This window comes from Leptinotarsa decemlineata, unplaced genomic scaffold (genome assembly GCF_025532065.1).
Source record: "Leptinotarsa decemlineata unplaced genomic scaffold, Ldec_3_MD MMD2_P_RNA_scaffold_1, whole genome shotgun sequence".
Taxonomy (NCBI): domain Eukaryota; kingdom Metazoa; phylum Arthropoda; class Insecta; order Coleoptera; family Chrysomelidae; genus Leptinotarsa; species Leptinotarsa decemlineata.
The window spans coordinates 1,644,333-1,763,355 of NW_027412523.1; the positions used below are offsets into that span (position 1 = coordinate 1,644,333).

Sequence of the window (119,023 nt, forward strand, 5' to 3'; positions counted from 1 at the left end):
TATTTATCGAGATAAGCCAAGATAACGATATTCCTTTGATATCCAGAAAACTTTTATGAATTTTGCCTGGGAAAAGCACAATCGAAAGGCACTATTACTGGAAAGTGATGAAATTGTTTGCTGGAGACGAAAATATTTGACAACTATAAAGCAGTACCGCAGAGAGCAAAAGAAAATTTTTTATCTTGATGAGACGTGGATAAACGAAGGTTATATAGTCAAAAAAATGTGGCAAGATAAAAATATAACAAGTTCTCGCCAAGCTTTCATAGAAGGCCTTTCGACGGGTATTAAAGTGCCTTCGGGAAAAGGGAAGAGGCTTATAATTGCTCACATTGGAAGCGAAGACGAATTTTTAAAAGAAGGTTTGTTAAGCTTTGAGTCGTGCCGGACGGGAGATTATCATGAGGACATGAATTCGGATGTCTTCGAAGACTACTTCGGGGAAATGTTAAAATTTCTTTCAGCTGATTCGGTCGTGGTTATGGATAATGCAAGCTACCATTCAAGGCGCTTAGAGAAGCTACCAACTTCAGCTTGGAGAAAGCAAGAAATTATTAACTGGCTGTCAAATAAAGGTATTCAGTTTGAGACGAATTCAGTAAAGAAGGAACTACTAGCCATAGTAAAACAACATAAATCTCGCTTCATGAAATATGCCGTAGAAGATGTAGCAGAAAAGTATAAAGTAACTGTGCTGCGCCTACCGCCATATCATTGCGAATTAAATCCTATAGAACTTATATGGGCACAAGTTAAAGGATATGTTGCAAGGCACAATACCACATTTAAAATGAAAGATGTCAAGGTATTGTTTGATCAAGCCATTATGGAAATCACATCAGAAAACTGGCAAAAAGCAATCCAGCATGTTTTAAAAGAGGAAGATAAAATGTGGGAACTGGACAACTTGGTCGATCAGGTGGTTGACCCTATAATTATAACACCAGGGGATGATGACAGTTCTTCGGATGAAGACTATACTGATGTAGAATAATTTAACTGAATTGTAAATATACTGTAGCGGGATAAGCAATCTGGACAGAGACCAGTGTATCAGTGACAGTGACACTTTTGCTTAGGTTAGGGTTTAGAATTAAGGGTAGTCTGAATAATTATTTTCTCGGAAGGTTCTCGAAAATTGTACCTAGTAATCTCTAGAACATTCAATTAGGGTATAAATAGAGTGTTGTTAAACGTTAAGGGAAGTTCACAGTTTTAGTATTGTTCAAGTGTCAAATTGTAATAACGTATCCAGTAAAGTTCTTGTCGTTTTTGTGAATAAATTGATTTAAAGTCTCCACAAGTGTTTCAATACGTAAAGTTCGTTCGTGTGTGTTTGTGAGTATTTCCCGATTTCGGTTCGTATATATTTTATTGTTACATTTTATATTTTTTTAATAACACTGTTCTGCTGTATTAAATTTTTATTTCCTTTAATATAATTTTTATGAATGCATATTCTTTTGGCAATTATCCCACTAGCGCGCCTCTGGCTCAGTATTTATCCGTCGATAACAATGGACAAATCCCTTAAAACAGGGTGATACCTACCTGCTCTTTATGAAACGACATAATTTTGCAATGCGGACTAGGGAAGTGACAGAATTTATTGACGGATCACCCTGTAGCGCTTTTGAATACTTAATGAGATTTTATTACTCTACACTCTTTTGAAATAGACTATAGACGGCGTAACGCGAGGAAGTCCACTCAGCCCGGTGAATGCCAACTTCTTCATGGAGCAATTTGAGAAGAAGGCAATCGACGCTTTCGATTTCAAACCAACCATTTGGCTACGATACGTGGATGACAGGTTTGCATCTGGAGACGTACATCTGAACACGAACAACGGATAGCTTTTCTACATGTACTCGTCTAAAGACGTGGCACACGACTGATACATAAAGTATACCGAAAACCGGCACATACGGATAGATATCTGCATGCAATTTCGAACCACCATCCAAGGTCATGCAAGAAGGTACTTTTAGATAGAAACTGAAAGAAAAGAGCCAACTTTTTTTGAGAGTTTCCCACAGAAGACTATAGAGAAGAGGAAGCTGAAAGGCTTTTTTCCATGAAATGACTTTATTGAAGCAAAGTGGTATATCGCTTATTTGAAAAAGGAAGATTTTGCCTTTCTATGATGTTTCTGGATGCGATTCCTAAATGTTCTGGCAGTTTGACCAATCCATACCTTAGAACAAGTTTCTTAGAAACCGATGAAGTATTATTATTGATTTATAATTATTATAATACGCTCTAGCTTAGAGTTGTCAAACTCAATTTTGCAGAGGGCCATATATTGAGTTTGGATTGTGTAGGTGGGCCAGATTCAAATAACAAAATATACTGAATTGTTTAAACATTGTATTTATTTATATACAGCCCCTGTCACCATTTGAAATTTAGAAATGGAGAATGATACCTACTAGATAACTATTTTAAATGATGCCTGCAGAAGTAATCACCGTCCAAAGGTTTGGCTTAACTCCTTATCAAATAGGCACTGTTTTAGAATAGAAAACTTTTTCACTTAAGTCCTTTCAGGCCTTTGTCGGAATATGTCATTGATACCTCTTATATGAGCTTATTTTAGGTGAGATATGAATATACTCTACGTTCCCTTTTTTCCCCTGTTTCTCCTACCAGTATAATTACCGGCAATAATACACCGTATTCAAAGCTAATAAGTATAATAAAAAAAATATAAGAATTGCAAAAGTTACAAATATGATGAAAACGACAAAATAAACCAAAAAACGCAACCATCAAAAGGAACACATTAACCTAGTCAGACCATGAGAGAACGCTCAACCGGCATGCGATTGAATATTCATAAACATGCCTTTTATTCGGCAACTCTATATGTTACAAGCTATTTAAATGAATTTTCACCCACAGTATTTCAATAAAAGTATATGGTCAGCCACCAGACGAAAAAACCCTAAAACTTTCTTACCAATAGCTCTCCTCCTCCGTTTAACTGTAGGTAGCGGCTAATCCTTTTATGTTTTACTGAATTTAACACAAGACACCAAAACTGAATTTCACTCAGTTAAACTGGCAATCAAAAAGGAAAAGAAAGAAAAACCGAGTTTTTCCCCAACCTCCCAAAAGTACCTCGAATACCACACTATTCGAATAACTCGCGATTGAACTCTCGTTTGCCCCTTTCTTTCGAATAATTTATTAGTTTTCCAACTTTATTTCCCCCCAAAAAATTCAGCGTAACCCTAGTTGCACACACACACACCGATTTTGGACGGCCTACTTTGTACCGGTCGTCCAAATTCCAATAGTGAACCACATGTAGGAACGGTACCTGGCACACACGCCGACCGTTGATCGTCGCCGGTAAAATACCGGTGAGCAGCCGTCCACTGCCACTGTATCACCGGCAGTACCGGTAAGTAGTGGCGTACATGACTAAATACACTCTTGCATACTCACCGGTTTTTTACCGACCATTTCAGTCTCGAATGCTCGGTGAAATTGTAGTTACTACGCATTAACTTCGTTTTGGTAGTGTGTGCTAATTTCGACAACAAAGAAACTGATTGTTTGACCGATAAAAATCCGGTGAGTGTGCAAGCACCCGCTACCAATAAAATATCGGCCGATTTTATACTGGCCGTCCAAAATCGGTGTGTGTGCAACTAGCGTAACGCTAGTTGCACTAGCGTTATATACGCTAGTGGAACATAAGTGGAACCACACCAATAGGTGGTTCCACTTATGTTTCGCTTGCGTTTACGCAGTTATTTTTATCAAGTACTTTCTTAGTTTTTTCTCATTTTGTCTTCAATCGAGGACCACCTGCCCGGTACTAACGATGCCCAATAGGCTGAAACAGCTGTATACCGGTGGCTCTTAAATTGAAATCAATATGGGAGTGATCAAAGAGTACTTACCTATATATTTTATATATATATATATATATATATATATATATATATATATATATATATATATATATATATATATATATATATATATATTCGCCCCCCCCCGAGAAAAGCTTCTGGATCCGTCCATGTTCTCATTTCTGTGACACATTCGTATGGTATGAATCTAAAAACGTATTGCAACAATTTGAATTGTATTTCATAGAAATGTATTGATAATACATAAACCTAACATAAGGTAGCGTGAGGAGGCCTTTGGTGTTTATATATTTATATTTATAACAACGTTATCGCTATAAACTAAGAAGGAATCATTTCAAGACGCAGTATTTTATCTTACTTCTTTGTATTTGCGTGTTTGATTTTCTTTTGAACTTACATGATTTCAAAACATAAATTTCGATTCAAACAATCTCTAATTAATACCATTATTTTCTAATACACTTGGGGTGAGTTCATTTTTCGAAATATATTCTCAATGTGAAATATTTGAACCCTTCTGATATTTTTATATTCATAATATTTGTTACAGAAGAGAAGTTCATGGAATTTCAATTTCTCAACTCTTTCTCAGATTTTTTATGCTCGACTTCATAAGCGATAGAATATTTGAATTGTTACAAAATAAGTAGAAACAAATGTTGAACGGTTTTATTGAAATATGCAATGAAAACTAAAAAATAATTCGGAAGGTTCTTGATAGCAGTCATCACACCACTCTCCTCAGCAATATATGGTAATGATCAGATAAAATAATTAAAAAATCGTTGGGCGTAGCGTAACCTAAATATGTGAATACTACGCCCAACGATTTTATTATTATTTTTATCTGATCAATACCGTAGATTGCTGAGGTGGTGAGGTGACAGCTACCTAGGATCTTCCGAATTATTTTTTAGTTTTTAGCACATTTTTTAATGAAACCGTTCAACAAAAATAACTTTTTTACTTATTTTATCTTCAAGTTTTCAGTTTCTAATTCTCATCCAGCCTAATGCCATACAGTTCCCGGCACGTTTTAACATTTTACCTCAACTTGGTTGACACTGGAAGTCACAGCATTCTGGAAATGACCTTTGACTTTATGCCTCCAACTGTCAAATACGAACTGCCTTATAAAGTACTGTTCCCTTGTAGAGATGACTGGATACTCCGGAAGAAGGAAATATCAAGAGCAGATAGTTGTTGGTTCACAGATGGATCTGGTGCAGTTGTTTTCAGTCGCAGGCCCAGGACAGAGATATCAACCTATCTAGGAACCTATGCGATTGTATTTCAAGCGAAAATTTACACTATTGAATAGTGTTCGAAGAGATTGGAAGAATCCAACCTCATACACAAGCCAATAAAAATATTCTCGGACAGTCAAGCGGCGTTGGAAGCTCTTGGCTCCTACCAGGCAACGTCTAAATTGGTAGCAAATTGTCAAAAACGACTCTCCTCGATAGGAATCATCAACAGAATGCCTCTGGTCTGGATCCTTGGCCATACTGGCCTGGAAGGCAATGAAGCTGCTGTCTCCCTTGCAAAGGAGGGTGCTGCAAGCAGCTTCTTCGGGCCAGAACCTGTCATTTGCATCTACTCGATAGGAATACTTAACAAATTGCCTCTGGTCTGGATTCCTGGCCATACTGGCCTGGAAGGCAATGAGGTTGCTGACTCCCTTGCCAAGGAGGGTGCTGCAAGCAGCTTCATCGGACCAGACCTATCATTGGCATCACTTTAGGCTTTGCCAAACAAAGATTGAACACTTGGATGGCAAAAAGATTTATGGACTTCTGGCAGAATCTTCCAGGATTGGCTCACTCCGCGTTTATTCATACTTTGAAGCTTGATACCAAACAGTTGACTACAGTAGGGATGAACTATGATGTCTAACAGGCCTTCTTACAGGTCACTGTAAGAGGCCTGTGTCGCCTCTGTTTGGAAAATGATGAAACAGCAGAACACGTACTTTATATGTGCTCTGTCCCGCTGGGGACCGAAATAGGTTTTTAGAGTTCAGCTTCGTTAAGAAACTGGGTTTATTTGGTCGAGTGTCAATAGGTGCGAGCCACAATAAACCCTTATGGGTTACGTTGGAGGGTCGAATAGACCCACTCACTTTGGATACAACCTAACCTAACTACTACAGTACTAGTCAAGCCCTATCATTTGATACTCATATTGAGGTAGTTGTGAAACACTATGTAATCTGCCATTTTGTAGCTGCGGTCATCTTGGATTAACAATGATACAGAATGTATTAAATTGGATTGTCTTCAAAACTAAATATGTGTACTAAATATCCGATCAATCTGTCACCAAGAGGGGGTCAAACTTCACTTACTAACTTTGAAGCAAACAAACAGAGCAAGCTAAATAAAACCGTTTGTAAAACTATTTCAATCATCATGTGCCTTGTGAATAATATGAATCAATTTTTGTTTCAGGTTACATTCAAGAATTCTATGAAACACAAGGGATATCAGGAAATATCGTAAAACATTAAATTTAGACACTTTATCTTGAAATTAGTGTACTAAATTTGTCAGTTTCAGATGCATAGTGCTTCGAAAACTTCATAAGATGGCAGTAACTTAGAAAACAACCACAATTCAGAATGTATTCCATTTCGTAATTTAACTTTCGACATGAAGCTACAAGATGATCTTCAAACGTTGTTTTTTATGACCATATCCTAAGACGTGTCATTTTACCATTAAATTTGTTTTATTTTGCAGGTCACTCTATTGAAACCAACACCAGGAACAATTAACAATGATTTGAATGTACTTACTTTAATTTTTCAAGTTTCAGATCAACCACCTACACCGGGAGTCCTCAAATATCCAAAAACAACTACCTCTTTTTGTATATAATATGTATATATGTTTTCTAAACAATATGTTTTTCAGGATTCATGCATATCTATTCATTTTTATCGAATATATAAATGACCATCACCTACTTTTTAATTACTATTGTTGCAAAGTATTGAAACTCATATCACATATTTTTCTGTTCGATTTTTTTTCAATATTACAATTTCATAAACTGATTATCAAACTGTTACAGGATCCCTATACTTAGCCAAGCTAGGTAACCAAACGAAAAATTTCCAAAACCCTCTAGGTAACTCCCCCACCATAGTCTTCAGCGAGGAATACAAGAAAGAAGAGAGTGACCTCGCTGAAAACGACTTCATCAAAGCCCTCTGCGCCAAAATCCAAGGAGAGAAACCCGCCGAATGTTACAAAAACGGTACTGAAACATTTTTTATTAACCTAGGACTCTTACTGATAACCACGTTTACCAGTTACCTCTACTCTAAGCTTCGTTAGATGAAAGTTATCGTTGTGTTTCATTTTCATCGTAGTCCAAACAGGGTATCAATTAAAAATTCTCGAATCTAGCTTTGATGTTTCAAGAAACATGGTTTATTTACAGTGTCGCACATAGAGGGCGCAAAATATGGAAGTTTAATTTGTTTAAAGGTCCATTCAGAAGTAGATTCCACAGTAAATAGTTGCTTGAAGAATGAGTAGAAAACGGCCCCTTTTCTTTTGTCATTTGCTACTCTAAACCTGTCAAATTTGACAGGTCAGTTTCGAAAATGTCAATGAAATGAGTTGCTGTTTTCAATTCCATAATTTCGCTCCAAATTTTAACTTGCTCTTGTCCCTTTGACTTTTTTCTATTTTTTTAATTCGTTGGATCTTTCGCTCTACCGATTTGAACCAACCATGCATTGGCTTATCCTTGTGTTTCCGTAGAAGTGAGGTGATCTCTACGGCTTTTATATGAGGTATTTGATGAACCGGTTCCAACTCGGTGACAGAGTTGTGGTCACCTCGTTCAGTGTCGGAAACTAAACCGAGTTCATCAGCTGCTCGGGTAACTGCCCTAAAGAGAAATGGTCCAATTCCTGATCTCTCATGGTCACGGACCATGCAGAGAAGAGGATCCGATCTTCTGACAGGCTATATCCAGTACCATTCTGTCATGTAGACACTCCAAACTCAAAAGTCCACGGCCTTCCTGTTGTCGGGGGAAGTTCAACCGTAGAACGAACGATTTAGGATGCAAACTCCTCTAGAGATGCATCATTTTTCGGGTTTTATTATTATTATGTTTGTTATTATTATTTTTGTGCAAGTATTCTTAGTAAAACTGCAAAAAAATGTTTGGGAGAAAAAACGTTAAAGTTTCTGGCCCGTCACAGTTTGGATATTTTTTTATCATTATTGTGAGGGCCCCTCTCCCGTGGAAGCCCCGGAGCACTAGCCCTGCCTGCCCTCCCCTAAATACGGCCCTGATTTTGATGAATACGAGGCTTCGATATCATATCTTGCCCAGAATATACCCACATTGGCTTACTATCAGAAAAAAATAATTGCACGCCCAGAAATTCGTCTTCGTTTTCGCAAAGTTTATGTAGTTTTTCTATTTCATTGTGAAACTAATGAAAAAAATCCAGTGTATGGGCGCTAATACGTCAATAATCGACTAAACGAATTTTAATTCATTCTTATTACGCTCGTATTCATTTTTTTAACAACCCATTGGATATTGTTTTCACCAAGAATTTAGTTGCAGATGAATTGAAAATATTTAGATGCATTTTTCGAGCAAATGATATTTTTCGCAACTTTTGTTGAATTAAGCTCATGAATCTTACAGTCTTCATTTTCAACATTATATATGTAAAAACATTGAACCAAATTCCCAACAAAAATAAAAAGACATGTAGTTCATGATTCAATGTGTTGTCCTTACCATCCTATTCTAATTATAGTCCTTGCAATTACAGACTTTGTGGCATTTTTATTAACTAAAGGATTTATGTTAGCTCAACACTCCCGAATGGTGAACTATAAATGTTTTTTGTTCGCAAATGAACTGTGCTTGCACTCCTCTTGTTTCAGATAACCTCATAGATAAAAGTCCATTGGAGATAAGTCCGGTGATCTTGGTGGGCAACTGTTTTTGTACAAAATTCTTCTCAAAATTTCTTTGTCAACCCCTATATTTTCACTGATACTCCCAATACTGGTTTTTCCGTTTTCAACAACGCTCAAACAAACATTGAGTTGTTCCTCTTTCTTATACTTTATTGGATTATGTGGTTTCTTAAAACGATTGTCCACAAAGCCAGTTTCTTTGAATGTTTCCATTTTTTCTCACGGTAATATAGTGAATATTCCTCCAGGATGACAGTGATTAAAAATACAAGGGAAATTTCGATATGGCACATTCTCATCACAATAAAGAACAATTTCTACTTTGTCTTGTGTGGATAATATTGTACATAAAACTTATTTGTGAATTGTCCATGATAATAAATGAACAAATTTTCGAAACATTTTTTATTTCGAGACGGTTTTTGCTAAGGCCGTAGCTTCCTCGGTAGAAGTTACGTCTAGAAAAAAAGAATGTTTGTGAAAATTGTTAAATTACTGTCATAGATAGTAATTTAATAATTCAACGAGTAACGGGTCAGTCCATTCATTATTTGAGAATCATAAATGTACGAAAATCCGTGGAGAAAATAACTTAAATTATTGAACGCAATAATTTGACATTGACCAAAACTAAAAATTTGTTTCAAAAGCCAACCAAGGGAAAAGTTCATTTCGATTGGATCAATGGTACTATTTTCTTCCCGGAATGGTGCATTAGTTTTGTATTGTTTGAAATCACGAACTGAATTATTGACGTATCAACTTCACCTTCAAAATCCGAATCAATTTCACAAAGAAATGAATAACAAGATGAACACTACATAAGAGACGTTTTTCTGGTGGTGCATTTTCTTTTTTACTGATAACAGACCAATGAACGATTGGCAACCTTTTCCTTTGGCATGTATCGAAACCTACAAGAGAACGTTGATTTTTCAAGGATTTTATAAGATAAAATCAAATTTGACTGGTTTCCAAAGCACAAGTTTGCTGCGTAATGAAATTTTGAATAGAATTTTCAATGAAAAAAACTTCCATATGTAGCTGACTTTGTATGTGACACTGTAGATTCAAAATTCATTAAAATATTGTTAAGTCGAATCCATCAAATCATTTTCTAGGTAATCATTCAGAATACTTGACGCGAAGGTCATAATGAATCCAACAACATAAGTTCAAGGGCGGCTGGTGAGCACACAAAAAACTCAGACATATTTTTTTTACTTCGGGTTTTAATATTTCTCAGTGAACGAATTCAAGGTCAGTAAAAAAAATAGTGAATTGCAACAGTACGTTATACAGCTGCAAAACATCCATTCATTTTTACTGAAAAACAAAAAAATTCAGAAGCATTCTATCATTTATTAAATTCAGGTTGAACTCTGTATGTTCAAAATGTTTATTCATTATTATATTCTTCGTGATTCCACTCAATAGGTATCAATAAAATCACTGTAAATTATGAAATTTCGTGTTTGGTTTTTCTGATGTTTTGGGTGGAAAATAAATATCTGTATGAAGCCTATTTGCCTGGTTTTCTGGCCGTGGTGTACAGGTTTTTATGCTTGACGTTTCGTCTACTGCTGCGGTAGACATTTTCAAAGGCGAAAAAACCTGCAGATCACGGCCAGAAAACCCGGAAGATAGCCTTCATATACAGTTTTCCCCGGCATTCTCCAGAAAATAAATATATGGAAATTCTAAGGATGCTCTACCTCCTCTTTCTCCTTGAGCCGCCTTTGTACATACCTAAATTCTAATACAATTTCCCACATGATCTGATATACACTAACAGGTGTAATAAGTGCATTAGTACGAATTTCTGAAAATTCAGTTCAGTTCAGGATCATTTCTGGTATGCAACCTCCTCGAAATGTAATTCCAAACATGCTCTATCGGATTCATGTCTGGTGAGTTCGGTGGCCAATCCATCCTTGTAACTCTTCTTCCTCCAGAACGTTTTGCACAGCATGTGTTTGATGTGGTGGGGCATTATCATCCATAATCACAAAATCATTACCTATGATGCCTCGGCGAACAGTCAAACCACATCCAAAATGACATTTTGAAGGTGAAATTGCCCCGTCATTGTCCTAGGTACCTACAATTATCAGTGGTGTTCGTGTTCCATAGATGATAGCACCCCATAGCCATAATAGCTTTCACGTCAATTTGGATTGATATTCAATGCCAAATTCAGTCGGTGCTGACGTCCTGTTGGTCTCCAAACACGAATGCGATACTATTCATTCATAAGCCCAAAACGGCTCTCATCAGAAAACATGATACTTCGCCACTGATATTGGTGCCATTGTGAATGGGTTCTTGCCCAGTTCAAACGTCTTCGTCTGTGTGCGGCATTTATCTCGGTGCCCACAAAACGCGCCAACGTAATGAACCACCACTAAGAAGACGCCTACGAACTGTGCGGCTTGATAAATTGATACCATACGTTCTTTGGAAATCTCTGCCATATAGCCTTGTGCTTTTTCAATGGGTTTCCTGTGTGCATACTGCAACAGGTATCGATCCTGACATTAAGTTTTCCGTCTTCTCCGACCCCTTTGGTGCATTTCGTGTACATGACCACGTGCTGTGAACCTCGAGATTACCCTAGAAACTATGCTCTGGATAAAACCTAGATCTCTCGTTATATGCCATTGGGTCCACCCTTGTTCGTGCAAAGCTACAATAATCATATGATCTTCTTCAGATAAACGTGCACCAGGATAACTTTCACTATATTATTAGACATGAGTCGAAAATTCACTGATTTCAAGTTCTTCATTTGAAAATTTTGAAACAACCGTGGACATAGTTTTTTGAGATCTAACCTTTTTGCTGTTTATTTGTAATAATCGATCCTATGAGAGATTAATATGTAGGTTCTCAATTCCTTAAAATCTGATTCTTCATAAAATTTGGGTCTAATGCATTACTTATGCCGGTGAGTGTATTCGAGATATGCAGTTCTTGATTCATCATCGTAATAAAGAAACTGGTCTACTGCGCCGAAGGGAAGCAAAGACCATAAAAAAGAGAAGAAGAAGAAGTGATAATGCAACTTGAAACAACAGAGACAAAGTATGAGAAGTTTTAACAGAAATGCTCTGTCAATTTTGTGATCATATTTGTATATATTACTGTAATTAAAAAAATCTTGATGTTTCATTGGCAATCCGAAATTCCGATGTATCCGTACTGTTTAGCCGTAATAATCGAAATGGTTCAAAATTGGCTATGTGTTTTCGAAATTTTATAACCTTGTGGTTGTTGAAGACCTTCAATATTATATTCAAAAGACCGTTATTGTAACCCAAGCCTGCCACCCGAAAAGCAAAATAAATTAGTAACAGGAATTTATATATGGGGTTCTGAACATAAAGTCACTATAAATAACGTGTTGAAACATGGAAAACATGTTCGAAGTTCTTTAATGTAGTTTCAGCTACCTTGTAGGTAACCTTACCAAAATGTCAGAGGTTGTAAAACGTAAGTATTTTGTAGTTTTTTCATGTTGATACAATGTTCTCAGAGTTCAAAATGAAAAATATTTAAACACGATATTTGTAATGATTTTATCTGGTGAACATTATAAGTTGAATCCTGCTATGAATTATGTCGAAAGTCTCGCCCACTTCTTGGATAATTTGATTAGATAAAAATGTCATTCTCTGTGCCAAAATTGACAAAAGTAATACATAAAAAGCCAAATACCGCTGTTGAAAACACGAGTTCAATAAAAAAAACTGATAATTTACCCTCCCGAAATGTTTTTCAAGTTTCCATGCATGCTGTAGACAGAACATTGAACCTACTACCTGTATAATCCACTTCATATATTATTTCAATAACTTGTTAAAACAATGTATAGATGTTATAAGCAAAGTGGTTTTACGAAGATAGAAATGAATTTATTATTTTTTATATGTAGCAGGTTCTTAAATGGAATTTTTCTTGAAGCCACATTGTTAAAACAGATATGTTAATGTGAAATCTGTTGCTCTGTAAATGCCAAACAGATATGTTGGGATAATTTTCATACCCTATACAGAGATCGATATATTTGACATTAACCGTAAGTCGTTACTTTTTTCCAGTGGATATAAGTTAGCACTAAGTATCAGTACAAGAAGGTTATAAAACAGTTAAATGGTGAATATAAATTTAGCCTATTTCCCAATTAATTTTGCGAATTAATTCATAGTTCATCCGAATGGACTAAAAGACAAAACTTCAGAAAAAGAGCTACATATTCAACTATTATTTTTCTAGTTTCATGGCTATAGATATTAACAATAAATATACAGGGTGCAATCAAAAAGTAATTTGCAGAAAGGGACCAGATTGATCTTGTTTTGTATGTTGAGCTAAACTCGTTTTGAGTATCCTAAACAACTTTTCGCTCTAGATCAACGCTGAAATCAGAACCAGAAAATCGCCGAAATTATTTTAAGAATTCTCTTACCACCTCTGTATAGGGTTGAAAATTAATTAACGTAACACCTCAAATGATAAACTGTATATATCTACAAACTCGTAAGTGTTCAAAATGTGTCGGAAATAATTTTTATTAAATGAAAAGTCTCAAAACATCGATTAATTTCAATGGTTTTCTTTCCCGAAACAAGTGAAATTTTCAAATGAAATCATGACGTCCAATAAATTTACATATTAGGTGTTTCGTAGGCGCATTTTTTCCTGTGGTTTGTCAATTTCCGAATGAAAGTATCCGAAACTAGGATGAATCGAATAGCAAAAGTGTTTTTCATTAACAGCAGTTTTAAAATTTGATACTAGAGAATAATAGAGAATCGCAATCCTAGTTTCAGGTACAGATTTTAAGATTTGTGGAAATTGAACTGTTTTCTTTCATGCAATTGGGAGTTGTGATACTTCTTGTAAAAATAAGATAAGGTATAAATATGTGATCATACAGTTGTGAATAATATTAGTGTTGAAAATGATTAAATTTTAAGACAAAACTTCTGATCATTTTAGCCTAACCGGTTATTCTGTTCCATTATCCATAAATCGATAATTTGTGTTCTTTAGATAGAAAATATCAGTGTCGAAGATATACTTCTGCTTTTTATGTAATTTTTAAACATATAAAAATGACCCTATAAGAAAATATTAAAAACTAGATTAGATTAGAAAAGTTTCATTCTTAATAACCATAACATGTGGTGCATGGTACCAGATAGATGTTGATTAGGAACAAAGATTAAGACTTGACAATTTTTATATGTATGTAAATAAAATCAAAATTATGTTTGAGTATAAATGCTTGAAATTGTACAAGAAAGGTGACCCGTTTGTCAATTTGAGTTGTATTTGTTCCTCCCTTGAATAAATTTAATTATTGTTTAATGGCATTTCATTTGTCACATAACCCGATTTCATTGTTATTTTTATATAAATTCCATTATCTATTATTGTGAATAAAATTCCAGAAGTTATTAAGTGTTTTATTGTTTCAAAATTTATAACCATTGTGGATTTTCTATAACATAGGAAGGCTAAATGATTACAGATAAATAATCCATAATTTACTGACTTCCAGTAAAAACAGGTGAATACAATTAATGATATTACTAGTGATTTATTCTAGGTGTAATTTCCTGGTGAGACAATACTAAGCAGCAGGGGCAAATTATTGAAATAAATTTGGTCGTTCATGAGATATTGTGTATTTTTGAGTTTATTGAATACCGTACTTTCCAGAAGATTAAGTGTGAAACCTCTCTTCAGTATGATCCAAGTTCCTTGGAGGTTTTTTCTTTTGGGTTCACTGTTTTGATTGTTTTGTGTTTTGTCTCAGGTGTTGAGTGATGTAGGTAGGGGAGACCGGGGCTGGTTGGTACGCTTTTCAAATTGAAGCCCCTCTAATTTTTTTATTGATAGACAGTGAGAAAATACATTTGATTTCCAGATTAGTGTTGTTTTATTTATATAAATTTTAAATTACATAATGTTTGGGCCTATCCTAAATCCAGAATTTAATTTTTTCCTTAAGTATGCAAGTGTACCAAAAGCAACCCCGTATTTGGGGATGGTTGGTACATAACTTGGGGTTGGTTGGTCAAGGCAGAAACTAAGAAAATGATGATTGTTTTTATTTTTTTATGTAAGAATCAGCCTGCAAAAAAATTGTAATACAAAAAAAACCGGTACCTATTCGTTAAAAAAGTGAATAATCTAGTCAGAACCATCCAAATCACAATTATGACAAACGTAGGACAAGCCCGCATCTGCGCATTTTTCATTTTTCAGTGCACCCAATTTTCATTGGGTGCATTTCTCGTTAGGCAAACTATTTGACCAGGGTTCAACGCAAAGCAGGCAGAATATTTCTTCATGACTGCTTGAATCGTCTTTAATTTTTGAATTTTTCGCATTTGCTTGTTTTTTTGTGTTCTTTTTGGTTTTGTCAAAGACCTTTTTTTTATCGATCTCGTTTTATTTTCTTTTTTTCTTCTTCTAATGCATCTTTAATAGGCGTATCTGTCAAGATTTCAGATTTTCTTTTTGTGCGACCCCGTTTCATTTCTGCGGCTTTTGGAAACGGTTTCAAATTTTCGAGATCTGTAAAACTACATGTTGCTACCTTGTTAGATGACTGGAGACACTGAGAATTCTGGGGCGTGGACGTCTTACTTTCTGCAATTCTGCTTGGTCCAACTTGTTGCACGTCTTCGTTGAGATTAGTCTCTTGGTCTGGCAAGGGGTTGTCGACACGTTTTAAAGCCTCTTCGATGGGTGTAATTTGACCAAGTTCAGGTAGATTTGCTTTAACTCCCAATACTTCACCAGGATTTACGTTTTGCTCAATATCTTGCAAATCTTGTTCAGGATCTGGTCTATCTGTAACATAAGCAGTCATAAATTCACTGTCCGGAAAAATATCCCTATTAAATGGATAAATTCCTGAAACCTGGAATCCAGCTGTAATGTTGTTTGGAGTTGCCGCTAATGGTAGTTCAGTACGAACAATACTGGGTATGTCATAAATGGTCATCGTTGCACCCGGACGATTAGTCATCCAAGAATCACAAGCACTATTGACAAACTTCTTTAACGGTCCATACACACTGCGATCCAGAGTTTGGAGCTTATGGCTACAGTGAGGCGGAAAGGATAACACTGTAATGCCGTGATCTACGCAGATTTTTAGTGCTTCGGGAGATAAATGAGAATCATGGTTGTCTATCAAAAGCAGGAGAGGTTTTCTTTAGACGCCTTGGAGTATTGAATAAAATGCTGGACATATTGTATAAAATGAACTTCTTTCATCCAGCCTGATAGATTGGCACTTCGATCGCTTCCAGGCGAAAATGGGGCTTAAAAGGAACACGACGAAATATGAAGAAAGGTGGCACAGTATTTCCAGCGGCAAAAACTGCACACCCCAAAGTAACTCTTCCCACTTGTTTGACACCACGTCTACCCACAATTCGGTCAGATCTCTGTTTCGTCCATATTCCAGATATCCACAGGACTAAAGTTATACCTTCTAAGAACAATTTTTAGATTGCTGAAAAATCTGTCTACATTTGTTTTATTGAAGCTCGTGGCTCTAAACAAACTGGTGGCCTCAGGTGTCCTTATAGCCAATCCAGCATTTCGCTTTAAAAATTATGTAAACCAGTCGTGGCCTGCCATCTCATTTTTCTTCCAGCTATTTGGAACCGTCAGGTGCAAAGAAGTTGCATATAAATAAGCTAATCTTTTCACTTCTTTGGGCGTAAGATCATATTATACTAAATATCGGCAGCTTTTTTTATGTAATCTGTGAGATTGGGCTCTTGAAGCTCGGTGAAAATCTAAAACCAAAAATTTTCCTAGAAACTAGATCATCAAGTATATTTTTTAAAAAACCTACCTGTCTATTTTTAAAGTATCCAACAACTGTTGAAGGCATTTCTCTTTCTGATTGTAGTTCCTCTAGTGTAAACTTGAAGCAATATCTTCTTAATGTGTTGAATGGAATTTCGAAGTCACTGGCAGCAGATCTTAGAGATTGTCCTTCCGCCCTTAGCATAATATCCGGGGGTATTTTGCCTCTTTCCGATTTTCTTTCAGACGTACGCATTTAAATGAAGGTTTTCTAAAAAAGCCAGCTATTAGCAAAACAAAAAAAAACGTAAAGCTAGCCCCCGGGATTGCTTGGTACACTGTACCAACCAGCCCCTTACAGTTTGTACCAACTATCCCCAAAGCATTTTTTTTACGTTAGAAATGTCAAAACTAAATGTTATAACATTATAAATCAAAGTTTTATATTAGGTAAGTATTGACAAAAGTGCAAATTTTCTTAATATATACACTCTGTTGTTATCGAAAAAGCAATAAAACTGATATTACAAATAAAAACTGATAGGTATTACAAATATTTCAAACTCATAAATATTTACTTACGGGTGACAAAACCACGTGCACCAAGTAAAAGTAAAAAAAACGGCCACACATCAACGATAACTGTCTTCAACTGGCGCGTATTCAAACATCTTTCGATAGATGCGAGCAACGCTGGTGTTTACCGAACGGATTCCAAAATTTTATGAATGTACCAACCAACCGCGGTCTCCCCTATTCTATACATATTAGCTTATTACTACATGATGTCGTTAAGCGATTTTCGGACAATTTTCCTCTACGAATTCAAATTGAATCAAAGCACTGCCGAAACAAACCGGAAAATCAATCAGGCATTTGCCAATGTAATTTAGGACGAGTATTTGAGAATCCTGGTGGAGACTGATTTATCACAAAGGTTGGGTGGGATATAGGCTTTCACGGTTGGCATCAATGTTCTGGTTGGTTTCCGGGTTTTGTCGTGGTCTCCTTTGGTTACAATATCCAAACGTTTCAACCACGGTAGTCATCTTCAGTAGGGTGATCGAAGAGTACCACGGCAAAACCCGGAAACCAACCGAAAAGCTGGGTGGGATATTGGAAGAACTAGGCGTGAGCTCCAATGTGGTTTTTAATGACTTTAAACGTATTGGAGAAGTCAAAAAGCTCAAAAAGTGTGTTTCCCACAATATTAATTATCACGTTTCGAGGTCTTGTTCTTCTTTGCTCTTGCGCAACCAAAACGATCCTTTCATCCCACCAAGAAAACCATGGTTACTGTATGGTGGACAGCGGCTGATGTGATTCATTATTGGTAGAAAAATCCAAAGTATTCAATTGTTATAAAATCTTTATTGTAAATATTTTGAATCTATAACTTAAACCAGTTGGTGTCCGATGGCTCTCTTTTATGGAGAAAGAAACATAAACGACTATACATACTGGTATTGCTCATAAATAAAACAGTTGAATACATAAAACATATCACAACTTTCATATGAGAAACACTTTTGAATCCTCTACCTACATTAAAACATTTATATTGTTTACATTTATACATGTCATACAGTCAATTCAAAATTTTGTAAATATATTTTCTCTTCAAAACGCTTTGGAATGTAGCAATAAAATGATCTTGGTATATTTTAAAAACACACTAACATGGGACCATTAAAAAAACAATGAATCATTAAATAAAATGCCTATCTGTAACTATTATACTTCTTCAGTAGTTCCTCCACCTCGGCATCAACTTTATCGTCCTGTAAAGAGAGAATTATGAATCATATTCTTGAAAACTTGAAGAGAAAGAAAAATACTCACCGCAGCAACACCCTCTCGGCAGTTACTTGCTTTCTGTAGCCAATCAACACCTTCCTTGTAGTCGCCACAAGCTATTTTACATTTTGCAATCATCAACTTATTTTCTTTCCAATCAAAATTTGAAAGTCTTTCAGCTTCCATGAAATGTTCCAAAGCCTCAGGAATTGTAGAATTTGGAGGTTCACCAAATAGAGCTGCTGCTACTTTTCTTTCATACCTAAAACAAAATTGCCTAATTATTGTACAAGTGACAGTTTAATGTGAGAAAATGGATAGTTTACAAAACCGTATCACGTACTTGGCTATACAATAGTTTACGAAGTCAATCCGAACAGCTAAATAAACGACTAATGTACCGGGTCTGATAAATTCACTAGTTAATACCATATAAAACCTCCCACATAAAAATAATGATTAGGCCTCGTATATATAACATGCCGCCCATGCCATATAAAGAAACTGCCGACGTTCGGTAACTACTTAGTTTTTATGCCATTCAAATCAAATCAAATCGGTTTATTTCCAGAGACTCTACAGCATGGAAAAAGTCAATTAAAATTGACTTTGTATATACTATACAAGCCAGTATGAATTCTCTTAATTTAATGTTCGTAACTTGTACCTGTTTGGGCAATAAATGTTTTTTTTTAATTATGAATCACTCTTTTAGATGTAATTAGATGAAATAATTCTAGTTGTGTTACCGAGGGTGACCGGTTGATTGGTAATCACTCATGATACAATTTTGTAATACTTTTGAAACTGATAATTCAATTAGTAGAAGCTTCGACGTAATTAAAAGCTGAAACTTGCCATTTCAACGAAGCTACCTCGAAATCAAACCTCCCAAGCATATGGTGTAGAGAAGGATCTGTAGGACACAATGCTAAAGCTGCATCTACATGTTTCTTGAATATATGTCCATCACTAATTTTTTCCTGCAGTGATACAAAGTCACTTCTAGATCCAATTAAAATTGCATACCATTTGTGAATGTTAGCAGAATCATCTTTCAGTTTGAGAGCTTGTGAGCACGCTTGTATTCCTAAAAATGTTTGCATGAAAACAAAACCTTTTTTGAAAATATTAGTTTTTAGATAGTAGTGGAGCTGACGACCTAGAAAATATTTTTTGAAAATCACTTTTTCCACAACCCAGATTTTAAAAATAAATTTTTCATCTCAATGTTGAACATTTCTGAGAATTCCAGATAACAAAGTTGTAATTTGCTGATAAAAGATAAACAGATAAAAGATAAAAACATAGACTAAAACATTGCCTTCGGGGCATAGATGGTCTTCATTTGCTTGAGTAATCTCTTCATACGTATTCGAGAAGTTTGTTCAAGTGCAAATGAACAAATAACCAGTTCATAATTACTGCAGCCTATTGAATTTCATAACAATTCTCTGTTTAAAAATCTGTTTTTCCCGTTAACCAGCTGTCGCACCCCTACGAACGACAACCCTCAGAAGACGAAACTTATGCGAGATAAGGTTTAACAAGATCTTACCTTTTAACGTGTGATTCCTAACACGTTACAGAAAGTTTACTTTTCAATTGAGCCTTATACATCTTAAAATTTACTTCCACGACATTGAGGCTTAATGAGACTAGAAAAGTGAAAAAAAAAATTTGCAGGAAGTTGGGAATTTTGAAATAAATACATCCTTGAAGTCAGGGCTTCAATCTTTTCTTGTTGTCCAAGTAACTATGCAAACTGCATGACATTGACAGTGGCAGTAGGAAAAATAGGTAGGGGTAAAATGAAAACTGAAATTTTCTTGCTGAACAATTCACAATTCCCATCTCTTACTAAACTTACTTGATATCATGTATAACTATAGCACAGTTAACATTGATATATAAAAAATTACCATGTTACTTCAGTTGGCACCACAAGCAGATTTGGTATGTGGAAAAAATATTTTCAGCGGACATCAAATATTGTGTTAATGGATTTGAAAAAATACCTTTTGAAATGTGTTCTTCGATGATACTAGGAACATTACTTTTTTCAGATATTTTTTGATGAGCTTTTCCAAGTCTCCATAATAATTCTGGATTTCCAGGATATTCAATACCCAAATCACCAAGTTCAATAAGGGAATCCTGTAGGTCATGTAATGATCCGCTATCTAGTTTTACATCAATGATATTCAAGGCCTGCAAAATGATAGAGTGTGATACCAGTCAAACCCAAAATAATTCTGCAAATCATACTTGTTCCAAATCCATCAAACCCAAGTCTGGTTCATCATCACTGACATCAAAGTATTCCATATCAGAACTTTCCACATTACTATCATCTATTGTGGTACCTGATGCAACAGAATTTGCTCTATTTGAACTATTTCTTCCTTTGGTTTTACGTGTCCTAAAAAAACAAAACCTCAAAAATAATGCAATTTACAAACCTATTACTATCCTTGCTTTTTACTCAGTAATTGATTTAATTCTCTTCGCACTTGACTCAACTCTTGATCTAATCGTGCTAAATCTTGTGCCATTGCATGACGAACCCTGTTTTGTCTATACTGTTCAACGAGAAACATGCCTGCTGCTCCTATAACTCCCAGTACTGCAGCACCCAAAAATGCATTTAAATTGTTCACAGCTGGCATTTTTGTTTTTTGGTTATATTTCAAGCTCTCGCCTCATCAAACAAACCCACAATGGAGAAGTACTTCAGTTTTTTTTCTCAACATTTTTATTTCTATAAAATGATAAATAATAATTAGTTTGATTCAAGGACATTTTTTGTACATTTTGGACTTTTGCTTCGGACCATGGACTTCCTTCAGGTATATCTACATCACCTAATTTTTAAAATGTTGAATCTACAACTTTACAATAATTACACAGCCAAATTAACTTATTCAACATGAATATGACAGGTTAAGATTAAAGAGGAAAAGCAAAAAATGAAACTAGTTCGTGTGGTAACGTCACACCTTGGTTATTGTGAGTTTTGATCTGAGTGATTACTACCAGAGTACAGTGTACTCTTTGATTATTACATTAATTATTAATCGTACACAATTTGACATTAGGTGTTATCCTTTAAAATAAATTTGAGCGCAAGATTACGTCGCTTCACTGCTAGCGTTCGATAATCCAGCTCTGTCGCCTCAGTTGCACCTGGTCTGTGTTGGGCGTTGGGTATTTACGAGAAAAAATGTGATCGGTTAGCTCAGAGCATAGAACTCTATCCGTACATGTAGTATACATTTCACTGGCTCCGAGACATCTAAGATCAATGTTAGGACACATTATACTTATATACTTAAGAATGTCGACTGTCTCGAGTATTATAAATTATATGGAACAAATTACAGTGGAAATGGAAGATAGTTCATCTGATTGTAGCTCGAGCTACCGAAGTTAAAATTGACGAGAACGAGACATGTTCAAAAAAATACAAGATGCCCCGAAAACAAATTTTTTCTCAACATTGGTTTCTGATTCCAACTTGAAAGGATAGATTAGACCTGTCGCGTCAAAATCATTATTTCAAGCTAGGAAATATTTGGTCGAGATGACAGCTTACAAAAATTAACTGCTGTAAATTTAGAAAATTAGGTACCAAATTCTGAGTTGGTCTTACACAAACTTACAAACTACAGTAAGTTCTGTGGTATTTAGTTCTGGATAGGGCGCAAGCGAGAACTGATTGCGTCAGATAAAGTGTTTTTTTCTGGCATTTAATAGTATTCAATCGGGTATTAAAAAACGATTCGTTGTGACGTCATTAATGATAATATTCGCAAAAATGGAATGATTCAATTTGTGTCACATGTCAAATTCAATAATAAAAACAAACTTTTCAATGTTCTCTAACCTCCATTAGAATCGGAGTTGTGTAACTAATAATTTTCAAGTTTAATTTTGTATATCCTTAGAATATATTTGCTCACAAATTGTCAGCACTTTATAATAAACTATAACGATCAAAATAAAGCAGAGACTAACAACTGACGTAACATAACGTCAAATTCCGTTTCAAAACCAACCTCACGTTACTTTTGAATCATTATGAATACGTTTCAGAATAAATGTATTTGAATCATAGACAAACACGTTTTGAATACATGAGCGCCTGAAAACGCCTGTATACAATACAAGCGTAGCAGAATATGAAGCAGTGTAGGGGAATTTTGGTTTATGTATAGTGACTTTATAGTTCATCCAGTTGGCAATACTGCTCGTACCTGTCAGTCACAAAAATACTGTGCTGTCAGTTGTCAGTTGCCAGTTCATTATCATTAGTGACTTTGTATTAGTTTCATGTTGTACTAGTATTGAATACTTTTGAATTTCAATTTGTGTTTTTTATTACTTTACTGTATGTATTTATGTATTGTATTCACTTATTCAATACTGTATAAAAACTATCAACTCGGTTTAAGTGAACAGTTGATTGTGCTGAGAAAAACATGTCAGATTCCGAAGGTAGTAACTTTTCGGACCAGGAGAACGCTTCAGAAGCTGGATCTGTACGATCCAGAAGCTCTAGAGGTAGTGCACGAAGTAGATCTCGAACACCGTCTAGGTCTCGGTCTAGATCGCCTTCTAAGAGTAGGTCCAGGTCTCCATCGAAAGGATCTCAAGTATCAAGATCTCGTTCACCCTCTCGATCTAGGTCCAGGTCACGATCGAGATCTCGGTCGCGGTCTAAAAGTCGTTCTGTTAGATCGGGGTAAGAAATAGTGTATAATGGCCATCAGTGAGTAGACAATATGGCCCGACAATTTTTTATCAGTTATCACAGAACTGATCTATACCTTTTTAGAATTTTTTTTATATTTACATTTATACATTTTTTTTTGAACTTTTATACATTGAATATTTATACTTTTTTAGTACTTTTTCTACATCAACATTGTATTTCTTGGACTTTGTCAATAAGATGCAAATCTTCCGACAATAAAATATATTTTGATTTGATCTTTACCAATCACTAGAATTGCCAACATTTATCTCGCAGAAAAAATCACCAGTACAAGAAACGGCTTCAAATGTGAAAATGTATTTTATAAACTTGAAAATTTAAATATTGATTTTGAAATATTCACCGCAATTCTAATTTTCTATAAAAATTATATCAAATTTTACTGAGGAAAAAATATCCATACCTGTTTTCCAGAAATAGTTGTCAATATTCGAATAATATGCATATTAACACCAGACAATGTAACGAACTAGCTATTCCCAGCCATAACTCAACATATTATGAGAAAGGAGCTTACTATCAGGCAATAAAAGCATATAGTTCTCTACCGAAGGAACTTAAAAATATCACAGTCTTCAAGAAGTTTAGAAGTTCAGTCATTTCTTACTTGAGACATAAATACTACTATTCGTTTAACTGCTGACTAATCTGAAATTTGTTACGAAAATCATTAATAAAAATAGCTATGTAAATATTGTTTAATATGAATATTTTTGAAAAACTCTTTAATTTATATAATTTTCAACTGTAATTTGTCGATGATGATACATTAATATCTGTTAATTTTAAAATTGGTAATTCCAGGGTAAATGAGAATTAACTTCCCCCGAAAGTTTGACCTTTGCTGTGTCCACTTGTAAATCATATTGCAATAAAATTATTATTATTATTATTAAAATGACTCACTTGTTTTGGTTTAAATTGAGTTTCTGTTTATCTGTTATAGACAATCTGAAGCAAGAGAAGCATCAGGACCTGAAGATGTAGTTGAGGAAGAAGAGCCTGAAGATGGCGAAAGTCTGGATGAGTATGATAGCGAGGAAGATGACAGCGATGAAGGGAGCAGAGCTAAAAAACGAAAGAAGAATAAAGACCGCTACGGAGGCTTTATTATAGATGAAGCTGAAGTAGACGATGAAGTGGAAGATGAGGATGAATGGGAAGAAGGGGCTCAAGAAATTGGTATTGTTCCAAACGAGGTTGATGAATTTGGTCCTACTGCAAGAGAAATTGAAGGTAGAAGGAGAGGAACAAATCTTTGGGAGTGAGTTTTTTCAAAAAAATAATATAACCCTTTATTTATTTCTATTATATCCACAGTGCCCAGAAAGAATCCGAAATTGAGGAGTATCTAAAGAGGAAGTATGCTGATGACAGTGCAGCCATTAAGCACTTCGGTGATGGGGGAGAAGAAATGTCTGACGAGATTACTCAGCAGACTCTTCTGCCAGGAGTCAAGTATGTATAATCTATGAAAATATGACTTTTTTTGTAATGTTGTTTTTAATCAATTAGAGATCCAAATTTATGGATAGTGAAATGTCGAATGGGTGAAGAGAAGGCAACCTGTCTTTTACTGATGAGGAAATTTTTGGCATACGAAAATCTTAATGAGCCTCTACAAATAAAATCGGTGGTGGCACCTGAAGGGGTTAGAGGTTACATTTACATCGAAGCTTACAAACAACCCCATGTTAAAGCTGCCATTGAGGGTGTTAGTAACCTGAGGGGGGGAATATGGAAACAAGAAATGGTTCCCATCAAAGAAATGACTGATGTTTTGAGAGTTGTTAAGAAACAAACTGGTATGTTTTGAGTTATTGAAGTTTTCCAATAAATTACTGTGATTTATTATTATAGGCTTGAAATCGAAACAGTGGGTGCGACTTAAGAGAGGCCTTTACAAAGACGACATTGCTCAGGTTGATTATTTTGACATGGCACAAAACCAGGTCCATTTGAAATTATTGCCTAGAATCGATTATAGTCGTTTGAGGGGAGCGCTCCGGACTGCTCAATCGGTAAGATAGATGCTGCACTTGGTAGCTGAAATTTCTTCTAATGAGGGCAACCACGAAAGTTTCCGCCACAAGATGGCGCTGAGGGACGTGAAGTCAGTTCTCGTGGTACTTTCGTTATTTATATTGGAATAAACAGAATTTATTCAAATTATGTGACGAGGGGTTGAGAAATATTCCGTAGAAGGTAGGTTTGACACAGCAATACTAGGGCTGAAGGTATGAAGCAGTAAATTGACAATTACTGGATCCTAGTTAGAGCTGATTTCTTATGTGTCTTCAACAGAAATGGTTGTAAATGTTATAGGTGTTACCATTTTTGAAATCTATGAGAACTTAAAATGAAAAATATGTAAATGAAAGATTGAAAAAATACCACGACCTAAATGTTCTGATGAGCTATAATTCCATTCTCAATGTTCATTTTTTGTCCTAACACCTAATTCATATTCAAAAACCTTACAAATCGAACCTGAAATTCCTCAAACATGCCAAATACAAACAACCATCTCTCAAGCACTTGAATAGCTTTTCAAATGTAAAACTGTCCTCTCGCCCTCCAGCGCCATCTATCAGCCTTGCCCTCATTAAGTAGACCCCTAAATTATTGGTTTATATTGAAATTATCATGCGATTATCAGATTTTTCCAACCATGAGTATTTATAGGATTCAGAAGCAGAAAAACGTAAGAGGAAACGTCGTCCAGCCAGCAAACCCTTTGATCCTGAAGCTATAAGATCAATAGGTGGGGAGGTTACTTCGGATGGTGACTTTCTGATTTTTGAGGGAAATCGTTACTCGAGAAAAGGATTCCTCTACAAGAATTTCACGTTGAGTGCTGTCATAATTGAGGGTGTCAAACCGACTCTGGCTGAATTGGAAAGATTTGAAGAACAACCTGAAGGAATCGATTTGGAGTTGCCAGCTGAAAAAGAGGAAAATACGGTTTTACATTCGTTTAGTGCTGGTGATAACGTAGAAGTTTGTGAAGGTGAATTGATAAATTTGCAGGTAAGCTATTTTTTTTTCGTGCAAATAATCTGAAGTTTAATTATTTGAGCGTCGTTTTTTAATCAGTGAAGCAACCTTGGTATTGATTCACAAGTCAACTCTTTCACAATGTTGTGAATCCTCCTACAATCTTGAATAAGTTTAATATTGATTTCAAATATGGTAATTTATACAGTGCTTTTCAGATAAAAGTATCCACCTTTAATAACTTTTGTAATACTGGTATTTAGGAAAAATCCAAAAACACGTCAATTTATGTTGGAAGGGGCAAGCATTATGGCTTATTTAAACTTACTGGAAAAGCCACCCCCTCACCCCTAGCATCATCCCTTTTTTTTTTAATTACTTCTCATATACTTTATGTAAAATTTGGATACTCCTCTTTGAGCTGATTTCAAAAATGTATAATACTTGTAGGTTAAAGTGGTTAGTTTATGAGATAAACAATTTTTCTTTTAATAGCACAAATTTTACTTATTTTTTACTTTCACCTTATTTGCCTGTAATAAAATGGGTTGTACAACAGTTCAAACTCTTTAATATCTTTTTAACTGTGCTATTTATTATGAAGTTACAATAAGTGTTCAAAATGAGTACCATTCACTTCCATACAATGGTATAATCTATTTTGAAATGCCTCTCTGACATTGCTTAATACGGCTGGATTTAATTGTCGACATTCATTTTCTATCCTCTCTCGTAAATCATCCAGAGATTCTGGTTGGGTAGCATAAACTTTTGTTTTTAAATACTCCCAGAAAAAGAAGTCTAGGGGTGTTAAATCCGGTGACCTAGGTGGCCACTCCATCATCTGCCCTCTTCTACCTATCCAACGAGCGGGGAATGTTTCGTTTAAAAATTGTCGGACAGGCATAGCATAGTGTGGGGGAGCTCCATCTTGTTGAAATACCAGTAAATCTTCGGAAAGGTTATCATCATTTTCTATTATTGTTGTAATACGTGTGATTCACCATTTAAATTTCCGTTGATGAAGAAAGGTCCGACAATGTGGTCACATAGGATACCACACCAAACGTTTAACTTTTGGGGATGTTGTGTATGGAATTCACGCATAATATGTGGATCACTTTCAGCCCAATATCTACAATTATGCCTATTTACTAATCAATTTAATGAAAATGAGCATTCATCAGAAAAGCAAATATTGTTTAACAATTGTGGATTGTTATTGATAAATTGCGTCATTGATTCGCAAAACTCTAGACGACGATCAAAATCATCTTAATTCAACTCGTGCACCAACTTAACTTTGTATGGGTGGTACTTGAATTTATGTAGAACTCGGAAAACTGTAGAAGATGAAACACCGATCGCTCTACTTATTGTTGACAACGATTGGGGTTGTTGAGCCTCTAAGCTGACTTGCCCTAAAATTGCCACTTGGATTGCTTCGTTATTTACGAGTCCCTCTCGCTTATGCACTTTATTGCAAACATACCCTGTTGTGGTAAATTTCTCCATCAGTTGAATTACATACTTATGAGTTGCATGTCTTCCGTCATGTAATTCCTTAAATATTCTAGCAGCAGCTCTTGCACAATTATTATTTTGGTAGTATAAACCTACAATTTCAATTCTTTCTTGCAAAGAGTCAACCATTTCAGCGAAACAAAATAAATAATGTATCAAAGTACACTATCAATAGTGACTACAAATTCTAGTTGACAATGTCAAACTTTAATAAAAAGTAGAGTTTTTTGTTGTTTGGATTTTTGAAGTAGAATAAATAGCACAGTTAAACAGATTAAAGAGTTTGAACTGTTGTACAACCCATTTTAGTACAGGCAAATAAGGTGAAAGTAAAAAATAAGTAAAATTTGTGCTATTAAAAGAAAAATTGTTTATCTCATAAACTAACCACTTTAACCTACAAGTATTATACATTTTTGAAATCAACTCAAAGAGGAGTATCCAAATTTTACATAAAAAATATGAGAAGTAATTTAAAAAAAAGGGATGATGCTAGGGGTGAGGGGGTGGCTTTTCCAGTAAGTTTAAATAAGCCATAATGCTTGCCCCTTTCAACATAAATTGACGTGTTTTTGGATTTTTCCTAAATACCAGTAATACAAAAGTTATTAAAGGTGGATACTTTTATCTGGAAAGCACTGTATATGCCTCCAATTATAGTATGATTTCAAAATTATCTTAGCATCAGAAAGCAGTATACATATATAAAGGAAAAAAAGAGTTCATTGAAAAACCATCAAGTGTAGAGTTCCACAAGGTTCTGTTTTAAGCTCGACCCTATTTCAAATTTATATCATTTCTATTGGAGAACTAAGATTATGTGGTCCTTGAAAAACCAATCTTATTGCAAAATTTTGGAAGGTTTAAAATTGATATATCTCTGGTTGAGATCTCATGACTAACATTTGATTTTCGGTAAATCTTGCTATATATCCAGTACAAATTCAATTTACAAAATGTTTCTCTTTTCAATTTCAATAATAATTTGATAGAAATTGAGGAATAAGTAAACATTTTAGGCTTATATCTGGATTAGAAGTTGTCACTTACCAGTCGACCCAGAATAAAATTTGTACCTGTATTTGTATTTTATGAAATAAAAAATACCCACAATTGAAACGTCGATTGTGGGTATTTTATTTGTTGTATTATTTCCAGTATGTTCTTTTTTTCATTGTTACTTTGTCCCCATAAACTTGTATTGTTTCTTGGGATTAATAAATTTATTATTATTATGTTTTGTGAGGTTTTTGGAGATTTGATTTTAGATTTATTTATCTTTCTTTGTTCGGTTTATGTTTCGGAAAGTAATAGTTAACCTTTTGTAGGGTAAAATCATCAGTATAGATGGCGTTATGATAACTGTGATGCCAAAACATGAAGACCTCAAAGACCCGTTAGTGTTTCAAGCAAACGAATTGAAAAAGTACTTCAAAATGGGAGACCACGTCAAAGTTTTGGCAGGTAATATTTACGATACCCCTTATGAGAGTGTATTTAAATATTGATTGAAATTCCAGGACGATATGAGGGAGATACAGGTTTAGTTGTTAGAGTGGAAAACAACAGGGTTGTTCTCATTTCCGATATGACAATGCATGAAATGGAAGTTTTACCAAAAGATTTACAACTATGCACGGATATGGCCAGTGGAGTGGACTCGTTAGGAAAATTTGAATGGGGTGATCTGGTTAATTTGGATGCAGAGACTGTGGGGGTGATTGTTCGATTGGAAAGAGAAAATTTCCATGTTTTAAATATGCACGGTAAATACAATTTCAGTATTTTTTCATTCATGATGTAATTGTCTAATTATTATTTCTTTGATATTTTGCCCTGGCTAATTTAGATATGAGTCAGGAAGACATTTATATCCATTTTGGAGATTATTTATCTAGTTGAGAGAAATAATATATCAGATTTAATAACTTTCTAGGAGATATTTCCTAAATTGACAATCTGTCTCTGAGAACTCATTTTTCCATTTTCCGATTCACCTCAGGATCTAATTAGGGTGAGCTCCAAATGAGAATGAAGTCTTAATGAGTGTTTTAAATCGAGAAACATTTCTGTTTTGGAGAAATCGTGTTAAAAAACAGAAAGTTTATTTCATCTATTTTTTAGGTAAAGTAGTAGAGTGTAGACCAGGTTCCTTACAAAAGAGGAGACTAAACAAATTCACAGCTGCTTTAGATTCGTATCGTAATACTCTTCATCGTAGAGATATGGTGAAAGTAATCGACGGACCACATTCAGGGTTTTCTGGAGAAATAAAACATCTCTATAGGTAATAGAAAAGAGACGTTATCTTTTTGTTGGTGTGTAAAACATGTTTTTTTCTTACAGGAATTTCGCTTTCTTACACTCTGTAGAGTTTTTACAGAACGGGGGTATATTCGTTTGCAAAACCAAACATTTGCAGTTAGCCGGGGGCAATAAGAGTGTACCCACTGGTGATATGTCCGTTGGGATGGAATTCATGTCCCCGAGAAGAAGTTCGCCGATGCATCCATCCAGTGGAGCAGGTAAGATATGTTTATTTATAACATTTCATAAAATATACAAATAGGAAACGCAACATATCTCAGACCACGCTTATACCAAATATTACCAACAGTTCTTACATGTTTGAAAACGAAGTAAGAAAAACATATACAAGTATAAAACTCCAATATACAGTTTTATACTTGATAGTGGGGTCAAACCTGAAACCGGTCGTATAAATAAAATCAACTAGTGTTAATTAGATAAAAGTGTTTTTATTCATTTCATTAAAGCGATCATGAATTACCATAAAATAAACAAGTCATCAATCACACATATTTGTGTATCAGATTTTTTTGTCTAAATTTATTGTTTTTCTAAAAATATCGTGTGTGTACTGGGTAGCATATTTGAATAAGCAATTATTATTATAAATAGGAGTATTATCTTTTGAAACTCGCAAATAATTTCTACACCATATTAAATGTGATGAATAATTTAATGAGTAGTTATACGTTTGTGTGTCACTTTATTTAAAGATTAATTCATTTACAATGGATGCAAAATATTCAATCATTTACCTGATGATATTAAAGACATTATTCCTCTTAAGCAGTTCAGAAAAGGTGTAAAAAATATTTTGGTTGTTAGACCGTATTACCACCTTGAGGAATATTTCAGTGACACACTATCATAGTTGTACTATTCATACTCCATAATTCTTAGTAATAATTCATTTTTAAATATTCGTAAAGCGATATTGTGGTTTAGGTATATGATTCATAATTTCACACATTGTTATCCAGATTGATATACATATATATATATATATATATATATATATATATATATATATATATATATATATATATATATATATATATATATATATATATATATATATATTCTCTCTCTTTTAAAAATTGACTCAGGCTTAGAACTTTATTGTGTGTCTAATGTATGTTACTATGCATGTGTGTGTCTGTTGGTGTGTGTGTACACACACCTTGTACTGATTTTAATATTTTATATGTATTATTTTGTACTATTTTTGAGCTTTGTAACCATGATTTATCATGTATACAATAAAGCATATTCTCTCTCTCTCTCTCTCTCTCTCATTAGAAATTAATGAATAATTTTGTAATAAGAAAGCATTCGATTTGAGTTGGATAATTATTATATTTTTTATTTTTCAGCTGTCGGAGGATTTGGAGGTGGTCGTGGAGGAGGTGGAGGAGGAGGCGGTAGAGGAAGGGTATCGAGGGATAGAGACATAATTGGTAACACCATTAAAATTACTCGGGGTCCTTACAAGGGTAACATCGGTATCGTCAAAGACGCAACTCAGGCTACAGCTAGGATTGAACTCCACACTTCATGTCAAACGATTTCTGTCGATCGGAATCACATTACAGACGTGGGTAAGCATTCGAAACAACCGTGGTTCACAATACCTGTACTAATATTTAATTCTTTCATAGGAACACCTGCCAAAGATGGCAGCGCATCCAGCTATGGTAGAACTCCAGCTTATCTTGGCAACCAGACGCCTTTATACAGGGATACTGGCAATAAGACCCCCATGTGTGAATCTGGCTCTCGTACCCCTCTCCATTATGGTTCAATGACGCCCGTTCACGACGGGTCTAGGACTCCCAATGCCAGCTCTGAATGGGATCCAGCTGTGTCAAATACTTATCCTTCACCTGGTTATAACCCAAGTGAGTATTCCAAGTCATGTAAAGGGGAAGAGCTTCAAGGCTATGGTTCCGTTGCTTCTGTGAGGTGGTATAATTGAATGTTTTAGCCACTACTGTGGCAATATAATCGTTCCTGCAAGCAGTTCAGCCCGCTCAGGACTGGACTGATTTCAAGCTTTCACACAACCAACACGCTTGCTGTAATTGTTTGTTTTTATCTTGAATAACTAATGAATAAAGGGTCCCAGCGAAAAATCAAGGTGATGAAATCTTATATTTATTTTGAACATAAATTCAATTACACAGATCCCAAAATTGGGGATAGAAATTTAACTTAATACTTAAAACTAACCTTGTGTTCTCTTTTACTTTTCGTTAAACACCCATTAAGCAACCAGTTTTATTCTTATCATCACTGTTCCTCTCTAGAGGTTCTACATTGTAGATGTGCGATAAGAAAGGATTTTCAAATATTCCAAAGGCACGTTTATAAAGTTATCTTCAATATATCCTTCATCTTCTTTGTCCATAATGTGATCAATATGGTCCCTCACAGCATGTAATTAGAATGAATATTTTCAAAGTTATTACAGATTTAAAATGCAGGGACGGTTGCGGCGGTACCGGGCCAACTATATGTCGCTCTTTCAAGAATAAGCTCTAAAGAAAACATGTTTGTTTTGTCTACTGACAAAAAGCTGCGAACGTTGTACATAAAGACATTCTATAGTATATTTAGTATCAGCATTGCACTGGTGCGGAGCCGGGGCGGGTCGCTAGTTTGTATGATTGTAGGTTGTTTTCCAAATGTATTTAAAACGGCTCTCATATTTCCTCTATATAAAAAAGGCGACAAAACTGAGGTAGACAACTACAGACAGATATCTTTACTTTGTTCCCTCTCTAAACTGTTTGAGAAAGTTGTTAGTAACAGAATTCTGAATTACATGGATCAAAATAATCTTTTTAGTAATAACCAATATGGCTTCAGGAAGAACAAATCAATTGAATCAGCTTCATACCATTTATTAAATTTCATTTATACACAGGTTGACTCGAATAAACTAGTTGTAACACTTTTTTTCAATTTGTCAAAAGCATTTGATACCATTTCTTCCGAATTTCTTATAATTAAACTTGCAGGCCTAGGTTTCCCAAATAATCTATTGAACTGGGTGAAATCGTATATGGAAAACCGTAGTCTAATAGTTAGCTGCAATGGAATTTTATCAAGTCCCAAAGATGTAAAACTAGGAGTGCCTCAAGGTTCTGTCCTGGGACCATTGTTGTTCCTCAATTTCATAAATGACCTGTCTGAATTCTTTTCTGAGTGTCACATAACCATGTTTGCGGATGACACTGCAATTACTGTGGCCGACAAAAACGAAGTTGAGTTGTCAGACAAAATAAATAAAATAATAGATAAATTCAGTGCTTGGTGTCAACGCAACAAACTTATTCTGAATAAATCTAAATCTGTTTCAATGAAATCATTTATTAGGAAAAATTTCAGCAGTGACTCTTCCACAATAAATGGTATTCGATCTTCCAGCGAAGTCTTGTTTTTAGGAACGTCTTTAGACGAAAATTTGACCTGGAGCGGTCATATTCAGAAGGTCTGCAATAAACTCAATTCCGCATATTACTCAATCAAACAATTGAAAAACACTCTAGATAATTTTGGATTGATGAATGTCTACTTTTCTATGGCTTATTCTCACATCAGCTTTAATATCATTTCTTGGGGATGTGCAAGGGAATTTCCACGAGTTTTTGTTGCTTAGAAAAGATTGCTGAGACTAATTTTTAATATAGATTTTCAAGATAGTTGTAGACCAATTTTCTTAAAAGAGGGCCTATTGACGGCACCTTCTTTATTTATCTTGAAGTGTGTCACTTTTGCCCGTAACAATATAACTGAATTTGTCACAAACGCGGATATACATGGTAGAGACACCCGTCATGGGAAACTGTTAAGAACCCCCTCACACAAAACGGCTCACTTTAGATGCTCCCCACTATTTAATACAACAAACTGTTACAATAACTTGCCGGCATCTATTAGGAAAATCGAGTCAGATAAACTTTTTAAAATTGAGGTGAAGAAACTTCTCTTACAGAAGTGTTACTACAGTCTTGAGGAATTCTTGCACGACACTTTTTCATGACATTTTGAGAGTATTTTCTAGAGCTTCTCCGATTTTTTATATAATACTTCTATGTTGTGAAAGTTTGTAGACGTGAACCATATTTATTGTTTTTGTATTGTTCAACTTCTGTAGTTTTATTTTGTTTTTTAATTATGACTTAGTACATGTACTCAATGTACCAAAGTGTCAAATAAATAAATAAATAAATATGTTATCACTTGCACGATGAAGGTCGCATTTTTTGAGCAGGAAAATTATCCGTTGGTTCTAACATACATAAGAAAAATCATTTTTAGTTTCATTCAGAAGAAATTTTCCAGCCATGTACATTATACACGGCCCAATAATGATGTGTTAGTGAAAAAAAACTCAAAAACAATGAATACGCGAGCCTCCTTTGATGCAGATTTAAACGTCTCATTTCAAACATTTTTTGCGAGTCTGTCTGTCTTCAATTCTGAAAGTGTCGACTCTGGCCCTATGAGTGCAAGAATAATTTCAGTTAGATCGTTGGAACTAAATAAATCCTGATTTCTATCACTGGTACAGCTACTAATAACAGTAGACACCTATAGATATTTTTATCCAGTCGATGGACTTGTCTTATGCCTTTGATCGAGACTACTATATCATAGCTGTAGATGAACCTTCTGCAGTGGTAGGTAAAACGTGCAATTATATCGTCTCTGCGTCGACCAGACCATGATCAGATGCTACTTCTGCTCTACACACTCAAACAACTCAAGATCTCCTTCAGATAGAATTGAAAAACACTTGAATTTAATTTCGTTTATTATCTTTTAAGGTACTCCTGGATACCAAATGAATGGTCCTTACACACCCCAAACCCCAGGAACGATGTACGACAGCAACTACAGTCCTTATCAGGCTAGCCCTGGTTACCAGAGCGTTGTCTCTACTCCGAGTCCTGCTACTGGGTACGGTCAGTCTCCGTCTAGTAATAATCCGTACAGCACTCCTAGTTCAGGATACAGTCCCAACATGCCATACAATCCCCAAACGCCAGGTGCTGGTTTGGACGTTATGCCAATGACCGATTGGCATACTGTTGATATTGAGGTAATGTATATACACATAATGGCCATATTCATAAATAATCCCCTCTCTTACCTTTCGTACGGGGCAAGATATCAAAGTCAGGTGAAATTGAAATGAAAAGTAATCATTCTTATTACTTTTTGATGAAAAAGTTGAAGTGATATCGCAGAATATTCAGTAAGACAGTTGATATTTGTAGTTATTAGCGTTGGTGTTGAAGAAATTTCTATGAAATCTTCCATCTTTTTATATTATTGGAAAAACAGTTTCCTGAAACTTATTTATAAAAGTAGATCACATAATGACATTAAAAATTATCGACCAGTTTCCAATCAATCTGAATTATTCAAATTGTTATATCATCTAATAACATGAGATTGTAGATATATAATTATAAAACAGCAACATGGATTCAGTGGTGGTAGATCTACCAGTACAAATCTGCTCATTTATCAACACTTTATAATAAATGCCTTTGAAAATAGACACCAGGTTGATTCCATTTACACAGATTTTTGGACTAAGTAAATCACGATTTGTTGTTGCATGAACTAAATGCTTCGGGTATTCACGAAAACATTATCTTGCCTGCAGAGTCTTGTATGTAAAATATGGTAACTCTATATTATCCTCAATCTTCACTTTTGCAAACTTGTCTGCTTTTTCAAAATATATTTACTAGATAATTCTCAGTTTTGAAATTCATACCATCATTGATATATCCACTATTTCCTCATTCATTGCGTAGAATTTCAATTTTTTTTCTGTTTTGACTGTTCAATTTATCATTTTTAATTTTCTTGAAAACTATGGAACGCCGTTTTACTTTTTATTGTCACAAATATTCATTCCTCAATTTATTCAACTAACAATTTATTTGTTTGAATTTAATTGATTCATGTATTTGGTCGACACATTAAAAACGATTGTTCGCAAAATTTGTTCTATTTTAAATGACACTTGATTTAAAATGTTACATGAATTAATTTGTTTGATGAAAAGTTGCGAACAGTTATAATATAGATTCATTGTTTGAAATTTTTGGAAGTAAATGTTTGTCATATATACTTTTTTTGTAACTATCGAATAATTTGCTACAATTTCTGTGAAACATGAATAAAATTGTTTGTTGATAATTATAGTTGCATGAATTAAAACGATTGTTGATAATTTTAATTCGGCGCTAGCGTCGAGCGGTTTCTTGCAGAAGCTGAATTTTTAAACCTGGCAACATGATAGTCTACTGATAGTAACACAATATTCCGTGCGACCGCAGCGCCGAATAAAAATTATCAACAATCAATTTAATTCATGTATGCATGTAAATGCAACAATCAAAACAATTCATTTTCACAAAATAGTAAGTAAAAAGTAAGTAAAGTAAAACGGCGTGCCACGCCGTTTTACTTTTTATTAATATTCCTTCGATGAGAATTGAGTTATTTTGTTTGTTACATTTCACTGATACATGAATTAAATTGATTGTTGATAATTTTTATTCGGCGCCACGGTTAAACGGCGGTTTGTCGTACTATAAAGGAACTAGCATGTTGCCATATGTACACTTGAAATTCTTGATAAATCCGCTCGATACCAGCGCCGAATTAAAAGTATCAACAATCATTTTAAATGTATCTTTCAAATGTAACAAAATGTTTAAATCATCAAAAAATTTAATTCTTTATCAGAAATTAGCTTTTTAAAAAGATTGATGAAATAAAATGATACTTGCTTGAGAATGTTTTGCACAAAAGTTGTAACCAAATTTTAAATTGAATGCAATAAAGTGAATGTTGGAAATATTCAACACTTTCAATAAAATTGAAATATAACAATCTTCATTATTCATAGAAAAATATTTAGTATGGAAAGTTAATTTGCTATATTTTCAGTCAAACAAAAGTATTTTTATTACCAACAATGTTACATAGGAAAACTTTGACAGTCATTCAATTATATTAATTGAAATTTTATTCCCAAACTCACTTTTAGAAAGTGAATTTAAAGTTTCATTATAATTCAACTAACATTTTATTCAAAGGTCAAAATTATGTGCGGAATTGAAACGTTTGTTGAATTTACTCGAATAATACATTCCATTGACTGTTGAATAAAAATGTTTGTTCATTGCTGAGTTGAACTATATGTTGAACTATATTATTTTTCAGCATAATATATAGTAAATTGGCGTTCCATTTTCCAATACTCGGAAACTATATTTTTCATCGTAAACAATAAAAGCTTCAAGTTATTTCATTAGTCTGACTTTTAAAATAGAAAAAATTTTGCGAACAATCGTTTCAATGTGTCCAACAAATGCATGAATCAATTAAATTCAAACAAATACATTGTTAGTTTAATAAATTGAGGAATGAATATTTGTGACAATAAAAAGTAAAACAGCGTTTCATAGAAAACTATTACTACAGATCTTATTAATATTTGTGTATTATGTACAACAAATGTGTGATAGCTTCTGTAGATAATGTAAATGATTGTTTTGTCTTACCATTAAAGGTTCGAATTCGTGACAGCCATGACGATCCGGGTCTTGTTGGTCAGACTGGAGTCATAAGGAGTATATCAGGGGCAATGTGTACAGTTTTCCTTCCAGCCGAGGATCGTGTGGTGAATATTATGTCTGATCATTTGGACCCTGTGAGACCTCAAAGGGGAGACCAGTTTAAGGTATGTAACAAAATTATATATAATCAATTTATCCGTCGAACAAGGGAGTTTCTCAGACCATTTTCAATTTAAGTATTTATAAACGGAGGCTTTTCTGCCAAAAAGTTAATATTTATTATTGTTGAAATTTTTTATTTTATCTTGTTTTAGGTTATAATTGGTGAGGAACGCGAACAAACTGGGGAACTACTTTCAATCGACATACACGAGGGAGTAGTGAAAATTAAAAATGAGATAGTTATGTTGCCTCTACAAAATTTATGTAAAATGAGACAGCCCGATCATTGAAGTCACTCCAAGTGATAATGTAACTAATTTTATGGACAAAGATGTAGTAATATTGATATGAATATATTGATAATATATGTACAGTTTTAATTTTTATGTTCCTGTTCCTGTAGCATTAGTCTGTCAACTGGATTTTGGCAATAACAATTTTGTTACAATTCCCTGTAACGACTTATTACGATTCACATGTTTCAGATCTACCTCTATACAAGTAATTACATTCTCGAAGACTCGGGAATAAAACAACAGACCCATCTACGATGTCTCTTAAAAAATAATGTGAATTTTCATTTTTCTCTAAAATTTCATCTATTTTGTACCCTTGAAAGTGTAGTCTCTTTCAGATATAATACACTTGGGCTTTTTTCCAATCCTCAAAGCGATTCCTTTTTTATCTCAATCGTCACAAAACGCCGTCCTTTCGTGAGTCTCTTCAATCTTGGGAACACGAAAAAGTAGCAGGGAGCAAATCTGGTGAATACGGCGGCTGAGGCATGATTAGGGCACTGACGCTTGTCCGATATAATCCAACGCCCTTCGTGGTATTAGCTAAGAGAGTAGTTGTTTTCTGATAGTCGTCAGTCCATTCAACCTACTTTGTAGGTATATCCGAGACTGAAGTTTTTCTTCCTTATTCAGAGGAATCGGGCAAATTTTAGATATGCAGTTGGTTAGTACCTCGTTCACGAGATGGCGTGACATTTTGTTGTTCGCTCCAACTTAGGAAGAGGAATGAAATAATCTGAAAGAATTCCGATTTTCAATTATGGAATATCATTGACTTTAGGTTGATGATGGCCACTATCTTGCACTGATGAGTGGCTAATGAGCCCGAAACCAGTCTGCAAGTGTGCCCGGTCCAAAATTGAGGGTCGACTTTTCAAGTTGTATTGCCAATTGCATAAGCAGGAAATTTTCTGTGAAGATTCCTGCACTGACGCCTGTCATATATAATCCAACGCCCTTCGTGGTATTAGTCAGGGGAGTAGTTGTATATTCGAGTATATTCGAGACTGGCTTGAAGGTTTAAAGTTCATTTCTTTAGAATATTCAACATGTTGGTTTCTTGTTATAACTCTCTTGTTGAAAAGAGTCTATTTTTTTTTAAAGATAATTTTAATTGGAATATTTTGAGCAGTTTATAACAGGCTGATAGCATTTTTGAATGTTGCACCCCAAGCAGGAATACAATATATATTTTATTATAGATTCGACAAGAGAGGTATAGAGTAATATAAGATTTTTTTTATAGTATCTCAGGTAGTTCATAAAACAGGGATAATTTCCATAGAAAGGAAGAGATAATGAACATTAATAAAATCTGACTACCTGTCCTCAATTGTATACAAACAAGATCAGGTAAACCCGGAAAATAGCTTTACAGGAGTAAATAAGTGCAGAGTTTGAATGTATGTAAAAGTTTTCTGGGTTATACATTTTTTGTTGGTCATTTTGTTGGAATTTAACATATCAATTTGGATATCCTGAATGCAACGACTACTATATATTGATATGTTGTGTTACAATTCATGGTCTTTTTTGTCATGGACTGTATAGTTATAGTGATTGGGGTCCAAACGACATTTTGAAAAAATTAAAGAGGACAAAATTTTCAACAATATCTATTTTCCGTTCTGTTTGAAACATACACAATCTCTTTCAATAAAAAAAACAAAATAACAATATCGGATGCTTTCAGCTATAAGCTTCCGCCAGCTTTCTGATAATTTCTAATCACTAAATAATTTGTCATTAACATTCACAAACGTTTCGTCACTCTCCTACATTACAAAATAAATTATATAAAAAAGCATATCCCATTTAAAGTAGCTATGATTAAAGGACTAGTATATTTGGTAAAATGTAAAATATAATGTTGAAAAAGCTGGAATAAAATCCTTGTAGAAGAATATAGTAGTTTTTCTTTATATTGAGTAGAAAATAAACTCTTGAAACCTATATTTATTGTGGATACGTAGACACCTAGAAACTGGTTCAGAACTAGAAGCTGCAATAAATATAAATATATTTTTATATATCTCAGCTTTTTGTAATTGTTCCTGGTCAAGTGGGGCTTTGTTTCCAACGAAGCGTCGTGTCTATATAACTATAGCCTATAAATCAAGTTGAGCACTTGAGGTTTTAAGGTTTTTTCTATTATGCACTGTTATATTCGGCAAAACTACTATATTTTCACAGGAAAAATGCATACTAATAGCAGTGCAGATTGCACCTCTATTAATTCTTCATTAGAAACCATCTTCAGGCTTAGAAAAACTGGAATGGAGCGATTTTTTTTCATTTTTAATGGAAAGAAATCTACATTAAAATACATTTAAGTCATAAATTAAGTTTGAGAAACAAAGCATTTTCAACAACATGACAAATATTAGAATAATCAAAAAGTGATGCTCTCCTTTTATTCTTCACAATAAAGGATACTTTAACAAAACTTACTGTGACCAAAAACTTCTAGACAGCACTGTATAAGTTTCAACCTAATTTGAATATCAGTTTGTTGTTTAACTACTTATGAGGGTGGTCCCAGAAGTACTCCGCCTGGCCTAAAGATGGCGCGAGTTGTTTTTCCAAAATATTTGTGTTTTCTTTGTTGGATCGGATACTTCTGAGACCACCCTTTATATCTAAAAACCTCGTTCTTTTAAGAAGCATGTCTGATTTCTATTCAATTCCCATGGAATTGAATCAATCAAAGGTAGATGTAGGGAAGTAATTTAACAAACTATTCGGGCCGCTTTTTCATTAAGAATGTTACACAGACAATTTTTACTGTGTTTTGTAAGATATCACATTATATTTCAGTTTCGAATAGTCAATACATGTGGAACACTTGGTGATTAATAACGAATTGTGAAATGCGAAATTATATCAAACTAACGACTTGTGCGTCAACTGTAGATATTCGGGAAGCATCAAATGGAAGCACTACCGCATATAATTTCAATATATTATTTTTCCAACAAAGTTAACGAAGTATGATGAAATGCCAGCAAAAAAAAGTGAGATATTTTTTACAAACCCAATTAGGAAAATTATTATTTTTAAGGAACAGCGTTGGAGGGAATGTGTTCAGAGAACATTACATATACTTAAAATAATAATAATATCGAGGGAATTTTATTATTCTTAAGAATAACTGGATATTCACAATTTAATAACATTGTGACAATTTTGGGTGTGAAATTGTCTCTCAATCCAATAAATAGTTAAATAAATAGATGATAAATAAATAGATTTCATGGAGAACTCCTTACATTATTATACCTATCGACAAAGTTGGTTCGAGTTCTTCAAATTCGATACCTAACTGCAAGTAACTTCATCAAAATATCTTACTCTGTTCCCCCTAACACACTCTTAATTAATTACGACTCAATAATTTCGCTTTCTTTCCGATTTTTGGTCACAGCAGATACATTTTTGGTAGAAGAGGATAGCAAAACTTCAACTAACTAGTTCTGGATTATACAAATGGCAGCATCCTTGCTAAATGAACCAGGAGTTGTAGTGCGCTTCTCCACAGATTTCTTAGAGGAGCATTCCTCAGAGTCAAAAAATGCCACATACACAATACTGATATCACCTGCAATATTCTGTACACCCAGTAGAGTCTTGAAATTTGTTGTCGGGCTTTCGGTAAAGAGGCGTTATCTTCTTTGAATATAAATCTGAAAACGAAATACGTGAGATCAGAATGGGCCCCAATTTATGAAGGAAATAATCAACAAATCATTCGAATCTGGTATCTCCCCTAGTAGTAACTGTAAAATTGCATGTGTTTCTTTTCAAATCCGGTAACAAAAGTGAATGAACATAAGAAAATAAATATTTCGAAATGGAATCTCGAAATCTTCAAATATTTGGGACTCATAATAGATGATAAGTTGAACTGGTCAGATCACATACAACATATATGATGGAATCGGCCGATACTTGATTAATATCCATAACTAACGTATTCTAAAAACACTTTATTGTGTGATTTTCACTAGACAGTTTTACAAAAACGCAACACGTGTTTCACGTGACACGTGTCTTAATTAAGACACGCCCGAGGAAGCCATTGCATGGCGAAACACGTGTTGTGTTTTTGTAAAACTGTCTAGTGAAAATCACACAATAAAGTGTTTTTAGAATACATCAAATACAACATATTAATGATAAAATTATACCAATGTTAGAAGCTCTATATATAGGTGTTTCAGTTACTTAAGTTTTAGTTACAGATACTTGGTTTACAATGCATATATATTGGCGAATCTTAGGTATCTGTTAATCAAATGGGGTAATTGTGGCATTTCTAATTAAAAAAACGATAAAACCTTAAATAAATACTTTGATGAGCAGATGCCATATAATAATTGTCAATATATTGGTGGATTTCAATACTTTTCTGCAAGTTTGGCTATAATTTAAGTCGTTGATACCTCTTATTATTCTTTTTTGAACTATGAAATTTTTTCGATATTTCGATTGCTTTGGTGTTGTGGAACAGTTCAAAAGAAGAGTTTTGAAGGTCCACCCTAACTGGATAATCAATGTTGTCTTGGTTAGTTCTAAACAAAACAATATGTGTCTTCGATTCATTTAGTACAAGTTTATTTTTATTGAACCAGTCCTTAGTTTTGTTGAATACATATGAACTATTTACCATAATCTCTGAGAAGGTTTTACCACCTGATAACAGACTTGTATCATCTGCAAAGATAGTTTTGAACAGACGTTGGTTTGGGTTTAGATCACATTAGTCGTTCAAATAAATGACGAACAAAAGAGGGCCGGCAATGCTCCCCTGCGGAATTCCCACATCTGTGGAAAGGGTTCCGGATTCATAAACTCTTCCATTTCGTTTTATTTCTACAGACCTGATAGGTAGGATTCAACCCACTTTAGCGCTGAACCTCCTATTCCATATCTTTCTAATTTTATCAACATTAGTTGATGATTCAGGCAGACCAAAACACCCCGACAGCTATCAATTTTTCTTCCATCATGTTCGTTATATTTTGTGTGAATTGATTTATGGCCGTTTGTGTTGACCTACCCTGTAAGTAGGTATCCATGTTGAAGCCTACTAAATAAGTTACATTGATTCATAAACTCTGTGATTTTCACTGACATTGCTAGTTCGAATAATTTTGAAAAACTGGGAGGGATGCATATTGGTCGGTAATTTTCCAGTCTCTCTGGATCACCTTCTTTAAAGATTAGCTTCACAATGGAGGTTTTTAATCCTGTTGGGAATATGCCAGTGAATTATTGATGATATAGGCTATATGGCAATCAAGCTTTTTTTCGTAACACTAGTAGGAATTTCATCTTCTCCACTGGAATGTTTATTTTTTAGTTTTCTAGATAGTTCTATGATTTCGTCTACGGTTATGGGTCTCACGAACATTGATTGCATATTTACAGAGATATCACATTGAAATGGAATATTTGAGGAATTTGCTAGTAATTGAGGTACCATGTCTACCAAATATTTATTGTAATCATTAACTATTTTGTTTGGGTCACCCTTTATGCAACAGACTATTCATTTCGAATAAGCTGAAAAGACGCAAAATTAAATTATGTATAAAGTATAACATTCTCTATCAATTAGTGTAGAAAACGACACAGTAGAATAAATATTTACTGATATATGCAGCTACTGAAACACATGATCCTAAATCGGACAAAACCTTTGAAACAACCTAATATGAATACCATAATTTCAAGAAAAAATTATTCAAAATCCACTGCAGTTAATTCCAATAAATATCCAAATTATTCATCGCGTCCTCCCTGACAATTTTCCTTTTTTCCTTCTGAGTTATGAAATGTTCTTGGGGTAAGCACCTCTTTTACTATTCATGAGTTCCGGTACCAGGTTTCAGCAAGATGAGGTACCTATTCATTACGACGAACTGGTTTGAAAGTGGCTAGAATACAATTATCCATTCCCTTAGAATGGCCAGCTGAATTACCTGATATGACACCCTTAGATATTTGTGCGGAAATCTTAAGTTAACGTTACACAACCTCAGTCTACTCCAGAGCTCATGGTTAGAATAAGAGGTTACCCTAACGAAACTACCCCAGAAACAATCCATAGTGAATTTGTTCACAAACTTCATTATCGACAGGAATTTGAATAGTGACCAATTTAAAAATTCACTGAAAAAAACAGAAGTGAGTTTAAAATGAAATTTTTCTTGAAATTATGATGTTTTTGGTTTGTTTGTGATACCTTAAAACTAATATAGAACTGCTAACTACTGAGGAACGGCTGGACCGATTTTCAAAAGTAAATTAATGTTGGATAGAGAATTGAATTACCTATCAAACGAGTCATCACAAGCGCCCCCTTTCTACTTGAAAAAAAAAGTTAGTGTCGCCTTGTCAGCAGGAGAGGGCGACACGTGTTTCGCTATACAAAATCCCACAGTTTTGATGTTGTAGGTTTACAGATAAATTTCAGAATAACATATACACATACCTCCTAATTCCTAGAATGTAGTTCTCTATATAATTATCCCAGTTTATTTTGGCAACGTCAAAGCAGAACATTTTCTTGTCACTTTCATCCAGAGTCGTAACTAAGTTTCGTACATTTTCATCATCGAATTGCCATTCCTGCATCGTGAAGTACTCTAGACACCCTGACGCTTTCGTCAACTTGTCTTGCACCCTCAACATCCTTAAAAATATGTAAAAAATTCAATATTCTCGAGGGCTCCATTCTTGAATAATCAAATAAATAAGTAGCAAGACTTACATTGGTTTTCCTCCAGAAATCCATACGAAGGAGTCAATGATATAGGCAGGCAACCAATGTAATAAATATCTATTAATCAAATTGATGGTTTTGCTAGCGGTTACTGTGCCATCTGGATACCAAGATACTTCTGAAATCGGATGTTTCCTCATATATTTGAAACAACTATTTACAAAATTTTTCCATGTTATGGGTTTCCTTAGACCTGAAAATAATTTCATTAATTTAAAATATCTCATTCTCTCATTCCAGTTAGATGATATTCTCGTATACAAGACAAATATTTTTCCTCCATAGTTTTGAAGCTGAGAGCAAACCTCACGAAACAATTCAAACGCTGATGCTTGAATGAATCAGAGAGACACTGTTGCGATTGGGCGAGTACGGCTCTTTCCGTGAGTGAAAAAGTCCTGTGTATGATTGTTTATTCATGAAAATTCTAGATTATACTGAACATGCATTGAATATTGTGGTGGTGTCATTTATGGATAGATAGATAGACGTATACTTTATTGTCGAAGAAAATACAATATTATTGACAAATCTTGTTAAAAAATCTGGGATATATGTAGCACTTCAAAGAATGAAAGAAAAGAAATATTTCAAAAACACAAATACCCAGAAACACAATTTGAGCAAAACTAACTTCACCTATATAATGGACAAAATATAACAATAGAAAATAAAATGCAACAAAGTTTGTAGACAAAATAGTATGTACAGTCCCTTTCAAAAGATGTAAATAACAAATATACATAATTTGAACATAAGTTCACATGTCATGGCAATAAAATAAGATATATCCCAGTATAAAATATAATTCAAAATACAGGTGTTAAAAACAAAAAAAAAACACCTATATTAAATCACAGCAAAGTTCCATTGTAATATTCATCTAGATTGTAGTATGCTTTACTTGCAAGGGCATCTTTAACAAGATTTCTGAACTTTTTATAGCTTTTAGGTATGTGATTACACAGCTTTTTACTTTCATAAATTAAATAATACTTTGTCTGGCTTGTTTTTGGCACAGGAAGATGTATTTTATTTTCAGTTACTTGCCGGGTTATGTAATTTGTATGTTCCGGAGTTCCAACCATATTGTTTTTTGTAAATCAGGCAAACAGTTTCAACTATGAAAATACAAGTATCAGTGAGCATTTTTTTCTCTCAAAAATAATAGTCTGCATGACTCACGCACTCCCACCTTGTATAAGTATCTAACCGCTCGCTTTTGCAAAACAAACACTGAATGAAAAAATGTTGACTGCAAAATTTCCAGAAGGCAACACCATATCTCAGGTGGGACTCGATCAGGAAATGATATACCATTTTTGTTGTGGATGAACTCAGTTCATTTGAAACTATTCGAAGTGCATAACATCCTGATGCAAATTTTTTATTCAAAGCTGAAATATGTTGATCGAAGTTTAATTTGTTATCCATGAAAATTCCCAGGAATTTGGATTGGTTTTTATTCTCAAGAATTTGTCCATTCAAGTATAAAAGCTGAAGGTGAGTAGGTTTTTTTTTAATATTAAAGCACAAGTAGTTCTTTTCACAACTTCTAAATCACTAGAGATAGTTTCTTTCATATTAGAAGTATTTTTTCCATACCAAAGGAGCGTGGTGTCATCCGCAAAGATCGTTAAAATTCCTTGAATTAAGAGAGTAACAAGGCCAGTTACATAAATAAGGAAAAGAATCGGGCCCAGTACTGATCCTTGTGGAACGCCCAGCAAGATATCCTTAGTGTGTGATAGTTTTTCGTTTGATCTTACTAACTGTAAGTAAGACCTGAACCAGTCATTACACACTCCTCTAAAGCCATAGTAGTTCAACTTTTGCAAAATAAGTTAATGATTTACACAATCAAAAGCTTGGGAGAAATCGCAGAATACTGCAGCTACGACCTCACCATTGTTGAGATGTGTATAGACATGTTCAAGAAAGGAAATGATTGCATCATTTGTGCCTTTTGCCTTCTGAAAGCCAAATTGACAGTTGATTAATATATTGTATTCATAAAGAAAAGCTTATACCCTTTTTTTCACCATTCATCATCAATTATCATCATCAATTATCAATCAAACACAAGTAAAAATTGAATAAAAAATAATCGGCGAAAATGCATGCCTTTATTTCACCCAAACAAGCTAATAATAAAGTTCATTTACCCGAATATACATAATAAATAAGTACAATCTATTTGACCGATAAATAAACAAATACAACTTTACGAGGTTAACAAGTTGTACCTAGTGAGGATAATTAAATTTTTAAACTGATGATCATCTATTTTTCTTCCATCTTCTTCGATCATCTAGTCGTTTCATGAAAACATTGAAATTCAAAAGTTTCAATTGCTTCATCCAAACACTCTGGTTAATTCCATGCTGGACCCGAGAATACCTACCATTCTCGGGCTGGACATTGAATTATAACCGGTTTGTTGAGTTTTTTTGTTATGCAGATAATGTGGAAATGAACACTTCTAGGCTATTGGTAAAATGTGTTATATTGTAGTGGATAGATTAAGAAGAAGAAAAAGAAGAAGAGACAGTTAAGTTTTTATTAAAAAAACAGCAGCATTTTTGTGTGTCTGTTATGAAAACTGATGTTTGTGTTATCTTGGTTTCATTCAACACCAATAAAACGTTCAACAAAAACCCAAACTCATTTTAATCCACGGAAGCCATCCCATAGATAATAACATATTTTTCAATTATTATTCAGTCTACTGGCTTTATTTCTATATTGAGACATATGTTTGAGAATAAAATTTATTTGATAGTTTTAATATTGTCTTTACCTGTACTGCAATTGTAGATAATTAAATCTTTGGGTTTGGTCGTCCCCACCCGCCATGCAGATACAATCATCAAGTTGATAACCATATCAACCGGTACTATGTCTGCTTTCTTGTTCGAATCGCACAGCATACTCCTGAATAAACCTTTTCCTGCAGCTGCTATTATACCTGAAAATTGAATCGTTTATCACACAGATAAAATCAGAGCCCAAAAGAATCACATTTAGATCTGTCATAAATCTCGGTGAATCACGAATTCATCGTTAGGACCAAGTTCTCTTTAAAAGAGTAAAATCCTTAATCAGAACTTTCCCATGATATTAGATTATATGAAAAGTTTTCTCAGTTTTTATGAGTCTGTTTCAAGCTGTAATATCGCAGTGAATATTCATTCAATTTAAGCGAAATTCGCGCCATTTGAATCAGTGCATTGTTGCCAACGTAACTCAAGTTGAATAATTCCGTCAGCACAAAAATTGGACGCTTGGTACTCCATGGAGTCGCCGAAGCCGTTTTCGCCTGGTCCTAAGAAAGTTTTCGGAGTGCTTGAAAAGATGGTAGTTGGTTGCAGAAAATTATATTGAATTACACTAGCCGCTGACCATCATAGAGCAACCATGGTCACACACAGGGTCCTCAAATCATCGAGTGATCACTGTAGGTCGACCACTTCGGGGCTCATCTTCGTGGCTAAAATCTTGGGAGCGAACAAAGTGCGTTCATTAAATATTAGTTAATTTAATATTAGTACTAGTAATTGAATGTTGGGTTAGGTTGGGTTATATTTTGATTATGCTAATAAACATTCTTATTTATATTTTAGATTCATTGTCTGAATCGGCAAGTAGTTTTGGGTGGGGTCCGGATACTGTGGGAAAATTTTAACTAGGTCCAGAAAAAACAACGGATAATAATCAGGTGCTACATATGTGTTATTTTGGTTTCAAATCAAATTCTAAATCATAAAACACAAGACCTAAAATTTTTGAGTCAGTTTTTTGTAGTTTGGTTCTCGATAGGAACAGCAAATTCAAGTGTGTTTTTTAGGTGGGTGTCTGTTAATCTCGAACGATATATGTTTTTCAAAAAATTCAATTTTGAGAAAGATATTTCACATGCGTATGTTGAGCCAAACATAATACCCAAATTTATAGCTAGTTTCTTGCAATTTTCATGTTTGACCCAAAATTCTTCAGTGAATACCGCTATATACATTTGCAGAGACACAAATCAATTATCTCTATTTGAAGTGATGACTTTGACAGAATCAACAACTTGGCAGCCACATCTGTTCATTCTGTCGCAACATCAACTAATTCGCACAAACACCCACACAGGCTAGATAGAAAACGAATCAAACCATATTAGTTGTAGGTACTTGTAAAACAGGCCAACTAGGCTACTTATTGAAGTAAAATAAGTACTAAATTGATTTATAAGTCACTCAAAAATACTATTTTAATTATTAGAGGAATGGTATACCTTATCTACGTAATAATTTACATTACAATATTTGGCGGTCCGAGGTTCAACCTATCGCGGTCCGTTTGCGGACCGCGGTCCGCCTGTTGCCTAGGCAATACCCAGTAATAAGTGGAAAAGAGGCAAAAAATTTAAATTTGGAAAAAAATTAACGGCATCAATGTATAGAAAACAAAATTCTCTACCGATCATAAACAAATTACCTACAAAGGGCGTCAGTTGCTGAACTGGAAGCAATTTCATGCAGATTTTTATTAGTTGCATGTGGTCTTATATTATTTTTCCACTTAGAACACTTGAAAACAAGGAAGATACATCAAATTTATCCATTTCTCAACATTATATTTGATTGACCTTATCATAAAAAATATTCAAATACACCGTTGAACGTTATTCTGTGCTTCGCTTCGAAAACAGGACAATTGCGTCACTGTTCTTTAATTTTTCAAGTGTCGTTATTGTTCAATATACTTCAAAGCAATATTCTTTGGTTTCGTGTATTGGTAATACAGTCCACTTGCAATTAGTAGCATTTTGTATCGAAGAAAATAGAAATACACCCCAACAATATCAATAATTTCTCTATGAATTCATTCGAATCAACACCCTTAAACACGATAGATATTTAGTATGTAGGGGAACTTTGGCGGGGACAACTGGTTACACCAAATTGCCAGACTTGTGAATGTTCGGTATACTGTATATTTTAGGCACTGTAGGATTCAAAACCTGTAGAAAGTAAACTTCAGAACTGCTTGCTCACTTCAACAATTATTAGGTAGCGCTAGAGACATAAATGGAAAGTAGGGGATATACAGTGCCTTTCTTTAATGTCCCCCCTTTTATTTTTTCAACGGGTCAACTCAAAATATTGAAATTTGAGATAATGAAATTAATGCATGAATACTTTATTTAGAAGTGAAATTGACAGATGAAACTTTGAAGATGAATGAATGAATGAATGAATGAATGAATGAATGAAAGTTTATTGACTACCTTACATTACATATGTTTGTAGTAAGTCCAAATAATATCCAAAAAGAGTACAACACATAGTGAAACAAAATAAGATGAAATAAAATTTTAAAATATAGTACACTACTACTAGCTATTGTAAAATGTCGCAGTGGCGAGTGCATTCCATAGAAATACACTAGCGATGTCGAAAATGCTCCATGAAATCACTGACAGAATAAAAACAATTAGTTAGTAAACATTCTTTTAAGCGCTTCTTGAATTTATTGTTTGATAGGATTTTGTATTCCTGCGGTAACAGGTTGTAAAGATTATAATTTAGAGAGTTTTTCTGTGATTTGGTTAAGCGAAAACGATCAGTACGAATATTGCCTGCAGCTCTGGTATAATGATTGTGAATATCGGATTGTTTGCGCAGACACATTCGATTTTTGTGGATCTCGAGCTGAACCGAGAAAATGAATAATGAAGGCAAAGGCAATATGCGTAATTGTGCAAAAAGGGGCTGGCAGTGATCACGAAAACTCACATTGGCAAGTATCCTGATTGCTTTTTTTTGAAGTCGGAAAATATCTACAGCACTAGAGGCGTTCCCCTAGAGTACAATCCCATAAGTAATGACAGAGTGAAATAATGAAAAATATACATTTTTGAGTGTTGGAAAACTTGTAATTGGCCTCAGTTGACGGAGCAAAAAAATTGAGCTGGCCAATTTACCTCGTAGGTCATCCGTATGATTTTGCCAAGATAATTTACTATCTATGTTTATGCCTAACAATTTCACACTGTTATCACTCGACATAGTGCTAGACAAACAAAAGGTGAGATTCTTTGTTTTTTCATTATTCAGTTTTAGTTTATTTAATGAAAACTACGTTTCAAAACTTGAGAGTGAAATTTTTACAGACTGTTGCATATCTGGCAAGGTGGCACCTGAAAAGATGAGCGTAGTATCGTCAGCAAATAAAACTGACTTATAGGGATGTAAAAAATTAGGTAGATCATTGATGTAAATGATGAACAATAGAGGGCCGAGGACTGAGCCCTGAGGCACTCCATGTTTGATAGGTTTATAATTAGATGTACAGCTGTTATATGTGACAGCTTGTAAACGATTTGTTAAATATGAGGCAATGAGCGATAAAGCTACACCTCTTATTCCATAGAACTGCAGCTTATCCAGAAGAATAGAGTGAGAGATGTAATCAAACGCCTTAGATAGGTCGCAGAGTGTGATGGCGGTTATCTTGCCCTCCTCAAGGCCCTCGATCACATCACTCACCACCTTGAGAACAGCTTGCGACGTTGATCTCTCTCTTCTAAATCCGAATTGTGAGTGGGTAAAAAACCTGTTTTGTTCAAAATAGTTGTATAAACGCTGTTTCAGGAGAGTCTAGATTATTTTACTGAAGATAGAAATGATAGTTATTGGTCGATAATTATTCGTATCCGAAAGGTTCCCTTTTTTATAAAGAGGTAAGACTTTTGATATTTTGAAAGCATCCGGGTAGATACCGGACAAGAAAATCAGATTTATGAGGGAGGTGATATGCTTTCCAATTATATCAGCTACTTCCTTGATGACGAAGCTGTTTAGTTCGTAAGAATCCAAGCAACCTGAGTTGTTTAGACTATTTATGGTAGTTAGGACTTCATGTTCTGTGACCGAAGATAGAAAGAATGAACTGTTTGGGGTAGGGAAATTACGATAGTTTAAGAGTTCCGTGTCCGACGTTGCAGGAATTGACTTTATTATATTTAGCTCACTAATCTGGAAACTGCTGTCAACAGCAGTTTCCAACATATTGAAATACAGTTCCCCTGTTAAATTTTCATCAACAGAGATCCTACAATATGATTTCCCAATATTCCTGCCCAAACGTTAATTTTTTCTGGATATTGGGTATGTGTTTCCCGGAAAACGTGAGGGTTGGTGTCACTCCAATAACGGCAATTTTGTCTGTGAACATTTCCGTTTGAAAAAATGTACATTCGTCATCAAAACAAATATTGTGGAGATTGGTAGGATGCCTTGCAATGGTTTCCTTCATGATTTCGCATAATTTTGTTCTTCGATCAGGGTCATCTTCAGTTAATTGGTGTACCATTTAAATTTTGTATGAATGATACCTATTTCTCTTCAAAACTCAGTAGAAGGAGACACCTCACAAACATTCGCGACGGAATAAGTAGACTGTTCAGGATTTACTACCATCTAACCTATTATTTGCACTTGCTGTTCTTCCGGAATGGACGGATGACCTGGGGGCTTTTTGTTATGTACACTACCGGTAGTTGTGAATTTGGATACAAGTTCCCTCAAATATTTTCTACAGATAGGACGATTCGGAAAACGTTCATTGAAAATCCTTTCGGTCTCGTGAACGTTACGCGTCGCACCGTAAATAAAACTCGCTTCAATTTTCTATTCCAATAGACGAGAATTGACTATTTTAGAGATTGTTGAAAGGTACCTTTCTACTAGTAAAACCGAAAACTAAATGAGAATATTCTAACTGAACAATGATGTTCATTGTCGTACTGACATTTTTTGTCGTTTTTATAAACAAAAAATAACATAACAAACCTTATCGGGTTGTAGATAAGGTTTGTTAAGTAGATGGTTAAGAAGATGGTAGATAAAAAAGAATATTTCTAGAAATATCGATATTAATGTGTTTGTCTTCAGGAAATTATTAAATGTTCCGCCATTTTGTAATAGGTAGGTGAAGATGTTGACTTCATATTCTGGGGTTGTGAAGTATTCGTCAGGAGCTTCAAAATGATGTGTCACAATACCCCCGTTTCCATTTAATTTTTTTTTCAAGATGGCGCCCAGTCGCCATCTTGAAAGTATCATCTGTCAATTTCACTACAAAATAAAGTATTCATGCATTAATTTCATTATCCCAAATTTCAATTTTTTGAGTTGACCCGTTCAAAAAATAAAAGGGAGGGACATTAAGAAATGCACTGTATGAGATAAGCTGTAAGGACATAAAGTATATTGGTCAAACTAAACGAACTATTGAACTAGTTTCAAAGAATACGCAGCACTTATCCAATTTCGAAAACCAGAAAAGTCTAGTGTCGTCGCCCAAGCCATGGAGAATGTCCATAAAATGAGTGAACAGTGCCTGACATTATTAATATCGGTACATGACACTAGAAGACTCTTGGATACTTTCGAAAGTTTGGTTGGCGATGCCAACTTAGTGAGTAACGCGCGTCGGGAATAATGATACAGTTCTGGTATTTGGAAGCAGTGCTTGTTTTGATTTTATTGATTCCTATTCAAATAATTTCATGAATATCAGCAATTTTGGTCTGCTGTTCTCATATCATATCAAAACAATTCCATCCGCTTTACCTACCAGTTGGACCGTTCCAATTATCGACCCATCCTTGTAGAGGTTCAAAGATGCTGCTCAAAACAATGCTGGGCCTAACTATGACGAGGGGTAGATTCTCCCTGTTCTCTTTCAGCCAACATTCCGCCAAAGCTTTCGTGAATGTATAAGTATTAGGTCTGTTTCCTATCAACTTCGTCGTCAGAGAATCCACCAGATCTTCGTTCAGCGTCTCAACCAGAGAAGTCACCTGATCCGGACCTATGGATGGAGGGTATACAGTTTCTTTAACTTCGTACCTGTCGCAGTTGGCGTATGCCGTCGATACGTGCACCTGAAAATTAAGTTCGCTTATTTTTTTATCGGTATGATGTAAAAATGAATCACCAAAAAAGGAAACTTACACCTAGATCGAAACGTTTAGGAACGAAACGTTAAAAACATAGTTAACGGATCTTTCGAATGCCTCAATATAGTTTATGAAATAAATTAGTCCTGACTCATTAGCGCCCCTTAAAATTCGTGACCATAATTTCTTGAATGTACAGTAAAGGCAAGGTTATGGTATCAGCATTTTGGGATGCGCATGGTATAATATTCATCGACTATCTTAAAAAGGAAAAAACCATCAACAGCGCTTATAACATAGCCTTATTGGAGCGTTTGAAGAAGGAAATCGTGGAAAAACGGTTCCATCCGAAGAAAAAGAATGTGCTGTTTCATCAAGACAATGCATCGTGTCACAAATCAATGAAAACCATGGCAACATTGCATGAATTGGGATTCGAATTGCTCCTGCATCCACCGTATTCACCGGATCTGGCCCCCAGCGACTTTTTCCTGTTCCAGACATCAGTAACCAGATCTGTCGGAGTTTGTGCTGACACTACACCTCTTGTGAGTGGCGTTGTTCCATCCTAAGGAAAGTATAGGGTGTTTTTTTATAGAGATATAGAACTCTGAAATGGAATAAAACAAAGATGTATTTTCAAACTGACATGAAATGTACTTTATTCGAATGATAATTTTCCGGCATTATAATTTAATATAACTTCCGGTATATGATCACCACGGCTGGGTCGGACGTAGTCCAATCTAGAGAACCAATTTTCGATGACTTTTTCCAACATTTCTGGTCGTATATCGGCAATAACGCGGCGAATGTTGTCCTCCAAGTGGTCAATCGTTTCGGGCTTATTGGCGTAGACTTCAGATATCACCACAGAAAATAGTCTAGCGACTTTAAATCGCACGATCTTGGAGGCCATTTCACGGGTCCGAAACGTGAAACAATGCGGTTTCCTTCAATAAATCAATTGAGGCATGAGCTGTGTGACATGTTGCACCATTTTGTTGAAATCATAGCTCCTGCACATCATGGTTGTTCAATTGATGAACGAAAAAGTCATTAATCATGGGTCTATGTCGGTCACCATTGACTGCACGATGGCGGTTAGACTAATACGGTCTTCCTCTACGCTACGCTTTACAGCAGCAATGACTTCTGTAAGCACTGTACGACGTCTCTGTGGATGCGTATTATCATTTAGAGCAGGGGTCTCCAAACTTTGAAGCCTTCGGGCCAAAATGATTTTTTCAGTTTGTTCCAAGGGCCAATTTCTGCCCTTAACTATATTTCTAGACTAGAATAGTCGCAAAGTGCCTGACCTAAGCAAACTTACGCTTTTTTGCATTTTAGTTATTATTGTGTATTGTGACACTCAACGACATCTAGTGGCGAGTAGTGGTACTATGTACTATCTTTTTCAGCTACCCGCTAGGTGGCATTAGGCGTAATTAAATATTTGGAATTACCGCGTTGGTTCGAAAAAGTTCTGGTTCTAGCTAGTGTATTCCGATCACCTCGAGATGGCAGTAATAATTGCATATAAAAAGGCTAGCGGCGCAACTGCGAGTTAGTCTGCGTAGGAAAGGCAAAGGAAGCGAAACTGTCTATTGTGGAATAAAGTAACACTCGTCAATAAAAGTATTTTGATTTGACTTATTGTTTTTATGTGTGATTTGTTAGTATGAGAAAGAAGCGAAAAATCGACAGTGAATGCAGAACGTTCGAAGAAAAATGGAACTTTCAGTATTTTGTGATTGAGTCCAGTAATAAGGCGCTATGTTTAATTTGTAATGAAACCATGAAACCGTTGCACATTTGTCTAAACTGAATTTCATACCAATAGCATGCGTGCACTGTTCTACCACCCTTAAGAATGGCGAATGTTCCTCATTTTGGTACAGCAAATGCAAGTTTGAACAAAATAAAGTTGAGTTTAGTTCATGAGTTTTTCAAATTCACTTCGAAAAGTATTCAAATTGATGTTTCAAATGTTGGGTTTTAATTTTTAAAGGGATGTTTCTAATTCACATACTGGCAACAGCGCCTATATCAAGTTGAAATAATTTATACGTACCTATATATTCTACTTTAAAAAAGGAAAATTATCTTTATAAATCAACAATCAAGGCAAAATATAAATTATAGTTCAATACCACCTCCACAAGCCACATAAACAACAGTTGGTTTGTTATTTATTTATATAGAGGAAGATAGGTTGGGTGCACAAAATGTCATATGTCACAGAATGTCTTGAAACTCGGAACATAAGTAAACAGAGCCGTACGCCTCTGAAATATGTCATCTTTGTTTGTCTCATACAGATAACAGGTTCATTGTCCTTTATTAGCTGTAACCGATGTTGCCAAATGGTGGAATAGAAACGAATCCCTTTAAATGTTGAATGCATTATTTCATTCCTCTTTATTAAGTATTTAAATAATTTTTTAAAGAAAAAGGTTGAAATGATAAGTTTAAAATGCGTTGTTTCAGAGCTCTTTTATGAAAACTACTTGATTTTCGTCAGGGGGAACATTCCCCATTGATGGAGATTATCCATCATTATCAGCCACTTTTACGTGACACTGTATAAAAAGGTTTTCTCGAAAAAAACTCTGCAACTATATAGTACCAATTGACACATCGGAATTTTTTTTAACACGACCCTATTAATTTATTATCGACTTCACAACATTTGACTGTATGTTACGTCATCTTACCAGTGCCTCTAGTTGATCCATCCTCTTGCATAGCTCCACCAATCTCTGTGTTCCGAGCATATTGATGGTGACTGATAATTTGAGCTTCTCATCGAACTTGACTGTGGCTGCGCTGTGGAAAACTATGTTCACGGAACGGATGAGAAGGGCCTGATCGGAGGCGCTTATCGCTAGCTCCGGCTGCGTGATATCGCCACCAATGGGCAGCACTTTGTGGAGGTCGGTAGGTCTTTCTTTTCGAAGCTTGTCGAATAACTGAAAAAATAATCTTTAATCAAAGTCACATAATCTAAATTTTATTCACCCAAAAAAGCTCTGATGCGTTTTGTTCAAAGTTAGGCAAGTTAGATACAAAACTGCTGGAAATAATCCTTTACCACAGTTTAGTGGCATCACTCCTAAATTAGGTGGAGGCATCAAAATCACTTGAGAGTTTAAGAAACATTTTAAAAACGAAATAAGAAAGAGACATAACTTGATTTCTTCCATTCATGAACGAATCAATCCGACAAAACTGTTACAAATAGTTAGAACCAAAAGTATTCCACAATTTACGTGAAAATGTAAGAACACATTCAATGAAAGATCAGAACAAAACAGAATATCTACTGCAAAAACCGTAGATCTTGCAACACTGTAGAGGGTGCTTCTCTCATGCGATTTCTTCACCTGCAGTGGATTGATTCGCAATATTCCGCAGTCTGGATATTGCTGAATTTACCTATTTTATTATAATTATACCATAAAAAGTATATTTAAAACAGAGAGAAAGAAGAAAAAAAACAACTATCACTATAAAAGTGAATAGGCGGAGTATCAGCCATGGTTGTTTTTCACCTCAACCTGGGTACAGCAATAACTGAATAACAATAACAAAAAAAGTCGAGTTAACAGTGATACTGTGAAACAGAAAACTAGTCAATGCAACCGCTGCGCTGTAGAAAATTCCATTTTGTATTGTCAAGATCGGAGACGGACAAGAGACTAGACAGTTAAGTTGGTCATTAGTTTTTATTGAAGTTTTTAATTTTCTGAGATCTGAACTCACAGGGTAGTTGATTATAATGTTTGGATGCATTATAGATAGATAGATAGATAGATCTTTATTTAAATAGGATATCCTAATAATATACAAATCAACTAGAATGGTAGAAATGAAAAAAACAAGGTATGTGTTACATAAGAAATGACTTAAATGTATGACAAACATAAGTTCAATAAAATATTTTTTAAGACATTACTACAAAAACAACAACATTATACGTTCGAAAAATTTCAATGCAACATGTAGAAAGATAAATTGCATAATTATTTGAAATATATAAGGAACATTAGATGAATAGTATTATACAAATTACAGGTACAGGTAACAAAGACATAATACATATCATATTTGTACATTTAAAACAAATTTCTTCAGTTCATTTTTGAACATGTTCAGAGATGGGCTATTTTTAATTGCATTAGGTAATTTGTTGAACCGATCAAAACCCTTGAAAAACAATGAGATCATAGTATTTTTGTTTTTTGTTCTGTTAATATATAAGTTATTATTATTTCGAGTGAAGTGGTGGTGAATATCGTGATGAAAGACAATATACTGATTAAAATAAAATGGTCCTAAATTGTTCAATATTTTGTATACGAAGATCATTGTGAAGTATAGCAGTCTTTGGGAAATGGATTGCCAATTTAAAACATTGAGCATAATAGTGATAGGAGTATCTCTACGGCACTTCAAAATGATTCTCATACCACGATTCTGAAGTTTTTGGAGTTGAGACAATTTATTCTGATTGAATAGATATAGGATAGAGGAACAATAGTCGAAGTGTGGCTGAACAATTGACTTGTAAACTGTGATACTTGACTCCGTTGAAAGATTATTGGCAATTCTAGAAAAAAAAAATAATTTCTTCGAATTTTTTTTATGAATATACTCAAAATGTTCATCAAACGATAGAGTGTTATCTATCTGGAATCCCAGATATTTAGTTGAGAAGCAGCGGGTGAAGATGGAAGATGTGTGTTTGGAGATGATTAAAACTGAACTGCTCCGTGTGATGGAACTTTTAATTGTTGAGAATGTTCTAAGCTTCTTCAGTAAGTAATCTGGTTGACGAGATATCAAAACTTCATGTGTGTTGGTGAATAGATGCAGTGTTCTGAGTTTCTCAACTTTTAACCGAATACCAAACAAGAAACGTAGACAGCTATTCTGAATAATCTGTAGTCGAAGATCATCCCATTGTCTCAAAGCAGGTCCGTAAATACCGTCGCAATGAGAAATTTTTGTCATGATCAGTGACTCGCATAGTCTAAGTTTTAAGTTTGTGTTGAGAAAATCACGATTTGGAAACAGCTGCCTGAGAACGTTATAAGAAGTTTGGTTCAGATATTATGACAAAAAAATTTCTATGCGCGCCCAATCACGACTGTCATAACTTCAATTGTCATAACCTAACAAATCAAACGTCGTAAATTTGTTCTCTTTTTTCTCAATTTTTTCATAGTTATTCTGCTATTACAGGCGAACAAAAATCCTACAAATCAAAAATTATAAAAAAATCCTTGCGATTTCGGGCGGAGACAAACTCAAAATGTTATCCCGAAAAAATTTAATCAGCTACTCCAGGCTTCAACTAATCAACTAATTCAGCTAATCAAAAATCATAAAAGTGACTGATCTGTTATTCCGTGTGAAGACGAATTCAACGAAACAAAAATCATGAAAATCGGTCAAAACGTTCTTAAATGGTGCAACTAACATTGTTTTATATATTGGATATACTTTACATGTGAATTAAAATATATAAAATTGACTTTTTTATTAACATTTCAAGTACCTGATTTTTATCTGAGTTTGTAATGACTTAAATTACCTGAGCTTATTTTCCAGTTTCCACATTTGAAAAAATATTTAGTAAAGGGGAGTTATTCAATTCTAATTGATCATTCAGTTAAATTACCCGAATTCCTGAATCTATTGATTTCTAAACATTCTAGAAGATTGGGGTTTTAAACTCTTCTCTTCTAAATGAAACACGTCATATTCATGATTAAACTCATGTTCTTCTGCTAAAAGGTAGTTTACAAATGTGGAATCGATCTTTCCATTTACAAAACTACTTCTACGTTCCTTAATTATTTGGGAAGATGTTCTCCCTGGTTGCCCAATATACATTTTTGGGCAAGAGCCACAAGTCAGATTATATACTCCTAATCTATGCGACACCGAAGTTTTGTCTTTATTCATGTCTTTCGCATAACGATAATGCACCTGCTCACTTCTCAGTGCTTGTTCGTAAGTTTTTGCCCAAAAACACCAGCGTTATCATACCTCGGTCACAGTATTCACCAGATTTGGCCCCATGCGACTTTTCCCTGCTCCCAAGATTGAAGAGACCCCTCAAAGAACGGCATTTTGCGACGATTGAGGACATAAAAACCAAATCACTGAGAGATCTCGAGGACATACCAAAAAGCAGCATATCAGAACTGCTTTAAGGATTGGGAAAAAAATGAAAATTAACCTAATTTTTTGAACAGACGGTGCATATGAAACATTTTGAAAAATCTTTCGTTGAAATTTGCCAGAACGAGATATATTGACGATGTCTCCGCTATTTGGAATGAAAGTCATAATGATCTGATTTTTTTTTAAATTATCTTGACGAACAACTTTTTTCGCAGGATGTTGAAAAACAAGTTTTCGTGAAGCTTGAACTAGGTTATTCGAGAGAAGTGTTCTTTGCATATGATAAAATATATTTCGAGTTTGAACTCATTTTTTATTGACATATTATACGGGTATTTATATATTTACGAGTATATTACGTCATCAATATCGTGAATGTGCGTACATTTATATTTATTTATAAAATGTTCATTTATTTCAGGTGAACTATATAAATAGTTGGAATGGGTAATTGGAAGTAATAAATTTAAATATATTTGACTTCATTGCGTTCACGTAGGTAGGAAAACGTTTCGCCCGAAATAGAATTTTTGTCTTCCCACCAGGTCTTATAAAAAGGAAGAACTCGTTAAAAACAAGTTGTGAAAGTCTTCAACCGATCTGCTCAAATGAAACCACGTTTGTTCTTAGTGCTCTGCATGATCCAAAAAGTTACTGGAATCGAACTGACACAACTTGAACAAATATACAAGATGTTTACAATGCTGTTGCCAGTCTTCATTGAGAGTGCCAACAAACAATTCTCACGCATAAATTCTCTACAAAAAGTTCAATTCATGATTACTAAAAAATCGAAAATAATAAACTTCCCCAATTGTACCTACTCGTTTATGACTGTGTGAAGGGACATTAAGAGGTTCAGTTAGCTGATGAGATTTGTTGTTCAGAATGTATGCGACTCCTTCAAACTTTCTTTCGAACCAGTGTTTCTCTCTATGGATGACAACTTGCCGGTTCAAGCCACCTTTCCAATTTAGGACATTCAATGACCTCTCCGGTTTCTCCGTCGATATTAATTATTCACATTCTGAATAAAATAGTCGATAGATGCATTTCTTGGAGTCACTTTTCACATTTTTTGTTTGGTCTTCATAAGGTTTAAGGCAGATGAGAAAATGTGGATTTCAAATAGGTTTTGATATGGTCTTATGTTTCTCCGATATTACTTTTTCATAAGTAAAAAAACAGCACTGGTTGTACCAGCAACTTTTTTGAATATCTTCTTTCTAGATCTCTCTAGATCAAGCAGCATTCTGATGATGGTTTTCTTTGTGGATGAGCGTTGATTTATAAAATTTGCCACTTGATGGTTCTTCTTGTTAGTTTGAAGCCTAGGAAGATATTTTCTATTTAGGACTGATTGGATGGCCTCACGTTGCTAGGACATTTTGTTATAATTCTGGCAGGGACCTTGCAGTGGAGATTTACCATACACGCAGGCATATATCGCAATAAAATTCAGAGTGTATTCCAACCCGTTCCAATAAAACATTCAATTGTAGTCTCGAGTACTATAAATATGCTATATCTCAACTAGACAGGGGATACGTGGCCCTCGACAGTAAAGGTTCAATAACCAGTCCATCAACTTGTGTGAAAAAATCTCTACATTCGTTGGGTTTCAATAAAGCTATTGGAAAATGAGAATTGGAAATTCCAACATTAGCACCAAGAGGCAGCTATGCACAGAAAAAAAAGAGATATTATTTTCAGCGTTTTTCTGCATGAACATGAATATTTTGATACTGAAATTCAACTTCCTACAGATATAATTCAAAACAACGATCTAAAATGTGTCTTAATCGGCGAAGAAATATTTTTTCAATCGGAAAAGTAGCCAAATTTTTGTTTTAAGCTGCAAGTGTACTAGTTTGTTTGACAAAAAGTTAATTGATGACTTTACAACTTCTCAGAAGTTATTTGGTTGGTAGAAAACAAATGGTTAAAATAAATAATACTGTCAGCTCACAAAAGGAAATTATCTATGGTATACCACAGGGAACTGTGATTGGATCCACGCTCTTCTCAATATATAATTAACAGCCTACTAACTATGAAAATAGATGGTTCAATTTACAGTTTTGTTGATGACACGGCCATACTTTACAACGACGAAATTTGGAGTAGTTTGAAAACCAAAGTTGAAAATCAAATCGGAACATTGAAAGATTGGTTCGATCACAAGTCACTCACGATTAACTTTGAAAAAACCAAGTTTCTGCCGTTCGCAAGCTACGAAAGTCATTTGCCAAACTATGAAAATTTCACGAGCAGACCGAATTAAGTACCTGGGAGTTACAATAGATCCTCATCTTAGGTGGAATGAACATATTACCCAGATCTCAAAATCGCTAAGATGCATACTACATAAATTTAAATACTTGAGATCTATCCTCGATATCAATCACCTTAAAATGATATACTACGCCTTAGTACAATCTCGACTCCAGTATGCTACACAAACCACCTACTATAGTAGTTTGTGGTATGCTATACTGAGCTGGGGTGGTATTTTAGATAACCACCTTATGGAAGTTGAAGTACTTACTACAGATAAATATACTTGAAATTATGTACATGTACGTGCACGTGTACTTGTACATGTATGGACATGTACAAGACCTACATTTATACAATAAATAATAGCAACACAAGACAATAGTTATCCAAAGTTCAAAATCTGTTATACTTTCTTTTTAAACTGTTGCACATGCAACTTCTCACTCAAATGTATCTATCAAAGTACTTCAATTTAATATTCTATTTATGTTCATAATTATTTATTATATACTTCCAACTATTTTATATACAGTGTCATCCCCAAAGTATGCACCATATGGGAAACTTATTTATTAAGGGTTTTTCGACAAAAAGTTATTCTCGATAAAAGTTTGTGCATCCCCTGAAACTAAACATGCAACAACAAAATACAGGACAACACACGTAATATACCAGAAGTCTTCGAATATTGGATTTTGTGACAAGAGTAAAGTACTCTTATTTTGAAAAATCTCGGGAAATGTTATTTAAAAAAGTTGTTCAGCATTGAAAAATGCATCTAGATTTGAAGTCATGGCTATCTAAGTGAAGTTTTATTTTTTCACCCATTTTTTCAAAATGGCGACTACGAAAAAACAATTTTGCTAAAACGATAAATAGACAGCATACGACAGTATATGACGGTTCATTTTGAAAGCCTGTAATATTACAAATTACCCAACTATGGTGTTAACCACGATCAGTTTTTTTGAAAAGTAAATTAAAGTTATTTTTATTTTTTGTTGACACCGAAAATTACTTAAAATTATACAGTATTGTAATAAGACCGCCCAACCTCAATATCAAATACTTACCTCACAAATAATTGAACTATATTGCTGAAAACAAAATAAATGTGCCACCAATCTCGTGACACACTTCAATTGCTTTAAGAAATACTGAACCCATCACTTCAAATACCAGTTTTATTATCAATAAACGACCGCATAACACCTGTTCAATAATGCACTTGATATGTACGTCAGAAAGGTTATGGCAGTAAGGTCAAGGTACTTAAACCGTTCAGGCTTACTTGACTCACCCACTTTAAAGTGTTCCTACATCGTGTCATCAACCTTTGTGGATTTAGGTTTATAAATTGGATGAAATAAAAATTGTGAAAGTGATAAAAGATTCGCCGAAGCAATATTATTGAACAAATATTTATTCATTTCTTTATAGCATCAGCAGATGATTCCTTATTTGTTGTACGTATTCATGGCCGTATTTATCTGAATGTTTGACTGCATGATGTGTATGAGTTAGAAGTAACTTTCACTCGGCTAAATTCATTACTGTAAAAACGTTGTCACAAGTCTACTGACATGTTCAGAAGTTTGAAGTAACTAATAATATATCGTTTATAGGTACACTTGCCATAGGTACACTTGCAAACACCATTGAGTTTCTGCAAAACAATTATCCCAGCGCCGAAATTTCCATATTCGGTGACTTCAATGTCCGCAATATCGAATGGCTCAAATTTTCATATATCAAGAAAGGACAAGGTCGTGCAGCTAAGGCTTTTGTAATAACCAGCGGACTTACTCAGTTTATAGATGAGCCAATCAGGATTCCTGACCGTGATAGAGAATATGCTAGACTTCTGCATCTAAACCTAACAACCAATACAGATATTTACACAGTCACCGTTAGGTCTCCATAGGAATCTTCTGACCACAAACTCATTACAGTGTTGAGTGGATTACCGATAAATGTTGGGAATAATCTATGCCACGCAGAGTTTGACATTACAGATCTGCTCAGTGGGAGGATCTTCAGGACCCATTTCCAAAAATATCCCTGATGTTTTGTTTCAGCTCTAATGATCCATCAACTTGTGCTTCTGAAGTAATAGAAGTTATTCTATCATCCATGGATGCATATATTCCTTTTTTCAATGAAACGAACTTCTAACGGCAAACCTTAGTTCAACAAAAATTGCGAGCAAGGTGTAGCCTATAAAAATCTCGCCTACAGGCAGTGGCACCAAAATCCCAGTGCCAAAAATCGAACTAGGTTCGTTAATACTCGCAACAGCAGCAAACTTAGGATAAATGAAGGCAAAGAACTTCACAATCAGAGAATTAGGGATAAATTGCTTGCCACAATCCCAACGGGTCCTAGATCGTTCTGGTCGGTAGCTGAAGCTGTTAATCAAAACTTTACAAAATCCACAATTCCACCACTAACACAAGCCGATGGTTCATATGTAACAACAGCCACAGAAAAAGTAACTCTACTAGCTGAACAATTTGCGACCCACTGTTTCCACACTAGAATCCACAATGCCGGAAATTACTTCTCGACAACGTCTAGTCAGGCAAATTTTAAAACAGCTCAATATCAACAAGGCGTCTAATCCTGAGGAAGTGCCCGTCATCGTACTTGAAAAGTGCGCAATTGAATTCGCACCAGTATTCAGAGGATGCCGTGTGCGATTTCATGGGTCATGTCTATAAAGGTATTGACTCAGGACAATATGTATCCGGTATCTTCTTCGATCTTTCATGCGCCTTCGATAGTCTACAATTAGATTTTCTTTTACAAAAACTCTGCACAAAATGAATTAGAGGAAATATGCTTGAACTTATGCAGATGCAGTCATACCAAGTTAATAGAGAATCCTATGTTAAAGTTGAAAACTGTTGTTCTGAGCATATGACGAATGATATTGGGGTTTCTCAGGGGTCCGTCCTGGGGCCACTAATGTTGATCATATTTATGAACGATATGCCTGAGTTCTTAGCATTTGAAAATTGGTGTAATAGAAATAATCTCATCTTGAACTTGAATAAAACCGTATGTATCAATTTCAAATGCCAGGAAATTCACAATAACATAACTATTGATATTGTATCAACTAGTACCAATACAAAATTTCTAGGGACCTATCTAGATCAGTGCAGTGACCAACTGCAGCATGTTTGCAAGAAATTAAGCTCAGGATTTTATGCAATTTTAAAACTGATGTCTACTGTGAATCAGATGGCTTTTATTGATACTTAGTATGCATTGATTTACTCCCATTTGGCATATAATGTTATTTTATGGGGGGATTGTGTAAATTCTGGAAGAGCGTTCATATGTCAAAAGCGAATTATTCGTCTCATTTTTAATATAAAAAATAGAAACAGATGTAAAGCCGCTTTTTCAAAGTACAATATTCTAACATTTCCCTGTATTTATCTATATAAATTATCAATATTTGTAAAGCAACATATTAATAAATTTACAAAAAACTCGGATTATCATTCATATCCTACAAGAAACGCCGATGAATTTTCAGTTACAAAGCATTATTTGAAGATATTTGAAAGATCTCCAGACTATGCAGGTATAAGGATATTCAATAAACTTCCACAACATCTCAAAAAACTGGACCATAAAAAATTCAAAAAAGAATTAAAAACATTTTTGTGTGCAAAAGCCTATTACTCCATCATTGAATTCCTGAATGATGATTTTTGATTTACTTGTTGTTTGAGAGTTACACATGTTTGTCTGTTCTTTAGTACTATTAGTGTTTGTGACATTTTATTATATTGTGTTCAATGTAACAGTATTTGACGTGTACATATATCCTAAGGATGGCTACTATGTAGCGGGTGCAAATAAATTATTTTGATTTTGATTCTGCAGAATTTTCAACCTGTCTTACAAAGAAGGGGTTTACCGTCTTGTTGGAAGATTACTCGCGTTCAGCCTATTCCCAAAAAGGGCAAGAGAAATCTCTCAAATAATTATAGACGAGTCGCTTTGCTATCAGTGTTATCAATAATCATGAAGAAAGCCATAAACCACCACAACCTTAAATATTTGGAAGGCTTCAACATTCTGAGCGACCATCGATATGGCTTTCGGAAACAAAGATCAACAGACGACCTTCTGTCGTATGTCACCCATATTTGGAATAACTCAGTCAAGGAATATGGAGAATCAAGAGCTGTTGTGCTTGATATTTCTAAGGCCTTTGACCGTGTGTGGCATAAGGATTTGCTAGCCAAACTTTGATGCTATGGCTTCTCAGATCATTTTTGTGTATGGCTCTCCAGCTTCCTGGAAGAACGTCCCCTGCAAGTAACAGTCGATAGAATACTTTTACCATCAATTCTGGTGCTCCCCAGGGATACTGTCTAAACACTTTTTTTATTGTATATCAACGACGTATTAGAAAAAACGAAGAATCGAATACACCAGCAGCAGGAGGTTGAAATCTAGAAGTGATTTCGAATTGGGGTAAAACTAACCAGGTTCAAATCAATGCCACAATAATAAAGGCATTGGTTTTCTCCAAAAAGATAAATGTCTCCAAACCGGATATAATAATGTCAGGACAGACAATTCCGCTTTCTGCTTTAGTAAGTTTGTTGGGGGTTGAAATGGACACCAATATGTCTTGGCACAATCATGTTGATGGAATTGCAAAGGCTGCTTCTCAAAAGTTTGGAACACTGTTCCGAACCAGAAAACTGTACACACCACAGCAACTTTTGATGCTTTATAAAGCTCAGATTAGACCTTCTTTGGAGTATTGTTCTCTGGATGGAATATCCAGAAAAAAAGCCATCCGCCTAATTGGAGACGCGAATATCACGTGCAACCTTGATAGCCTGGAACATCGAAGAAAGGTTGGAGATTTGTCTCTCTTCTATAGATACTTTCACTGGAGGTGTTCAAGTTACTTGGCACATTTAATTCCTCCAAGAGCGATACATATCAGAAATACGCGAAGGACTGTGGCTGCCCATCGTTTTAAATGAACATTGAATTTCCTATTCAGTTTGTACCCCAAACATTCGTTATGCAATCTAATCAATCCACTTGTGTATCTTGATTCATACGAAAGACATATTAATTTAAATAAGTGTCTTTTTGAAAAGTCAAAGAATTACGATGATTCTCCCTGAATTTTCCTTTCATATTTAACTTATCTACTATATCCTGATTACATTTTTTTCAACATCGTATCTTTACTCAAGAGACTCGTCATATTACTAAATATTATATTTCCTGGCGAATTCACCAATATTACAAATTCTCATTTCCTGCTCTAATTTACTAGCGGTGCCTGACGTGACTCATTTCGAAAACCATCTGGTTTCACTATTCATTTTTTCCGTGAAATTCGGATATATCTAGTTTGACAGTGTATTCACGGAAAGTCTGACGTAGCATTTCCTGTCAGAAGATAAAAACAATGTATGAAAATATCCATATTCAACAACGAGAGAACTAGCCATTATGTGGCAGCTAGATATGAACATATTTAGCTCTATGAGTTGCCTATTCATCTGATTGGAGATCAGAGAAGTATTAGTATTCTCTGATCTGTTTGGAGATCGGAGAAGTATTAGTATTCCCTGATCTGTTTGGATATCAGAGAAGTATTAGTATTCTCGAATCTGTTTGGAGATCAGAGAAGTATTAGTATTGTCTGATCTGTTTGAAAATCAGAGAAGTATTAGTATTCTCTGATTTGTTTGGAGATAAGAGAAGTATAAGTAGTATCTAATATGTTTGTATCAGAGAAGTGTTACTATTCTCTGATCTGTTTGGAGATCAGAGAAGTATTAGTATTTTCTGATCTGTTTGGATATCAGAGAAGTATTAGTATTCTTGGATCTGTTTGGAGATCAGAGAAGTAATAGTATTCTCTGATCTGTTTGAAAATCAGAGAAGTATTAGTATTCTCTGATTTGTTTGGAGATCAGAGAAGTATTAGTATTCTCTGATCTGTTTGGAGATTAGAGAAGTATTAGTATTCTCTGATCTGTTTGAAGATCAAAGAAGTATTAGTATCATCTGATCTGTGTGGAGATCAGAGAAGTATTAGTATTGTCTGATCTGTTTGGAGATCGGAGAAGTATTAGTATTCTCTGATCTGTTTGGAGATAAGAGAAGTATAAGTAGTATCTAATATGTTTGTAGATCAGAGAAGTATTAGTAATTTCTGATCTGTTTGGATATCAGAGAAGTATTAGTATTCTCGGATCTGTTTGGAGATCAGAAAAGTAATAGTATTCTCTGATCTGTTTAAAAATCAGAGAAGTATTAGTATCATCTGATCTGTTTGGAGATCAGAGAAGTAGTAGTATTCTCTGATCTGTTTGGAGATCAGAGAAGTATTAGTATTCGTTGATCTGTTTGGAGATCAGAGAAGTATTAGAACGAAATACGATTGGAAAGAAAATGAGAGACGAACAAAAGTAGGAACTCTTATTTTCAATAGACCTCGTATTAAAGAAGGAACATTTACGATTTAACATCCTGTAAATAGCAATTTATCGCAATCATCATGAGATTTAGCACATTGTATTAGCGGAATTTTGCGGAACGGTGACCTGGAATCGATTATAAAAAAACAAAACAACTGCGTGTGACCAATTTCGCGGTGAAAGTAAAAAGTTACTTTGTCGAGAACGGACCGAGTCCAAGTTCAAGCTCACTGAAATATCGTTCAAACGAATGTGCTTTCACACTCTATTGACACACCACTGATATATTGTGACATAAATAATGGAAATGTACTTTCGAAACTGGTACACTGAGTTGAGAATGGTTTGTAAACTATTAAGTATTCTTGTAATTGAAACTATATTCTCTTTGCGAGGATTTCAATATTGATATTGCTGTTATTGAAATATTTTTGGTGGATTTCAACTGTTTATCAACAAAGTACAATTTACGAAAGCGAAACATAAAACTTATGTAACTATTTATTTAATTGGTAGCAAATTGCCAAAAACGACTCTCCTCGATAGGAAGACTTAACAGATTGTCTCTGGTCTGGATCCCTGGCCATCCGTCACACTGGAACCCGCTTTGAAAAAAATCTACTTTTTTTAGTCTACTTTACCTACAAACGATATTAATTAATGTTCATTTTTTTAGAGTCTTATCGGTTACTGAGAAAGCACTGATTACTAATATTATTCTAACTACGAAGGACGAGTAATAATGTGCCAAAAAGTTCTTAAATGGGTTCTAAATTGATTGTAGTTTATTGTAATAACAACACAATATCAATTTATTTTATATTCTTTTGAAGTATAGCAAAAAAACGACGATAACAAGACTGAATGATAAAATAACAATTGTCCTCAAACTACAAATGATGGACTTGATTGTAGCTGAAATTAGATTTTTGTAGTTACCATTGAACACATCAAAAATGAATTAAATAAAATCGAGTATTTTTCAACTAAACTAACCTAACATAACCTAACCAACATATGTAGGTAACCTGAAATCTGAAGTGGAAACTAATGTATTTTAGAATACTTTATTTGGTAAAAGCATCTTTCCTCAACATCTAATCTGACTTCCGAATTCAAAAACGAACTCATTTCAGTATGTTGGAAATAATTCTTTATCCTAAACATCTAACATGAGTTCGTTTTTGAATTTGGAAGTCAGATTAGATGTTGAGGGTAGATGTTTTTTCCAAATAAAGCGTTCTAAAATACGTTAGTTTTCACATATTACTCGTTCTCGTCTGCTGCTGATAGGTACTAAACGTAAAAGGGCTGAATTAGTGAACAAAATAGATTGTTAATGAATGTAAAAATCTTGGTCTGTGGTTAGACTCAGACCTTAGATTCAATAAACATGTTAGTAGTCTATGTCAAAGCTCCTACTCCATATTACGGCATCTGTATCGCAACCGGGATGTTACGACTCCTAAACTAAAACTGAAACTTTGTGAAACTCTTATTCTATCTAAAGTCTCCTACTGTGACCATATTTCACTGAAATTCGAAGAATCAGGTTGGCTTAAACTCGATAAACTCGATAAAAAAATGTATGCTACGCATAAATTCCTATCCGAGAGAAAACCATCGTATATTTTCAAAAGGTACAGCACATTTGGGTGCCGTCAATCAAGAACGAGAAATCGGGATACATTCATCATCCCTAAACACATTTCAGCCTGTTTCACTCAAAGTTTCATTTACAATTCCATCATTCTTTATAATGCTCTACCTTGTGAATTTAAGCATTACTCTCTGTATAATTTTAAGAAAAAAATCAAATCTTATCTTCACTGATTCAGATTGATCTAATGTGAAACTCATACCTCTGTGCATCTTCGTGATGATTCTTTTGTTTATACATATGTGTGTATGTATATGTATATTTGTGTGTACGTATGTATATGAGGACTTATTGTGTATCTATATATGTATATATGTATATATATATATGTATGTATGTATTGTATGTGTATATATGTATATATGTGAGTTAGATATGTGTTTATGGTGTATGTTTGTTGGATTTGCTTATTATTTGATGATTAGTTGTTAATATTATTTGCTATTTCATAGGTTTTTTTTTTTTTAATTTCATAAATACCTAGGTTAAGTTGAAAAACAGCATAAGCTGAACTTCGCCTTTCATCAATTGTTTCACTGTGTTTAATTTGTAATTATTCGATGAATAAAGCCGATTATTATTATTATTATTATTATTATTATTATTATTATTATATCTGCAGGTGTAGGCCAAGACTCGCCGAACACACACTCTCTTATTGACGATAACTCCGGGCACTCGCATAGGACATGCCTAACAGTCTCATCATCCTGTTCACACATCCAGCATAAAAGTGTGTCCACTAGCCCCATATTATGGAGGTGTTTCCTTAGTTGTCAGTAGCCAGTCAGAAATCCTACTGTTAAGCGTAGGTTTTTCCTGGTCATCGCCAGATATTTCTTCGGCGCCAGCTTCTCAGGGTCGCCCAAGGATGCAAGATTGCATCTTTTGATTCCATCCCATCTCTTTAGGGATTGAGCATGTGTGTAACGTTTGGCTAGTTCCGCAATTGTCGAAGTCATCAGGGCGTAGATGTCACTGGGTCCTAAAAGTCTTAGTCCACAGCCGCTTCCTTGGCTAAAGAGTCGGCACTGCAATTACCCCCACTCATATAGTGACCTTTAACCCACCTCAGGATAATGTTATTATCTACCGAGGCTTTGGCTAAATCTTGGTGGCACTCTAGTACTTGCCCAACTCATGGGGACTAATTTGGTCTACCTCAACATCAAAACTTGGAAAAATTGGATTCGCTGAACGCCTCGAGACCAATCAGTCTCGTTCAATTCCTATCAAAACTCCAGAAGAACCACTTGACTGGCATATTAGGGACACAGAACTGGTTAACAGAGCATTACATCGAGACCAATTGTGTACAGGTCAGGTATATCAACAGCAACGGCTTTATGTCGAGTCACAGGAAAAGCAGAAAATGCTTACAAGAACAAAGAAGTGTTTTGGCTACTTTCTTGGATACTGGGGGCTTATTCGATAATACATCTCTAGAATTTTCTAAGAATATGCTCATCTGATTTCGCTGGCCAGAAAACCTTAGTCAATTTTTGAAAATCGGTCGTAAAATAAATCAACATTGCTTAAGATATATTTATATTATGACTTTTGGAACTCTCTCGGGAAATTTCCCACTAATTTGTAGTTAGGAAATCATTGATTTGTGACGAAAGTGGGGCACATTTTGTTATATTTATAAGTAAGTTAGTGAGTATAATTATTCAATTCAGTTGTAACACAGATACATATTCGTCTATGACAGAAGAAGAATACTAGAACCAATGAAAGTTTCGGCTACCTAAACAAGTTGTATTGTAGCTAGCAAACAAAATAGTAATTCTAATCCTAACCAGGTATCCTAATTTTTTCAAGCACTTCTGGAAAATTCTTAAAGCGCTCTTAGAGCTGTGCCTGTGCGAAAGTAGATAGCGATTCACATTGACTTTTAATCGTTCTCAGGAAGTTCATTCCACATAAATGCAGTTCTCCAGATGAAAGAGTTCTTAAACAGTGAAGTTCGAAGTGTAGTGAGTTGAACCTCAAAACGATGAGCAGACACAGTCCGTCACGCATTCCTGATATGTACAGCTCTTGGTGGAATCAAATGTACCAGGTCACTTGAACACCACCTGTGGAAGTATCTATAAGAGCGAGACAAATCTCCAACTTTTCTTCAATAATCCAGGCTATCAAGGTTGCATATCATGTTCCTGTCTCAAATCAAGCGGATGGCTCTTTTGTGGATGGAATCCAGCAGCTTTAGGGTATGCTTAGGGGCGGAGCTCCATACATGTGAACAATACTCCAAAGAAGGTCTGATCTAAGCTTTATAAAGCATCAAAAGTTGCTGTGGTGTGTACAGTTTTCTGGTTCGGAACAGTGTTCCAAGCTGTTGAGGAACAGCCTTTGCAATTCCAGCGACATGATTGTGCCAAGACATATTGGTGTCCATTTGAACCTCCAACAAACTTATCGAAGCAGAAAGCGGAATTGTCTGTCCTGACATTATTATATCCGGTTCGGAAACATTCATCTTCTTGGAGAAAACCGATGCCTGGGTTTTTGTGGCATTGATTTGAACCTGGTTAGTTTCACCCCAATTCAAAATCCCTTCCAGATCCTCATTAAGGTATGCAACCTCCTGCCATCGGTGAAGATGTGCATCCGCAGGGTGGAGAAAGAAATATATAGGAAGAAGAAGAGACAGGACGAGAGTAATATGTGTAATTGAGGACTTGTTTACTTTATGGTGATTTATGATCACTCAAATGAATTGAATAAAAACCCGAAACCGGTAGTATAAATAAAATCTACCAGTGGTATTAAGATAAAAGTGTTTTTATTCATTTCATTTAACAGGACGTGATGCGCTCTGGAATTCACTTTTTCAACTGTCTTTTGAATTTAAGCCTTTTTTCTAATACCTAACAATGTTCCACATAGACAGTTGTGAAGTTTAGGTCCAACGTACGTCATACTTTTTTGATTAATAATAATATATTAATAATAATCATTATTTCAGAATATGTCAACAATACAATAAACATATAATGACAACATATAATGAAATGGCGTCACTGAGGGTTAAAAGACACAATAACCTTGCGTAAATAGAAATATAAGACGCATAAATAAAGACAATTTTAAAAATTATGATTAAAATACTCCGCAATATTATAAGGTTCCAGATGTATGAGTATCTTTTTTATTTCTCTTTTGAATTTATTGATGCTGACCAATGCTTTTATTCTATCTGGTAATTTATTGAACAACCTAATGCACATATATTGTGCATTAGGTTGTTTCTTTCTTTCTTTCTTTCTGTTTTTCATATTTATGCTTGATGGACGCTATCTTGGACGAAACAGGATCGTATTAGTTTTTGATTCATTAAGAATCAATTTATTACTTTCAAACCAATGTTTGGTATAGCCAAATAGATTACTTGCATTTTGCATAAGATCTGGAAAATTATCACCCCCGCATGAAAGGTTTGTGTCATCAGCATAATTTGTAATAAACTTCTTCAATATTGGTTGCACATAGATCATTCATGAAAATTATGAAAAATATTGGACCGATAATACTACCCTGTGGTATTCCGATATTTGATGATGATATTTCAGATTTATACATTTTTCCTTGATTCTTAATGCACACTCTTTGAGTTCGTTCAGTGAGATAAGATTTAGCCCATTTCAGAGCATTCCCTCTAACACCATATCTCTCTAGTTTAACCATCAACAGGTTTTTATCCAAACAATCATATGCGTGAGTATGCATCGTGGAACATTCATGATCTCAACTGAACTGTTGGGAGTATCGAAAGTATGCTGTACAAATTTAATACAAATATAGGAAGTAGTATAGTTGATCTTTTGATGACTCCAACTTGGTTGGTGAAACGGTGCAGTCCTCTCTAGAGAACCAACAAGTAGACCAGATTCCTCAATTGGAGTTTTTATTTCAGATTCAGTCTGCAAAGCACAGCGAAACAAATGATCAACACAATTGCAGAATAATGTTCAAAAATATAATAAACAATTACTAATATCGTTTGGAGATATAACGGCATTCCTGTCTTGGAATCGTGAAATCAATTTCAACTTGAAATGTGTTTAAGGTACAACTTACCGGTGAGCACAGCAGTTGCTGCAGTCTTTCTTGTGCTTCTTGTCCACGTTTCGGTCTGATGAGCAGGTATATCTTAGATACTCCTGGACAGGCTCTGAGTAACTTTTCCAGTAACACTTTTCCCATGAAACCCGTGCCTCCAGTGATGAAAACCGTCTTTCCACTGTAAAAGTCACTAACACTACTCAAATTGGTCATCTCGTTATTTTTCAAAGCCGACATTCTTCGTATTCCGTTCACCATGTATGATGCTATATTGATTTTTTTGGCGCAATTACTGGACTTCTAGAGGGTTATCAGCGTTGAAAAGCGTATCGACATCTGCGTCTTCTTTCATAAATGTTTATCTTCTGCTAGGAAATTGTGCTTCAGTGGAAGGATGACGCGAATGGAAGCTGTTTTAGATCATTATGGTTTTCTACCTGCAATTGAAGAATATGTCATCAGCTTAATGTCAGAAAGACTTTTCATATAGGCTGCGTTCAAGGTTTTCAGCACATATCTGCGGTTGACAGAAAACTATCAATATTATGAGTTGAATAATGTCAGAAATGGTTTGTTAGCACAAAAAGCATACGTTTTTATACTGGACTGAATATCTGTGGAAGAAGCAAAAAAAATTACTTCGGAATTTACAGTTGGGTTAGGTTAGGTCAAAAGAAAGTGGGTCTATTCGATCCTCCACAGCAACCCGCAAGGGTTTATTGTGGCTCTCGCCTATTCACACTCGACCAAATAACCCCAGCTTCTTAACGAAGCCGATTGTTTGTTTGAAGGTGGTTGACAATGTTTTGTGGTGTATTTCATCAGTTCGGACTGAGATAGTTGTCTAATATAATATACATTGATTTGACAACACCGAAAAAATTTTAAAATATTAACCGAAAATAACAATTTTATTAAACAAAAAACTGAAATTACAAAGAAATAACATACAAGCAACAACCAAACGAATCAAAATTGAAATATTAATAAAAGCTGAAAATTGAAAAATCAAAAATATTATTAGCAAAAAATTAAAAAATAAAAATTAAAAGATTTCAAACCAAGTTATGTCACGACATTTTGATTATTAGTATCCACAATCGTCTTCGGGTGATAACTGGACTTATTCAGCGTTGTTCTAGGGAGTTTGTTTTTGGTACTGAATTTATCCATCAAAAAGTACTGAATTTGTAGTAAACAGTACTGAATCGATCAATTTCTCCCACCTTAGAAAAAATTTTCTGAATATAGGGCATATATATGAGTGTTTAACAGGTTGTGAATTATGAAAAATTCAAAGACAAATTGGCCTTTATGTATCAAATATGATTCATCAATGGACCATAGGTAAAAAACAGTTTTGACAATTATCATTGACAATGTTGACTATAATGACAATGGCCATGATTTCTTAGATGATTATGAAACTGACCCACCACGTTTAACGTATATTTGTAATTATCAACAATTGACGTTATTCGATAAGGATAAAGTGATGGCCCGTTTCCATAATTCCTTATTGGGAACCATGATTTCTGAATCAACTGTCAATGTCTTTTCATATTATCACAATATTTAACCCACATTATTCATTGGCAACTGCCAAAGAACAAAAATAAACACTAAGTAATAACAATTCAGAAGTATTTTATTCAAAATGGAGTCAAATATAGCTTAAATTATTGTGACAGTTATGACAACCATGAATTATGTCATAACTGCCACTGTCATTTCACGCTGTCACAATAATTTGGCTATATATGACTCCATTTTGAATAAAATACTTTTGAAATGTTATTGCGTAGTGTTTATTTAATTTCATCATGAAATTAATCTGAAAATTCTTCATTTTCTTAAAAAGCAGATTCCAAGGTATCATCTTGATAATTGATATTTTCGGAAATCAAATTTATAGAAGGTTTATGATTGAAAGAGTTACTACCTTTCAACATTTCTTTGGTATGGAGGAGGGAATCACAAGTCGAGACTAATAACCTATTTCTGTTTTTTGATTTAATCAGCGCTAATAAAAACCAATGACAAAAATCTCAAAACAAAACACTCAGACTTCAGTTGTCAATTGTCAAGTCAATGCAAAGGATCAGTTCTTCTTCTTATTTTTTTAGGTCGTAATGTTTTGTGACTTCTGAGTTCTTCAAATTACATATGTTTTGATATTTCTCATTACTTTTGATCATATGTTTGATTTGACTGATAAATAATTCAAAAAGATCTAGTTGAAAAGTACTGTTTTTGTTATAAAGTACTGACGTATTATGAATTCTTGAAAAGTACTGCTCTTCACTCTTTCCGCTTCATTGGTTTTAGCGGGAGATGACCGTTTGGCGGGAGTTGGTCGTTTTTCGCTTGATGAGAGGTTTCCATATGTTACGTATCTCTACGCTGGCTTGACTAAATGCGTTGTTGGACAACATATACGCGGCTTCTTTGAATTTTCTCCTAAACCAGTGTTCCTCTATGTGGATGATCTCAGCTTGAGTCCACTTGTTGCTAAGTCCAAACATGATCTGCTATTCCGGATTTGCTGGTTTCTCCTCGCTGTGTGTGTTTTTTGTGCTCAGCAATGCGAACTTTCAATGGCCTCTTAGTTTCACCGATGTATGATTCTCCGCACTCGCAGGGTATCCGGTAAATGCAATTCTTGGAATCGCAGTCCGCGTTTGGTGGCCTCGTTTTCGTGAGGCTGCTACGGATAGTGTTCCCAGATCTGAAGCAAGTCCTGATGTTATACTTGGACTCAATCCGTCTTACCCTTTCCGATAATCCTCTGATGTAGGAAAGTACAAGTACCTATTAGACAATGGAAGTCCGAACTGATGAAATACACCACGAAACATTGTCAACCACCTTACACAAGTCTATATGCAGCCCAACTAACTTCTTTTACAGTACTCGTAATAAAAAATGGATTCAATACATTTGTCAACTCTGAATTTGCAGTTGGAGGTTAATGTTGCTGTTAGCAACAGACCTGGTGAGCGCACTGTATGAAGCTATTAGAGAACAAAATTATGTATTGTTGAATCTTACAATGAATGCTAAAAACTGAGAGACGTGACTCTTTGCGAAGAGTCAACGTCGCAGGATCAGAAAACTCCAGGAGACTGTGATTCAATCCAGCTTACTAGCTGAAAAAAGATGATTGCGGATGAGAAGCAGTAACACACAGAAGATAACGCATAGACCTCTTCGGTATCAAATAGTTTTCGTAAGGGGAGAAGTCATTGCCCTTACTTACGACTAAATGGTATAATTATGGAGAATAATTGGTAATTTTTATTCAATGGTGAATACATCAGTATAGATGTCTTCACAATACTTGTAAATCCCAACTATGAAATTAAAAATCGGCATCTGTGGAGTTTTTCTCCTGTAATCTCCATAATTAACAGTGGAATTAGCATATTCATATTCTTCTTATTGCACTGAAATCCAAACTGTTTTTTTTTTTTTTTTTTGAAAGAAAGAAATGCTTTATTGACTACGATATGCACAATATACATGAGTAGTACGTCAATTTACAAAGAGTGTTGAAACATCCCGTGATTTATATAAACACATACTTATTCGCAGTAGACAAAGACAAAAAATATACAATTATGTAAAGAAATAAAATATATATATAAAAAAAATATATGCGATGGGGGCATCAGCATTGATTGGATTGAATTGATATTGCCTCCAGATATTCACTAACGGAATAAAAACAGTTATCAATGAGTGCTTTTTTAATAACTGTCTTGAACGCATGCAAACCAAGACATCTTGCATTCATATCAATTTTATTGTAGAGGCTGAGATTCAATGTATTAGAATGTGATGATTTCAATCTCAACTTTAGTGGTCGCAGCTGGCAGCCACTGCGTGTTGGATAGCTGTGAAAATCAGAGTTCAGCTTGAACATTTCTTTATTTTTATGAATTTCAATGAGAGTTTGATATATGTAAATACAAGGTAGTGCCATTATCTTATGTTTGATGAAAATTTGCTTGCATGATTCATCAAAACGTGCTCCATCGATGATTCTCAGTGCTCTCTTCTGCAGTCGAAATGCTCGTATAGCCTGAGTGGAGTTACCCCACAGCAGGGTTCCATAGGATATGTGAGAGTGAAAAAGGGAGTGGTATGAGATAAGCAGTACATCAGTACTGACAATTTTTTTAAGTTTGCGTAACACAAATAGCTGACTGGACAGTTTATTGCACAAACTATCAATGTGGCTATTCCACTTAAGACCGTCATCAAGTATTATTCCCAACAGTTTGGCAGTTGACCCATTGGTAAGATTTTTGTTAGAGGAGAATGTGATGGTTTGGGTTTTATCTTTGTTCTTTTTCAGTTGATTTGTGTTAAACCAGAGTTCTGCTCTAGATTTCGTGGCTGTCATGTGTGTTTTGAGTGTAGTAAAGCTCTGATGTGAATTGAGCAGAGAAGTGTCGTCCGCAAAAGCAATACACATATCTGGCAAGAGGAAGTTAAATATGTCATTGATATATATGGTGAACAATAGTGGCCCTAAGACGGAGCCCTGTGGTACTCCGTATTGGACACTTGCTTGTTCAGAGTTACCCCCATTGACAGAAACACATTGCAGTCTATTGGATAGGTAAGATTTGAAAATGTTAAGTGGGCTTCCTCTCACGCCATAGTGTTCTAGCTTTGTTAACAGTAGCTGATGGGAAACACAGTCAAAGGCCTTGGAGAGGTCGCACAGCGTGACACCTGTTAGTTCACAGGACTCAAAACCCTCAATTATCTTTTCAACCACCCTGCTTACTGCTTGGACTGTGGAACGATTAGTACGGAAGCCAAACTGACAATCATGGATTGTGTTATGTTTGTCAAAAAATGAATTTAAACGAGTTTTTAAAATCATTTCAATAATTTTTCCTAGAATTGGAATGATTGAAATAGGCCTATAATTGTCGGGTAGGTCTTTATCGCCTTTTTTAAATATCGGTATTACCTTAGATATTTTGAAGATATCAGGGAAGACTCCCTCCACGAAGCTCAAATTAATGAGTGCTGTCAATGGATCCACAATACTTTCCCCCACTTCTTTTATGATTTTGCTATTTAGGCAAAATATATCAAAGCTGGGAGAATTTTTTAATCTTTTAATTGCTGACCACACTTCATGTTTAGTGACAGGTTCTAGAAAAAAAGAATCTTTCGGTTTCGAGGTGCGATCTAAAAAATCGATAACACAATGATTGTTCTGTGGTAACTGTTTAATTATAAAGTCAGCCACTGAAGAGAAAAAATTATTGTACTCATCTGCTGATAGATTACTACTATGTTCAGTGTTGCCTGTTTTTGCTTTGTTTCTTTCGAAATTTATTAGCTTCCAACAGTCTCTACTTTTATTTGCTGAATTTGATATGAGGTTGCTGCAAGATTCTTTTTTTGCTAAGGTAATTTCCGATAGATAGTGATTTTTGAGCTTTTTATAAGCAACTTTATCTTCTGTGGTACTTGTGCAATCAGACACAACTTTAACTGCATGCACTTGTCTCCTCAGTTCTCTCAGGTGATCATTATAAAATTTTACAGGAGTTTTATTGTTGTTTTTCACTCTCTTCGTCGGTAGAAACTTGCATACTAGATTATGTAAGCTGTTTGTAAGAAATTCAGCTAAGTCATTTACGGGTGCGTCTGTAGTGTAAAAAAATTGAAAATGAATTGAAAAAGTTTGATGCTCAATATATCACACGCCTGCAAGAAGTCAAACATTCTTGCTTAACGATGATTTTGGCTAACGTAGGAATGAGTGAAATGGACCTAAAATTCCTAGGAGAGCTCACTTCACCACCTTTATAGATCGGTATGACAATTGATGTTTTGAGAAACTGTGGAAATATACCTTCTTTGAAGGATCCATTTATCAGAGATACTAGATGGTTCAGAGCATTATCTGGAAGATTTTCAAAGATCCTAACAGAAATGTCATCAAATCCTGTTGCGGTTTTATTTTTAATTGTATGTAACGTTTCTTTCAATTCATCAATATTAGTGTCATACAAGATTAGGTTTTCATTAACATTGAAGTTTGCTAGATTTATTAGTGGATCATAAGCTACGGGTATATGTTTTGTTAATTCATCTGCAACAGAAGTATAATACTCATTCAATGTGTTCGGATTCAACTCCAAATATACTTTCTTTTTGGGTTTTTTTCCTACAAGATCATTTACTATCTTCCAACTCTCCTTTGATTTGTTGGTGGAACTATCAATGCGATTTTTATAATAATTTTCCTTTGCTAACTTTATCAACTTTCGATATACTGATCTGTACATATTGAAGATATGTACACAAACGATACGGAAATTTTGCACTATGCAAGGAAGGGTTGCAAACTTAATTATTTGAAATCCTTGGAAATTCACAAGCATAAACATTGCGGGTGCAACCTGTTAAATGATCAAATCGATTTAGTTTACTCGCCGGTTTTTAAACTGGTAGATCCGCATTGTGAACTGTAAATTCAGTTACTCAATCAAGCCAAGTACCTCTATTAGTACCTACAGGGGTGGTATATAATGGCTTATGTAATGAATCATTGATAGTTTATTGTATAAGTTTGAAAATATCCGTATAGAATGAAACTGCAATAACGTTAGTTACAAATAAAAGTGGTAAAAAACATAGAAAGTTCAATTCTTCTTCATTTCTTCAAAGAAATGATTCACGATCTCTAAAAATCAATTTAGAATCTGCTGAGAACCAAAAACTAAAGAATTTCTTCAACTCAACGACTTCAGATAAATATAAAATATTAAATGATAAAGAAACTGAAGTTGGGCGCCAAATTGCTAACCAATATGTACGACATATAGAGGAGACTCACTCAACGAAAGAGAAATCGACTTTCCTTCAATACAACTCCAACATTGGCCCTTTCAACCCCGACATCCCTAACAGTAACAATGAATTCAAAAAAGAAATACTAACGTGTCACTATAAAATAATCCAAAAATTCACTGACAAACTGCGGTACCACCACTACACTGAACTATCACCAACAGCACCACTTTCGGCTCTTAGACAACATAAATGAATCCGGACAGACGAAGAGGAGGTTACTGGGCTAAGGAAGTAGGTCAAACTGAATCATTCGATGCACAGGTTCAATGTCTTGGGCGCACCGTTAAGAATCTCGTAGAACGCTTTCTTCGATACGCCGGTGAGAGCTCAAGAAGGTACGGAAGAGTATAAATACGAGAAACATTACTGAGGATGAACAATTCGAAAGTCCATAGTTTAAGAAACAGTAGTGAATGTCAATGCCAAGCATGACATTGGCATTGCTACATTGGCAAACATTCTACATAGCTCATTTCTTGGTTATGTTCATTGTCATATAATGCTGAGGAAAACTGTCACATACAAAGATGTAAAGATTTTTTGACAACTAATAATGTGAAAGTTGAAATTATAGAAACAGTAATGAGAGTTTCGTTCAAGAATGAATCCCGAAGAGGTATCAAAATCAAAGAACTTTTATGAAGAAGTCATACCTAAATAACAATTTCAAACCTTCACAAGCCATTTCAGATGAACACCAAATGCTTTTAAATATATTAGCCACCCTATTTCTCTTATTGATGAATGATATCGCTGTGCAATTTACCGATGATAAATCTTCCACCCTAAGTTCATACAGTGTGGCCCATTTTTAATGGAAACACCCCCCTAAAATTTGAAGTTGTAAACCGATTTTAATAATTTTTTTTTCAAATGTCTTGGGACAAAATTTGAAATGTTTATTAAAGTTTCAGGGCATACTACGATATTTTTTCTTAGTCGAAAAACGAGATTTTTTATTAGCGATTTTTTTATTGAAAAATTTACTACGCCACTGGATTTAGAGTGCCTCTAAACAGGTGTGACCAAAATTTCATGAAAAAATATTCATTATTAACAAAGTTATGACAACTCAAAAATTCGAAAACTCACACAGCTAACAGTCACAATATATCATTTTTTAATGATTTCAACAATAAAGTGCCGCCAGGTGAAAAAAAAACAAATAGCGTAAATATTTTTAATGAAAATAACGGAATTACATTCACACAATTACATTCACGGCAGAGTGCCAAATCTGGTGAATACCGTGGCTGAGGCGTGTTTCTGGCCAAAAAATACCACTTCCAGAGGGCATGGCCGCCCTCTGAGATAGCGTGTTCTGCAACTGCGAATGTATCTGTTTGGCCTTAGCCACATCTTCTGTTAAGCTCAGTCAAGCGCGTTTTAACGTTTCTTCTCGTGGTTCCGACATAGAACGAACCACAACTACATGGTATTCGTTATGCTCCTGGGGTACTTAATGCATCCCTGGGGACTTTTGCTGACTTGAGACCATCTATCGTTCTTGTGTGCTTGAAAATGGCCCTAACGTCATGCTTTTCGAGGATCCTTCTAATTCGGTCCGTCACGGCGCTTATGTAGGGCATAAAAAGAGCTTACATTGGTCGTTTGCTTCAGTATCACCCAGGAGTGTTTCTATATGGGTCGTAAGTCCCGTACACGGACCAAATATTTGCAGTTGAGGCAACCACAACATTGTGGCCACGTTGACTGCAGTTCGTGGTTGACCCAACCACATTGTTGTGGTCGACTTGCGGTCATATAAACCACACTTGCAGTTGAGGCAACTGACATCAACAATTGAATGCTGTGAGACCAATATGAGAACAAACACGACGGTGTACGCGGTTGGGTACGACTGCAAGTTTGTGGTTAGTGTACGGCGGATGCCGCGATGACATCTCGGCGGAGATCAGCAGCAAGTTGACTGCAGATGCCCGTTTTGACTTTTGTGAACGCCCGTGTACGTGTAGTACAGTATTTCTTATGGGCGGCTCCGCAAAATGTGGCTCGTGTACGGGCGCACTAAGGCTCGGTTGATTTCGGCCTCGTTACATCCGTTACCCAGAAACGCAATCTTCAAATGACACATGACACATTTCCTCTTGTAGTCTTTCCGATTCGCAGACACGCCACCCCCTCTCTACCAGAGCCTTGATAACCCCTCTATTCTGTCGCGGATGATGATTGGAGTTCTTATTCAAATATCGGATCGTATGGATTGGTTTCCTGTATACTTCATACTTCATAATAATACATTGTATTATTTTATTATATTGTAGTATTATATTATATTATACATTGTATGTATAATATAATTGTAGTTGAGTCACAGTAACCGATTTTGTTCAAATTAGTTGATCAAAACCCGAGTGGAATGGAATAATTACTCCATTCGTATCATATCAATCCTTATCCTACTAAATAATATCAAAAACAAGGTCATCATGTACATGCGAATTCTTGGTGTAGGTTTATAAGGCCGGTGTCTAACAAAGCATTAATTGTTTTCGGTTCGTTCTGTGTAAATTTCTGTTCAAATTATTCCAATCGAACACAACGTATATGGAAATGCTGAGAGATTGAGAAAATGGAGCGGTGTCAGTGAACACCCCTACGCTCGGTGTATTAGATGAACATTTTTCACTGTTTTAAAGCTACATTTTCCAGAATTAACAGAGGTTACTCTTTATCCAGATATCCCCTCGGGATCGGTATAATCGCGGTGAATTTATAGTCACAGGCAAAATATATTTTATATAAAAACTCTATAGTAACTGCAGTAATGATGTATCTTTGATAGTGACAACTAAAAATGTTTGAATTTCTCAAATATATGAACCGTGGACTTGATTTTAATGGCAAAATTATAAATTTAAATGGTCAGGGTCAGTCGTTAGTAATTGAAATATGGCACTCAGTGGTTGTTATTTTAGACTAGTTACATTTTTCAGAAGTTCTCACTTTCAAAATGAGTACCACTTTCGCAATTATTTTAAATTAGCATAGATTTTTATGGAAAATTGTTTCCATGGCAAATGCCACATGGTACGTTTTTGATGGTTCTGTAGATAAAGATAAATACTAACTTTATCGTAGCTCTGATATATTTTGTATGACATGTGAGAATATGATTTGAATTCTAATAATTCCAAATTAAAATTCACAATATTACACCGGCAAAGACTATTAAGCTGGTTTTCATTAAGATAATTAGGCGACTTTGTCATTATCCTCCACCATAATTAAACATGAACTCATAAAGTTCATAGGATTCCCATTTTCGTCTAAATCCATTACAATAGTCTCTTTCATATTAGGAGTAGGACAAGATAGACCAATAAAGTAGTGGCAAATGCGACTCGGCCAATCTAATATTTCTGCAACCGTTATGGGTCTACAACTCCTGATATAATTAAAAATTTTATGAGACAAAAGCGTTTTGACCTTTCACTTCTCCATCTCCCAATAAAAATGCAAACTTCCGAAGTGAGGAAGAAAGAAACTGACTTCAAAAGAAACTCAGCCAACTTACATTTCGAAAAAGTTACTGTTTGGTGTGAATTTTGGACTGGCGGCGTCATTGGTTCATATTTCTTTGAGAACGATGTTGGCCAGGCCATAACTGTCAACGGCGGGTTAGGTTAGGTTAGGTCTAAAATGAGAGGATCTACTCGACCCTCTATCGCAACCCGCAAGGGTTTATTGTGGCTCACACCTATTCACACTCGGCCAAATAAACCCAGCTTCTTAAAGAAGGCGATTAGTTTGTATGGTGAGTGGTGTTTCACGTCAGATGGTGAGAGTATGGCTCTGCCGAACTCTAAGAACCTGATTCGGTCCCCAGCGGGGCAGGCACAAAGTATATAATAATAATAATAATAATAATAATAATAGTTTATTCACAGCAAATTGTGAATAAAGTAATACCACGGAAGCAGTACTGCTTGTGTGTGGATATACATTTATATATGAGGCTAATTTAAAGTAATATAACAATATAAACATTCAAAGTAATATTAGAGGTCAAAATATAAAAAGAAAATCTGAAATTAATGTATATGTAGAATGTATATACATGTTTAAGTTACAATATAAAAATAACTATTAAAATTCCAATCTAAAAATGTATATATAAATTCTAGGAGTGGTAGAGAACTTGGTAATTATTGAAGGTTTTATAAGCATATTTGAAGTTGATAATAACAATATACAATATGGCTGGTGAAAGATAAAGAACGAATATTAAAGAATTTATGATATTATTACGCTTAAATAAATGTGTACATGTAAGAATAGTATCAGTATGTATTGAAAATGTTATTTTTTCATCATGGGAACTCATGGTGAACAATCAATATAGTAGTTGATAAAATTATTGTTTTTCTATTTGTTTTTCTATTTTTTTTTTTTTAGTTTTCAATTAGTGCACGAGTCTCATATCGATCAGATTGTTTCGTGAAGAGTTTTATTCCTTTCTTGAATCTGAATTTGGAAGTCTCGTTTTTCAATTCTTCATGAAGTATATTAAATGCCTTTGGAGCCAGGACTCTGTAACAGTTTTGACCAATTGATTTGGATGCGAAGGGTATTGAGAAGTTATCAATTTGCCTCGTTGCATAAGCATGAGATGGTTTCTGGTGTTCATTTTTAATTAAGAACTGCGTTGTAGTTATGCTAATAAAAAATAATTGTCTCCGATTAAACATATTAGACTCTTCATGAAGAGCGTCGCTTGAATATCTATTATTTCTGTCTAGAATCACTCTCAAAAAAGTTTTTGTGCCACTTCAAGATTTTTAAGGTGACTTTTAGAGACTCCCTCCCCATCCTATAATCCCGTGGCTCAAATGAGTTTCTACTAAACTCATATATATAATTTTAAGTTGTTTTGCATCGAATATTCCTGAAAGTTTTTTGAATCTGTACAAAATTCATCGGAGTTTTTTTACCAGATATTCTACCTGTGAGTTCCATTTTAAATGTCTATCATTTATGATTCCAAGATTTTATATGCTGAGACTATGGTGAAGTAATCATCCGGTGTAATGCGGAAGACCTGTTTTGTTGCTGCAAAAAGGTAGGTAAACGGTTTTTTTTAGGTTTATTGAAAGCAGTCTATGATTCAGCCATTTTATAATGTGAGGAAAGCTATTTTCCATTTTTTCTTCAGTTTTTGCCAGGTTTCGTCTTCGTATATAATGACAGCATCATCTGCGAAACTTATTATTTCACAGTCTTCTTTTGTGAAGAAGATTGTTCATATATATTATGGAGAGAATTGGCCCCAACACCGTGCCTTGAGGTACACCACATGTAATAGATTTTTCTTCACTGATATGCTCTGCTGTTTTATCATTTTCCAAACACACTGTCTTCCTACAGTCCAAGACTCTGCATATGATGATTTAAATGACAGTGGCTTGTAAGAAGGCCCGTTAGACATCGTAGTTCATCCCTACTGTAGTCCAACAACTGTTTGGTATCAAACTTCGAAGGGTGAATAAACGCTTGGAGAGAGCCAATCCTGGAAGATTCTGCCAGAAGTCATTGCCTTCCAGGCCAGTCTGGCCAGGAATCCAGACCAGATGCAATCTGTTAAGTCTTCCTATCGAGGAGAGTCGTTTTTGGTAATTTACTACCAATTTAGACGTTGCTTGGTAGAACACCGCTTGACTGTCCGAAAATATTTTTATTGACTTGTGTGTGAGGTTGGATTTATCCAATCTCTCCGCACACAATTCAATAGCGTAAATTTCCGCTTGAAATACAGTCGCATATGCTCCTAGGCGGGTTGATATCTCTGTCCTTGATCTGCGACTGAAACCACCTGTACCAGAATAGGAAGGTGTTTTTGATCCATCTGTGAACCAACAAATATCTGCTCTTAATATTTCCTTCTCCCGGAGGATCCAGTCCTCTCTACTCGGGAATAGTACTTTATTCTGCAACGTTCAGCTTTATACAAGAAGTACATGATTTAATGGATGAAAAAAATATTGTGGTGGGTTAATTTTTTTATTTGAGTAGAGCCTTCGATACCTTGAATATTAAATTCGTATTAGATAAGCTATTTAAGATTGGTATTCGAGGAAACATAAATCAGCTTATAATGTCTTTCCTAACAAATATATATATATATCCAGGTGAAACAAAATGATACAATGTCCGATAAATTCCTTGCAACAAATGGGACACCTCAAAGCAGTGTACTCGGTCCACTAGTTTTTTTATTATATGTGAATGATCTACCTAATAATATAAGTAATGGTGCGATATACCTTTACGCAGACGTCACTTCCATAATTCTTTCAAGTAAAACAACGGAAGAAATGCATAACCTTGTAAACTCAGTCCTACACGAATTTGATGACAGGTGTTACAGGAATAGACTTATGGTTAACCCCTGAGAAAAACTGTCTGCATGGAATTTGCAAATTCATCTCGACGCCTACATGATTTCAATTTCATTTTCCGGAATGAATCCTTGGCATTAACAAGCTCAACAAAATTCTTAGGAACAATAATGGACTTGTTTCACTTGGCAAGAACATATAGAGTTCATATCCAAGAAATTGAACCAATCGTATTATCTCATTAAATCCCTTAAGAATAAATTAGATACTAAGGCACTGATATCAGTTTATTTCGCTAAGTTTCAATCCATCATTTACAACAACATTGCTGTCTGTGGTTTAGTAACTGAGGTGGACAAAATTTTCATAAAACAGAAAGCATTACTGAGGCTAATTTTCAATATAGATTACAGACCGTCATGTAAAAGATCTTTCGTCTGTTTGTTCATTCTAAAAACATTGACGTATATCCATGAAAATAGAAGACAACTAGAGTCGAGATCGGAAGTCCATTATTATCATACTTGGAATAACCATATGCTCATCACCCAAAAACACCACCACGCAAAGTATAAAAAGTCTCCTAGGTTTGCTGGTATCCGTCTCTTTAATATACTGCCGTGCGATATGAAGACACTGCCACCTCAAGTTTTTAAAAAACCGTTGAAAGTGTTTCTATCAGAAAAAGGTTTCTACACAGTAGATGAATGTATACTTGAAGTTGGTAATGTCAGATCATTGTCATTGTGATGTATATATCGTAACATTTTGTTTATTTATCTATTTCTATTTTTTACTTATATTTTAATACGTATATGTTTGTTTTACAATGTGTGTCACATTATTTTTTATTCAAATTACATCTTATAATGTAATACATTTATATTATACCTGAAAAATATGACCTATCCCATCTACAAAATGAAGCACAAGGCAGTTCGTAGTTGACGAACGGGTATTATACGTTGATAAATACCAACTTTTTTGGCCTGAATTGGATGATCTGGACTTCAACGACACAGCTCATGCCACATTGTCTGCACAAGCGATGGTCATCTCCAGTGGAGGTGATGTGAACCGTTAGACTTTTTATTGTGGAGTTTTCTCGCAGCTCAATCTTGAAGAAAAAGCCCTTTCGCCCTACTATTATTATTATATGTAATGGTGTTCTCTCGTATGAAATTATATGCGCGATGAAAGTGAAAGTTCAAAAATGAATCATTTAATAGGGTGAGGAAACTTCAAATTAAAAAATCTGTTTAAAATATGTTTTTCCGTTAAACAGCTGTCGCACCCCTACGAACGACAACCCTCAGAAGTCGAAACTTGTGCGAGCTAAGGATTAACGAGGTCTTATCTATTAATGTGTGATTCCTAACACGGGTTGGACGATAACAAGTGAAGATCGATCGTTCAGACTAGGGCTTGAACCACCGACCAACACGGCAGTCAATTCGAGTGAGTGAACAAAGCACCACCGCCGAACCGTTTGGCTACCGACCATTCACCATTTCACAATAAAATTTCTGCGAATTCGGTCATTCAATTTCTTAGCAGTGTGCGCGTGTTTTGCTTGTCCTACTCAACCCTACCATTGATGGATTCACCTAAATAAATGGATGATGATTCTCTATATTCCCACATATCCAATTCCGGCTAGTTTGCCATATCTAGCTACCGGATGCAAGCGTTACATACGTTATAACAATTAGGCTTTAAATAGGCACATATAAAGAAGTTGTGAAAAATGTATCGACCGAAATAAATGAATTTGTTTTAAAAAAGAGTTAGGAGCAAATTATCGTTTGAATATGTTTGATCAACGAGATAATATTTACATTGGTTGTGCAGAATTGGAAATTATAGGTGCGGGATCAGCGCTCCTCGCCTTACATCATAAATTTCTCTAGATGTTTATAGGTTAGGACAGGCCTGTGAATAAAAATCGAACAGTATAACTCGAACTCCCGACTCTATTAATAGAAAATTCGGGAGACGGAAAGAATGTCACTTTTCAAAGACGTTTCCACACTCTGAATTATAAGAGATACTCTCCTCATGACTGGGGTAAGCGTATGATCTACATTCTTACCTAATCCTAGACACCGGCACTGAATTACCGAATAAATTCCAAAAACTAACACAAAACCTAATCGCAACGTTACCGGGGGTTCTTTTTGCACATTTTGTCGGTTTACTGGCGGCACGGGTTTCGAACTTGATGGGCTTTAGCGAAAATTTTGAGTAGTTTAACGAAAAAATCAATATAATACTGCACGGCTTTAAATTTGGGCGAGTACCAATCTTGCAGACCGGCCGACCCTTCGCGTTCACGCCGACGCCTCATCTGTGGACGGCTCAATGAACTAAGCGTTGTCACCCGATTTTAGATGTAGTTTTCATGACGATCGACGCGCTGCGACGCTGTATGTTGAGATAGTAGGCTGAAACAACTGAAAGAGACGTTATGAGGGATACGAGAGCCGTGCGGCATGTAGGTGAGCGACGTCGATGATAAGGGATCTACGCAGCGGCGTAGCTAGAAGCAGGTCGGCGGGGGCCTATGTAGGGGTAGTTGGACAAAACCCTCATTTTCCGATAACCGTTGCAACTGTTACCGCTATGCTGTTACTGCTATTTTCAAATAGCAAATAATATATTTATTTCAAATAGGCATCCTAATATACAAAAACATTTCAAAATTAGATAGACAAAGTCACAGTCCAACTTCATAACACTAAAATATGCATGCTCGGAATTATCCAAGCATTCAATAAATAGAAAAAATAACAATGTAAATTACAAAAACTAGGTAAATATGTTATTATAATATCAATGTTAATGTGGATGTTGTTTCTTCAAATTACTATAGTAAGTCCTTTTTTGAATGTCATAATAGATTCACTTTGTTTTACCTCAAGCGGGAGGTTATTGTAATCCAATAGTTCTTTATGGAATAAGGAGTTCATGGATCGTGTAAAGTTCAAACGAGGTACATATAAATTAGAATTCCCTCTAGTGGAGTAATTATGAATTTGGTGATGAAAAACAATAAATTGGTCAAAATATGAGGGTGCATTACCGGACAATATTTTGAAGATTAATACCATTTTGTAGTTGGTGTATTTACATCTTAAAATTAGGCGCATGAATCTATTCTGTAATTTTTGCAATATAGACAATCAATTTGCATCAAGTTGTGATAGTGAAGTACTGCAGTAATCGAAATGTGGTTGAATGATTTGAAAACTGTAATGGAAGTCTGAAACGGTAAGCAACTGTTTACACGGCCAAAGAATAATAGTTTCTTGGCAATTTTATTGCGGACATAATTGAAATGTTTTTTCATATTCAGTGTTTGATCCACGATGAACCCTAAATATTTGAATTCCTCAATAATTAATTTTTTTTGATTGTAAATATTTATACTTATAGATGTTTTGTCAACTGAATTATGTTTATGTTTTGTTGTAATTATCATTGCTTTCGTTTTATTGACATTGAGAGTATTAATTAATAGCAGTTATTGAAAAACAGGTTCAGATTGCTTTCATTTATGACATCACAGAAATCCCTTTACTTGCTTGTTATAGGTACTCCTGTCAGTCATGTCTGCCGTCGATTCATGAGCGAATAGCAGATTTTTATTGCTGTTAGTAAAATCGCTACTAAATAGCGAATCAGCTGTAGTAGTTTAGCCACTTGTCGGTTTTTTTTTTCATCAACTTTCAGCTTAAATAACAAAATTAATACAAAATTATTTAAAGGGCGCATTTTAACGAGAGAATATAAATGATATTACTTCTTATATACCACAGCCACTGGAATCCAGAAGCATTTTTCATTATACAGTAAATAAACTACAATTCTTGAATTTTTCACTTTGACAAATTATTTTGCTGACAAATACTCAGAAACATGTAAACCAGATCGACAAATCGACAAATGCTGCTAAGATACCCCCACCTTATACGCCGCTGACTTCAACTCTTATTTCATTTTGGCTCTGGCGATGCTAATTAATTCCTATGAAGTTAATGATAAAAAATTACCTTGAATGAAGAAAATCTCAAATGTATCACGTAAATTTACTATGGAGAACTTGGTGAATGAACTTGTACGTTCACCAAAAATAAGAAAATCGCTTCCCAAGTCAGGCCCATAACACTGTCTATCGACGTCCTGTTTTTTGTCTTGCCCCAATTTATTTATTTATTTATTTATTCAATATATAAGCAGGACCAAAAGCCCATTCACAGGTGTATATACAATTAGAAATATGATAATTATACATATAGTAATAAAAATGAATGAAACGAAGAATATCTATTTTGAATTGTTTGAACGTTGGAAAAAATATATATACACTAGGAACATTATTAACGCTTCTAGATATAGTAGTTATGGGAGAATGAAAATGATGCAATGTATTGGAAACCGAGATATGAAATTTGCTACAGATGATAGATGAAATATGCGGTACACTAAATTAGTCGAATAAAAAAAATCAAAATACGTTGATTGATTATGTAAAAAGCGTAATTATTTCATAGACACGACTGAGTTGAAGTTTGACAATTTGTTATTCAAGAAAACAAAAAACAGAGTGTTACAATATCAATTTTAAATAGTGGGAACTATAAATTCTTCAAATATCGTCATACCGAATTGTTAAAATGTTCAGTAATTTATGAACAGTGATGAAAGATTATAAAAATTGAGTAATTAGTACAAGTAGTATGATAAAATACTAATTTCATTAAAAATGGGCACACTTTCCATGCATGGAAGAAGAAACTGAACACGGAAACACGCAAGAATGAAATTTATGACCATTTAACGAACGGAATTGTTTATTATATATGTTTGTGGAGAACATTACTTAGATGAAAAAGTTGTAATAGAAATAAATTACTGAATTTCTATGAAGTCAAAAAGTATATTAACTTAATTGTGAATTTTGTTTTTTTTTTTGTCATATATATATACCGTGTGACACAGACTTATGGTACACCTCCCTTTTTTTCTTAATTTTCTCACCTATTTTCACGGAACTATTAATATTAATTATGCTTGCAAAGAGGCACTTTTTGCGGTAATGTGAGATTTTTTTCAACTTCCGGTTTTTCCGGAAATCTTATCAACGTTTTATTTTCACCGAGAACACCCTGTATATTATTACATTTTTGAAATCTACACAATTTTCTGAATCCAATGATACCCTATACTTGATATTTTAAGTGTTAAGACGCTCGGTTTATTTTTCTAGAGAGACATGAACGTGAAAAGAATTAATATTGTTATACAATAAGTCAACACAACGAATCAACATCGTTGTATGGAATAAAACTTAGATACTCATTTTCTCATATTGTAATTCATTTAAGAAACAAAACTTTTTTAAAATACACAAATAAATCATAACAGTTGATTCTAACAGCAGATTCTTTCCATAACTACTACAATAGGTACAGATCAGTATATCGAAAGTTGATAAAGTTAGCAAAGGAAAATTATTATAAAAATCGCATTGACAGTTCCACCAACAAATCAAAGGAGAGTTGGAAGATAGTAAATGATCTTGTAGGAAAAAAACCCAAAAAGAAAGTAGATTTGGAGTTGAATCCGAACACATTAAATGAGTATTATACTTCAGTTGCAGATGAATTGACAAAAAATATACCCGTAGCTTATGATCCACTAATAAATCTACCAAACGTCAATGTTAATGAAAACCTAATCTTGTATGACACTAATATTGATGAATTGAAAGAAACGTTACATACAATTAAAAATAAAACCGCAATAGGATTTGATGATATTTCTGTTAGGATCTTTGAAAATCATCCAGATAATGCTCTGAACCATCTATACGTGGTAGATGGTAGGAAGGATATTTCCAGAGTTTCTCAAAACATCAATTGTCATACAGATCTATAAAGGTGGTGAAGTGAGCTCTCTTAGGAATTTTAGGCCCATTTCACTCATTCCTACGTTAGCCAAAATCATCGACTCGTTAAGAAAGAATGTTTGACTTTTTGCAGGCGTGTTATATATTGAGCATCAAACAGTTTGGATTTCAGTGCAATAAGAACACAAATGATGCAATTTTTTCACTTTTATATGAAATATATACTGGAATCAATGATGGGGAAGTTGCGGCGGCTGTGTTTTGTGATTTATCGAAAGCTTTTGACTGTGTGAATCATGAGATACTGCTGCGAAAGCTTCACCATTACGGATCTAGAAATAAGGCACATTCATGGTTTACGACATATTTATCTGGCCGCACACAAGTAGTAAAAACAAAAACAATGTCAAGCTTACGTAATATACAATGTGGTGTTCCGCAAGGATCAGTCTTGGGTCCAATTTTGTTTTTACTATATGCCAATGACTTGACGATGCTTGACATTTCAGGAAGTTTCACACTATTCGCCGATGATACCACCATACTATGGCATAAAGATAAGGAAGCCGATCTTCAACAGGTCATCAATTCAGATATAATAAAGGTTAAAGAGTGGTGCGACTCAAACCTTTTATCCTTCAATATATTAAAAACCAAGATAGTGTCCTTCAAATGCACAGTGTCTGATATTTCTATCAACCACCAGATCATTGAAAACAGTGTGTTTTCTAAATTTTTAGGACTATACATTGACAACGGTCTCAAATTTAATGAACATGTCAAAATCCTGAATGAAAAATTGTCCTCTGGTTGTTGTTACGCTGTAAAAATTGCTGCAAACGAACTAGGTTACACAATCGCAAAGTCAGTATACTACTCCTTGATAGAGTCACATTTGCGATATGGTATCCCATTCTGGGGAGTGTGCAGTGGAAATGTTCTTCAAAGTGTTTTTGTTTTACAAAAAAGAGCCCTGAGATACCTCTGTAAATTAAAATTTCGCGATTCGTGTAGAGTTCACTTCAAGCAACATAACCTTCTCACGGTAGTGTGTATATTTATACTTGAAACAGTGTGTCTCATTTATAAACATAAACAAAATTTCATTACAGATAGTAGATATGCCACCCGCCAAAGTGACCATATCAAACTACCTTTACCATATTCCACTCTAGATAAGGGCTCCATTATATATAATGGCTGCAAGATGTACAACCACCTTCCAAATTATATCAAAAATATACAGTCCAACACTGGCTTCAGAAAAGCTGTAAAAAGAGTTCTTTCCGATAGAACCTATTATAGTTTGGAAGAATATTATGCGGATATAATAGACTAATAATAAATATACCAAAACTTTACATTTTGATATCAAATACCTACTATTGTTTATTATATTTTAAATTTAAAATGAGTGACTGATTGCTTTTTAACAATTCAATTTTATAAAGTAGTGACTACGTATACTATGTATACTAAGTAAATAATTATCCAAATGTTATTCATATAATTTAATTTAATTTATTTTATTTATACAGGCTTTATCAACAAAATGTTATTCTTTGATAATAAAGCATATTTTGATTGATTGATTGATTGAAATGTAGACCGTCAACATCCAGGCATTTTCGAGCTCGTTTCGCGGTATTTTGAATCACACTGACCAATTGTTGAGGCGTTATATTCTGAATGGCTTGTCTAACTCGTACTTCCAGGTCCTCGCGGGTTGTTGGGGAAGTTGCGTAGACAATATTTTTTCAAGTGACCCCAAATGAAATTGTCCAACGGGGTTAAGTCGGGTGATCTATCAGGCCACCTAATAGGACCATGTGTTCCAATCCATTGCTTCCAAAATATATCACGAAGGTACTTCGTCACTATCCTACTATTATGGGGAGGTGCTCCATCCTGCTGAAAAAACAGTCGATTTGCCAGATTGTGTAGTAAATCTTCTAAATATCTTTCAATTTCATTTCTGAGAAAACCTAGGTATCTATCACCACTCAAAGGACCATCAAATATTATAGGGCCAATCCTAACCCAGCCAGACAATAAAATCCAAACCGTTCTTGGAAATTTCCCTGCCGAAACGAATTCTGATTTTCTTGTGCCCAATATCGGGTATTCTGTCTATTGAAGAAACCAAGATTGGTGAATCTTGACTCATCTGAGAATACAATTGTTTTCAAAAACTCATTATTTGGCTGCACATTATTGTGTAGAACCCATTTGCAATATTCCACCCTTCTTTCGACAGGAAGTGGGAATAGGTAACTAGGTTTAATTCGGTCGATTTCCCAGCACAAACACCATATTGTTGTTCAGTTATGCTGTTCTCCAATATCTTGGGAATTGTACTAAGAACAGATATTGGTCGGTAATTGTTAACGTCTGACTTAGTATCCGATTTGTATATTGGAGTGACATAAGATTGTTTCCAATAATCTGGAAATACACTCGACTGGATAGACTTATTGAAAAAGGGAAGAAGAGCGAGACAAAACGAAGCTGCAATTTCTAAGTAAAATGGGTGGAATAATGTCAGGACCTGGACCTTTCTTTATGTCAAGATTAGATGATTTCTCGTTAATAGTTGGAATTGAAATGTGATTAGAGGAGACGTTAAGTTTTGATTCAAATTCAATATCATTCAAATGAGGATTTAGATTCTGAGTTGTGTAAACTGATGAAAAGTGCTTTGCAAGCAGATCGGACACTTCACTACCATAATTCAATGTCTAAGGAGCGTGTATTGGAAACCTCTTCTGTGTACAAGTTCAAAACTTGGGACTGAAAGATGTATATAGGTTCATGATATTCCTGAATAAAATGTTAACAGGCGAAGCAAATTAACATTGACATGCACACCTCCCATCGTAAAAGATGGTTTGGGACGTTCCCATTTCTGAAACTTGAATAGCGTATACACAAGATGGAGGATAAGATGATTACAAAGAGGTACACTTTGAATCAAGAATTCTTACTTACCAACAGCAGTGATTTGAGAGGATACAAATTTTAAAGAGTGAGAGTCTGAACCCAAAAAACCATACCCAACCCGAAAACCTTCAAGAGTGTGTACGAGAAATGTTGACGCTCCAGGGCCGGATGGGCTCAACACTTACTTTTAGAAAAAACTACTTAGCACCTACTGCATGGTGCTAAGTTCTTATCCACAACCCTGAAGATGATTTGTCCATTTCAAATAATCACAGACTGTCTTTCATCCTGTCGATTATCCGAGTGGTTGGTTGCGCCATGCAGACTCTTGACTTCAACCATGCCCATATGAAACGGAGATTTATAATCGAGGAACTGGATGGCGTTGTTACCCCTAGTTTATAATAACGCAAGGTAACGAGGTAAGGTAAGGTAAGAAAATTGAAGCATTGAGAAAACACACTTGCGTTCTAGATAAAATGTAAGGTAAGGCAGAGAGGTAAGGTAAAGTCGTTACCGACAAAGTAACGCAAAGTACCTACCAAGTCGGCTATTTTCGACTTTCTGCGTTGCATTTTTACATCCGACCAATCAGAAAGCGCTATACTAAGAACTTTGACGGATATATCCGAATGGTGTAAAGGCAATGTCCCCAGATAAACGTAAACGTCACATTGTGAAATTTGATTTTTCTTTTGATGGATATAAATACAAAAATGTTCACGATCGTGTCGATGGTAAGTGTATATCTTTTACTCAAGAGAAAGAAACAAAAAAAGAGGAGGTTTAATGTTAGACCCATTCTGAGAAGCAGAAAGACTCAGGTGTACACAAGAATGAACAAAATATGTTTTGAACATTTAGTGAAATTGTTAGCGCTTTCATTGTTGAAAAAAATATATGGATCGATATCTCCAGAAGAGAAATTGGCTATAACACTCCAGTAAAGTGAATTGTTGAAATTGTAAATATATATCGAACAAAATTGTTCAGTTATTTATAGCAAGAAACTTCACAACAGTCGGAGGCATGGGCATACCATTTGGGAGAGACCACAACCCATAAAATCATTAAGGAAATTTGCGGTGTTCTGTGAAAAATTTCAGCCCCAATATAGCTTTGACATTGCTTCTCTGGTAGCCCTATTATTTTGGCAGTCACCTGCCATGCCTTCTCCTTCATTAATTTGTTTTAATTTTTTTTGTTTATCATAAAGTATTGTTCTATTAAAGATATAAAATATGCGTCTTCCATAATATTATACAAATGAAAGTTATTATTTATTTCATATGAATGATTGCTGCTGTCAAGATTATGGAAATGAAATGTAATGTCAATATTTGTTTATGCATTCCTGCCAACCTAAAAATTACCAAAACCTATAATCACTATGGCAATTCTTCATACTTTACTTTTTCGTGAACGTTAAAAAATGGATACCTTACCTTACCTCTCTGCATTACATTACCTTACCTTACCTTGCATTATCATAAACTAGGGGTTACTGCTTGACATTATTCAGCAAATTCGAATATCCTTCATCATTTAGGTTAGCTTCCAAAAAGAATGGTTGCTATAATATGCAGTTCATTGAGCCTCTCCAAGGACAAGAAAGAACAAGACTTGGTAAACAACAGTGATATGAGCTGGAGTGATGATATTATCTACATCTGTTTTAGATAAATTGAGCATTTATTGCATTGCAAATGAAACATATACTGGGCCTTCCTTAATGAACAAAATATAGTTATTAAAATATACCTACCATAAAAAAATGTTATGTTTCCTTACTGTGGTTTCTACTGACTTTCTAAAAAATGTTCACTAGAAGATCAGAATGTGATTTATGAACCGTTAAGAACTTTTGACGTTACATTAGTTCAAGCACTTGTCAAAGACAAAAGACACTACAAATATCAATTTGGGTGTTCCCCAAGGATCCATTTTGGGCCCTCTGTTGGTGTTTTTTGTGATATATGTCAATCACATACCTCAGAGTTCATCCTCACCATCAGTTCATCAAACTGCTGGTGATACGTCTTGCTTGATAGCAACCAAGGATGTTATAAATCTCTCAGTAGATGCAACAAAGTTGGCAAATGAGATGTTAGACTGGTGTCCTTGTAACAACCTTTGCCTGAATGTTGATGAAACAATTCAAGTTCAATTTAGTAACAAACTTCAACCAGATCTCAATGTTCTAGTTGAACTTGGGTCAAAATCTGCTGTTGAAAGGCACGTTTCAAATTCTTTGGGAAAGCTGAACATAATATGCTATGCAATTCATCAATTGAGAGGTTCAGTTGACAATTATAGTCAATTGACATTTATAGTCAATTCTAAGCTATGGATTGACCTTTTGGGGAGATCCTAATATGCTATAAAAGCTTTTGTGGCATGAAAGTGCATTGTATTCCTTACAATGCGCTTCTATGACAGGACCAGGTTATCTGGAATGGTGCAGACCACTTTTCTTCAAACTTGGGACTGCCAATTCCCTCAATTCACATTAATAGATAATTTTTCTAGTTGTTGAGAATAACCTCCATCTTTTTGCAAGGAATATGGACATATACACAGAAAGGGACATGAATGGGCGTTCATCCAATTTTGGGAATATCACTCTTTAGATTCGCTTCATTTGAAATGGAAGCTGAGTATAGAGCCATCAAATTGCTAAATTATCTCCTGGTTGAACTGAAATCCATTTTAAACAAGCATTCATTCAAAATCAAATTATCTAAGAACAATTCATTCAGGCCAGTCTCAACTCCCTACACAGTAGGTTAATGGACTGACACCTATCAGAAAACAACTACTCCCCTGGCTAATACCACGAAGGGCGTTGAATTATATCCGAATTATATTCCTGCATATGCTGTTGGCGATACAAGTGCCCCAATAGATTTTCAATTATTGGAACACACTTGCAGACCTGTTTCGGGCTGTTTGGCCACTCGTCAGTGCAAGGTAGTGTATATCATCAACATAAAGTCGATGATTTCCTATAATTGAAAATCAAATTCCGTCGAACTAAGCTGAAGCATACAACAAACAACAGGTTTGTCGTCGCCCCATCTGCCTGTGAACGAGGTAACCAACTGCATATCCGAAATTTGCCCAATTCCTCGTATAAGGAAAGAAAACTTTCACATATAATCAGTGGGCATACTTGAAGACTGGCTATAAATCAAATTATCTAAGAACAATTCGTTCAATTGAAATTAGTATTGTATTGTATTTTTATTTATTAAGTAGGCAAGCCTAATACCTATACAAAAAAAAAAGAAAAATTACAAATTCAAAAATATCTCACGACCTTAACTATTTAAATATAGTAACATTTTAAAGTTCCTTTCAAGGAAAACCAAATATACATACATATCTATAGATTATTAGGTTATTAGGTTAGTTCACATTAAAAAATAAAAAAAAATTACAAATATCATAATGAGCTGTCACTAATATACTTCTTTAATGATGACTTAAATTGGTTTATTGAATTAGATTCTTTTACAAATTGTGGTAGTTTATTAAATTCGTTTAAGCCTTTATGAAATATACTATTCATTCCAAATTTAGTGTTAGTTTTATTAATGTAAAAATTGTTATTTCTTCTCGTATTGTAATCATGAACTTCATTATTTCTCAATAAGAATTTTTGAAAGTAATTGGGTAGCAATCCTTTATGCAGCTTAAATATAAAGATCATAGTCATATATAATATACGTTCTTCAACTGAAAACCAGTTTAGACACTGTAACATCGATTTAATTGCTGAGTAACGGCTACATCCCAATATTAATCGCATGCCCCGATTTTGAAGCTTTTGCAATTGCGCTATTTTATTTTTACCAAGTAGAAAAAGTAATGTAGTACAATAATCAAAATGAGGTTGTATTAGGCTTTTAAAAATAGTCAACCTAGCATACATAGACACTTTTTTACATATACGAGAGAGAAAAAAAAGTTTCTTGGATATTTTTTTACAAATAAAATCAGCATGACTATTTAGTTTTAAATTTTTATCAATTATGAAACCCAAATATTTTATTTCAGTCACAATTTCAATGCTAACATTATTAATATTTATAACAGCATTTGCCCAAACAATTTGATCATACTTATAAGATGATGTCAAAATCATACTTTTTGTTTTATTGACATTTAGTTTCAGTTTATTAATAAATAAATATGTTTCAATGCTATTTAAAGACCTATTCATTTCAACAATTGCCTGATCCAAATTTTCATGTATACAATAAACCAATGTATCATCTGCAAAAAGATTTATACAGTGTGATCCAGATATGTGATTAATATCATTTAGGTAAATAATAAAAAGCAATGGACCTAACACACTACCCTGGGGTATGCCACTCTCAATTATAAGTTCATCTGACAATTCTTTTCCAAATTTAGTTTTTTATCTTCTGTTGAATAAGTAACTTTGAATCCAATCGAAAACAATCCCTGATATCCCATAATATTTTAATTTTTCAAGTAGAATATTTCGATCAATTGTTTCAAATGCCCTTTTAAGGTCGAGAAATGTCGCAACAATGTACTGATTTCTATCAATTGTATTGAATGTCTGTATTGAATGTATTAGTCTGAATGTGACTGACTATATGTGAAAGTTTTCTTTCCTTATTCGAAGAATTGGGCAAATTTCGGATATGCAGTTGGTTACCTCGCTCACAGGCAGATGGGGCGACGACAAACCTGTTGTTTGTTGTATGCTTCAGCTTAGTTCGAGGAATGATACTCTGACGGAATTCGATTTTCAATTATCGAAAATAATCGACTTAATTTTAATGATATAGACTACCTTGCACTGACGAGTGGCCAAACAGCCCGAAACCGGTCTGCAAGTGTGTTCCAATAATTGAAAATCTATTGCAGCAGTTGTATCGCCAACAGCATATGCAGGAATAACTTCTGTGAAGAATCCTGCACTGACACCTGTCGAATATAATTCAACGCCCTTCGTGGTATTAGCCAGGGGAGTAGTTGTTTTCTGATAGGTGTCAGTCCATTAACCTATTGTGCAGGGAGTTGAGACTGGCCTGAACGAATTGTTCTTGAATAATTTGATTTATAGCCAGTCTTTAAGTATGCCCACTGACTATATGTGAAAAAATTCATTCAAAATTAAAACCAAGGAATATCTGTTTTTATTATACCTTGCCTTCCAATGACTTCAACACATCTCTTGTTATTTGTCCAATGTGTCTGTGTTAATTTTGGTGTAACCAATATTTGTACTTTATGAATGTATCTCACAGATTTACATAACAACCAGAAAATAAACAGAAATCATCAATTATAATACAAATAGTTCACTTTCCCACAACTGCTTTGAAAGAGTTACTTCAATTAAGAAAAATGCAGGACAAGTAAATGCATGAAAAATACAATCATCTGAAAATTTAGAAGTTTATTGAACCAGATTTCATGGATAGACAGTGATCAGATGATCTTACAAGACACGAAAACACAAATTCAGACTAATTTCAATATAAATATCTAGGATATTAATTACATAACTTACAAACTAATTTATTGTAGGACAGTCAACCCTATAAAACTTAAATAAACATAGGATGATTTCAAAGTGATGGCACGAAACATGTGGAATGATTATTCTAGAAATGAACATGACCTCGAAATAATATACAAAGTAAATAACAACCGAGACTCTAAGGTTGACGTGAATCCATTTGTCCTTAAACTAAACTAGTTTAATCATCTTCTTCCTCTCCTTCCTCATTTTCCTCACCCTCTTCTTCTTCGGAGTCTTTGGGTTCCTCATCCTTTTTCTTTGGTCTGCCACGTCCACGTCCTTTAAGAACAAGGATATTGTCAAGGATCAAATTATTCATGAGAACATTTATTACTTGTGAGCGTCAACAAAAAAGGTGGTATAATGGGCACCCTTTTTATAGCCCTATTCTCACAAAAAATGGGGTATGGGAAAATACCAAGCTGGGAGAATACGGAATGTATTATTACCTGCTGCTTTAGGTTTGGGTTTTGCTACTGCCTTCTTTTTTGTGGTGCCCTTTGGCCTGCCCCTGCCTCTTTTCACTGCAGATGCACCATCCTCTTCAACTTCTTTTGTTTCCTAAGAAAATAATACATTTTACAAAAATTTACAACAAAGTGAGGGTGTTCTAATTCAATACACGTAGGATAGTTGTTGTTTTTGATAGATCTTTCTTCCTATTTCTATATTATAATATTATTTTTGAATTAGAACAGCATGGAAAACGAAATAAATGTGTTTTACATTCATTTACACCTAATTGGTAACCTAAAAGGTGAAATTCAGTAGCCACTACGTTAAACATAGTGAAGTCCTGCTTTACTGCTATGTAGATCAATCTGTGATGATTGACCTACATTTTTTATTCATGAAATCTCTTCAACATTTGGAGAAGTAGATCTTTTTTTAATGACCACTATTTTTTTAGTTGAAATGTAGAAAACCATTTAAATAACGGTATGATACTATAGTACCATATATTCTAATAAACACGTAAACCATAGTTATACTGAAGTGGATTCGTAATGCAAACTATTAAAACTATATAGAATTTTTACCTGTATTAGATTATCTCAACTTTATGACAACCATTATTCTAGAGAACTGTATGTGTAGTTACCAAGAATGTCATTAGTGCTATAGTGTTTTCTATAACAAAAACCTGTATTTGCTTCAAGGACTCTAGATTGAAATTCGCTGGAAAAACAGTTTTTTGACATTGATTGAAAATTTGAGCAGAGTTGAGCTAGAGCTCATTGATTTTAAATAAAAAATCACATGAATCAAGGTCAACATGGTTTGATATTTACTAATTCCAAAATATATTTCACTAGTTCGGACTTCCATTGTCTACTATATAAAATGATTTGAAATCCCTGAAACAAGTAAAAAAGAATAATTAAAAAAGAATAGCTGAAAATAACAGTCATCACCTGAAGACGATTGTAGATACCAACAATCGAAACGTGGTCATCACCCGAAGACGATTGTAGATACCAACAATCGAAACGTCGTGAACTAACGTGACTTGGAATCTCTACACTTTTTTATTTTTATTATTTTCTTTTTTCATTCCTTTAATTTTTATTTATTCAATTATTATATTTTTACTAGTAGGTTATTGCACTATCATTTCATTTCAGGTTTATTGTTGCTTAATATAATTGTTATTTTCAGCTATTCTTTTTTAATTATTCTTTTTTACTTGTTTCAGGGATTTCAAATCATTTTATATAGTAGACAATGGAAGTCCGAACTAGTGAAATTCATCACGAAACATTGTCAATCACCTTCAAACAAACGTCCAAAATATATGCATTGATATTGTAGATGAACAGTTGATAATTTATTTATTACAGAAATTACATTGCAATGAATCAGTAAAAAATGTGTTGGAGAAACAGAAAAAAATATTATAAAGAAAAGTTCAAAAATCCCACATCCAAGTACCTAAACTTGGAATTCCATTAATGAAGTTAATGACTAAAGTACTGATTGTTATGAAGAATTTTTAGATTTGAATGCATAAACTGCTTTTTCTTCAGTTTATGTGACTAGTCTGATAAATATTGTACCAGTAATGTATATGTTATATGTGTATGATATTTTAATGATGGATAAATTCTATTCTATTCTATGTGATTATTTCATAAAAGTAGATTTTGATTCGTCAGAAGGTTTTCCTACTAATAAAATTTTTAATGAAATCAAAGGTTTTTCTGAAACCCAATAATTCTGAAGAGATAACAGAAAATATCTATCAAATGAATTCAAGGAAAACTCACAAATATAATATTAAAATTACGAACAACTCAGTTAAAAACTATTCTTCATATCAGAAGTAAAATATTCTTACCTTTTTCGCCCTTTTCTTAGATTCTACTGCTTTGTCATTCTTTTCGGCTGCTGCTTTTTCGGCATTTGATTTTCGGCCACGTTTCGCCGGAGGGGGAGAAGCGTCATCAGACATTTTGTGCTAAAGTTTTTATGGGAAATACTGGAAAAAGGTTGAATCATATAAACATTATCGCCTAATAAAATTATTACTTGATCATTACAATTTTTAGTCAGAAATTTCCACATCAAACCATATCGTAACTTACATACAGTGGAATGACTTAGATAAAATAGAAATAGTTCTTTTATGAAAATAAATCAAAAGATTGATATGGAGTATAAAAGTCACATATTAAAATAACTTAACATAGTGTGTAGGCTTTCCCGGCCAATGTCTGGCAAACTGTGCAATATTTCCGGGTTTATTAGCCGTGATCTGCAGGTTTTTATACCTGACGTTTCGTCTGGTACTGCGGCAGACATTATCAAAGGCGACGCTGCAACGGTCAAAGCTCTACTTTGAGTCGATGCGCAAATTGAAAAACGAAAATAAGTTGAATTATCAGTAGGAAAGAGCCCCACCACATTGAGCAGAGCAAGTAAGCAAAAATAAACAACAGATATCTTGATAAGTTGATTGGTCAAAATGATGCAAACAGAGTGACCAGCTCGCTCGCCGGACTTGACTACTTTGGACTTTTCTAAGGGGTCATTTGAAATCTATTACATGGATAAAGATATTCAATTATGTGTATACAGATTAGTTCAATGACTATAAATATTTCTATTTGGACTTCATTAATTTATTTAACGATCCTACCGAAATTTCCAGTTCAGTGAATGTTCACCTAAAATAATCCTTCATCTCCCTTGAAAACGATTTACGTTCGACCTCGAAATTGAAATTAATTGATGAAAAAAGAAAAGGACATCTACACGGCGCGTCAAGCAATAATGTCAACACCATAAACTACTTCATATGGCGTTGCTGTTATTTTGCTTACCACGCATCCCGTATTCAGTTATTTTTTATCATCCATATCATTTCACTTGATAATTCTACTGCTTAAAATGAATAAACAGCTCTTAATTAGGTGAAATCATACGAAAAAAATTTAAACTGGATGTATATGCAGTGAACAATCGAAAATTAGACTTAAGAAAAATCAATACCCTCTCTATATAAAGTTTGTTAAATGTAAGCGTTCCATTCATCCATGTTTCCCAAATTTTGTTCAAGAACCAGTCAAGCAAAGTTGGAAGATAAGCATAAAAAATGGAAAATGGGTTCCTGTCAGACCGTATCAATCTGTATAAAAATGCCATCGAAGTCTAAAATACAGATTGTAGAGTTATTTACTTGAAGTAAGGAACAATAAAGCTTCTCGTAACATTTATTCATCAATTTCTAACACGGCGTCATTCGAAAGGAACAAATGCCGCGCGCGCCATTCTCAAATGCTTAAAATAATACAATATTAAAATTCTCGCCAACACCCTAATATTTTCCGCTGTTTATACCACAAGTAACGCAGAAAACAATATCTCAAAGTGAAGATAAAAAAATTAGCTAAATATTGAGACAAAAATCGTCAAGAACCAACAAATACTTTCAGCGAAATTAATTTTCAAACATCGAAACCAAACCAACTTATTCGAGAAGCATGAAATCATGTCGGCCATGGCTGGCAAATAAATTCGATATGAATGTTGTTTAATTAATTGCGCCAAAAGTATATTACGGAGATGCAAAACAACACCACCTTAAATTCGAGTGAAAAAACTAATATCTGGTAATAATTCGACACAATCCCAATAAATTCCTCTGATTTTATATTAAATAAGGAAGTAGTAAATAAATCGACTTACCAAACAGACACACAAGACAGCTATGCCGATCGTTCCAAAGCGTTCCGATGAGGTCGCTTTCGCTACCCGCCAAAAATGCACAACCAATAGAATTCGTCCTCAAGGAAAATAAACAATTGGTCGTCCTTTTCTACTCGTAACCGATTTTCTTTTCAAATACTTATATTTATAATTTATTTAATTCGGAGGCGCATATTTTCTACAGCCTTCCAGTCAATTGAGACGACTTTCTAAGAGAATACCCGCGCTCTATTCGATCAAGGGATAGGGGAGGATTACAGGTATGGGAGCGAAAAAATCAATAAAATCAACAGCCGAGATTTGAGCTGATTAAAAAAATGATTTACAGAGAGGTAGATGTTGAAATCCAACGGAATAATGCCAATAACTGGTTTTGGTTTCCAACAATTAATGTTTTTATGAGATTATTCGTTTATATTTGTTTTTATCTGCAATACTTTATACCTGGTAAGGCAACACATTGGCGTGGCTGCATGGGGGTAGAAGGCTCCGTACCTATAATGAAAAAACTTGTGCATGCTTCAACGTTAAGTTGTGTACTGTTGATATTGAGAATTCTATCAGTTTATTTTTACCCCAATGAGGCCCCTTCAATAAAAAAATATGCATTATATAGTGAAAAGGTCTGTGCTAGTTTCTTGAGTGTAACACGAAAATATAGACAAAACGTACTAACAGGGTGGGTCCGAAGTTAATATTTCGGTGGTATGAAGGAGTGATTTGACGTTTCCTCAAAACTGGTTATATTATCTTTTGAATGCTTCACCATCTTCAAATAACACTAGCTACATATACTTTTTGCTTGGTACTTTTAATAAAATATGAAAAAAATTAAAATGGTACAATATGATGAATAGGTATAGGAGTTATAAGGCGAGAATGAAAAATGGAAAGGAAGAATCAGGAAAATAAGAAATGGAAGAAGACCAAGAGAGGTTGCTAAAATAACTAGAACAAGGAATGAAAAGAAGACATCGAAAAAAAAATGAAAAGAAGACATCGAAAAACAAAAGAAAAGAAGGAAGAAAGAAGATGAAATGGAAGAACATGAACGAAAAAAGAAGGAGTAAACTGGTGAGAAGGCGAGACGAGGAGAAATTGATGAATCAGTCAATCAAGGTGAATGGCCAAAAAAATCTATCAAAATTTAAGGCGAAACTAAAGTTAGGAATACATAATATGTAGACATAGTTGTGGAATTGGCCGCGGTGGTAGTGCGCGGAAGGCCGTGGGTTCGAATCCCGCCTCTCGAGAGAATTTATCTGGTTGAAGCTGGGATGATTCTGCAACCGTGTTAGGAATCACACGTTAAAAGGTGAGACCTCGTTAGTACCTAGCTCGCACAAGTTTTTCAACTTCTGAGATTCGTCGTTCGTATGGTGGCGACAGCTGATTAACTGAGAAACAGATTTCGATTTGATGTGGTGTTGACTTCAGTGGTTTACTGCAAGTCTCAGTTGCATAGAGGAAAACATTAAACACAATATTTGATTAAAGTAAATGATATAGAATATATTACTCAAATGCGGAATCAGGCATCCCAAACACCCCATGGAACGAAATGATTTTGGAAGAGCCCTAAAATCAATCAAATAAAAGGTTGGAAATCGTTTTTTACAATAAAAGTAATTATATAACTCCTAAATCGGTTATTTTCTCAGTAAAACTAATACTTAATTTTTTTGAAGGTGGTTGACAATGTTTCGTGGTGTACTTCATCAGTTCGGACTTCCATTGTTTAATATAATATAAATTGATTTGAAATCCCTGAAGAACGCGGACTGCGATGCCAAGAATTGCATTTACCGGATACCCTGCGAGTGCGGAGAATCATACATCGGTGAAACTAAGAGGTCATTGAAAGTTCGCATTGCTGAGCACAAGAAACACACACAGCGAGGAAAAAAACAAATCCGGAATAGCAGAGCATGTTTGGACTCATCAACATAATATCAAGTGAGCTCAAGCTGAAATCATCCACAAAGAGGAACACTGGTTTAGGAGAAAATTCAAAGAAGCCGCGTATATGTTGTCCAACAACGCATTTAGTCATTCTAGCGTAGAAATACGTAACAAATGGAAACCTCTAAACAAGCGAAAAACGACCAACTCTCGCCAAACGGTCATCTCCAGCTAAAACCAATGAAGCGAGAGAGGGGATAGGTGAAAGCACTCGAATGACCTATATTTTTGTTAATAATATTTTCAATTTTCAGCTTTTAATAATATTTCAATTTTTTTGGTTGTAGCTTGTATGTTATTTCTTTGTAATTTCAGTTTTTTGTTTAAAAAATTGTTATTTTCGGTTAATCTCTTGTAATTTTTTTCAGGGATTTCAAATCAATTTATATAATATTAGACAATGGAAGTCCAAACTGATGAAATACTTCATTTTTTTTGTTAAATCAGCCCTTCTTACCAATGGTATGAATGGAAACCAGATTACATGTAGAAGTTTTACCTTTAGTGGCGTACGTGATACATTTTTTATTAATAGTACGAAACAGTTTTCGGGTTTCTCCAAAATTACTTCTTATGTATTTTTTGAGGATGTCGAATTCGAATTGGTAAACAATTTATATTGACTCCTATTCAGTAAATGGGCATCAATTATCGTAAGGAGATTCGAAAAAAGTTTCAAAGGATGCAAATCGACTCCCATTTTCAGTTGAAATTTTCGCAGCTTGGGGCAGGTTTGGATATAGAGACTCGAGTATGTGTCTACAGAGCTTTTCCTAATGCTACGTTTTGATAACATCAATTTCAGTATCAGTAATAAATACAATTCATAATTGAAACTTGAATACTATTTTCACCTTAAATAAAATAAAATGTATTTATAACATCAGTAACATACCTATACATAAAAAACTACAGGATATACGAATATTCCCATACGTATATATCTGTGTGAAGCATTTATACAACATTGTTATACATAAAATAAACGAAATACAACTATAATATATTCCTTATAATGAAGACAACATCAAAATATGAGTGTTACCACAGTGTTACCAAAAGTAACATTTTCTGGTTTCCATTCACAGTTATACCTCCTACTGCCTTTCTGAAATCTTCGTTGGCCTCTGCTGATACTACATAATATGAAAATGTGCATACTTGTACTCATGGACGTCACATTTCTTTAATCGAATCAAACATGACTTACTTATTGCTCTCCTGAACAGGGCCGTCGCCATGTGCATTTCCTAACGGTCATAAGCTTTCAGGCAATCTTTGGATAGCTAAGTAAGAAAATGTTTCATTGTTTCGAAAGTTGGGAAAATTTAGATTCCCTCCCATCCTGTTTTTTCTTTTCGCTATGGCCCTGATCCTGAATAATGTAGGCGTCTTATAACGTTCTACAAGACTCTCCCGACCCTTCTACCGTTGTATTTGTCTCATGTAAACAAAAAAATTAGGTTTATGTTCAAATTTCGCGGGCTACATACATTCGATTAGAGATTTTTTTATTTTTTATGTTGGTACACTCGTCTCGAACACAGTTTCAGCTGTTTAGTTTGTTGGTGATAGGCATAAAAATTAGAAGTGTTTTAGCGCTTGACCGGAGATTTTCTGCTATAAAAAAATTGATAAAAGAATTTGCATCAAATTTTGCATAAAAAATAAAAATAAGTTCTTGAAACCATTTGAAGTGTTGATAGGGGAATGCAGTAATTGTACTCTTAGTAAGAAAAATGTTGTTGAGGATGCCATGTAATTTTTTCGGAAATGTTGGGCTGAAGGGGAGTGTGTTCCAAAATTGCAGAATTTTAACCAAAAAAAACTGTCGCCTGAACATCGCTCAGGAATTGTTGAATGACGTCAACGACGATCCAGATTTACTTAAAAGGGTCACAACTGATGACGAATCCTGTGTTGTGACATCGAAACCAAAGTTCAATCGTCCCAATGGAAGCGTCCAGTAGAGCCAAGACCAAAAGAAGCACGCCAAGTACGATCGAATGTCAAAGTTTTGCTCGTACAGTCAATAAGGAGTACTATCTCGAAGTTATGCGCCGCTTACGAGAAGCAATACGAAACAATTGTTTGGTATTGTGGAAAAAAGTAATGGCTTTTACATCACAATAATACACCTGCTCACTCGTCGTGGCTTGTTCGTAATTTTTTGGTCAAAAGCAACACCGTAATCATGCTTCAGTCATCGTATTCACCAGATTTGACCCCCTGTGACCTTTTCCTGCTCCCAAGATTGACGAGACGGCATTTTTGCGACGGTTGAGGAGATGAAAACCGAATCGCTGAGAGCTCAAGGACATACCAAAAGTGCATATCAGAACAGCTTCGAAAATTGGAAAAAACGCTGTGTATTATATATGGGGGGGATTACTTTGGAAGGGACAACGACAAAATAAAAATTGATGAATAAATAAATATTTCCACCTCATTTTTTGAACAGAGTATTATAAAACTCCAACATAGCACTAAGATTTATTTTTAATTATCTCTTGATGGTGCCAACTTGAAAAGCGAAACGGGCATGTGTTTTCTTTCTGCTCTTCAAAATGTTTTGGAATTTCTACAGTAATTTCGGAACTCTATATCCTTTGGTCAAAGTAGCTTATCTCAGAGATCTGACTTTGTCAGAATTTTCGATTTATTATAATCACTTATAATTGATATTGAAAGAGAGATGCAGTTACATCGAGTTACCACATTGTAATGTCTGCTATGAAAATGGGGCTTGTCTACAGAACTAGAGGTACTTCTTTTGAATGAACATCTGCCCGACTCTGCAGTTTTGTAAACTATTTTCTGCCCCTAAACATACCATAACGATTCACATACCTTGATGTGAATCGTTACTTTCGCACAGACACCGCTCTTAGAGCGCCTGAGGATTTTTCTGTAGTGCTTTGTGTTTTGTCTGCTTCTGAAATAGATCATTGTTGAATGAACACCCAGAGGAAGTTAATAGCTGTTATACTTATCATATCCTTAGAAGATATTTGACAATGGGCAAACATTGTACTGTATATTTCCAGCTCAAGGTTTATGAACTGAAACACAAGCATCAAGTGCAGCATGTGTGATCTTAGTCTACATAATTCAATTTTTCTGTAGCACAATTGTTTATTCTATTTCCATTTTGGTTCACATTAATTTGTTTATTTTAAACAGTTGGATTTTTATCTTTTATAAACTTGTTTCTTTATACTTCTATCGACTCACCTGAGAAATTTTGGGTTATAATTTTATATTAATATTGACTGGTTTTTGTAACCTCAATAAAACTGTGTATTTCATTCATTTCTTTTCTTGTCACACTTTTCCTCCAAGCAATATTGTTAATCACATCCAAACAAATGAAATACAACAATTTGTAACTTACCTTCTTGAAATGTTCAGTTCTTCATCTGGCCAAATGAACTTCATTCAAAAAATCTTCATCAGCAATTCAGAAAAGTGGGGAGAAAGATTAAAAAAAAACAGCATAAGTTAGCAGGTTTTTATAAAATATTCAGATGATTAGTTCTTTATGACCAGATCAAATTCAACCAAGATTGTCTTTTGATTGGGAATTCAAGAAATATATTTCTTAAAAATTAATCATGTTCGAAAGTCTGATTTAAGGGTATGGTTACACGACCATACAAATGTTCAAAGTAATATTATCAATGTCGGAAAGTACAGACCTTTGCTAATCACCGTTACATTCAACACGATTAATTCAACCCTAACTTTGTTGAAACAGCAACCTCAAAATTTATGGGCGTTGAGAAATTGCAAGTTCCATGTCTTCTAACATGTGATTCTCAGTTCGCTGGGAACTGTCATGAGCATATGTAATTTTCTGTGTACAGAAATAATATTAGGATTTTCAGTTACCATTCACATATGTGAGTGCTAAACATTTGTTCACACTATTCAGAAAGGCTTCATTTTTTCATTCCCATTCACAAGAGTAGATGTTAAAAAAAGTATCAGCAACATCTCTGATCTAGATGTCATATAAATAATGTAGTATAATTTTCAAGTGAACCAAATCCAAAATAAGATTTTCACTATTTGTAGTGTGTTTAAGTTTATAGCAAAAACTAATAAATTTCGATACTTACTCAGAAATCTTCCCAAGACATTCCAACCTCATGAACAGCATCTGGTTCACTTTGTGAATGTACAATGTTAGACGAAACAAACTGAATACTTCGGAATCTCAATTAATATGAATATACTTCAATTTGTTTTGTTCATACTTCCCTGTTTACAGCAATTTTTAAAACCATCTGCTGTCTCACAAAATCCATTCAGTAAACCATTTAAAAATATTCACAGGGGCATTGAAATCATCCGACTTTCTGTAGCTGTTTCGAGGGGGCTATTCTTTCAGTTTGTCTCTGAAAGGTACTTTCCATGATCTACACATCTTTCTATACAGTTATTTTTTTTAAATTGATTTACTCATTCCTTTCTTTGAAATATTCTTTATTTTTTGGTATAAAGATGGAGAATTAGGGGGCGTACAAGTATTACTTAAGCACTATAGGGGGGCGGAGGGTTTTTGCTTATTTTTGATGACATAGAGGGTAGATAGTAGTTGTTTACTTTTTTATACATATGGCAGCCCACACATTGTCTATGTTTGAAAAATGAATGTAACAATGTGTATGTAAGCATGAAAGGGGGGTAAGAGGTTTGAACGGTCCCTTAGAAAGGCAAAATCTTTCCCAAAAATGAATGTCTCGTAAAAATATAACGCTTTCAATTTTAAACTATATAATTTTATTTCAAGTTCATAAAAAATTTGACATATTTGAGATGTATTACATTGAACATATCTGGGGTATATTTGTGCCAAATATATAATTCGTACACTTGTCTCTGAATGTTATTCCACGTCTCATATATGCTGATTTGGAGGCAAGGAACCCTAAAAACCATTCTGAGGGCACATCAACCTAATGACTGTTTTTTAAGAGACTTCCTTTCAAATTTAATGTTTTTTTTAATATACTGAACGAAAATATATTGGCATCATCCCACTGTCAAGAAAAGTCCCACAGTTCAGGTGCAAGAAAAATATTTTCATTGAATCCAAATTTCCTGAACTGAAAACCCATAAGAAAACCTTCACCCTTTTAATTTCTATTGCTTGGGAAGGAGGAAAAGTGAAACTGACTCTCAGTTCGAAATTTTCCATACACTTCTATTTTCTAAATTTTCAACTGCACATATCAGGTGAACGTAGAAGAAAAAAAAATTTGGGAATATAAGAAAAACTCTGAAAAATATCAAAATCTCAACTGATTTCCATTTTATTTATAAAAGTAGGGCTCAACAAAAAATATTTACAGTCCTAACGCATACAACGATTTATTACACACACTTTTATTTGAATGTGAACAGTGAAAAGAATTGTATTGGTAATTAACGAACTAGTTCAAGTGAATAATTTATTTGAAGATTGTTAGTTTAAAAGTTACCTTATTCTTTAAACACGAAGCCAATACATTTGCGATCTGACCCTATTGTAATCAGGAAGTTGCTCTACAGGTCCAACAGCTGCGACCGCTGGGCATCTGTCGTACAAATACTTGTAGCAAACGTCTTTAAGGTTCTTGGCTGTGATACTGTTGATGCGGTGGGTCAATTCATGAGGAGGCAACCTCCTACCGTAGCACAACAGTTGACGACCTGTAAACAAAATAAAACGTGAAGACATTTCTAAATATTGTTACAAACCGTCCGTGAATCAATGGAATGCATCCGCCCATCAAAACCCGAGAGCATATGAGTCAGCAACAACAGGGTTGTCACCAACTGGTTCATTTAAAATTCACTAACTTCCAACTTTTCTCTGAGTAAGTTTTAGATATTTTTTGACTAACCGTACTTCTTTTGGGTAATAAGTTAGAAGAAACTAATTAAAACAAAACATTAAAAATATCATTACCAACGAAAATCACTTATTCCTAGTTTGTCATTTGTGTTGAGCCCCATAGACAGTGATTTCATTAGAAGATTCATATTCAACGGTATTTTAAATTTCTATATAATTTTTTTCTCAAATGAAATATTTATTATGTTCTCTATCATTTCTCTATTATTGTGATGGAATCAGCCAAATCCATCGCGTACTCGAATAACATGTTCGAGGAACACTTTATTGTGAGATTTTCACCAAACAGTTTTATGAAAACGCAACATGTGTTTCGCTATACAGCGGCTTCTTCGGGCCCAGAGGTATAACAATATTTGAGAAAAGACAAAGAATTGGATGAGATAATACTTTTATTGTATTTATTGTTAGGAATCACACGTTAAAAGGTAAGACCTCGTTAGTCCTTAGCTCGCACAAGTTTCTCACCTTTTGAGAGTTGTTCGTATAGGGTCGACAGCTGATTAACGGAAAAACAGATATTTTAAACAGTATTTACTTTCATTGCATTGTACCTAGTTTATTGTATACGTATGAAAATGTCTGTATAGGACGAAACGGCACTACAAGTGGTAAAAACCATGGGAAGCTTCGTTTCTCGAATTTCATGAAAATACTTTTTTCTCTTACCTATATCTTCACAGACAGCGGTAGAAGTATCCAGCTGCAGCAAGGTATTAGCTGTTAGGAGAGATTTAGCACGCTCTACTTCACCTTCCGTTACACTAGTACATAACCTCATGAATTCTTGTTGAATGTTAAATACCATGTCTTCAATTTTCAATGGGTCAGAAACGAAGTAGATACCCCATAAACCGGTATCCTGTAAAAAAGAAAACGTGTTTAATTTCAATACTAAACAACAGCATGTTGTTAACTGATAAAAAGTGAGGGTTTATGGAACAAAAAAAATAACTACAAATTTCTGCACTGACTCATCTTAGTTGACGCTTAGTATACCTACCCCTTTAGCGGAGGCACATCTTATCACCGCTTAACTACCATCCTGAGTTAAATAAAAAAACAATCTCTACATCAAAATTATCATTCTGATTACCTCTTTATTGATAGTATATTCATTATGTTAGGTTAAAATATGTATCAATGTGAAATTATTCTATACAGGGGGTCTTCTCATCTAAATAATTAAATAAACACTCACCTTGTAACAAGTATTAAAACTTTGGTATGAATGACAAAGGTCCCCTTCTCCGCTAGCCCTCGCAAGGGTAGTGGCGTTTTGTTTGGCAGAAGCTTGCGACCTGTCCCAAGCCCCCAAGAGAGTAGAGGCGACCATCAGAGTAAGCGTATCAGGATCCGTCCAGCCGGCACCTTCGACAGCTAGAGCAATGTGTGCCAGAGGAAGTGAATCATCGCGTACTCGAATCTCTGATCCAGTAAATCTGCACGGAGTAAGTTTAGGAATTTCTCCTGGATAGTTGTTATCTGTCGAAGAATCACATAATTTAATTCAAATATACTTTATTGTCTGAAGATTTGCATCTTATTGACAAAGTCCAAGTTCCAAAAATGTGTAAATGTAAATATAAAAAAAAGTTCTAAAAGTTCTACAAAGAATAAATTGCTAATATATAGTTGAAAGGATTCGCTAAAATACTCTTCCAAACTATAATAGGGTCTATCAACAAGTAGGTTCTTCACCGCCTTTTTGAAATTAATGTTGCTTAAATTTGCAGATCTAATTTCTAATGGTAAATGATTGAACAATTTACCACCATTATAGTATATGGAATCCTTGATTGAATTCGAAATATTTACAAATTTCTGATTGTGACAGATAACTTCAATTTACCCATTCATTCATTTAAAATTTACTTCACGTCAGGAGTGCCACAAGAAAGCCACCTAGACCCGTTCCTGTTCAATGATATTGAACATTCAAAATTTTCGCTGTTTGTAGGTGATCTTAAAATCTTTAGCCGTGTCATCAACATACAACTCTGTGATAATGTTCAAAGAGACCTCATCTCAATTGTAAAATGGTGTTCCAAAAATTACATGGAGCTGAATATAAATTAATGCAATGCTATGTCTTTTTATTGATCACTTGAACATAATGAATTTGGTTATAGCATAATGGCAAACTTTCCACGAGGACAAATATTGTTCGGGACCTCCGTGTTCTTTTTGACACTAAGGTTGATTTCCATCTCCACTAGGAGCAGGTTGTCAATAAGGCGACAAAAATGCTGGGCTTTGTGTACAGAATCACAAGAGAATTCACCAGTGTTAATTCCATAAGAACCCTTTGTTATTCTTTGGTTAGATTGATAATGGAGCATTGCTTATGTGTGTAGTCGCCAATACATGAGACCCATATAAACAAAATACAAATAACAGAACAAATTTATAGGATATCTAGCTCATAAACTGAAGATACCTTCAACTGAAAACACACAGAGAAGTTCGCACTATAACAGAAAAAGTAAAAACTGAGTACTCGTAGAGTTTATGCAGACATTGGATTTCTACATGAGATTTTTAACTCTTCTGTTTACTGTCCACACCTCTTTTTTTTAATTGGTCTACATGTTCCATCCAGAGTAACTTCAAATACTCAGATGTTTGCAATTGATTTCCATAGATGCAATTATGGAACACACCATTATCCAAAATTGTGTCGAATGCTAATGAAATTTAAGTCAATATTTCTGAAAGTAGCTCAAAATAAAGTTCGACATCGCTTCTAAAAAAACAACAATACATAGACGCATGTATATATGTGTATCACATTACACTCATTAATAGTCCTTGGTTTTGATCTTAGTTTTTAGGTGTGTTATCATTCTTGATCTCAATCGTGACCATTTATATACACCTTTGTAAAAATATGTTTGTATATTGAATGCTGCCAGTTAGATAAATAGAATAAATAGAAGATCAAATATATACTTACTTAACTGACTGAAGCAACTCTCAGAGAGTTTTACTAATTCTTCATGGCTGACTCCTCCTGCCCCAGCAACTACAATTCGGCTAGCTTTGTAGTGATTGTCTAAGTAATTTCTTAGATCAGTTGCATTAATCGACTGGATATTTGCAGTAGGACCTAAAAATATCCCTAAATTCAGTTTCTGCATCCTTTTGAGTGACAGTTAAATACATATTAACACAGATTGAGTAAGTAAACTGTAACAAACTTACCTAATATAGTGTTTGCCAAGGGGGTACCTTGATAAGCAATGGCATGAAGATGATCAAAAACTACTTCTTGTAGATTAGACTCTACTTCTTGCATTTCCCTCAAAATGACCCCCCTCTCCCTCTCAATTTCAGCTGAACCCAACTTGGCATTCTGCACAATATCAGCAAGAATTTCAATGGCGTTTGGTACGTCTTTTGACATACATTTGGAGTAATAGACAGTTTGTTCTCTACTCGTATAAGCATTCAGTTGAGCACCGAGGTCTTCTACTTCGATTTCAAGTTGACTCTGTGTTCGTTTACCAGTGCCCTAAGATGTCGAAAATAAAATATAGTTTTTGAGGTATACAAAAATATGAGATTCTCGAAAATTAAAGAAGAGTCCATAATTAACGTATTTTTGTCTCCTAACCATTCAGATTCATAATTTTTTTCAGAAAATTAATTACATAAGCCATAAGAAAAAAGTCACAAAATCTCGCGATTCCCAATAGAAAAGTTTGGCAAAATATTCTACCTTAAAGGCCATGTGCTCCATGAAATGGGCTACCCCATTATTTTTGGCATTTTCATAGCGACTTCCTGCATCTATCCAGATTCCAACTGTAGCAGTCTGTGAACCCCAATCTTCTGTGGCCACCCTGATGCCTAAAATTCAAAAAAATATTTTTGCATCATGACATAATCAGAAAGAATATGACAGATAGATAACCTCAAATAATACTTTGAAACTTACCATTTTTTAAAGTAGTAACTTTGGTCGGTGGAACATTGAGAACAATTTGTTTAGGCTCTGCTTGAGCTGTCGAAGCATTTCTGAGGTTTTTTAAGGGCTGTAAAATATTCAGTACTACAGATCTGAACTACGTTACGTAACGAATATAATGATTTTTTCCTTCCTTTCAAAGAATGTTATAAATGGAAAGAAAGTAGAAAGAAGTTAAATGAAAACAGTAACAACAATTTACCTTAATAACACTACCGTTTTTCGATAATTTTGCCAGAGACTGCGACAACTTCAAGATAGACGCCATTTTTGTAGGAACTCTGACAGATGACGAATCAATCAAAGCAAAAAATGGCAAATACAATAGAACCAGTACAAACTTCGTTCGTTTGTATTCACGGCTCTTTATGAAAATAAACCAATGTTAATTCTTGACAGGACATAAGTTAATTTTTTTCAACAATGTTTAATGTCTACATTGTTTTAAACTTTTCTATTTTGAAATCGATTATTTTTACCTCTATAATGGGATGTCTCAATTTCATTTTTATTGTAATTTTTAATGTAGTTTTTATTTTATTTTTATCGTTGTTTCAATAAAATTTCTTTTTTATTGCCTGACTACTATAAGAAAGTTACAATTACGAATATGAAAATCATTTATAACTTTCTGGAACCTGTCACGCCAAGTGACATACCTGTGCCATACTTTAGAACAGTGTCAGATTCCTCCCATAAAGCTCAAAAAATGGTATTTTATGTTA

The 119,023-nt window shown here is 34.6% G+C and overlaps 6 protein-coding genes and 1 long non-coding RNA gene across 9 annotated transcripts; 2 read left to right on the top strand and 5 right to left on the bottom strand.

Moving 5' to 3' along the window:
• The first annotated feature begins 4,239 nt into the window (after positions 1 to 4,239).
• On the top strand, positions 4,240 to 14,227 carry LOC141481123 (uncharacterized). The gene is made up of 2 exons (XR_012464752.1): positions 4,240 to 4,360; positions 6,344 to 14,227. It is a non-coding gene; the product is annotated as an uncharacterized lncRNA (long non-coding RNA).
• Positions 12,821 to 17,126, bottom strand: LOC141481083 (uncharacterized). Its single transcript, XM_074172202.1, has 2 exons — positions 16,740 to 17,126; positions 12,821 to 16,680 (listed from the first exon to the last, which is right to left on the bottom strand). Exon 2 carries the CDS (start codon positions 15,897 to 15,899, stop codon positions 15,303 to 15,305), a length of 597 nt encoding a protein of 198 aa, XP_074028303.1. The 5' UTR covers positions 15,900 to 16,680; positions 16,740 to 17,126; the 3' UTR covers positions 12,821 to 15,302.
• A 918-nt stretch (positions 17,127 to 18,044) lies between these two features.
• On the bottom strand, positions 18,045 to 21,476 carry LOC111508419 (regulator of microtubule dynamics protein 1). Of its 2 annotated transcripts, XM_023163900.2 has the most exons (7): positions 21,302 to 21,476; positions 20,969 to 21,251; positions 20,759 to 20,912; positions 20,509 to 20,701; positions 19,349 to 19,580; positions 18,536 to 18,752; positions 18,045 to 18,474 (listed from the first exon to the last, which is right to left on the bottom strand). In XM_023163900.2, the coding sequence occupies exons 2-7, from the start codon at positions 21,157 to 21,159 to the stop codon at positions 18,415 to 18,417; spliced, it is 1,047 nt and encodes a 348-aa protein (XP_023019668.1). In that variant the 5' UTR covers positions 21,160 to 21,251; positions 21,302 to 21,476; the 3' UTR covers positions 18,045 to 18,414. The 2 variants fall into 2 exon arrangements, with proteins under 2 accessions (XP_023019668.1, XP_023019666.1); XM_023163898.2 differs by having other exon boundaries at positions 20,969 to 21,476.
• Positions 21,477 to 22,786: 1,310 nt separating this feature from the next.
• On the top strand, positions 22,787 to 38,241 carry Spt5 (Transcription elongation factor subunit Spt5). Its single transcript, XM_023163901.2, has 15 exons — positions 22,787 to 23,234; positions 24,214 to 24,531; positions 24,588 to 24,725; positions 24,783 to 25,072; positions 25,128 to 25,288; positions 25,953 to 26,297; positions 29,117 to 29,252; positions 29,309 to 29,554; positions 29,913 to 30,075; positions 30,135 to 30,313; positions 31,472 to 31,696; positions 31,757 to 31,996; positions 34,931 to 35,205; positions 37,702 to 37,872; positions 38,023 to 38,241. Exons 1-15 carry the CDS (start codon positions 22,972 to 22,974, stop codon positions 38,158 to 38,160), a joined length of 3,288 nt encoding a protein of 1,095 aa, XP_023019669.1. The 5' UTR covers positions 22,787 to 22,971; the 3' UTR covers positions 38,161 to 38,241.
• Positions 38,242 to 39,766: 1,525 nt separating this feature from the next.
• On the bottom strand, positions 39,767 to 90,265 carry LOC111508421 (putative fatty acyl-CoA reductase CG5065). 2 transcript variants are annotated; one of them, XM_074172500.1, is made up of 8 exons: positions 89,931 to 90,265; positions 74,607 to 75,028; positions 56,627 to 56,881; positions 53,585 to 53,894; positions 47,754 to 47,921; positions 44,942 to 45,146; positions 44,663 to 44,863; positions 39,767 to 41,849 (listed from the first exon to the last, which is right to left on the bottom strand). In XM_074172500.1, exons 2-8 carry the CDS (start codon positions 74,847 to 74,849, stop codon positions 41,645 to 41,647), a joined length of 1,587 nt encoding a protein of 528 aa, XP_074028601.1. In that variant the 5' UTR covers positions 74,850 to 75,028; positions 89,931 to 90,265; the 3' UTR covers positions 39,767 to 41,644. The 2 variants fall into 2 exon arrangements, with proteins under 2 accessions (XP_074028601.1, XP_074028655.1); XM_074172554.1 differs by lacking the exon at positions 89,931 to 90,265 and adding an exon at positions 81,567 to 81,718.
• An 11,849-nt stretch (positions 90,266 to 102,114) lies between these two features.
• Positions 102,115 to 106,561, bottom strand: LOC111506010 (uncharacterized). The gene is made up of 4 exons (XM_023160924.2): positions 106,444 to 106,561; positions 104,594 to 104,734; positions 102,705 to 102,816; positions 102,115 to 102,534 (listed from the first exon to the last, which is right to left on the bottom strand). The coding sequence occupies exons 2-4, from the start codon at positions 104,705 to 104,707 to the stop codon at positions 102,434 to 102,436; spliced, it is 327 nt and encodes a 108-aa protein (XP_023016692.1). The 5' UTR covers positions 104,708 to 104,734; positions 106,444 to 106,561; the 3' UTR covers positions 102,115 to 102,433.
• A 7,157-nt stretch (positions 106,562 to 113,718) lies between these two features.
• On the bottom strand, positions 113,719 to 118,658 carry UQCR-C1 (Ubiquinol-cytochrome c reductase core protein 1). The gene is made up of 8 exons (XM_023160925.2): positions 118,501 to 118,658; positions 118,269 to 118,365; positions 118,050 to 118,180; positions 117,533 to 117,842; positions 117,285 to 117,437; positions 115,530 to 115,813; positions 114,998 to 115,190; positions 113,719 to 114,123 (listed from the first exon to the last, which is right to left on the bottom strand). The coding sequence occupies exons 1-8, from the start codon at positions 118,564 to 118,566 to the stop codon at positions 113,921 to 113,923; spliced, it is 1,437 nt and encodes a 478-aa protein (XP_023016693.1). The 5' UTR covers positions 118,567 to 118,658; the 3' UTR covers positions 113,719 to 113,920.
• Between the last annotated feature and the right edge of the window lie 365 nt (positions 118,659 to 119,023).

What these genes read in the sequence shown, in the direction of transcription:
- LOC141481083 (XM_074172202.1), bottom strand. Translation starts at nt 15,899, where the DNA reads ATGACTAATCGTCCGGGTGCAACGATGACCATTTATGACATACCCAGT.
- LOC111508419 (XM_023163900.2), bottom strand. Translation starts at nt 21,159, where the DNA reads ATGCCAGCTGTGAACAATTTAAATGCATTTTTGGGTGCTGCAGTACTG. An exon ending in AATCAATTACTGAGTAAAAA is followed by an intron (nt 20,913 to 20,968) that starts GCAAGGATAGTA and finishes TTGTTTTTTTAG; the next exon opens with GACACGTAAAACCAAAGGAA. An exon ending in GAGGTAGCTTCGTTGAAATG is followed by an intron (nt 18,753 to 19,348) that starts GCAAGTTTCAGC and finishes ATTTTGTTTTAG; the next exon opens with GTATGAAAGAAAAGTAGCAG.
- Spt5 (XM_023163901.2), top strand. Translation starts at nt 22,972, where the DNA reads ATGTCAGATTCCGAAGGTAGTAACTTTTCGGACCAGGAGAACGCTTCA. An exon ending in CGCTCCGGACTGCTCAATCG is followed by an intron (nt 25,289 to 25,952) that starts GTAAGATAGATG and finishes GAGTATTTATAG; the next exon opens with GATTCAGAAGCAGAAAAACG. An exon ending in AAAGGGGAGACCAGTTTAAG is followed by an intron (nt 37,873 to 38,022) that starts GTATGTAACAAA and finishes ATCTTGTTTTAG; the next exon opens with GTTATAATTGGTGAGGAACG.
- LOC111508421 (XM_074172500.1), bottom strand. Translation starts at nt 74,849, where the DNA reads ATGGTGAACGGAATACGAAGAATGTCGGCTTTGAAAAATAACGAGATG. An exon ending in TAATTGGAACGGTCCAACTG is followed by an intron (nt 47,922 to 53,584) that starts GTAGGTAAAGCG and finishes TTCAATTTTCAG; the next exon opens with GTATAATAGCAGCTGCAGGA. An exon ending in TATCTACAATTGCAGTACAG is followed by an intron (nt 45,147 to 47,753) that starts GTAAAGACAATA and finishes AATTATTTTCAG; the next exon opens with GTCTAAGGAAACCCATAACA.
- LOC111506010 (XM_023160924.2), bottom strand. Translation starts at nt 104,707, where the DNA reads ATGTCTGATGACGCTTCTCCCCCTCCGGCGAAACGTGGCCGAAAATCA. An exon ending in CTAAGAAAAGGGCGAAAAAG is followed by an intron (nt 102,817 to 104,593) that starts GTAAGAATATTT and finishes TTATTTTCTTAG; the next exon opens with GAAACAAAAGAAGTTGAAGA. An exon ending in ACCCAAACCTAAAGCAGCAG is followed by an intron (nt 102,535 to 102,704) that starts GTAATAATACAT and finishes TTGTTCTTAAAG; the next exon opens with GACGTGGACGTGGCAGACCA.
- UQCR-C1 (XM_023160925.2), bottom strand. Translation starts at nt 118,566, where the DNA reads ATGGCGTCTATCTTGAAGTTGTCGCAGTCTCTGGCAAAATTATCGAAA. An exon ending in CTTGGCAAACACTATATTAG is followed by an intron (nt 117,438 to 117,532) that starts GTAAGTTTGTTA and finishes GGATATTTTTAG; the next exon opens with GTCCTACTGCAAATATCCAG. An exon ending in CGCTGTCTGTGAAGATATAG is followed by an intron (nt 114,124 to 114,997) that starts GTAAGAGAAAAA and finishes TTTTGTTTACAG; the next exon opens with GTCGTCAACTGTTGTGCTAC.